The following is a 144,179-nucleotide window of genomic DNA, read 5'->3' as shown; positions in this document are numbered from 1 at the left end:
ACGCAAAAAATACAGTCTCCATGAGACCTGATAGAATCCCTAGCTGTATCCTACATGAACTCAGGCATGAGCTCTCAACTCCATTAGACACCCTATTCAGCCAAAGCCTGAGCACCGGCTTCATGCCAACTGAATGGAGGACAGCCACTGTCATCCCTCTACACAAAGGTGGGGCATTCACTGACACAGGCAATTATAGGCCCATCAGCCTAACTAGCCTAATCTACAAGGCCATCGAAATCATTATCATGGACCTTATAAACAAGGACATCGGCAGCCTCCATATGCTTGACCCCACACAGTTTGGTTCTGTCAAAGGGAGATCATGCCTGTTAAACTTGATCGACTTCTTTGAAACAGTCACCAAAGCCATCGACGAGAGGAAGATGGTACACACCATCTACCTTGACCTAGCCAAAGCCTTTGACACTATTCCCCACTCGGGCACAATAGATAAACCTCTCTCATCTAGGCATCAACCCATATGTTATCAGATGGGTAGCTAACTGGCTCACTGATAGAACCCACTCAGTCAAAGTAGGGGAAGCCACCTCTAGTAGTAGACCCGTAATGAGTGGTGTACCCCAAGGATTGGTCTTGGGGCCTCTACTGTTTGGGATATACTTTTCTGAGGTGCAAGCTAAAGCCAGTGGTCTGTGGCTGACCAAGTTTGTAGATGACTGCAAGCTGGGTGCAGTCTTAAATTCCCCTAGTGACATGAACATTCTTCAAGAGGCCCTTATCCAAACTAATGGCTGGTGCCAGAAGCATGGCCTCAAGCTGAATGCCAAGAAATGCATCATTATCCCCTTTGGGGAAAATGTCATCCCCACTAATTATCACATTAATAACAATGCACTAAGCATGCAATCAGTCGTGAGGGACTTGGCCACCCAGGTTGACAGCAACCTGAGTTTTGACCACCACGTTGCCTCCATTATACAGAAGGCTTTCTACATGGTCCATCTCATAAATAAGGGTATTTCATCCAGGAACAAGGAGGTCATAACATCTCTGTACTCCTCCTTTATCAGAACCATTATCTAGTACAATGTGCCTTTCGTCATGTACCTTGCCAAGCACATGTAGCAGTTGGAGAGACCACAGAGGTTCCTGACCAGGAAAATCCAGAGTCTCAAACACCTATCCTATACAGACTGTCCCTCTACTCAGTCTCATACAGACTGCTCAGAGGTGACCTGTGTCTGGCATACAAGGCCATTTCAGACCCAGCCTTGATGGAGTTGCTGCATATCCATAAGACAAACTCCATTCACGCAACCCACATGCAAGGCTTTAACCTGGTCTTTGACATTAATAGAACTTGTTGGCAGGATATATTTGTGTCCTAAAGACTCCCCCATCTGTGGAATAGACTCCCTCTCCATGTCAAGCAGACTACCTCTCTAGCCCTTTTTAAGAGGAACATGGATGACTGGATGGGAAACAGAAGGTATATCCTTGGGATCCCACCTGTGTCCCTACTGGACAGGGAAAACAGGTGCTGACTTTGAGGGAACATGGGCAAAATTCTTGGCTAGGCTTCTAAGGGCCTCTGGGCCAATAGCCTAGTATCATCCTATAAACCTATGAACAATTCAGACATGTATAAAAAATGCACAAACATGTTATGTTCTCTTTAGCTCTGAATTCCAACAGATGCTGGAATACAACCGCAGGAAAACTTTAGAAAATGTTAGGGGTTGTCACAGACATTGTAAACTAGCATCTGTAGCAGGATCTCACTGAAGGTGTTGCTGCTGCTGCCAAAAATCCCCCTTGAAGATGTAGAACTTTTAAATGACATTTGATCTATCATGGGCTACATGAAATAGAAATAGTTGACCACTCCAGGGTGGGCAGGAACATAATACAGGAAATAGTGGATAACTACCATCAGCATCTGATGCCCCATGGGATTTGTTGAGAATCCATCTCAGTGGATGCTAAGTTATATGTAGCTTTATGTATTTCAGCTCCAGGCAATTTTCAGCAAACTCCAGGGGATGTGGTAGAGGTTTCAAAGGCATTTTCCTCAAGAATACTCCACTGGTTCCTTAATATAATGCTTCAACTTGTGGGGGAGCATATCTGATTTCTACATATTCCAAAAGAGAGCTAGCACAATGCAAAATTGCTATGCCATAGCCCATTTCCCTGAGGTATGAAGGGCTGCGTTGGCATAGACTGCATCCACATTGAAGTAAAGGCCCCATCTGGTGAACTGGGAAGGATGTATATGAGCAGACAAGGGTATCACTCCATCAACTGTCAGGTGGTATGTAATACACAAGATGTCATCTACAGTCTATATGCAAATCACCGAGACAGTTGCTAAGACTTACACTTAAGGCACTCCTATGACTTGTATCTAAACTTAACAAGGAGCAAGTTCCCACAACGACATCTAATGAGGGATGTGGGATATGCCCTAGTTCCTTGGCTCATGACACCTGCGAGAAACTCACACAACCCCACTGAGCAACGTTATAACATTGCACATGCACAGACTAGAAATATTATAGAGCATATATTTGCTCTGCTCAAATCATGGCTCTGCTCTCTGGAGACACCTGGAGGTGACCTGTAGTATGACCATGCCACCTCTGCCAAAAATCTGACTGTGTGTGCTATCTTATGTAATGTTGTACTTAGAAAACAGCTTCTGCAGGAAGCCACAGTACAGGGACCACAGTTCCCAGCACCACAGGCAGCAGCAGCTGACACATATGAGAGGTCAGATGAGGAACCAGCAGCAAAGGATGACCACAGGAGTCAGTGATGGGCACAATATGCCATGACACTGGCTAAGAGGTAGAGGAATGTTCATACACTCACCAGCTGATTAAGATAAGACCTAATCAGATACAGGCAGTAAAACTGATGTATATAAACAAACCAGACTTTACTTACCCATGAACTGGCTTACTACTATAAGCAGATGTAAACAGTAACATTGATGCATATAAACAAACCAGACTTTGCTTACTCATGAAGCATTGAGTGGCTACTGTGAGCATCAGACACAGTAAACCTCAGGCTAGGACATTCTCAGGAGCAGTAGTAAAGTACGGGATCAATCTGTTGTGAACAAATAGTACATAAGCAGAAGTAAGAAGGAACTTACAATTTATGATGTTTATACAGAAATAGCATAACACCAACTGATATAGCCAGCAAATACAGATATCAGTGATGGGATGATGCAGTGGTGCAGTGGTTAAGATTGTCACCTCACAGCAATAAGTTCTCTTGTTTGATTCTCAGCTGGGGTGCCGTCTGTGTGGAGTTTGCATGTTCGCCCTGCATTTGTGTGGGTTTCCTCTGAGTGCTCCAGTTTCCTCCCACATTCTAAAGACATGCATCTGGAGTGTTTCTCCCTGGGCCTCCACTGAAAATAGGCTCTGCCCTGGTCAGATTTTCCTGGTCAACAATTGCTAAATAAATAAAAAATAAATAAAAATGGTGCATTCAAACAAAGTATTGATTCCATATGCATTTCCTGGCCAGGTGAGGTGTACTGTGTAGGGGTCTACAGGGAAACAGCCACACTATTTGAGCCAGCACTACTCCCTGGCATCTTGGACAAGCATGAGCCATGCATGCTAGAGGATCATATTTGTCATGAATGCCCCTGACTACATGAACTACCTCTGAAAGGAGTTGTACTTCTAGTTATGCAACTCTGGTTGGGGTACTACCTGTTTGGGAATGATATCTGGATGAGCTCTCAAAATGACTACATCCACAGCTATGACCACATGAACTACATCTGCTAGGAGTTGCACTGCTAATTCCACAACCCTGGCTAGAAGTCAGGGTGCTACCTGTATGTGAATAATGTCTGCTGGATAAGCTGTCAACATGGCTATATCCACAGCCATGGCCATGCATGTGACTATGTTTAGGTATGGACACACCCACCACTAATGTAGCAGTGGAAGTTCTGCCACTGTGAGATCAGTGTCCTGTATGTCCACAGCCAAGTTCAGTGATGATGTACCTGCAAACTGGCCTAATGATTCCCCCCCCCAACGGATGACCCAGAACAGACAATGTGTGGTCCAGTGTGTCATCCATCTTGTCCAAGGAGTCACACATAGGGTTCATGCAGTCTCATATGCCAGAATGCATGTTGTGCAGTAGTCTGATGACATCTGCTAAGGCCAAAGACCTGGTAGAACTTATCTGTGCCTCCACAATGGCCCTGCAAATAAATTGGGTGGCAGCTACTGGCATACTAACTTCTCGGGGAAGGAGGTGAGCTTACCTTCTCTGAGTAACTCTACTAACGCACTTGTGTTTTACCTCCACCTCACAATGGCTAGAAGGAGATTCCTCCATATTTGCAACTGGAGGTATTATACTATCCTGATCAACTGTGTTCCTATCAACCTGTCCACACTCAGAGGTTCTGTGTCATGGGCATGCATAGCCATAATGACTGCATCCATATTGCATGGAGAGGATGTGGTAGCAGTAATCCCTGTGTCTGACATAACCCCTCCAATCCATCACTGTGCCTGCTCATCAATGCCATCATTGTCGGTGAAAAATGTTCCTTCAACATCAGACAGTGCTGGTGACAGACAATGCTTCACCTGTGAGTACGCCAAGATAAATAAAACTACAAGAGAAATCAACATAATATAATACCTTATCCAAAATAACTCATATCACCCATGTGAATTCTAAAATATCAGTGAATAATACACATAACTAATAAATGTAAGTATGTCTGTACCATGTGCAGATGGTCACTGTATCTCAGTGCCAGCTATACCTATACACAATAGTTGATAGAAGTACTATAAGCATGGAAGTGTCTATCACTGCAATGGTGGAGACAGAAAATATTTGAATGGCATCAATAGCTGAAATACTCTAGGTCTGCTCCACCTCTGCCTCAGTATCCACCAGTGCAATGTGAAATTCTTTTGAGCTGCCTGGATCCTGAATAGTGGACAGGAACTCCTCCATCTTAGTGAGTGCTGGTTTAGTAGATAGCCCGCCACCAGCAGCCCTTCACACCCATGCTATAGCCTTTGTTCTGAAAGTGGCGATTTTAATCATGTCAGTGGCCCTATGTCAAACCCTGTGGTATACACAGCCCTGCCGACCAACAGCATTGACATTGCCAATCACTTGCCACCAGACACAGTGATGGAAGGACTTGTTGGTGGCATGAAAATTAAGGAACAAGTAAGATACAGCACCAAAAGATGCTGAAAAAAACACAAACTGTTGAAACAAACACAGGACCGTGGAAATGCCTCAATAAAACACCAAATTGGAGTAAACTGGTAATAGAAACACTGCAAGCCGTAAAATTACTCTTCCAAGTAGAACCACTAATTTATTAACACAAACAATTACAGCTTTTGTCTCTTCACCATGAAGAAACTTCATCAGATAAACTCACACAGCACAACTTCCCTTTTATCCAAAGCAGTAGCAGGAAGTAGAAAATTAAAGCAACATCCCCCCCTAAAAAAACCTTCTTGCCCAACATGTGTTAATCAAAAACAATAGGTCACATTAACATAGCCTTAAGAGCAAAAAATATATATAAAACCGTATAATACTTTCAAGGTATAAGAATATATATCACCTATATATATATATATATATATATATATATATATATATATATATATATATATATATATATATATCTACAATTATAAAATACATCTAAATGAAAAAAATGAGCAAGTGTTATATATAAATAAAATAAAAAAAAATAAAAAAAAAATATATATATATATATATATATATATATATATATATATGTGTGTGTGTGTGTGTGTGTGTGTGTGTGTGTGTGTGTGTGTGTGCGTGTAAAGAAAACAAGTCCCCCCCCAAAAAAAAAAAAAATTTCACCAAAGCTTTAAGTTTTAAAACACTGGTTAAAGAAGCCTGCTCATTTAAACCTGGCCAATGCATCATATTAAGTCTAAATTGCCACACTAACTCTCTTTTTTTTCAAGTAGCAGAGGCTAAGCCCCATCTCTGTCACTAAGTTTAAGAGCTTCTAATACAAAAAATTTGAAAATATGATTCTTAAATTCAACACAATGTCTAGACAGAGCACTTGTGTCCTTAATTTTAATATTCCTCAAGTGCTCATAAATACGACTCCTAAAGTTTCTTTCTGTTTTCCCAATATAGAAACATGTGAAAGACGTATACAAAGCACAATACACCACTTTCTCTGTATTACACATAAACGTACCAGTTGATTTAAATTTATAACCATTAACTGTAATTTCACCTATCTCCAAAATGTGTGCACAATAGGAACAAAAAACACATTTCTTCATCAGTTCATCTGCAATGGACCCAATATTTTTCTCAAACAAATCATTTAAGTTATTACACCTCCGGTAAATAATAACTGGTCCACCAGTAATTTTACCCCTAATCTCCCTGTCATATTTCAACATCTGCCAGTTTTTCACCAAGACATCATTTATTTTCCTAATTGAGCGATTACATGTAGAAATGAAGGCACTTTTATATTTATTTATATCACTACTACAATCATTGCCCCCATTCAGTGATGTGGGATTATCAGATCGAGTATCTCTAATCATGTCCCAGTATTCAGGGTACCTTCGGGTCCTGTGTCGCCCACCCGGGAAACAACATTACCCAGAATGGAGTTATAGAAACCCCTTTCCCTTTTATTCACAACTTCATGCATAAGCTCATTAACCAACCTGAGGGTGTAACCATGCCTTAGAAGCATACCCTTCAATACATCACATTCAGCCAGAAATAAATCAAATGTTAACACCATTCCGGCTGCATTTACAAATTGTCCCTTTAGGACAGCCTGCTTCTGTTTAAACATATGGTCACTGGAAGAGTGAAGAAAACTGTTTGAGTAGGTTTCTTTCCTAAATATTGAAGAAATAAACCTGCCATTAACCTGATCCTTGAAAAGCAAAACATCCAAAAATGAGATCCTCTTCTCATTCCCACAGTGGCTGAACTTTCAAAAATTCATTTTCACGTTAATATATTATAAAAATAATTCAATCTCATCTTTTGGACCTTCCCATAAAAGAAAAAAATCATTCAAAAATCTTGTGTATAGTTGACAATACTGAAAAAACCTAGAATCAAACAAGTATAGCTTCTCCGAACAACAGCAACCACTGAGCAAAAAAAAAAAAACAATGAAATACAACCCAAAGGTGATCCACAAATTTATTTGTAGCAAATTCTCTTCCTCTGATGTCTCGGCCATAGCCTTCAAGGAGTAAAGAACCATAGGAGCACACACATTTTATATACTAACAGACAATAACTGAATAATTAATTAATTATCCACTTAAAAAAAGACTAGAAGGCTAAAGGCTAGAGACATTGTCAATAATAAAGAAGAAAGTTCTGTGGCTATGCATTTAAAAAAATTCATCTAGGTAGTAATGAGGGGTTAAAATGTACAATGCTGGAAAAAGTAAATTTCTCTCATTTTGATGTCAATAATCTTGAAAAACAGTTATTGTTTAAAGAGGCTATTTATATTTTAAAGTTTGGCACTCTATTCCCACATGGGTTAAATGAAGAAATGAATTGGAGGGTATTAATTTATTTATTTTATTGTTTTATTGTATTAGTTTGATAAAAAAAAATTAAGTGGATAATTAATTAATTATTCAATTATTGTCTGTTAGTATATAAAATGTGTGTGCTCCCATGGCAAGTATAGCTTCTCCCATTGAAGCATTACAATATTAGCATACAGTCCTCCACATGCTAAACCCATTGCAACACCCTCCTTTTGTAGAAACAATTATTTCTCAAAAATGATAAAAGGATAAAATTATTCATTAATGGGGGAGTGAACCGATAAATAGTTAAGTTCACTCAATGAAATAATGCCCTCAGTAAAGAGATCATTCAACACACCCTTAATTAGTCTATAAGCCCCATTCAACTGATTCATTGAACGGGGCTTATAAGTTGTGCCAGTAAGAATCAGCCTCATTTATTTTCACAACTTAATCACACCTATCCATTATTACAAGCCCTCCCCTTTTATCAGACTTCATAATTCTGTTGGACTTATTATATCTCAAACTATTTAAACTCATCATTTCAGACTGGTTAACATTACTAAATGCTGGTAAATTATGCATACGAATACTTTCTATGTCAATCTCACATAATTTTTCAAACAGTTCCAGTGAGGGATGTAATGGAGGATTAAAGGTACTAGGAATTGCAAAAGGGTTAGTAACACTATGTACATGATTTTTTTGGGGGGATTGGAACTTGTTTCTTTACATATATATATATATATATATATATATATATATATATATATATATATATATATATATAGTATATTCATATATAACATGTATTTATTTATTTGTTTTTAGATGTATTTATATATATATATATATATATATATATATATATATAGAGGTCATGTATATTCATATACCTTGAAAGTATTAGAAGGATTTATACATTTTTTTTGCTTTTAAGGCTATGTTAATGTGACCTACTATTCTTGATTTATACATGTTGGACAAGAAGGTTTTTAGGGGGTGTGCTGCTTTAATTTTCTACTTCCTGTTATTGCTATGTATAAAAAGGAAGTTGTGCTGTGTGAATTTATCTGATGAAGTTTCTTCATGGTGAAGAGACAAAAACTGTAATTGTTTGTGTTAATAAATTGCTAGTTCTACTTGGAAGAATAATTTTACAGCTTGCAGTGTTTCTATTACCTGTTTACTGCAATTTGGTGTTTCATTGAGGCATTTCCATGGCCCGGTGTTTGTTTCAACATGAAAATTAAGGATACATCCATCATGGAGATAGATGGCTTGTATTATGATCTCAATCTCAGCAACTATAAAAGGAGGCTTCATTAAGGATGACCCCATCTTATTTTTTTTTTAATTTGGGAGCCATATCTCTGTTGTGATGAAAAAAAAAGTATATCACAAAAACATACCACACAGGACTACAGGCTGTTATACTTGCTGAGCAGTATATATAAGTATTCAATCAGTGAGTAGCATCATAGAAACAACAGTCTAAGCAACAATGCAAGATAAAAAAAATTACACATTGAACACAGACGTGTAAAGGATGTTAATACAGCCATCACTACAATATCCCTTATACCCCCTCAAAAATGTGTAAACTTCAGAAAACAACAACGAATCGCAGATGCAGGAATATAACTCTACAAAGCATAGAAAATATTATAAGCAGAGAAATTCCAAGATGATTCATCTTGTGGCAGAAGGTGTTTACCTGTTTTTTCTGAGTTGAACATCACTCCAGGGGAGCTCAAAAGGTGGTTGTTCATTTGCTAGGGGGTGTAGGAGTCAGTTTTTAAGCTTTTTTCTATACTATAAATCAGGCAAGTTTGCAAGGATGCATGTTCACTTACAGAGAACTCTGCAATGCCTTTCAAGTATTTCAACTGCATCCCATGTCATCCAAGCTAAGATATGAATATTTTCTTAATTTACAGCAGTTGTACTTGCTTTATACTGTGATCACTTCTATATTTGGGCATCAGTTTTGTGGCAAAAATAGTCCTTTCTGTGTTTGTTGTTTTTTTCTAGCTCTGTTTGCCTCCAAACCACCTTGCAAAAGGGTGAATTAGTCAGGGATTTATTTGTTTTGTTGTTGTCTATTGTTTAATCTACTCTTGAGAGCTGCTTGTGCTGTACTTTTACATTAAGAAATTTCAGAATCATCCATCTTGTGGTAGAATGTGTTTTCTGGTCTCTTTCAGTTGGAAATAACTCCAGACAGTTCAAAGCTTGTTTGGTGGCTACAGAGTATAGGATTCAGTTTTTAACCCTTTTTCTCTGCTATAAATCAGGCAGGTTTGCCCAGAGCTGGTGACTGATCAGCAGCAGTTAGCAGTGCCCTGTATAATAACAAATACCTAGACAGTAAAGTAAATCTAGAAAGTTACAATTCAATCCAAATCCTGTTAAACAGTGTGGCATTGTGTTGAATTAAACTTAGAGCAGCAAGTTTGCACATGGAATAGCACTACCATTTCCGAGCACTATATAACATCTTGCTTTTCACTCCAGAACTAGTTTGTGTATCAGATATCACTACCATATTCTAGCACTAGGATTAACCCCAGAAACTACCTCTGTTAAAACCCAACCCTTAATCCTAAACAACCCATTCTATTACAGGGCAACATGGATATGCAGTTTCCAAATGTCTCTGTGGCCAGCTTGGCATCTTTATGCATCCTTAAGCAATGTAGCAATTGTCCTATTTTTTCAGACAACCAGTTAATCATTAAAGAAAATAACATTGTATGTGAGAGATGTGAATACAACTACTTAGATACAACTCCCACACTACTAGTACTCACATGAATACAACTTTCCATAAACTAACCAACTTCAACACAGAATACTTAAATAAATTCCTATCCTCCATTAACTCATCTTCTCTCTTTTCACTGCCTCTTAATGACACTGTCCTACACTTCAGTTCAACTTTCTTAAATATTCTCAACACTCTCACTCCTCTTCGAACAACAAGAGTTAAATCTCAAATTTCCTGTTGGCTTACCATTCAGCACCACTCATTCCTCTGTCCATGTCAAAGATCTAGTGTGGAAAAAAAATGGACTAAATCAAAATCTCCCTCAATCTTACAAAAATATAAATAACTTAGAAACAAAACTAAAAAAAAAAGATAGAATCTGATAAAAGAAACTTATACTCACAATCTATCTCTAATCATAATAATGACCCCAGGGACTTCTGGAAGTCAATTAACCACATCTTTCATCTAGGTAACCCACCATCTCCCAATCTGATCCTAACCTGTCTCCCACAGACATAGCCACCCAGTTCAATTCCTTTTTCATCAACACCATCCACAAATTACTGCCTTCTAGCTCTAGATCTCTTCCTAACTCCACCCTTGTTTCTGATTCATCTAGCCCTCACTCTGAAAAACACTCCAATCCCTAAAAATACTTTTGCTCTTCAACCTGTATCAACTGCCTTTATCAAAAAACTTCTTCAGAACCTAAAGCCATGATCTCCTTCTGCTAACAACTTGCCACCATACATTCTAAAAATAGCCACATGTTCCATTGCATACCCCATATCTATTCTGATAAACCACTCACTGTCTGAATCTACTGCTCCATCCATCTGGAAAAAATTCTATATTATCCCCATCCATAAAGGAGGAAAATCTACAGAAATTTCCAATTTTATACCTATAGCTATTCTCTCTCCACTCTAAAAAATCATGGAAAAATACATCCATGCACAATTACTATGCCACCTATTACTAGAAAACCTTTTAACACCCACTCAGCATGGTTTTTGACTGAACCATAGCACTTCTGCTGCTCTCATCGCTTTTACCAATTCAGTTGTGCAATCCAGAGACAATAACAAACCAATCTTTTGTCTATTCCCAGACTTATCCAAGGCACTCAATACTGTGCCTCATCATTTGCTCATTTCTAAACGAACAGATCTTAATCTGCACCCATCCACTATCTCTTGGTTCAGCAGCTACCTGTCCAATAGGCAACAATCTGTTGGATGGCTTTGTACACTGTCTTCCTCTCTGCCAATCACCACAGGTGTACCCCAAGGCTCCATCTTAGGACCTCTTCTATTCAACATTTTTACTAACAATCTTTATAAATCCTGCCCCAACTTAACTCTCATCCAATATGCAGGTAATTCTGCAGTCATCACCTCCTCTGATTGTTCCTCAGACATGTTTGCAAAAACCCAGCAAACTTTCACAAATATTGATACCTGACTAACCAATACAAAACTAAATGACTTCTATTTCTGCCTAAATCCCTGTCTCATAACACCTCAGCCTTTATTATCACCTCATTAGACAATACTACCATTAGTGTTGAATCCCATACCAAACTACTAGGGATTATAATTGAAGATAATCTAAAGTTTTACCTTCATATAAATTAATGTATCAAAAATACTAACCAAAAGCTTGGCTTACTATACCGTTACAAATGACAACTGACACCAGAGGTAAGATGGTTGCTCTCTCTTGCTTATCTCCTACCTGGTCTCTTCTATGGCTCCCAAATCCTCACTAACCTACAGGCAGCACTACTTTATACGATGGGAAATACATATCACAAAATAGCAAGATTCACCACCAACGCTCAATCTAAATCCTATCACTGCGTGGCCTTGAAAACACTGAACTGGCTTGAGTTTCTCAGTCAACTTCTTTTCTCTCAACTTAATATTATCCATTCCATCCTCTACAAACTCTCCTTCTGCCCTAACATTTCCAACATCTTAAATTGCTACTTCTCAACCAGAAAACTTAAAAGCACCAGCCAAAACCTCCTTGACATTTACAAACTTAAAAAAATCAATTGGTGAAACCCTCTTCTACTATCTTCCCTCTGTCTACTGGAATATGCTACCTTTAACAATCAAATCTATCACACAGTCCCACCCATTTAAAATCACCCTAAAAGTCCACTTTACTAATACCTGGACTTGCTCCTGTACACAACCACTGTGAACTTAATCACATGACCCCCACTGCATACAGCCCCTTCTCAATTCTTACTTAATTCTAGCCACAGAACTCTAACTCTTAATACCTTTTTCACTAAACGTCTCCACTACTTATATTTACCTCTCTCCCTTTTTTCCTACTTAGCTTACTCCCCTGTCTCAGATTTCACTTGATTCTAACTGTTGCTACCCTCCTCTCTTATTTACAAATTAAAAAAATCTCTAATTTTCACTCTTTTACCCATAGCCACCCCCTTTTTTCTTGACACTTAACCTTTTTCTATCACCTGCTCTCTTTATCAACTTCCTTTTTGCCTCTGATTACTGATGTACATCCTGTTGCCTGTAAGAACTAAGATTTGATATACTGTACTTTCTGTACTGTTATCTTAAACTGTGAGTTAATTGTCATTACTTCCCCTCTGTATTTGAATTCCTTATGTATTGGAGATATATAAATGACTTTAACATATTGTTTTATTGCCTTTTTTGTAAATAACACCTTTTAAACTCTCATGCTACAAGTGGAAATCCAAGCACTATAATGCATGTTTATATTACTCATGTATACTGTACTGTTTGTAAACATTTTTATGGTGTACATAATGCTTTGTGGAACCTTTCTGCTTGGGCCTCTGCTGAAAAAGGGAGCAGGCTCAGTCAGACATTCCCGGTCAACAAATGTCAAATAAATAAATAAGCAACTTGGAGACAAAAATCTTGCATACAAATGATGTTGTAAGGAATGTCCAGACTGCATCCCTCACACACACACACACACACACACACACACACACACACACACACACACACACACACACACTGCTCACCAACCACAAACAGATTGCCTTATGCTGAGGTACTTAAAAAAACCTTCTCAAATCTCAAAGATATCCAAAGCCACTTTATGGCAGCACTATCACTCAGCAATCACTAAAACACATACCAAAAGCAACACCAGACATCTCACATAAGCATACGCCCACTGGTCCTTCATAACCAAAGCCCATAAGGCAAGCATATACTTTACTTAATACTCTTGTCATTGGGGACTCCATTGTACAACACACAGATGACCCACTCACCAGGTTAAACAAGGAGAAGATGACTGTTAGTTACCTATCTGGAGTTGGGATCCGCAATATCACATACACCCTCAAGTCACTACACCCCAGGTACCAATATGATTTTATCATAGTACATGTGGGTGTAAATGACCTGAGAAATACCTCATTGGACTATATGAAAAGATAAATAATGGCTCTCTTGGAAGATGTGTTACAAAGAGGTATGAGCCTGGCATTGAGCAGCATTCTACCTTCTCCAAGGATGATGCCACATTATGAACATAGAATTTCAATAATTGGTTTATTTTTTGCTGTCACACCAGGAGGCTCCAATAACTGTCACCATGGGAGGACATGGTCAACATACCACACTGCATTGCCAAGGATGGGTTGTACCTGTTCCCCCCTAGGATTATGGATATTGACTAAAAGTTTATCCACCCCTTTAGAGCCTATTTTAGACAAAACTACTAACATAATGCAAAAGTATCCAAGCAAGCTTAAGATGTTACCAATCAATGCAAGGACCCTCAACAAAAAAACTCCACAACCTTTAAGTCCTCCTCATTTTGGGGAATTTAGACATCTGAGCCATGACCAAGACCTGGTTTAAAGTCATAGGAAGTACTCCGGCAGTGCAAAGCTATATAGCCCTCCACACATTTAGATGAACAGCAGCACAGACTGTGGCCAAAGTTGGAGGTGTATCCATCTACCTTAGCAATAAACATACCTCTAGGTTTGTTAAACAGGATTACACAATGGAGCTCATCCACATGCAAGTCACCATAGATTAGGTCCCTCACCATATCTTAGCCAGATATAGGTCCCCATCTATGTCCTTAGAATCATTACATTCTTACCTAAACCTACTAGAGGCAGTCACCATTCAACCAAACACCCTATTCATGGGTGACTTTAACTCCCCCTATATAGACTGGGAAACCTACAGTGCCTTAGACTTAAAGGCACAATGCTTCTTGGGCTTTAACACAAACATCCTGAATAAGATAGTGCACACTCCAACCAAAGGATCAAACATACTAGATCTGGTACTCAACAACATGGGAGAGCATTGTACACCCACTGTATCATGTCTTCACTAGTGAGGTCAGATTACAAAGCTGTCTCCCTTAAAGTAAAAATCAATCTGAAAAGCCCATCTAAACCAGTAACCATTAGTAGGAACGATTCTTTGGCAAAGTACATCCTAAGTGACAGTTTGTCAAAATTAAAGGCTCCCCCTAACCCAGAAACCACAGCTACCTATGCAGAATTATTCAGAGTCCCTGTAAAAACATGTAAGAGGTTGCCATACCTACTGGAAGTAAGCCAAAAACAAACACTAAAAATGAACCCCACTGGTAGAATCCTCAGCTAAATAGGATGTATAATAAAAGAAGACAATTCATGGCCAAAATCACAGAAGAGCAATTCCTTTAAAGACAAATACTCTCTTATACAACTAAACAAAAAACTAAAATGTCGAATTAGGTCCAACAAAGCCAAGTATGTGGTTAAGATAACCTCACAGGCCAAAGACAATCACAAGGCCTTCTTCAGCTATATCTGGAACGTTAAAGGTAATAAAAAGCAGTATGCTGAAGTGATGGTGAATGGTACCACCTCCATTGATCAGGGTGAGATATTAAATATAATGGGTGATAAATTCAGCTCAGACTTCACCCTTATTCCTTCCCAGCTCCATCAGAAAAAATTTCCTCCAACATACTACTCCCCAACTATTAGCAGGGACCAGGTGCTGGCAACATTTGCTTAAGCCAAGAATACTGCCTCCATGGGTACCAACAGCATTCTAGATTGCCTCCTGAACAGTCCTAAAACAAAAATTATCAGGATCACTTAAGGTGTTCTTCAACCACAGCCTTGAAACAGACTATATTCAAAGTGAATGGAGAACCATAACACTCATTCCACTCCACAAGAGCAGACCATCAACTGACACAGGGAACTACAGACCCATCAGTCTAACAAGCCTAAAAAGTAAGCCACTGAATGAATTATCATGCAAATGTTAAACAAGGACATTAGCAACATACAGACACTGTACCCATACCAATTTGGCTTTAAAAAGGGGAGGTCATGCCTACTTAACCCAGTAGAATTCTTTGAGTGGGTCATCAAGGCAATTAATGAGAGTAAAATGGTGCATACTGCATATCTTGTCCTAGCCAAGGTATTCAATACAATATCCTACTCAAGTATTGTTGACAAGCTCTCTGAGCTAAGCCTAAATCCCTGCATTAGTCACTAGATTTCCAGCTGGGTCACAGACAGGAACCACAGTTAGGATCAGTGAGACCACCTCCATCAAAAGACTAGTCAGCAGTGGAGTACTCCAGGGTTTCATTCTGAGCCCGCTCCTGTTTGGCATCTAATTCTCAGAAGTCAAGGTTAATGTTCAAGAACTCTGGCTCATCAAATTCACAGAAGATTGTAAATTGTGAACTATTATAGTCTCACCAAGACACCAACATCTTGCAAGAGGATTTAACACAAACAAATGACTGGTGGCAAAGCAGCGTCTTAAAACTCAATGCCAAAAATGCATTATAATGGCCTTTAGAAAACTCTCAACCCAAGTTAATTAGTCCATTGATAAAACACCCCAATCTGGGAACATATTTAGACAGAAATCTGACCTCTGACTAACATGTAGATAAAAGAGTAAGGAAATCATTATATATTGCCCAACTTGTAGGTAAGGATATGGCACCTGGGTCAAAGGAAGTTAAAGTACCACTCTTCCCAGCCCTTATCAGACCTATCATTGAATACACTGCCCCCTTTAACATGTATCTAATCAGAAACTTGAAACAGTTGGAATGCCCACAGAAATAATTCAATGCATGACTGCCCTGTCCTACACTGAACACCTAAAAAGTCTGTCTCTGTATGCAGTCTCCTACTTAGAGGAGATTGTTGCCTAGCTTACAGGGCTTCCTCAGACCTAAAACTGATGGATCTGTTACACACGTGTAAGACAAACAACACCAGAAACAGTAGATCCAGGGATATGACCGTCACTTGTGACATAAACAGAACATGCTGGAGAGGCAGATATCTGTCGCAAGGGATCCTCACTGTTTGGGCAAATTTCTATTGAGAGCATCCACGAAGGTGGGTGTGTGGTTTGTTTGTTTGTTTGTTTTAGTTGGTACTAGGCTAATTGCCTTTGCAGGCCATTTGATCTTTCAGGTTACCATTTGATCTTTCAGGTTTGTGTTTTTATGTGAGAGCTGGGATGGTGGGTGTTCTGGAGGGCTATGTGTTCCATATGGTGTGGTGCAGGTGTCGAACTTCTCCTCTTGACCAGCTAGTCTGTTCTTGGCTGGACAGTGCATAGCTTCCAGTTTCTTGATATAAGTGCATCTCTCACAAGTTTGCGTGTTGGGATGTAAGAGGAGAGGGTTGTCTGTGTACACAAGGCAGTGATACACTGCCTCAGAATGCCCAAGTCCACCAGGTTAATAGGAGAAGGCACATGCGACTGCCCTTTATTCAGGAGGGGTGGTCATAACGACTAAGTGCTGGAGCTATTTTGCGAAGAACGACTAGTGCTGATGGCACTTATGTGCGCTACAATAATTGCTACAAAAACCTGCTGAAGTACAAAGTGGTTAAGCTACTTGAAGTGCAAGAGAGAAAGAACTAGCAAGATCTAAGGGAAAAACCTGAAGAGCAGACTTTCTGGCACCAGTAATAGTTTAATCAGCTTTGTGCCACTGCATGGAGCTTAAACAAGTGCAAACCCATGCAAATGCAGGCTTTTAAACCAGAAAGTTGAAAAGGATGGAAAAATTTCCCAAACGTTCCATAAAGTACAATTTCTGGGACAGAAACCACTCCTCTTGTGGTAGATAGGCTACCTAATGCTTACCACTCCCACTGATAAGCTAGAAGGCTTCCCTCCAACACAGAAAGGCTTGGGGAGGGGAGCTCAGAAGCTTACAAACAGTCCTTGATACAGAAAATCTGTATCTGGTCTAAACAAATTACAGGAAAGGCAGGAAACAAGCTTAGAACTTTTTTTTTACAGAAAAGCAGCTAAAACAGCAGTAAAAACAATTCAAATGTAGTCCAAGCTAGCACACTTGAGTGTGTAGCAATATTAAAGCAAATGCAGTTTAAATAAATGCAATGCAATTTAAAAATGATTAAAAACAAGTGGAGAAAGCAGTACATTAGGAAAATAATCAAACTGGAGGCACTTAGAGTATCACTTTCTCCTTCCTGGTGCTCTTGCAGTCTGCAGGATGCCAAAACTGGTTCCGCGAAGCTTAAACAAGTGCACACCCATGCAAACATGGGCTTTTGAACCAAAAAGTTAAAAGGGGTGGAAAAACTGGACAAACGGCCAATAAACCTACAATTTCTGGGCCAAAAAACACTCCTCTTGTGGTAGATTACCACTCTCACTGATAAGCTAGAAGGATTCCCTCCAACACAGAAAGGCTTGGGGGCTCAGAAGCTTACAAACAGTCCTGATTACAGCAAATCTGTATCTAGACTAAACTATTTACAGGAAAGGTGGGAAACAAGCTTAGATTTTTTTTTTTTTACAGAAAAGCAGCTAAAACAGCAGTAAAAACAATTCAAATGCAGTGCAAGCTAGCACACAAGTGTATAGCAATATTAAACCAGATACAATTTAAATAAATGCAATTAAATAAAAAAATACTAAAAAACAAGTGCAGAAAGCAGTAAACTGGGAAAAAAATCAAAATGGAAGCACTTAGAGTATCAGAAAATAATTCAGTCAAGCAAAAATTAAGGCAGTGCAGAACTCTGAACAGTTAAAAAGTGCCAAAAATATACTTACCAGCTCTATATTTCCACATTGTTTGAGAAGCACACTCAGTCAGAACACAATGGGATTCTAGCAATGGTATGCAGGAATTTATGGAGAAAAGGTTTTGTTAAGGGTTTGTCCACACGAGTGTAGACCACAAGAACCTTCTTAAATGCAAAGTAACTCGCCTGAAACAGAAGTGCTAAGACCAAAGCTTAAAATGCTTAGGATACCAGATAAATTCAATTAGGCTACTAACAAGCAGTTTTAAATGCAGTAGAATAAAAAGCACGCAAACACTCAAGAGCACACAACAAAAATAAGGTAATAAAGTATGAAGAACACAATTACAGTAAAAGCAGATGAATAAAGTATAATTTTTTTTAAGTGGAGTGGGAAGAAACAGAAGTGTTCAAAGTCAAAGAAGCAAGGGGCATACCTCTCAGACTCTTAAAGCAAAATTCTGGACAAAACCTAAAATGATGGGGGGATAAATAGGAACAGATTTTAAATATCGCCCTTACAAACTTAGAAAGTTGATAGAATAATAGGTGCTGCATTAGCATGAATTTTCTGAAGGATGTGGAGTCTTATACTCAGATGGTTGTCATTATTTAATTACTTCAGTCCTAAGCTATTTGCCAGAAAGGGACAGATTTTAGGGGGAGCACACCAAAAATATGAAGCAAAAATCTAGACATTCTGTGAAAACCTGTACAGTTGAGAGATATGCCCTCAGATTCATCAAGCCCTGCATGGCATGCATGATTAGTGTAAGAGGTAATGTTGGCAATAAGGTGGTAGAGCGATCCACGTACATGCTCGTTTGATGTGCACAAGCCCTCTTCCACTAGTCCTGCATGTCCCCAGCTCCTGTATGCAAATTACCCCATTTGCAGGTGAAAGCCATGCAAATGAGGTAAATCTGCTATACAGGAAGATGGAATCAGACCGTGCAGGAGCGTAATCTGCAGAAATGTACTCAGTTAGTGACTGAGTATATTTCTGCAAAATCCAAAACGGAGACATGACAGCTCCAAATAAACGCTGCATATCATTGAGGAAGCATGCCAATGGCCAAGTATAAGACCACTGGCATTGCAAACAATACAAAAAGTAAAACATTCAATGTTTATTTTATTTTTGCCGATCTCGGCTGTTTAAGCATAGGGCAGCAGCGCGCAAACTGGATCAGTGGGAAAATAAGAAAATAAAACTAAAACAAGCATTCTAACTAAAATCAGTATTCTGCCATGCAAGTCAATGGCAGGTAAAAGACAACCTGGCCAGTGAATAGCAGTTGCTAAGGGAGGAGGCTCAGTGTGACACATGTAACTATGCATTAGCAGGCAATCCTATGCAAATGAGGGGAAGGATAGTGAATCCTAGTTTTCCCCAGCATGTGAGGCAGGTCCCAACAGTGTAAGAATATGAATAGCTGAGTGCAAGACTAGGAGGTAGGTGACATCATGGGTGGGTGTGTCAGCCATACTGTAAGCAGATTGGAGCCCTGTGGCTGGGGTTTGCTCCTAGCTTAGCATAGCTAAGCTAGGGTGTGTCTAAACCTACCTAGCACTCTTTACAAAGTGTAAATAGGTGTGCACACCATGCACCGGGTTCTATGGGAAGAAAAAAAGAAGTTAAACTAGGAAATAGCAGCAGTGTGCACATTTGAGTACTCTGTTTGCACGGCGCACCCCCGGGCTTAAACAGAAGGGTAATGGGAAGGGAAAACAGCAGTAGGAAGGTAATCAAGGAGTACTAGCTTAGCTGCCAGGTGAAACATATCAGAACCAATCAATTACACAGGCAGCAGACCAGCCCAGCCCAGAACACTACGATAAACTATGCAGGCACCTGCCCCTCTTGTTTTTTCCACACTCTACACTGTACTGCATGATATGTTACCAATACCAGCCTGACATCATACAGGTGGGATGTAGTACTGCTAACATCTTGTGCCCATGTTGCGTCAGGTCCTGGTTATGGGATCTGCAACACTTGGTAGTGTATTGCAGGGCGGACCTGTTTGGCTGTGGGGGGATGCCTATTTGTCCAAGGCATATAGTGTGTGGGGCCTTTCAACCCCATTAACAGTGCATGTGGACATATGTGTGTTTGTTGATCTGCCATTGCTATCTACCGCTGCATGGCCATATATATATATATATATATATATATATATATATATCTGCTAACATATATATAAAACTATGTTTGTATATACCTACATAGATATATATCTGTGTACGCATATGCAACCTTCTGTGTATATGTAGACATATAGGTGCAGACACATATATGTATCGATGTAGGCATTTGCATGTATATATGTTCATATATATTGATATATATGTATATAGTTTTAGAAATATATATATCTACATATATAGATATGTTGTATCTGTTTAGATATTAATATATTTGCATAGACATACATCTAGATGTTGGTATACATTCTCTGTACTGTTCCATGACTGGACTGGATGATATGTTTCTGAAAACATCGGCTTTGCTTGTACCTGGCATGGGTTAGTGGGAAATAACTTTGTATATGGTGTGCAAGGTCCTGGGTTTGAGCCTTGCAAGAGCTATTTGTTTTGTTGCTGGCCAGAACATGGCCCGTTGGATACAGAGTGATTAAGGCACTTTTGAGCAGTTGTAAGCAGGTTTGTGCAGGGGTAAGCACTGCCTACACAGGTTAGGCAATATAGAAGCCAACTGAGTGTAAGACACTGTAACCAGAGGTTAGCAGTGCTTAGCTCCACACAAACCCACTCACACCCACTTAGAACTGCTTTAAAGTGCCTTAATCACTCTGTATCCGACGGCCCATGCTCTGCCCAGCAACAAAATAAACAGTCACTACAAGGCTCAAACCCAGGATCCTACACACCATGAATTACCACTGAGCCATGACAGATACACACACACATCTGATGGCTTCAGAAACATTTCATCCAGCACAATCATTCAACAGTACAGAAAATGTACTTTAACATCTAGATGTATGTTTGTGTGTGTGTGTGTGTGTGTGTGTATGTGTGTGTGTGTGTGTGTATATATATATATATATATATATATATATATATATATATATATATATATATATATATATATATATATATATATATATATATATATATATATATATATATATATATATATATTGTCAAAGGAAAAAAATTCAAAGACAAATTCACGTAAGGTTCAAGTATGGCACCCTTTATTACTTGCAGCAAGGAGACAAAGCATGCAGATACAGGATTTGTCTGATTTACTAGTGAGTAGTATGCTACTTTTATACAATTCTATGAAATGTTACTATTCTATTGTTGACATAGTTAGACACAGCTTTCTGTATTACTCTACAGAAAATGTTACTTAGATTTCCTGCTGACATGACTGGATTATTTTTGATTTACAAAAACATTTGAGGAAAAACAACCTTGCCTTGGGGCTTATTTTTAGCCCACTACAATCTTTCTATTCTTCAATTGTGCAGTTCTAATATATATATATGTGTTACATTTTACCTAGATTCAAGGTACATTTCTAGCTTAGGTACAAGTAATGCTGACTAAGGTTTATACTTTCAAGCAGCCTTTGTTTTCATTATCAATAGCTTCTAGCAGCTGTGTACATTCTCATGGCATAAGCAGAAAATCAATAATTATTTGTTAAGTCTCATGACACTAGTAGAAACACTTCTTATTATTTTTATGACATTAGCAGAAATTAAATGCTTCTTGTTAATTTCTATGGCATAAGCAGATCATAGCTGCACATATTTTCATGACATAAGCAGGACTGGAATTTCTCTAGTAGCTGTGCAGATTCATGCAGTGTGAACAGAATAAATGTATTAACCCTTTTAAACCTCGAGTGCACTAAGCATGCATATTACTAATACATATTTTTCTAACATTTCCCCCCTTTTAATACTTTTATTCTACTTTCAAAATAAGCATAAACAGTTTTTTCTTCCCCTAACTTCTTCTTACTCAGGATTTGCAGTTAAGAGAATCATTCAGTTTAAACTTATGAAAGCATTTTCAGTTTTTCAACAATTCAGCACCTTGGTATAAGGTTTCTGAAACTGATATGTCTATAAAGTCTTGAATCAATCTTTTCATGCAGGGGACGCAGCAGCAAACACATACCACCAGTAGGATCATTCCTACACAGATGGCAATCAGGATGTTCATCAGGATACTGCCCCACCCCCCAAACAGTCTCTGGAAAAAGTCCGTCAATGGATATGGTCCTGGCTTGTTCATAGCTGACACTTGCTGAATTACCTCAAGGTGATTGTCTATCTCGTGTTTGTGGTCAGGAATATACGAACAGCACTCCTCCTGGATTAAAACGCAAGTACCTCCTCTCGCCGCTAGGGTGAAGTCAAGAGCCATGCGGTTTTGAAGTACTGCAGTTCTCGTGGCAGTCAGTTTATCAGTCACCAATTCTAGAGCGGAAAAGATTGCATTGCTCATTATTTCTAGAAGTTTAGACAGTTTTCTCAGTTCCCAGATTGATTTTGTTGCTCCATATGCTGGCAATACACCTGCACATGAGATGGTGGTATCACCCAAGTCCATATGCGACAGTCCATTTTTCCCTAGGCTCACAGCATGATGGTTTTTTCAGCCCGCATTGATTTGCCCTACTGGATTGACAGGCTTCTTGATTTCTCGTCGAACATTTCGAATTTTCCCCTGAGGTAAAACTGCTGTGTGTTGTATGGTCAGAACCAGGTACCCCAAATAACAACTCTCAGGTAACCACTTGTATGCTTTCCTACCACATACAAAATAACAGTCTTCTACTTTGGTAGTAACTTTACTATGTCCTGGTTCTGGATGAAACATTTTTTTGTTAACTATAATCAGTTGTTTATAAAGATCAGCATTATGTTTTACTTCATCAGTTGTCCTATGCATCAGTTCAAAAAATGAATCACAGCTTGTGTTGCAATCGGAGCCTGTGTTATCAGTTTTATTGTAGCATCTATAGGGAACAGTCACATTGCAATTGCTCCAACCCACCTGAACTCTATCATTTTTGTAAAAACACACAGTCCCCTTCTGTCGAACAGACAAGTGCAATGCTACTTTATCTTGTGATGTAACATCTGATGTATCATAGACTAAATTTTCCCAGGTCTTGTTGGCTCCTAGGGGGACTGAAGTTAACAATAACCCCCTGTATGCTGTTGGCAAAGCTGTGCAAATCTAGCAATTCAAAACATTGAAGGTCTCAGCATATACATACCTGATTGCCTGGTAAGTGTTGAAGTTTGGGTGCCACTCTACGTGCAACTCTCCATGCTTATTCAGTTCAGTTTGTGTGGCTGGGAAAAGGAATGGCCACAACAAAAAGATTATTGTCACTAGTACAGTCAAAAGGATGATTATGCAATACTTCTGAGGAAATGGTTGTTCTGCATTCCTGTTTTCTCCGAATCTTCCGAGTGGTTTTATTTGGATTTTTCTGGATTCTATCATTTTTGCTTTTGACATGTGATCTTACTCTCTGCCCTAATAGGACCTTCAGCACCGATGGTTTCTTAACTGGGGTTGAGACGGATCAGTCCTATTGATCTGACCCCCCCTTTGTAGCCAGACTTTGTGCTGAGGGCCCCGATGGAGAGGTAAGATTTTTGTCCAGTTCAAAGTTCTTACTAGCTTGCAGTGCGTCAGGTGGATCCATGAAGCTCGCTCTGCGATTTTGACTTCAGTGGGTGTTGAAAGAAGCACCTGGTATGGACCTTCCCACCTTGGTCTCGACCTGTTTTTCTTTTTTATATTCTTCACCCACACCCAGTCCCCTGAGATCACTGCCACTTCGGATGTTTCGGTTTGTTCTTTATCTGAAACAGAATTTGACTGCAACAGATGTTTAGAATTCAACAAATTTCTCATATATTCAGCTAGTGTAAGATCAGCCTCCTGGTTTGAGGACATGAGAAGTTTCCACTGGGGTGTATAATAAGCCCTTCCAAATAGTTTCTCAAAAGGAGTCAATCCTTTTGCAGTTGGAACAGTTCTCATGCTCAACAGTGCCAGGGGCAAACAATATATCCAGTTCTTCCCTGCCTCAGCTATTAACTTTCTTAATTTATTCTTTAATATACCATTATGCCTCTCAACTAGCCCTGCAGATTGCTGATGGTATGCACAATGATTTTTTTAAAAAAATACCAAAATGCTTACTTAACTGCTGTATGGTTTGGTTTACAAAGTGTGTGCCATTGTCACTGTAGATCCTTTCCGGAATGCCGAATCTAGGGATGATTTCTTTGACAAGTACTTTTGCCACCGTAGCTGCATCTGGATTTTTGGTTGGAAAGGCTTCCACCCATCTGGAAAACATATCTACAATGACAAGACAATACTTCTTATTTTCACATTTGTTCAATTCTATGAAATCCATACAGATAGTGTGAAATGGATATGGTGGTGTAGGGAAACTCCCTTGCTTGGGCTTTAACACCCCTTGTGCATGATGTTTGTTACAAATTTGGCACGTCAAACAAAATTTTTTTAGAGTAGTTTGTAAATCCGTACGTTGTGAACACCTGGTTCACCAGCTGTACCATCCCCCCTGTTGAGGCATGGCACTGCCCATGGCTCAACAAAGCTGCATATCTAAACAAATTAGATGGTAGTATCGGTTTCCCTTCTTTAGAGATGTACAGCCCCTTTTCGAGAATTGATCCTCGTTTTACCCATCTTTGCTTTTCAGCTTGTGTAGTGAGTGTCTGCATTGTTTTTAACATTTCTAAGTCTAAAATCTCAGAGGGTTGTAGTTCCTCATTTAAAAGGAATACTTCAGAAGCTGCTTGTTTTGCAGCTGTATCAGCTCTCACATTACCTTTTGAAATCCTATCTTGTTGCTTGGTGTGAACTATGCATTTACAAATAGCTACTTTCTGAGGTAACTGAATAGATTCTAAAAGATCTAGAATAAACTGTGCATGATTTATAGGTTTGCCAGTAGATGTTATCATTCCTTGGTTTTTCCACTGTTGCGCAAAATCATGTACAGTAGAAAAAGCATACTGGCTGTCAGTAAAAATGTTTACACATTTACCCTTTGCTAAGATACATGCCCGTGTCAAGGCAATCAATTCTGCTGCCTGTGCAGATAAGTTGTGTGGTAAAGATTTTGCTTCTATAATCTCAGTGTCAGAAACTACTGCATATCCTACTAGGCTCTGTCCCGCAGGACCCCTTTTGCACGAACCATCCACGTAGTATGTCACCTCGGCATCATCTAAGGGAACATCTGTCAGATCTTTTCTAGGTAGTGTCTTTTGCTCAATTACCTGCAGGCAGTGGTGTGGTGTGCCATCTGCAGGGGTTGGGAGCAAGGTAGAAGGGGTCAAAGTCGTGCATCGTTCAATTGTCATATGAGGTTGGCTCAACAATATGGTCGTACAGGAAAGATGCCTAGCAGGGGAAAGATATGCTACCTTCTCTTGCAGTAAAATAATCGCGACTGCATGAGGCACTCTCAAAGTGAGAGGGTGGAATAAAACTACTGAGGCTGAAGCCTGTACTGCCATTGCAGCTGCAACTACTGCTTGTACACAGTGGGGTAAGGATCGTGCCACTGGGTCTAGTTGTGATGAGTAGTAAGCAATGGGGCATTGCTTGTCCCCATGCTGTTGTGTTAACACTGATGTCATATAACCTTGCTTACCATCTACAGTTTGGAAAAAATGTTTATGGTAGTTTGGTAATCCCAGAACTAATGAGGACGCTATTAACTATTTCAGTTTGCAGAAAGCAGATTCTGCCTCTGGTGCCCATTGTAACAAATCCTGTGCTGCCATAGGCTTTTTATATATCAGGTCAGTCAGAGGTGCAATTTCCAAGGCATAGTTTGGAATCCAGCTCCGGCAAAAATTAGTTGTACCCAGGAAGGACATCATTTCCTTCTTGGTAGTGGGTTTTGGTGCTTGTAAAATTGCTACTTTTCTGTCCTCATCTAGTGTTCTACCATCCTTGGATATTACATATCCTAGGTATTTGACTTGTTTTTTCCAAAGCTGCAGTTTATTTTTATTTACCTTATGTCCTTCAGCGGCTAAAAATCATAATAGCGCTATGGTATCTTCTCTACAATCTTGCTGGGTGGGGGCCGCCAGCAAGATGTCATGAACATAAAGTAAAATCTGACTGCCTCTTGGTGGGGTAAATCCCGCCAAGTTGTTTGCCATTTCTTGTGAGAATATTGTTGGACTTTCACAATACCCCTGTGGTAGTCGCATATATGTATACCTTTTCCCCTTAAATGTGAATACAAACCAATACTGGCTGTCAGGGTGTATTGGTATCGAAATGAATGCATTGCTAATGTCTACCACAGAAAAATACTTCTGTTGAGGTTTTAAATCATTCAACAGGGTGTGTGGGTCTGGCACCATAGGTGCCCTTGGTATTACTGCATCATTTACAGCTTGTAAATCTTGGACCATACGCCATTCTCCATTTGCTTTTTTAACTGGAAATAAGGGTGTGTTACATGGTGAATCGGGAGATTCTACTAGTATCCCCCCTTTAAGTAAGGCTGCTATAATAGGCTTTATCCCTGCCACTGCATCTTTTCTTAAGGGATACCTTTTTTTTGTGGTCTGAATGCTTACTTTGGCGTGATAATTACTGGTCCCTCTGTACGAATAAGTCCTACAGCTGACTTCCCTGTTGACCAGAGAGTTTCTGGTATATTCTGTAAGGCATTCTCTTCCTCCTTTTATAGGAGTGCTAATCAGCTGTCCTTGCTAGACTGCAAGTGTACAGTTGGGTTGGTCTGAGTTATCCAATTCAACTTCTGTATTTGAATTCCCTGCTCTGACATTTCTAATTCTGTCTGTTTCTCCCATCTCGTGACTTTTTCTCCTAGGTCTGTCCATTCTTTGTTTTTGTTCTTGGTTAAGCTAACGTGTTAATCGATTAGATTTATAAAGTGTAAAGAACTCCTGGGGCAATGAACAGCTGGCTACACTGTTCCCTTCTGTGTCCCAGTACAGATTACATAATATCAATCTGTTTGCATGATTTTTAAACAATTCTTGCTCATATTCCTTGTCAGGTCCTGGTGTGTTCCAATAATACAGGGGACAGTGCAACAGGTGTTGCTTATCAATGTCAAGGGAGGGGAACTTGCTGATGGCTACATTCATTAATTCTTCGGTTACAGTCCCTGGACCAGTCGTAACCAAGTCCTAGCTGTACCAATAAAACATTTCACCCTCCGAGTGCACTGCAAAGGTATCAATTTGTCGCTGTGCTTCCATACCCTGCATGGTTGGGACTACTGCTATACCAAATAGCTGCATGAGGTCTCCGCCCAAGAGGTTTACTGGGCATTTTGCAGAAACAACAATTTTGCTTTCCTGAGTCAATCCTGAAATCGGATCAGTTATTGCAATATTACGGGAGAGGGGCTCCCGATACAGCTGTCCATTAGCTGCTTTCACCAGTATGTAATCAGGTGACTCTGTGTTTTCTGGCAGTTTGGAGGGATGTATCAGGGTTCGTGATGCCCCTGAGTCACACAAAAATTTGACTTCCCTCCCTTCTACCAAGAGTGTAACTTCTGGTTTCGTGTCTACTAAATAGAGTTCCAAGCTCAATAAAGCTAGGTCTAATATTTAATTTTCTTCACTGTCACTAACTTCTTGCACTTCCTCTGTTTCTTCTGTCACATCCTCTACTCCCTCTATCACATTCTCATTTTTCCATTCTCTGCTATCCCCTTCTAGTGATTCCTGACTACCATATAGTCAGTCCTCACCCTCCTTGTCTTCCGTGGTTGCCTTCTTATTTTTCTTGCAATCCCTTGCCAAATGTCCCTTTTTACCACATTTGAAACATTCACCCCTTTTCTTTCGCCCTTCAAAGTCCTCTGATCGTTGATCAGATTGTTTGTTTCCCTGTGGATTTTTCTTGCCCTTTTTCCCGGACTGTACTACATAAACTTCTGCTCCATCTTCTACAGAAAATACTTGAGCTTTCTTTTTCTTTTTGCTATTAAAATGCCTTTCGGCATGCCTAGCATATTCAAGTAATGACTGTAACCTGCTTGTACAATGGTCTACCATGTGTTTTGTAATAAAACTGCTTATGGGTGCAATACTGCCTTTTAAAAATGCATTCTTTAACTGCTGTTCATATGGGGAATCTTGTGTTTGATCTTTAGGAACCTGCATTCCACAGTGGTTATTAAAACATTCTAATAGTCTGACATAATACCGGTCGATAGTTTCACCTTCTTGTTGGATGCATTGATTAATGCAAGTCCAGTCTGCCCTAGGCTTCCATTTTTCAGAGATGTGGTCTGTAAGACCTTTTACTCTGTTGTCTAATTCTGCGCTGCTATGTGGGAGGGGTCTTTGTGCAGCGTCACAGGGATTCCAGTTGCCACTAATCATGTGCCAATCTGGCCCCACAATTTGTCTAACTACTTTTTCTACCTCTTCTCTGTTTAAGTTATAACTCAGCCTCATTCCTTGTAAATCTTCTGAGAATTTTCTAAAATTAACTTTTGGATGGGGAATTCCCTCAGTGGCTTTCCGGATATCTTCTGGAGTCCAGGGTCTATACACTAAAATAATTGGGTCCTGATTGTCCTGTCCTGCCTGAGGATTGGGTACTTCTAAGAGTGGGCATATTTCTTCTTCACTCATAGATCGTGAATTTTTAACCATTTGATATAATTCAATGCCTTCATTTGAGTTACCTGCCCTTGTTGGAGACCTGGTCCTGATGGGATCTCTAATATACGGTTTTATTTTTACAATGTCTATATTTTCAGTGACAACAGGATAGCATGGGGGTGGACTAACCTGTTCACTTGCTTCATATTCTAGTAAGGGAGGTGGAGGGGCCAATGCTATTACTAAGTTATTGTCCTCCTTATCTAAAAACATTTCTTTTGTTCCCTACGGTTTACTTCCTCAATCCACCTGTGTGCCTGAGGAATTCCTAATTTGCGTTGCTTTTTTACCCGACCTTTGGAATCAGTTTTGAGCTGTTTGACAAGTTTGATAAGCGAGGATTTTTCTAATTTTCCATCTAATTCATATTTATTAACCCATTTTGAATAATATTTAATATTGTCAGCACGCTGCGACTGCATGTATTTTGCGTCTTCTGTTAACGGCGGATTTTGGGGTTTTTTGTGCAATTATTACCCATTTTGTTCTACCCTTTTGATCGTTATGTAACTTCTCTTATTTTTAACGTGGTACGACGGATTTTGTTATAGTCTCTTCAGAATGACTGCCTACTTATTCTGTTTCTCCTGATCTATGACAAGACAGTAATCTTTTCTGTCCCTGACTTGTAAAATACAGTCCTGACAAAAACAATACAAATCTAGTCCCTGATCTAAAACAGAAAACAGAAAAAAGTAGATTCACCTTACCTGAGCCCACGTGATTGATCACCAATTCGGAGACCCGTCCTTCAGTCGCAGATCAGAAAGTGGCTGGCCTCTTTTGTATGACAATTCAGTGGGAGGGCTTTTCATATAAGAAGAACCGATTTGATTTCTTCCCTGTACGGTTTCAACCACCTGACCCGTCTGATCCGACGTGAAGAGAGGGTTCCGGTCCGAAGGCCCAATCTGTCACTTCAAATACCAATTCACGTAAGGTTCAAGTATGGCACCCTGTATTACTTGCAGCAAGGAGACAAAGCATGCAGGCAGAATGATTTGTCTAAATTACTAGTGAGCAGTATGCTACTTTTATACAATTCTATGAAATGTTACTATTCTATTGTTGACGTAGTTAGATACAGCTTTCTGTATTACTCTACAGAAAATTTTACTTAGATTTCCTGGTGACATGTTCAGATTTAAAACTTACTATGTGTTACATAGAAAATGTTACTTAGATTTCCTGCTGACATGACTGGATTATTGTTGATTTACAAAAACATTTGAGAAAAACAACCTGGCCTTGGGGCTTATTTTTAGCCCACTACAATCTTTCAATTCTTCAGTTGTGCAGTTCTAATATATATGTGTTACATTTTACCTAGATTCAAGGTACATTTCTAGCTTAGGTACAAGTAATGCTGACTACGGTTTATACTTTCAAGCAGCCTTTGTTTTCATTATCAATAGCTTCTAGCAGCTGTATACTTTCTCATGGCATAAGCAGAAAATCAATAACTCTTTGTTAAGTCTAATGACACTAGTAGAAACACTTCTTATTATTTTCCTGACATTAGCAGAAATTAAATGCTTCTTGTTAAGTTCCATGGCATAAGCAGATCATAGCTGCGCATATTTTCATGACATAAGCAGGATCGGAATGTCACTACTAGCTGTGCAGATTCATGCAGTGTGAACAGAATAAATGCATTAACCGTTTTAAACCTCAATTGCACTAAGCATGCATATTACTAATACATATTTTTTTAACATATATGTCTATATATATATATATATATATATATATATATATATATATATATATATATAAAACTAAATAGATAAACAAGTGGGGAACTTTTAACACTCACAGCAGCACAATGTTAGGGGCTGCAATAGCTATCATACAACTTGTGGAAGAGGCTGAGGGTGGTGAGGATGTGAATGCTGCCGACCAACCCACAGTGAGGAGACGGAGAAGAGTGTACAGACACAGGGTAACCTATCAAGGGGTACATGAGCTGGAGATAGGGAGATAGTGGAGTGCTATAGGGTGGACAGGGACCTCCTACAGCAAATTCTAGAGCTGTGCCAGCCACGCCTCACACACAGAACTAACAGAGGGGAACCCATCCCAGTGGATACCAAGGTATGTGTAGGCCTAAGAATACTAGCTACAGGTACCTTTCAAAGGCCAAATGGAGTTATGATGGGAATTTCACAGGCATCAGCATCCAGTGTACTCCACCATTTCCTGGATGCCATGTCAGCACATGTCAGTGAGCATGTATATTTCCCCATCACCCATGAGGCATTGGCCAGCAATATGCATGTCTACCACCAAATAGCAGAATGCCCTGAGGTAGTGGGTGCAAAAGACTGCACACAATTATGCATCAAAGTACCACCTGGTGAGTGGGGTAGGGTCTACATCAACCTCAAGGGCTTCCCCTCCATCAACTGCCAGGTCATGTGTGATGTCCAGGGCATAATGTTGAACGTGTTTGCTGGCTGCCCTGGAAGCTATCACAATTCCCACATCTGGCATCTGATGCAGCTGTACCAGAGATTTGCCAATGCGGACATCCCACACGGTCACCTAGTGGGGGATGCTGGATACACACTGGAGCCATGGCTGATGACACTCATCAGAAATGCACACACACCTGAACAGAACTTCATAATGAGGCATATGCACAAACAAGAATCATAATAGAGCATGTGTTTGGGATGCTCAAGTCACGGTTCTGGTGCCTGGACACATTTGGTGAAGCTTTGCAGTACTCACCAACTACATGTACCCAAATTGTCCTTGTATGTGCCATGCTACACAATATGATCCTGTGGAAACAGCTGCAGCAGGAACAGCATGGGGCAGGGCCACATTCCCCCACCATTGAAAGCCCTGCACAGGCACAGAGTGACTCGGAGGAGAAACAACCTGAGCCTGCCCCAGTAGACAGAAGGATGCATGCCCAGTATGCCCTGGCATTGGCAAAGAAGCAATGCATAGCATATACACTGACACAGGAGAACCCAGGGAATAACACCCCTCTCTGACTCTCACATACAGTAAAAGGGATGCTAAACATTACACTACCTGTGCCTAACCATGTGTATGGAGTGTACTATGTGCATCTGTCATAGGCAGCCATGCAGCAATACCCTAAATACTGGGACACCCACAAGGTAAGTGACTCACACTTGCCAGTCAGGAGGGGGGGTCACATACCCAACAACAGTCACAGCCAGCAGGACAGGTGTAGACAAACACAAACAAATGCTGTACTATGGCCTCTGAATGAGACCTATGGGTAACCCCCCCCCCAGGCCTACACAGACAGACTACAGCAGGCCAGGCAGTAGGATATCAGTTGTGAAGGCTAGGAAGTCAGAAAATAATATGTAGGTAATTAAAAGCTAATAACTGTAGTACACTGGTATGCCTCTAGCCAGCACGATAGGTAAGACTACAGACTGAAATGGAGTATCTTACATACCAATACAGTCCTAGCAAATATGTACAAGTGTCAGGTGTGCCCCCCCCATCCTACGGAGACATATAGTAACAGTCAGGTGTGCCCCCCAATCCTGTGTAGAAATGTAGAAATAGTCAAGTGTCCCCCCTGCTATGCAGAAATGTAGTGACAGTCAATGCCAAATGATCAATGGATACCCTGCAGACACAGCATGCTACTTGTCGATGTACAACACAAATGTCCGCACTGCAGTACAAACTACCTGGACTTGATCCACACATGCAATACAGATGGCCATACTGGGCATGCTCACACACTTAGAGGAATGAAGGAAATGTCAGTCAACAAAATACTGAAAGGTCATAATGGGCATGCTCACACACAAACACATGAAGGCCATGCCTGCAAACACCAGTGGACCAGACATATCTGGCAGTTGCAGTTGTTAGTGCAGACACTTGTCAGTATGCACCACTCATGCCTTGCACACACAGTGGATAGGAATACAGGCATATATGTAAGGACAACACACTACAGTAAGCCAAAGGTAGATGAACATAGATGTGTGGAAGAGGGTGACCATGACAAGGAGCCATCCTGGCCTGTCCCACCTAGCACACAGTCAAAGAGCCCCAAACACATGAGGTGCAGATGTCACTCACTGCAGATACTAGTGACCAGTATCTGTCAGCATCACAGACTATGTGGTGCACGTGCCAGCTGTGCAACATGACTGTACAAGGAAGTAGTCATCTAGTAGCGGTATACACGTACCTGTGACATATGAACCCATGTGTGGCTGCATGTGGCATGTCAACCCCTAGATGAATGGGTTATAGTTCCTGCAAACACTGCCCTCCCCATAGCCCTACTATGACAAGCCTGCTGAGGTCATCGAATGTGAAATACAATTTTGGGAGAGTTGTAGCTCACTAATCTGTGTGGCACATCCCATGACTGCATACTGTTGTAGTGTGATAAACTAATTAGGTAGGAATTCTAACCCCAGATTTGGCAACTGTGTTTGTGTGTGTGCATGACTGTGCAGCGAGCAATGCTTTTTAGGCAACTCACACTCCTTACAATTCATGTACTCAGCTTTGGCAAGGCTGCTGATGTCACGCACATAGAAATACACCTCTGGGAAAGTGATGGCCCAGTAGCCTCCATAGCATGTCCTGTAACTGCGTACTACTACTATAGTGTAATGAAATAGTTAGGTGGGAGTTCTAACCTCAGACTTGTCAACTGTTTGTGTGCATGTCTGACTGTGCAAACAGCCATGCTTTTTAGAGTACTCACACTCCTTACAATTCATATACTCAACTTTGGCAAGGCTGCTGATGTCACCCACCTACAAATACACTTCTGGGAAGGTCATAGTCCAGTAATCGCAGTAGCTTGTCCTGTAACTGCATACTGCTATAATGTGATAAAGTAGTTAGGTGGGAGTTTTAACCCCAGACTTGCCAACTGTGTGCATTTGTGACTGTGTAGAGAGCAATGCTTTTTAGGGTACTCGCACTTCCTACAATTCATATATCCATCTTTGGCAAGGCTTCTGATGTCACGCACCTAGAAATACACCTCTGGGAAGAGTGCAGCCCAGTAATCTCCATAGCGTATCTTGTAACTGTGTACTGCGGTAGTGTGATAAAGTAAGTAGATAAGAGATCAAACTCCAGACTTGGCAACTGTGTGTGCATTTGCATGTGCTACTGACTGTGTAGACAGCAATGCTTTTTAGGGTACTCACACCTCTTACAATTCATATACCAACTTTGGCAAGGCTGCTGATGTCACCCACCTAGAAATACATCTCTGGGAAGGTTACATCCCAGTAATCTCTGTAGCGCATCCTGTAAATGCATACTGCTGTAGTGTGAATTAGAACTGTGGTAGGGTTCCATTCCCACCCATGGCAGTTATCGATGTTTTGTGTGTGTCACTGTCTGTGTAGGGAACAATGCATTTTAGACTAGTCACATACAGTACATTTCAAACGCCCTACTTTGGCAATCCTGCTGATGTTATTCATTGTGAAATACACCTTTGGTGAAGGTGTTCATAGGTTCATAGGTAGGTACTAGGCTAATGGCTCAAGGGCCTAAGTAACCCTAGCCAACAAAGTTTCCTAGCTTACACCAACACAAGAAAGTTAATTTCCTGTGCCCCTGTCAAGCAGAGCTACAGAAGTGATCCCCAGGTGTATTTCCTATTTCCCATCCACTCATCAAGATTTTTCTTGAATAGTGTTAATGAGGAACTTTGCTTGACATAGATGGGTAGCCTGTTCCAGAGTATGGGAAGTCTCTGGGACAGGAATCGATTCCTCCAGCAAGTCCTGTTTATTGTGGTGACAAGGTTTAGGTCCCTAGAGCCTGTAGCTCTGAGGGATTGGGATTCTTTAGGTGTAGCATGACCAATAGCTCTGGGTTTGACATAGCTTTATATGTTAGGCAGAGATCACCTTGGAGTAGGCGATATGCTACAGAGTAAAACTGGAGTTTTTTGAGATGATCAGTGTAGGGCATCTGTTTGAGGCAAGTCATTCTCTTTGTGAGGTACTTCTGTGGCCTTTCCAGCTGCTGCAGATGTCTTGTGAGGTACATTCCAAAAGGGGCATTGTACTCTACAATGGGTCTAATGAGTGTCGAGTAGAGGGGAACAATGACCTCTTTTTTCCTGGATGAGAACCCTTTTGTGATGAAGTGTGCCATGTAGAAGGATTTCCATTTTTTTTACTAAATATTTTTTTTATTATTTCAAATAAGATGTCTTAAGAAACATTGCATGAAATAAAGATAAATAACATATTTACAATTCTAAAACATTACTAACTTCAAACCATTATATAACTATTTACATTGGTGTCTATGCAAATAACATCTATGCAAATAATATCCAGTAAATTAATTCCACCTTCTTCCCAATCTGGTAAATATTTATTTAAGGCTATACAGGGTTTATTTGGAAACCATAGAAAATTTAAAATTATTTTATTGTATCTTTGAATAATATATTTGGGAGGTGGCAATGAAAACATTTGTATTAAGTATAATATTTTGGGAAATATGATTACTTTAATAAGGTATAATCTGTCTGCTGTTGAAAAGATGCATTTATTCCTGTAACCAATTGTTTGTTCTATTTTGTCTAGTATTTTATTATAGTTAAATATTAGAGAATCTGTTAATTAATTGAGTAGACTTATTCCCAGATATAATAATTTATTTTCTGTTACTATATATTTGGAAAATCTTTTGTTTATATTTTTTTTACAGTTACAGGGCATAATATTAGTTTTGTTTTCATTAAATTTTAAGCCTGAAATATTTCGAAATTTATTCATGGGGTTAAATAGAGCATTCAAAGACTCATTGGCATCTGAGAGAGTTAATAGTATGTCATCAGCAAAGAGTTGGATTTTAAGGTTTAACATTTTATTAATACAAATGCCCTTTATGTTATTGTTTGATCTGATTTGATTTGCAAAGGGTTCTATGAGTAATGTAAATAACAATGGTGATAAAGGGCAACCTTGTTTAGTTCCCTTTTTGAGTGTTATAGGGACTGATCTATGTGATCCTAGTTTAACATATGCAGTAGATTTTTCATATAGTATTTGGATAAGATTATTAAAATTAGAAGGAAAGTTATATTTTTTTAAAACTAATGAAAGAAAGTTCCAGTTAACTGAATCAAAAGCTTTATTAATATCTAATGAGATTACATTTAAATCTAGGACTTTATGTTTGCTATAATCTGTTAATGTTAGTATTCTTTTAATATTATCTGAAGTATTTCTTCCTTTAATAAAGCCTGTTTGATCTTTGTGAAATAAGAAAGGAAGAAAGTGTTTAATCTTATCTGCATATATAGCCATAAACATCTTATAGTCTATATTGAGTAATGATATTGGTCTATATGAGGAACACTGCTTCTCATCTTTATCTGGTTTGATAATTGGGGATATCAATGAATATTTCCAAGAGGGTGGTATGTTCAAATCTTTCTTGGCTATATCATATACTTTTAATAGTAAGGATATGGCTTGATTGGGTATTAATTTATACATTTATTGTAGCATATTGTCTGGGCCAGGTGCTTTATTTGTCTTGAGCTTTTTAATTTGTGATTTTAATTTTGTCATATTGATTGGTTTGTTTATAATGTCTATTTGTTCTTGTGTTAATTTAATATGAATATTATTTTCTAAGTATTTTTTATATCCTTAGTAGGTGTATCTTGAGTGTTTATGGAATTATCGATGTTAAATTGAAGTCTGAATGCTTCTAAAATATCATTTAGATCCGTAACTCTTTTGTTAGTATTAGGAATAAATATTTCTTTTATTTGCTTAGATTTAATTTTTTTTCTATTAGTTAAGTGTCTCAGGTGTGCTGAATTAGTAGAGTATGAGTTTATTTTTATCTTTTCTAAGTTAAGCATAATCTTATGATGTAACAATTATGCATGCTTCTTATTGATTTGCCTAAGTTCTTGAACTTGAGTAGTATTACCCTTTTGTATTTCCAGTTTCAATTTATCTGATTTGTTTTGTAATTCTAGCATATCTTTATTCCATAACTTGCTTTTATTTATGTACCAGGATAATATTTTCTCATATATAACAGCTTTTAATGAATCCCAGACATATGTTTCTGAAATATCTGCTGTGTAGTTTATTTCTTGAAAGTTTTTGATTGTTTCTTCATAAAATTCTTTGAAATCTGTACATTTTGGGATATAGGAAGGTATCCTAGTAATGGGATTTGAATAAAAAGGTGTAAGCTCTATCTCAAAGACTATGGCATTATGATCAGATAAGGGACAATTTATAATTTTGACTTTGTCAATTTTTGTTATTAGGTCATTGGCAACATATATTCTATCAATTCTAGAGTTAGTTTTATATCTATGAGAATAAAATGTGAAGTTTAGTGAGTCTGGTTCTGCAAATTCATTTATATCTTTTAAATATAATGTATCTATAAATTTTAATAGTGCTTTAGAGATAGATTGTTTTCTTCTTTTAGATTTAGAATCTGTGTATCTTTTTCATTCATTATACAGTTGAAGACTCCTGCCAATATCAGGCTACACTTAGTTAAATTAATTATCTCTTCAAAGTGCTGTTTAACTGTTCTTAATCCTAGTCCTGGGATCCAATATAGATTTACTAACGTATAGATTCTCTTATTTAATTCTATTGAAGCTAGACAAAACATACCTGATGTATCTTGATGAGTAGTAATTATTTTAGGTGTTAGAGTTGAGTTACGAAGTAGTATAGCTACTCCTCTTTTTTTGTTTTGTACTGAGAGTTTATTAGTACTGTGCAATTATTAATATTTAAGTTGTTTATATCTCTATCTAATAAGTGTGTCTCTTGTAAGAAGACTATTTGTGGTTTATGTAAGTTTATGTACTTGAATAGGCTTCTCCTTTTATTACTATTATTTAGACAATTAACATTTATGGATAAACATTTCATTTCCTAGTTTTGAGTTTGTTTTATATGCAAGCTTATGTAAATATTGTTTATTCTTAGTTCCATCTTGGATACAGAATTCAAAAAGTTTTTCTTGTATGGTTTTTACATGTTTCTGGAGTGACACCAAAGTGATAAAATAAAAAAAAAAAGAACTTCCAAACTTGTAATTCTTAACCTTAAAAACCATTCCCTATCACTATGAGGTAATATACCTCTTTGTTTGGTTAGTGAATCTAACCAAACAAATAGAAGGATTTCCTGACTATTGTGACAATGTGATTATCAGAGGAGAGACTACTGTCCACCTGGGTCCTAAGGTCTCTTATCACACATTCGGTGTTAAGAAGACTGCCGCCTATGTGGTAGTTCATGGGTACAGAGTTTTTATCAAAGGGGATAACAATGCACTTTTTGGCAATGAGCTTGAGGCCATGGCTCTGACACCAGGCATCTGTCTCAGTGATGCCTTTCTGTAGGATGTCCACATCATTTGGGGACTCAACTATAGCTCCTAGTTTGCAGTCATCTGCGAACTTCATTAGCCAGAAGCCTTCTGTGTTAGCCTGTACTTCAGAGAAGTAAATGCCAAACAAGAGAGGTCCCAGGACTGAACCCTGTGGTACTCCACTTGTCACTGGTTTGAAGTCAGGTTTGGAGTCAGCAACTTTTAGAGTGTGAGTTCTGTCAGTGAGCCAGTTGGCAACCCATCTTGTGACATAGGGATTTATACCTAGTTTAGTGAGTTTAACTATAATTCCAGAATGGGGGATGGTGTTGAAAGACCTGGTGAGGTCAAGATAGCCTGTGTGAATCACCTTACCCTCATCTATGGCTTTGGTGACTGCCTCAAAAAGTCGACCAGGTTCAGGAGGCATGATCTGCCTTTCACAAACCCAAACTGAGTGGGGTCCAGAGTTTGGAGGTTACCAATGTCTTTGTTTATGAATTCTGTGAAGATACGTTCCATGGCCTTGCAGACCAGGCTCGTCAGGCTAATAGGGTGATAGTTCCCAGGATCAGTGGTGGCTCCCTCTTTGTGGAGTGGGATAACTGTTGCTGTGCACCACTCAGTGGGCATAAAGCCTGACATGAGGCTATGATTGAACATGGTGCTTAGGTGGGGAGCCAGTTCGTTCTGAAGTTTGTGTTAAAATGCAGCCTGGGATGTTGTCCGGTCCCATGGATGCTGTGTTTTTGGCTTTAGAAAGTGCTGCTTTTATCTCTGAAGTTGTGATTACAGGGACTCTGCATTCTTCCTGTATAGATATGGGCCCTTTAGGGGATGGGAGGAGGGTAAAGTTAGCACTGAACCTATCTGCCAGGTCAGTTTGCTTTTATTTTTTGTATTACTGTATTGCCTTTCTATATTTTGAATACTGTAGTTTGTTTTCTTTACCTTGTGTTTTGCTTGCATTCTGTTCAAACAGCATATTAAAACTTCAAAAGAGACCACAGCTCTCTCTGTTCTGAGTCAGGCAGAATTTTTTCCTGCCCTCCCACCCATTTAAGTTGTCTTGTTAAATACCACTGTCTTTCTAGTTGCCCGCCTCTTATGTTAATCTGACCATATATCTCATTTCTCTCTACTTTCACTGGCTTATGTGAGTAATCACAAAATCATCATTTTTGAAATCCCACCCCTTCAATTATTTAAATTTATTGGCCATCCTACAGTATTTCATAGTACCAAATTACAAAAGTGACCACCCCTTTCAATCCATCTTGCTGTTTTAAAAATAGTAACTCTCCACTAAACCTGAACTTTTTAAACAGGTAAAACTCAAGTTACCTACTTTCACATCTAACTTCTCTAGTGCACACTGCAGAGTACATTCTTTTCAATCTTACCTTTAAGCATCCCTGTGACTAGCACTTTCTCTAATACCTACTGGAAAGCACTAGGAAGCCTTAAACTCATACAAACACTGAACTCTCCTTGTTAACAAGGAGAAATTAATAGTAGGCACTAAACAGCCTATAACTGCAAAGTACCTTGCTAAGAAAACAGCTCCTATACTTTACAAAGAAAAAAAAAAAAAAGCCTCAAACTAGGCATGTCCAAGGGTCAGCTTCCGGTGATTTCTCCTGTCTACCTGGTGAATCTGGGCATACTGGGGCAATGCAGCAATTGCCTCATGTACACAGACAACCCTCTCCTCCTACCACCCAACACTACAACCTGTGAGAGATGCACTTACATAGCCAAAATGGAAGCAAAGCTCTCTCCACCCAAGATTGTGCTAAACAGTCAAGAGGAGAAGGTTAACACCCACACTACACCTCAAGCAACACATAGCCCTTCTAAACCCGCACCACCAACACCCACATATAGCAACACTAAATCCACATATGCAGAGGCCCTTAACTGTAACCTGCCCAAGCAACAAAGATCTCTGAAGCTGAAATGCAAACAAACACCAATCACAACCAATGTGTCACATAGTTCACAACACCAGTGTGCCACCCAGCAACAGCCCCTAAGGCAAGACAATGTACCTAACACTTTAGTCATAGGTGACTCTATAGTCCGGCACACTGATGTCCCTCTCACCAGGTTGAATAAGGAGAAAATTACAGTCAGCTGCCTGTCGGGTGCCAGGATCCGCCACATAACGCATGCACTCAAGTCACTCCACAACAAGTACAAATATGACTCTGTCATTGTCCATGTTGGAGTGAATGACTTGAGACGCACCTCCCTGGACTACATGAAAAGAGACATGGAAGAGCTCTCGGATCATGTGGCCCAGGCAGGTATGACCCTAGCCCTGAGTAGCATCCTGCCTTCGCCCAGAATGATACCACAATATAAGGATAAAATGATTGACTTCAACAATTGGCTAAGCTTATAGTGTCATTCAAAGGGGATCCAGTATCTGTCTGCCTGGGATGACATGATTGACAGACCATGATGCTTTGCCAGAGATGGTCTGCACCTGTCGCCCCTGGGATTTAGGTTACTGGCTAAGGCTCTTGCCACCCCTATAGTGCCTTTTTTAGGCAAACTTCAAAGGACAAAACCACCACCGTAACAGGTACAAGCATGCAAAATCCAAAGGTAATGCTACTCAATGCTAGAAGTCTAAACCTCAAAATGCACTCTCGAGGCACTCCTAAAATGGAGAACATCGATATCTGTGCAGTAACTGAGACCTGGTTCAAGGCTCCAGAGAGCACCCCTGCAATACCAGGCTACAACTCTTACCACACTTTTCGCCACCAAACCAGGACCAAACACTAAAGGTGGAGGAGTGTCAATATTCACCAAAGATATTCACACCACCAGGCTAGTTGGCCAACACAATGTGTCTGAAATTCTCCAAGTGCAACTAACACTAGGTAAGACTGCAATCCAAATTGTAGCTTGCTACAGATCCCCACCATACCCCAAAATTCTCACTACACCTTTCTAAACATACTGGAAAATATTAAGATAGAACCAAACACCCTAATACTGGGTGATTTTAACTATCCTGCCATTAACTGGGAAAACTACTCATGTCCCAACACCTTTGCAACGGTTCTTGGAATTCATAAATTCCAACGCCCTGGATCAACTAATCCATAGTCCCACCAGGGCTCCAATATCCTAGACCTGGTCATTACCAACATGGGAAATCAATGCTCCATACCTATGGTCATCCCTCGTTAGTCAGGTCTGACCATAAGCTAATCACCCTTAACATCCACATCCCACCCCCACCCCATCCCCAGTAAAGAAACCACCATAAAAACTTCTCCAAAGCCAACTTCATGCTACTCAAGTCAGAAGTGACAAACTTCATGACACCCATGCAGACGGGAACTGAAAGTTCAACTGCTGAATCCTACACTAAGGCACTGTACGAGCAGCACATCCACTCATGCATGAATCGTGCCATCCCAAATAGAACCAAAATGCTCTCATCCAAAAAGGAAGCTAATCTGGTGGTCCCCTGCCATAAACAAACTTTACAACAAAAGGAAGAAACTTTGCAGAAAAGAGGAAAATCCCAGGATGCAAAAACTCCTTACTAGCCTCAGTAAGAAACTGAGATGCCTCATAAAATCCTCCAAAGCTAGTTACGAAAATAAAATTGCCAAAGATTCCAAAGACAACCACAAAGCATTCTATAACTATGTCAAGAATCTAAATGGCAATGCTCAGATCTGCTCTGAGCTAAAACAGAATGGCATTAAATATACTGATCTGAAGGATATTGCCAATATCCTGGCAGATCGATTCAGTGCCAACTTCACCCCCTCTCACCCCTAAATGGCCCATCTCAATACCGGAAGATTGCCAAATTCCAGTAATAACGGCCACACAGGTACAAAACGCACTCTAAAGCCAAGAATACAGCATCCATGGGACCAGATGACATCCCGGCTGTGTACTACATGAACTACAATATGAACTGGCACCTCACCTAAGTGTCATGTTTAATCATAGTCTCACCTCAGGTTTTGTGCCCACTGAGTGGCGCAGAGCTACAGTTATCCCAATCCACAAGGGGATCCACCTTGGATCCCGGAAACTACCGTCCCATCAGTCTGACAAGCCTTATCTGCAAGGCCATGGAGCGTATTATCATGGAACTTATAAACAAAGACATTGGCAACCTTCAAACACTGGACACCACCCAGTTTGGGTTTGTGAAGGGCCGATCTTGTCTCCTGAACCTGATTGACTTCTTTGAATCAGTCTCCAGAGCCATGGACAAGGGTAAGGTGGTCCACACAGCCTATCTAGACCTTGCCAAAATCTTTGACACCATCCCCCACTCTGGAATCATAGATAAACTTACTAAGTTGGGCATTAATCCCTATGTCACCCAATGGGTTGCTAAATGGCTTACTGATAGAACCCACACTGTAAAAGTAGCCGACTCCAAATCCAGCTCCAGACAAGTGACAAGTGGAGTACCTCAGGGTTCAGCCCTGGGGCCGCTCTTGTTTGGCATCTACTTCTCAGAAGTACAGGTCAACACTAAGGGACTCTGGCTAACAAAGTTTGCAGATGACTGCAAACTGGGAGCCATTATTGAATCCCCAAAGGATGTGGATACTCTACAAAAGGGCCTTACAGAAACAGATGCTTGGTGCCATAGCCATGGGCTCAAGCTCAATGCCAAGAAATGTATTGTTATCCCTTTGGGAAAAACATGTATCCATGAATTACCATATAGGTGGCAGTACACTAAACACAGAAAGTGTGATAAGAGACTTAGGGACACAGGTGGACAGTGGTCTCACCTTCGATAACCACATCGCCACAACAGTCAGGAAATCCTTCTATGTGGCACACCTCATCATGAATGGCTTTTCATCCAGAAAAAAGGAGGTCATTGTCCCACTGTACTCATCCCTCATTAGACCCATTATAGAATACAACGCCCCATTTGGTATGTACCTCTCAAGACATCTGCAACAACTGGAAAGGCCTCAGAAATACCTCACTAAAAGAATCACAGGCCTAAAGCAGATGCCCTATGCTGACCGCCTTAAAAAACTCCAGCTATACTCTGTCGCATATCATCTACTCAGAGGCGATCTCTGCTTAACATACAAGGCCATGTCAAACCCAGAGCTGTTGGACATGCTACACTTAAAGAAATCCCAATCCCTCAGAGCTACACGCTCCAGGGATCTAAACCTTGTCATCACAATAAACAAAACATGCTGGAGGGATAGGTTCCTGACCTAGAGACTCCCCAGACTCTGGAATAGATTGCCCATACATGTCAAGCAGAGTGCCTCTTTGGACCTCTTCAAGAGGAACCTTGACGATTGGATGGGAGAAAGGAAATTCACCCCAGGGATCACGTCAGTCGCCCTGCTAGACAGGGGTCCAGGAAAGTAAATAATGTGGGAAGAAATAGCCAGGGAATTGTTATGGCTAGGCTTGTATAGGCCCTAGGGCTGATAGCCTAGTACCAACCTATGAACCTATGAACCTATGAATCAGTTGGTTCTGTAATTTTGTGCCATTGTGCTGTAAGTCAGAGCAGATCTGGGTGTTGCCATTGAGATTCTTGAAATAGCTATAGAATGCTTTGTGGTTGTCCTTAAAATCAGTGGCAATCTTGTTTTCATAGCTAGCTTTGGAGGATCTTATAAGGGATCTCAGCTTCTTGCTGAGGCTGACCAGGGGCTCCTCCACTCATGGGATTTTACTCTCCTTTGCAAGAATTTCTTCCTTCTGTTGTACAGTTTGTTTACAGCAAGGGTCCACCAGATTGGCTTCCTTATTTTGAAGGATAGCATCTTTGTTCTGTTTGGGATAGCACAAGCCATGCACTCTAAGTGCTTATAGAGTGCATTTGTGTAGGATTCAGCAGTCATAACTGTATTGTCCATCTGCATGGGTGTCAGGAAGTTCACCACTTCTGTCTTAAGAAGCATGAAGTTGGCTTTGGAGAAATATTTTACCATGGTTTCCTTAATGGAGGGTGGGGGCAATAATTTCCGTGGTGCATCCTATAAAAGTTCCATGCTGTAGTGTGATATAGACCTCCGGTGGGGGTTCTGTACCCACACATGTTGGTTGTGGATGTTTTGTGTGTGTCACTGTCTATGTAGGGAGAAATGTATTTTAAGATAGTCACTCACAGTAAATTTCAAATGCCCTACTTTGGCAATCCTGCTGATGTCAGTCACGGTGAAATACACCTTTCAGGAAGGACTACTCCAGCGACATCCATGGCGCGTACTATAACTGCATAGTGCTGTAGTGTAATAAACTAGTTAGGTAGGAGTTCTACTCCTGGACATGACAAGTTTGTGTGTATTTATAACTCGTATCCTGTGTAAAGGTGGTTGTGACACCTGTGGCTAATGTGGAGTGGGTTTTGCACATTTCTTATATGGTGGCCCTACTATATATCACAATGTCCACTGTACAGAGATAACAGATGTGAAATAGCTGAGAGGCTGGGGTGCAGAGCCATACCCATATATGTGACATCAAGGCCAGGCAATCACAGTTAGCAACCCCAGTATTACCCAGAGCACACTCTCAACCCATGTCTCATACACACACACACATGCCTAGGCAATAGCCAATATGTGGGTAGTACACTGCATATTGGCCACTAATAATAACTATGGAGTGATAGCATTGGGCTACAGAGGGCATGCCACCCTGTCCATCTGTCCAATATGCACATACGTGCAGACAGTGCACCTCCCCCATGTTCCCCAATGGACATCTGCACCACCTGTGGTGACATCATATGTGACCCAAAATGGACATACCATGCCTGACAACATGCCCTGTATGGACAGATGCCACTGACACCAGGGAATGATGTTAGCATGCTCTCAGTGTAGGTGTAAGGTAAACTTGCTGGCCATTACCAGTTCCCACCACAGGTGGGCAAGACTGGCACATCTGATGATAATCTGTGTTCACAACATGGGCCAGACACCCCAGGTACAGTTCCACATGTCACTGTACATGCATGTGGGAGGTGTGCACATCCCAGACATCACCCATGTCATGGACTAAGGAACACATACATGGCAAGCGATGCACAGCATTGGCCACACACAGTAGTCAGCCAGGTGACTGGATAGGGGATACAATGCCCACCTGTGTGAGCAAATGCAGACACTACAGCCCTGAGCCACAATGCAGACCATTGTTTTGTGGCCTGATGCCAAGGTATACCCATCACCTAGCCTTGTACAGCCGTCTGGCACAGTCGACCACCACACACCTGTGCAGACATGCACCCATGCATGTCAGTACTGGCACCCTCTGTGTTTGGGTGTGTGTTTTATGGTGCATGTGTTCACATCCACACTCCCTACAACCCCCATGGGCATACTGAAGCATGATGTCTGATGTCACACACCTCCCCATACCCTTTGCCCATACAGCCCCGTATGACCTGTGTGGTGCATGTGATACCTACACAGTGATGTGTTGTGGCAATCCCAATACTGATGAGTTGTACTCCTGGCCCTGCCAAGTGTGTGTCCCTGTGAGAGTTTGGCTGTGTTGATGCTGGCACCTGTTCATGCAGACTGCCATGTGTACATCACCTACCATATAGCTACCTTATCCTTGTTGCATATGTCACTCACCATCACATATATGTTCCGAGTGCTTCACAACAGGCAACCCATGTGGCGCATCCAATAACTGCATCGAACTACATAGTTGTCAGGGATTTGATACCCTGTGCTGGTAGGTGTGTGGCACAAACAGGCTTCAGTTTTACTCTCCCACCCCTCCCTGACATGTTTTTGCCTCTGTCTGCCTCTCCCAACAACTCTCTGGTGGATGTGGAGACCTACACCTACTTTGCTTAGGCAGCAGCATAAGTGATGTTCATGATCAGCTGATGGCCTTTGCATGAATTGCAGCCCTCTCCTAGCTGATTGCATGCGAAACAGCTGTGGTAACATTCCCATAGCCAATTGCATGGAAACTCACTCCAATATCTAGGAACATCATGGTGGTGTTGGCCCTTTTAATTCACTGTGAGCAGGAACTAGATCTGTCGTTTGGCAAACAGCATCTCAGATGGATTGGGGATTAAACTCTAACAACATTCACTGTGGAAAGAGGGCAACAAACAGGAGGGGGATGTGCCTGACCTGACTACAGACTGTAAGTGCTGCTATACTGCAGTTGGAATAATGCTGGTTTAACAGTGTTTGTGTGGATATGGCTGTCGTACATGTCTCAATACCTGCCATGTCAGTTCCATGTTTATGAGGAATCCCCATCTGCAGGGTCATCTGCTGACTGGGCAGTGTTGTGTCTTTGGTTTCATGTGTTACCCACAGAGCATCTATCTGTGGACTGCAGAAGGTAGTGTGAGGACTGCAGTCTGTAGATGGTGAAAGCCGTGATAGTCACTGACATCATATCCCCTCATAGGGCATATGTTGCAACAAACCCTGTTGGAGCAGTAAATGTATGCGGTTATCACAGCAACATGTCAATATTGGCCCAATGTATATGCTTCCACCCACACCTCTGTCAACTGTTGTACATATGTCATGCATGAAGTGGTGCATATGTGCTGTACACCATAATTAGTGTCATCATATCTGCTAACAAGTCAGTGATATATCCGACTGCTACACATGTTATGTACAGTAGGGGTTATATTTCATGACATAACCTGGACATTCTGTGGATGTTTGTACAGTACTGAGGTCTGTGTACTTATGGTGAATGTCGACAGTGTGTGTATTGTTAATATGTACTTTAGCCTGTGTACAGACTATGGCAGATGTCATTGATCTAGTTCCCCTCCTATCTGATGTTACATGCTGCTCCACTGTATGGTACTGTATTGGAGTACATGTTTGTATGGCCATACACACACATGTGTCCCATATGACAGACAGCCATCAGACCAAACTGTGTAGCAGCCCAGTATATGTAGGATCAGTCTGTGAGTGGCACATATGAGGATTGTGTAGAACAGATAGTCCATATACTGTAATATTATGCTAGCTTATCATATGTGGCTGTGGCTGTGTTCACATTGGTTGTAGTTATGCACTTTCACACAGGTGTATCTTACCCTGTGTTGTGACATGCCTGTTGAGCCTGCTATATATGCAGGGCATTCCCCCATAGGAGATGTAGGCCAGTGTTGAGCCAGTCTGCCTGCAGACTGCACAGTGCATTGTTACATGCCTAGCAGCTTAGTGTACTTACCCAGTCAGATGTCATGTGCAGATAATTACCAGATGTACTGCTGCCGGGCCTCCCTTAACAGTCATGTATGTCAGACAGAGCAGTGGGATGCTGTACAGATGTATGTTAATATCTAGTAGGTAGTATGTGGCCATGGCACCCCTATATCAGTGGTCATTATGTGTCAGGCCAGACAGGAGTTTGTGAATGCATAACCTATGGTGGCAAATGTATACCAGTCATTATGTGTTATACCCATCTACATGGCTGTCTACATCCATATTTTCAGACATGGTACAGATGTTTTGCACTACGGGCTTATGTGTATACTTCTGGACTGTACAGAGTGTGTCAGACTTTCCACATATATTGGCCAATATCTGCTGCACTCCACAGTGGCATTACGTGCTAGCAGTGGTACTGTACAATGATGTCCTTAGGATGTCTGTCAGTAGCCAATGGCACACATGTTATAAGCAGATGTGACCTCCCACACACACCATGTCTGTGAAGACAATCCCAATGACAGTAGCAATAGTCTACTAATATACCTGCTATACATACCTGACATCCCCTTCAACTACGACATTGGGACTATAGGGGCTGGGGTAGGGCTACACTCCATGTCCAGGACATATGGTGGAAATATATGTACATATACTTATCCAGATAGTCATATATATATGATTACACATGTGTAGTATTTCCTATTACCACTGTCATGGCAACCACCCATTATAAATTCCTACATCATGTGGGCATGGTCCGTTTACATTTCCTGTGTGATGGACATCCTTCCTGTGTGTGGGCATCAGTGTTACTGACAGTAGGTAGCAATACCTCTTACAGGAGAACCAGCACACTCAGGGCAGCCACATATTTGTAGGAGGATCAGGAACTACAGACAGACTGCAAGTAGAGTTGCATTATGCTTTGTATAGTACTGGTGTTACATGGTGTGTGTGTACATACTAGTTTACCTTGGAATGCAGTCTGTCTGCATAGCTCACAACTGTGGGCCTATCCTCTTGCTGGCCAGAGCTATGCCTATCATGTCTTGTCTGTCCACCACACAGATCCTGTGTCAGATATTACACTGGCAGTGTGTGTGTTGAGTGCTATCGGTACATGACTACATCCATTTCTGTTTCTAACCTCAATTCCCTGACTAAGGGTATGTTGCAGACTATCCTGTAACACCAGCAACTTGTTTAGTGTATGGCAACAGTTGTCCACATATGTGCCTGTGTTCCAACCTCTGTCCTCCACCTACATACTAAGCTTTGCACATATGTTATGCTGTCAGTGATTGCTCTGTAGTGGGCTGTGAGTATATCACACTGCCATTGCTGCCATCAGTCCACTGCTGTTGTATCCCCCACACATAAGGTGGGACTGGGGCCATATATGTGTGGGCATCACCTATACAATACCTATGTGCCCTTATGCACTCCAAAGGCCAGTGTATGTAACAGTGGTATATGGCCCTGTATTACTGAGTCTAGGAGGGGAGCACCATAAATGACCTAGGCTGTTACAAAATGTGGGGGTATCAGGGGTGAGCTGCCTTAAGGTATCCAGATGTAAAGTACCATATACTTCACCTATATTTACATTACTTACATGAATTGGGTTAATGCAAGCCTACTGCCCCCTGCCATACAGACTGTTCTGTTTTTCGGTGTGCTCGTGATGGTGTCAGATATGCCTTGTTATGTGGCAGTTACAACCCATATGGTCACATGACGTCTTTACCACCTACTGAGTTTGTACAGTGTGTAGATAGAGGCTGCTGAACTATGCATGTTGATTGTTTGGTATCCTGTGGCCCAGTTTGTCTTTACTACTGTACAGTTTGAAGGGCTTGGCCTGGACAGCAGCAGTTGTGAACCTTTCCAGACTACTGTATTAGTGTAACTGTTTCACAGTTGCATTACTCTGTTTATATGGTTGTCAGTGTCTGAACAGCTATATGACATGGTATATAGAACTGTAATAGTACACAATTAAATATTTTCCATTCCTGCAAACCTGTGTGTGATTTTTTTCCTATGACCTCTCTGTGGGTATATGTTGCAGGCAAGGATTGTCATTTGTATGGGTGGCCCATACAGTGTCCGGTCATTCAAGGGTTAACTGTAGGCATAGTGGCTGTTCCATATTGTGTGCACCTTCTACTTATGTATCTTACTGTACATATAATTGTGTGTGTATGTGCAGTCACATATATATCTATATATATGTGTGTGTGTGTGTATATATATTATATATATATATATATATGTATATATATATATATATATATATATATATATATATATATATATATATATATATGTATATCTGTATCTGCATATCTTTGCCTGTGTATCTGTATCCTGGGGATGTTGATGGCTTCCACATATTACATTTCCTATGGGAGGCAGACTGTACCGCATGATATGTTACGAATGCCAGCCTGACATCATACAGGTGGGATGTAGTACTGGTAACATCTTGTGCCCATGTTGTGTCATGTCCTGGTTATGGGATCTGCAACACTTGGTAGTGTATTGCAGGGTGGATGTGTTTAACTGTAGGGGGGATGCCTATTTTTACAAGATGTATAGTGTGTGGGGCCTCTCAACCCCATTAATGGTGCATGTGGACATATGTGTGTTTGTTGATCTGCCACTGCTATCTACAGATGTATCGCCATATATACCTATATAGATATATATATCTGCTAACATATATATATCTATGTCTGTATATACCTACATAGATATATATCTGCTTACGCATATGTAACCTGCTGTGTATATGTAGACATTTGCATGTATATATATTGATATATATATTGATATATATGTATATAGTTTTAGAAATATATATATCTACATATATCTACATATATAGATATGTTGTATCTGTTTAGATATTAATATATTTACACAGAAATACATCTAGATGTTGGTATACATTCTCTCCACTGTTGCTTGACTTGACTAGATGATATGTTTCTGAAAACAGATGGTTTTGTTTTGGATCTGGCATAGCTTAGTGGTAAATCACTCTGTCTAAGTTGTACAGGGTCCTGGGTTTGAGCCTTGCAGGAGTTGTTTATTTTGTTGCTGGCCAGAACATGGCCCATTGGATACAGAGTAATTAAGGCACTTTTGAGCAGTTGTAAGCAGGTTTGCACAGGGGTAAGCACTGCCAACACAGGTTAAGTGATATAGAAGCCAACTGAGTGTAAGACATTGTAACCAGAAGTTAGCAGTGCTTAGCTCCATGCAAACCCATGCGCACCCACTTTTCCTGTGTTAGGATTGCTGGATGTGTGTGTTTGCGTGTGTGTGTGTGTGTGTGTGTGTGTGTGTGTGTGTGTGTGTGTGTGTGTGTGTGTGTGTGTGTGTGTGTGTGTGCGTGTGTTGTGCAGTAGAGCGTCCATTATTCCTCAGAGGTACAAGGAGCCACTACAGCAGGGTTGAAGAGACACATGTGGCTCCAGATCCACAGGTTGCAGACCCGAGTTAGGATGATTGACAATTGTATGTGTATTGCACTTACGAACCATGGGCTCTGTACAGACTGTGGTAGACGCCATTGTTCTCTGTCCTGTTCTATCTGATGTTACATGCTGCTCCAGTGTTAAGCTTGTGTATCATATGCGGCTGTGGCTGCGGTGACATTGGATGTGGGTATGCATTTTCTCACAGGTGTCTGCTATACTGTGCTGTGACCTGTGTGTTGAGCTCACTATAATCACAGGTACATGTGTATTCCCCCATACAATATGTATTCCAGTGTTGTGGCAGTCTGCCTGTAGTTTGACCAGTACTTTGTGACATACCTAGCAGCCTATTGAACATACCTAGTGTGCTGTTATGTCTAGTTATTTGCAAGACATACTGCTACCAGGCCAGCATAACTGTTGTGTATTTCTGACAAAGCAGTGGTATGCTGTACAGATGTATGTCATTATCTACTAGGTAGTATGTGGCCATGGAAACTCAGCAGCACCAGGTATTATGTGTCTGGACAGACTGGCGTGTGTACGTGCATACACTGTGTGGGCATATGTACCCCAGTATTATTGTGATATACCCATGTACATGGGTAGTAACATCCACAATTGGAGGCGTGGTCCACATGTCTCGCATGAAGGGGACATGTGTAGACTTCTGGACTGACCACAGAGTGAAAGACTGTCAACATATAGTAGTCATATCCCTGTTGTAGTACACAGGATCATTACTGTGCTAGCAGTGAGTCCATACTATGCTGCCCCTAGGATGTCTGTCCATAGGCAATGGTACACATATCTACAGCAGATGTGACCTCCCACACCCAACACATCTGTTAAGACACCCCTATGACAGCGGCAACAGTTTACATATATACCAGCAATACATCCATAGCATCTCCTTGCACTATGGGGTTTGGACTATTGGTACCGAGGTAGGACTCTACTCCATGTTCTCGACATATGGTAAACATATATGTGTACACATATATCCACATATCTATGTAGATATATACACATATACATAGCCACATACATATATGGGGATATATATGTACATATATATATATATATATATATATATATATATATATATATATATATATATATATATATATATATACATATAAGTACTCACACGTATACATATACACAGCAATGACTTTAACAAGTGGCTAAGTGGCTGATGTCATTCTCAGGGGATCCAGTATCTATCTGCCTCGGATGACATGATGTACAAACCACGATGCTCTGGCAGAGATGGTCTGCATGCGTTGCCCCAGGGATTCAGGTTACTGTCTACAGCACTTGGCACCCCCATAGTGCCTTATCTAGGCAAGTTTGAAAGGACAAAACCACCACTGTAACAGATACAAGTGTACAGAACTGATGGTAATGCGACTCAATGCTAGAAGTCTAAACCTAAAAAGGCACTCTCTTGAGCCACACCTACAAATGGGGAACATCGATATCTGTGCAGTAACTGGGATCTGGTTCAATGCTCCAGAGAGCACACCTGTAATACCTGCCTACAACCCTTATCATACATGTCGGGCAACAAACCAAGACCACAACACTACAGGTGGAGGAGTGTCCATATTCACCAAGGTCATTCACACCTCCTGCCTAGTGTCCAACACAATGTATCTGAGAATCACCAGATGCAACTAACACTAGGTAAGATTGCAATCCAAATTGTAGCTTGCTACAGATCCCCCTCCATGGGCCAAGGTTCTCACTACACTGTTATATACATACTGGACAATATTAAGATACAACCAAACACCATAATACTGGGTGATTCCAAATACTCTGCCATTAACTGGGAAAACAACTCATGTACCACTACCCTTTAACAACAGTTCCTGGAAGTCATACATTCCAACCCCCTGGATCAACTAATCCATTGTCCAACCAGGGTCTTCAATATCCTAGACCTGGTCATTACCAACATGGGAGTAAGATGCTCCACACCAGTGGTCAACCCCTCATAGGTCAGGTCTGACCATAAGGTAATCACCGTTGACATCCACATCCCACCCCCACCCACCAGTAAGGAACCTCCATAACTACCCCCTGCAAAGCCAACGCCATGCTACTCAAGTCAGAAATGACAAACCTCATGATATCCATGGAGATGGGATCCGAAAGTGCAACTGGTGATTCCTACACTAAGGCAATGTATGGGCACATTCACTCGTGCATGAATTGTTCCATCCCAAATAGAACCGAAACACTGCCCTCCAAACAAGGAAGCAAATCTTGTGCTCCACTGCCATGAAGAAACTATACAACAGAAGGAAGACACTGTTGCAGAAAAAAGGATAGTCCCAAAATGCTAACTGCTCCCTTACCAGCCTCAGTAAGGAGCTGATATTCCTCGAAATCTGCCACAGCATGTTACATAAATATAATTGCCATAGATTACAAAGACAATCCTAAGGCATTCTATAGTTATGTCCAGGATCTAAATGGCAATGCTCAGAACTGCTCTGAGCTACAACAGAATGGCATTAAATATATTGATTCAAAGGAGTTTGCCAATATCCGGGCAGACCGATTTAGTGCCGCATTCAGCCTTCTCTCACCCCCTAAAGGCCCATCTCAGTAAAAAAAGGTTGCCAAATTCCAGTAATCATGGCCACACAGGTGGAAACCACCATATCCACTGCTAGGAATACAGCATCCATGGGACCAGATAACATCCTGGGCTGTGTACTACATGAACTACAAAATAACCCTGCATCTCACCTAAGTACCATGTTTAATCATAGCCTCACCTCAGGCTTCTATCCCACTGAGTGATGCACAGCTAAAGTTATCATGCTCCACAAGGGGGAATCCACCTTGGATCCCGGGAACTACCGTTCCATCAGTCTGACGAGCCTGATCTGCAAGGGCATGAAATGCATTATAATGCAACTTATAAACAAAGACATTGGCAACCAGCAAACACTGGACCCCACCCAGGCTGGGCTCGTGAACGGCCAATCTTGTCTCCTGAACCTGATTGACTACTTTGATTCAGTCTCTGGAGCTGTGGAGGAGGGTAAGGTGGTCCACACAGCCTATCTTGACTTGGCCAAGGCCTTCGACAACATCCCCCACTCTAGAGACATAGTTAAACTTATGAAGTTAGCCATAAACACCTGTGTCACTCGATGGGTTGCCAACTGACTTACCAACAGAACCCAGAATGTAAATGTAGTCATGTCCAATCCCTGCTCCAGACAAGTGACAATTAGAGTACGTCAGGGTCAGTCCTGGGACAGCTCTTGTTTGGCATCTACTTCCCTGAAGTACAACATAACACTATGGAACTCTGGCAAACAAAGTTCACAGATGACTGCAAACTGGGAGCCATTATTGCATCCCCAAATGATGTGGATATTCTGCAACATGGCTTTACAGAAACAGATGCCTGGTGCCAGAGTCATGGGCTCAAGCTTAGTGCCAAGTAATGTATAGTTATCCCCTTTGGAAATACCATGTACCCATGAATTACCACATAAATGGCAGTACACTAAACACCAAAACTGTGCTGACATACATAGGGACACAGGTGGACCTTCATCAACCACATAGCCTCAACAGTAAGGAAATCCTTCTATGTGTCACACCTCATCACTGAGGGCTTTACATCCAGAACAAAGGGTGCAATTGTCCCACTGTACTCAGCCCTCATTACACCCTGTATAGAGTACAACACCCCATTTGGTATGTACCTCACAAGACAGCTGCGACAGCTGGGAAGACAGTGGAAATACCTCATTATAAGAATCACAGGCATCAAACAGATGGCCTATGCTGACCATCTAGAAATCCTCCAGCTATACTCTGTGGCATATTGTCTACACAGAGGCTATCTCTGCGTAACATACAAGGTTATGTCAATCCCTGGGAAATGACATCTGTAATATGTGTATGTACTGCCATGTACAGTACATGTGTCTATGTGCTGTCATTACAGAAGCAAAGGGTATTGAGTGTCATGTCTGGGACACACAAGTATATGAGACCTGCACAGCGCTGTTATCTGTGTGAATGTGTGACATGCAGGGGTAGCAACCCAGGGTACATGCTGTCACACTGGCATGTAGTGTAACATGGCATTACTACTGTTGACAGTGCTGTCCCAGGGAAGGGTAGAGTGCTAACATTACTACTGACAATAAGCACACCTGCGGGCATAGCTGCACTCTGAGGGCTCACTGTCATGTTCCTGGTGTGTGGGCTGTGTCACCGTATATATCCCTTACTGGATAATAATCAGACATGTGGAATGTAACTGTAGAGTACTGTCTGTACACCACATGTTAGTGAGGGCTTAGAACATGTAGTAATGGCATACTTATTGTTGTCAAACATCCAACATCCATCTGTTGACACATTCATCCTACTGCATAGCTACTTGCCAAACTGGTGTCTGTCAGTCTCTCTACAGATGTGCAGATGGCAGGTATCCAGCTAGGATATGTACTGACAACCTATGCTTGATCGACACTGACATGTGTGGCCAGCTGTGTACTACCTGTCACATATAAGAGACATCACCTTGTATGGGCCACATGCCATGGGTACCTACACTACACTACCACAGTCAACTGAACATGCTTGGGTACAGGTCTCCATCACAGACACTAATCATGTGTTGTAATACATGTTGCATACATGTCAACTGGATCACCTCAGTGGCCATGTGCAGAAGGCACCCAGAGGATTGGCTGATGCATGTCACTCTTACCCTGCCAGTCACTAACATGGTGTCTGTCAATAGATTGCCTGCTGGCACATGGCAGGTGGCATGATACCAATGTACACACATCCCCTACACATCCAGTCCCTCCATGGACAATAGCCAGGTACACAGCTATGACCACCTGCATCAATGCACCACAGTATTGACACGTGTACATGTGCATTACTGAGGATAGCATTGTTTGTGTGTTAGTACACCTGTAGTTGGAAATTCCATGAAAGCCTTCACAACCACCTCCACTCCCATTGCCATAGTCAGATGTGGCCGCTGCTGTATTGGACATGACATGTACCCTGTTACATTCCTCTCCCTAACAGCTACATGTGCCTTGCAGTACCAGCACAACAGTGTTGTGCAAATGGGCTGATAGGCATGGGAATCCCATTGAGGTCTGCCACATGTGTGTATGTGTGCATGTCTGCATATCTGTAGGCCACCTACTCCTATTACACTACACATTGTCACACAGTAGTACAGATAGTGTTGTCGCTGCCCATAAGTGTGGCATCACAATGCAACAACCTACTATGCCTGTGGCATGTGCGTTACATGCCTATCCCTGTGGTACCACTGTTGTGATATGCAATGGGTTGCACTGCCGTCATGGGCAATGTGTGATAGTGGGTATGTCAGAGTATCATGATGGGTTCCATTGTGTACAATATCCATTGGGTGATGTGGGCGCTGTCTACACTGTCATTACACCATGGTACACCCAGTGCTCAGAGTTAGTCCAAAATGACACAAAATACACTGAACCCACTGACATTGCCAACATTCTGGCAGACAGGTTCAGTGCAAATTTCTCCTCCCCTCCCCCAAAAGGAGAAATAACTATCCCAGCAGAGTGTAGCCTCCCTAACATCTCAGATGCCCAGGTGAGAGCCGCCCTCTCTAAAGCTAAAAACACAGCATCAATGGGAATGGACGGTGTCCCGGGCTGTGTACTACATGAACTCCAAGAGGAACTAAACCCACACATAAGGCTGCTGTTTAATCTTAGCCTTACTACAGGATACGTACCAAAAGAATGGCGTACGGCAACAGTGGTCCCACTTCACAAAGGCGGTGCTTCTACGGACCCTGGAAATTACCACCCCATAAGCTTGACGAGCCTGGTCTGCAAAGCTATGGAGATCATTATGGAACTCATAAACAAAGACATTGGGGACCTACAGACATTGGATCCTACCCAATTTGGCTTTGTCAAGGGCAGATCCTGCATTTTGAACTTGGTCGACTTTTTTGAAACAGTCACTAAGGCCATTGATGAGGGTAAGGCAGTTCACACAGCCTACCTTGACCTTGCAAAAGCCTTTGACACAATACCCCACTCGGGCATAGACAAACTCACCAGCTTAAATGTAAACCCATATGTCACAAGATGGGTTGCAAACTGGCTCAAGGACAGAACCCACAGGGTCAGAGTTGCTGGAGCTATGTCAGACTCTAAGCCAGTCACAAGTGGTGTCCCACAGGGCTCAGTCCTGGGACCCCTCTTGTTCGGCATTTATTTTCCGAGGTACAGGCAAACATAGGAGGATTGTGGCTGACAAAGTTCGCAGATGACTGCAAACTGGGCCATAATTGATACTCCAGCGGACACAAACATCCTTCAGAGGCCTCATAGAAATGGATAATTGGTGCCAGAGCCATGGCCTTAAGCTGAACACCAAAAATGTATAGTCATACCCTTTGGGAAAAACAAGGTACCCACAAATTACCACATAGGTGGTAATCCATTAAGTACGGAAGAGGTAATCAGGGACCTAGGGACCCAGGTTGACAGTAACCTCTCATTTGACACTCACATTGCCAAAGTGGTTAGGAAGACCTTCTATATTGCCCACCTTATCATGAAGGGTTTCACATCTAGATCAAGTGAGGTCATTGTGTCCCTGTACTCTTCTCTTATCAGGCCAATGATTGAGTACAATGCCCCATTTGGGATGTATCTTACCCGACACCTGCAGCAGTTGGAAAGACCCCAAAGTTCCTCACCAAGAGGATAAAGGGTCTTAAACATATGTCATATGCTGACCGACTGAAAAAACTCCAGCTCTATTCAGTTGCATACCGCCTACTCAGAGGTGATCTGTGCCTGACGTACAAGGCCATGTCCAATCCGGAATTAATGGACATGCTCCACCTCAGAAAATCCAAATCCATCAGAGCCACGAGAGCAAGAGACTTAAACCTCAACACTGAAATAAATAGGACATGCTGGAGGGACAGATTCATAACCCAGAGGCTCCCTACACTCTGGAACAGAATCCCAATCCATGTTAGGCAGAGCCCCTCACTAACTCTATTCAAGAGAAATCTTGACGAGTGGATGGGAGATCGTAGGTTTACCCCGGGGGTCATCTCTGTGTCACTACTAGACAGAGGCACAGTAAACTAAACCCTAAAAGGGCGTAGTATTCTCATCCTAAGGGGTGGTGAAAGCCACAACACTCTGGCTAGGCTTATAAATGCCCTAGGGCAGATAGCCTAGTACGAACCTATGAACCTATGAACCTATATGTCTCACGTACCACTTTCTGGTGACCACTGTCACCATCACCCATACAGGCAACTGATAACAGGATACAGCCCAGTTACACATGTGCTGTGCGCAGCCTAGCTATAACACATTGGACACATGGACTAGTTAGTTATCAACAATATGCCCAGGTCTCTAAGATGTGTGTCTGCCTGTTATGTGTCTGTCAATGTGTATATGATGGTATGACACACTATGTATTCTCCATATACAAACATTAAATCCCCATTACCATATTGTACATGTATGTGGATGTTCTGCATGTAACACGTAACCTGGTACACACCTCACCCTAAACGAGGTGTGATGTGTGCAATGAAAGCCACACAGTTTAGTAGCACTACATACCTAGGTAGGGGTCTAGTCAGAGTGTTGCCAAGTAAGGATGTGTGTGCATGTGGATGAGCTGGCATAAGGGTGCAGATTATACATGTATCAGCAGGTCACTTGTCAGTGTGGCACAGGCAATAACTGTTATACACACCTGTGACATGTGTGCAACTGTACACCAGATATGTCACAGCCATGGTGTCACCACAGTGCTATACCCTTGTGGAATATGACTGCAGACCATCCTCCTGCTAACACATGTATACCTACAACACAAATGGATATCATTATGGAGATAACAATCAGTCAGTGTTACTAACAGCTGAAATGCATCATAGCTGCATGGCTATACTACCTGACATGTATGCATTACACATTACCCCTGATGACATCTTACACTACAGTACATTGCAGAACTATATTACAATCACTGTGTGCATCAGAACTTTATTAGCCTGTCCCTGCATCAATGTTATGGATGACAGGGATGTGGTACAGGTATCAGCATATGCGCAGGGTGTGTTGCTGGTTTGCCAGAGGCCGAGGGTGGTCCATACATTTGTCACCATGTGTGTGGGTGAGGGGTTTGGTTCATTGATTGGGGTGTGGTGATGTGGCGTGTGTCAGTATGGGGTTGCCCTAGATGTGGTTGCATAATGTGTGGGTATGCATGCACACAGTTTTGCCATGTGGCTGCCCTATACAGGTGTTGTTAGACAGCTGCAGACTATACCCGACAGGGTGTGCAGTTCACCACCTTTGGCCATGGACATGCTGACTGTGCCTGCCAAGGGTTCCATGGGCAAGTGCAGGTACAGAACTTGAGGAGCTACTCTCCCCTGATGATGACAGATGTCCGCTGGAACCATGTCCCACCTGGGACTGACCAGGGCCACGTGCACGAGGCTTGCTGTGGTGTAGTGTGGCAGCACCCCCAGTGGTGTGCTGGGGCTGGTACTGCCACTATGGGAGCGGCTTGGGGTCCTGGCACGTCCACATTGACCACTAGCTGCTGGTGTTTATGGCCTACGCCCACGCAGCCATTGCACCACTCCCACCACGTGTTCAAGCATGGACATACCACAATCAAGGAGGCCCACCATCTCACCCCACCATCTATCCATGACCTTGGTCTGTTCATGGAGGGCAGCAGCAAGTTCACGGATGATGCCAGTTACAGATGAGAAAGCAGCCATCTGCAGCCTCAGGCCCTGTCTGGTGTACATTTCCATATGTGCCTGTGCATCCATTATGGCCTGAAACATGCTCCTGGTGGTACCAGTTGTGCCACCTCTGCCAGGGGCATGATGACCAGTGGCCCTCCCATGAGTACCATGGTACATCTGCCAATGTGGTGCCCTGCCGGATATCTGGCTATGCTAACTGTGACCTGACACAGTTGGCATGGACACCACACTTTCCTGGTCACTGCCACCAACCGCCAACTGTCCCTCTGCTATGGCCACTTGTGATGGGGTTTGTAGGGGCATTGTAACTTTGTGCGAGCTTGGGATGGCTAGGGGGGTGATGACAAATGATGGCACAGTGTCAGCCTCTGTCAACCCCACCTGTGCCTCAACAGTACCATCATCATCATCATCAGTGTCTGTATGGACACCTACCTCAGATTGCATGCAAGAGGGACCCTGACTCACCTCTCTACCTGTGGGGGAAACAAACACACACTTTAAGACCTGTACACCATTGCATAACAGTAAACACATTTCCACACACACACGCACACACACACACACACACACACACACACACACACACACACACACACACACACACACACACACACACACACACACTGACAGTCCACCTTACTACCTCCCTTTCCCTGGGTTTACAGACAGTCCCACATTCAGTTATATATGTTCCCCATCCTGCGTGGCACTTGCTAATATACACTCATTAATACTACCCATTTACATATCATTCCTCTCCATGCCTACACATGTGATCACAACACATGACCTGTTACTCCATCACCTCCCTGACTTGAGTGGAGTAGGTTGCACATGGCCTCACTTCTGTCATCCAGTATTACCCTGTACATGTCCATATGGTTGGGGCTGCTACATTCACTACATATGTCACACACAGGAGTCTCATACTACAGTCTTGCTCAGTCCATACCACATTTGCTGCACAATCAACCCATCATGTGGACAACAGTAATATCTGGATACACTCACTGATGTGCTCTGGTAAGTCCCCATTGCATTAGTAGTGCTGCATATGTGGGTAGCCAGTTATCTATCTGCTGCTGGCAATATGATGTGTATACCTGGTGTGTACTTTTCCTCCCAATGCATGTTCCATGCTACAGACCTTGTTATGCTATCAGCTCTCCTGTGTTCTCATATCAAACAGGTTGTCCTGGAGTTTCATGTGTCACTCCATGTATATGTACAGCACAATCCTATGGAAAAGTACTGCCATGTGATCAATCCCACTATCATCTGTGCATACATGGACACCCACACAAACAGACACACATGTACACACACACATCTGACATGCATCAACCACACTCCACTCCACCAGATTGCACTTACAGACACAATCAACACACACCCACCCACCACCCCAGACACACACACCTACATGTGAAGCTGCACAACTTTTGTACACACAGTCCTCCCATTACCCTTCGGTCAGTGTGTATTACATATGGTATTCAACAGCATGCAGTGCAACTATAGTGACTTCATGCTAGCACCAGTATACATGTGTGTGATGCATGGGCTGTGTTGGTAGGTGATGGCCCTTCCCCTTGTTAACACTGCACCCATATACAAAGTGTTACTGTGGACCTGTTCTGCACCATGCCTTGTACTGTGCACCATACCTCACAGGTGTACAAACCATTGCTGCATATGTAGTACTGTGTCAGTTATGTCAGCTCCAATGCTCACAGCCCCTATGTGTTAGAGCAACTCATACCTGGGATGATATGTGAACAGATATAATTTGTGAATGCCTGATGTCTGCTTTACAGATCACAACATCAGCGGTGCATGTATGACCAGTACAAGACTATTACACTGACAACCACCAGACCTTACCATGGCTATGGGGGTGCCCTATACATGTCCCACAACTCTGCATGGTTGCAAGGTCTACTCATGTGCACATCTATTGGAGTGCACACACTGCTGTCACTATTACGGCAGGGTCAGGGTTACATCTGCCACAGTTACTTAACCTGTTTGGTTGCAGATACAGCCATGAGGGTGTTGTTTCACACATGTCTCTACTGTAGATTGTGTGTCCTGCCATACTTCTCATCCCTGTGGACACATTTCACAATGACAGGATGTTAGTTATCTTGCATGTGTCTGTTGTACCCTTTTGATACCCCATCATGGTCTCTAATGTTATGCAGTGCATTTTACAGCAACAAAACGTGAACATGTACAGCATGCAGTATGGGTAGGTGTGTTAGATGTGTGCATGGAATATCCCATAGCTATTACATGCCCAGTGCATTGTCAAGCATGAACATGAACCATACTCACCGGCTAGAGGCTGCTGCCTTGGTGATATCCTGGAGGGACCTAACAGTGTGAGAAAGTTGACGTCAGTGGCCACAGCTGTGGCATCATAAAGGGTGAGTGCAGCATTATGGTAAATCAACAGTAGAAGTTGACAATACTATAGCTTATGCACAACTGTTTATTACTACTACACAGCAACAGACTATGTATATGACATCTCAGATTTGCATGATGTACCTGTACAGATGTGGATGCATACACAAGAGTGGTGTACTAATGTGCCCTGGGGCCTTACCTGCACGCTCCTCAGCCGGTGTGTCTGTGGCACCCACCGCCACAATGCGCCATGCCAGTTGTGGGTGCTGCAGGTGGGCAGGTGCTACAAGGCTGCTGAGAAGCTGCTCCACATGGGTAAGGGGTGGATGGATGGCTTGCCCCCACCCATTGTGAAGTGGTCCCCCCATACAGCAGCTGCATGCTGACGTGCATGACAAAGCAGGTCGGTGCAATGATGCCGGACCTGCTCATAGCTGCGGTTCTGCAGGCTGACATCATTGACCCTGTGGACTAGATCGTTCCACAGGGCAGTCCTTTCCTGCTGATCATGGGCTTTCCAGCCAAACAGCAGTTCATAGTGCTGTACCATGTCATGTCTTCTACAATTACATCAGTTTCGGCAGCACTGAAAGCTGGCAATCGGGTGTGAGCCATCTTCTCTGAAAGACATAAAAATGGAAACAGGTCTGAGCAACTTATACAGTATGGTTACCATAGTTCTTAATACACATCTCTGTCTCTCCCCACCATATCAGCTACAACAAACCGTTCACAGAATGCAATTGGTATGTTGGCTGCTTACCTACCATTGGGACATATGTTGTATTGTACCAAGCTTTGTGCTATGTGTTTGTACCACGCTTTGTGCTATATGTTTATAGCCATGTTCCCTGTGGGGACACTATCTTTGCTGGCCTGTTACAGACTATTAAACCTGCATGCCATTGTCAGTTCCACTATATATATATATATATATATGTATATATATATATATATATATATATATATATATATATATATATATATATATATATATATATATATATATATATATATATATACATATATGTGTAGATATATCTTGTGGGTTGTTTATATACCTATATCTATATGAGTGTCTGTGTATCTGTAGACATACATGTCTAATTATATATCACACAGATATTTATCTATATGTGGGGTGCATACAGACATCTGGTCCACATTCTGTAACTGTCTTTCATTCACAGCTGCACTGTTCTGCCTTGCTGCAACACAGACAGGTGTCACATGTGAACACAGACTAACATTAGGGTGGTATATATGGTGAGAGATTGTTGATAAGCCTATTATACACCTATGGCATTTGTGCATGCTACATTACACATTAACACAACTGTCCTGCAAGTGGTGTGCTCTGCCACCCATGTGTCTATCATGAGGGCAGTACTTCCACCACCAGCTATTGCCCACACTAACATACTAAACACAGATATTATGGCTTACATCTTTGTCATTCATTGTTGATCTGCACAGTTGGAAGGTATGTCCCACTGCCTACAGGGACAGACAGTATTGTCCAGAGCAGTTGTTCAGCAGAACATCATTACAGGGACAACTACAGCTGGCAGATATAACTCATTCCATATCATATATCCTGTGATTCTATACCACATACTAAATTCAATTACATACCTGTAATTTTTTTTTCTGACAGCTCTGATACCTTTCTGTTGTTTGCATTTTTTCTCTCTCTCTCTTTATTCTCTGCCACATACTACATTCTATGACATACCTGTAAATGTCTAACAGCTGTGACACATTTCTTTTGTTTGCTCCCCCCCATTACTATAAAATACTGCCTCCAACCTTTCCAGTATGAGTATGGAGGACATCCTTCCTGTATGTGGGTAGCAGTGTTACAGATGGTGGGTTGCAATACCTCTTACAGCAGAACTTGCAGACACAGGCCAACTACACATTTGTATGAGGTTCCAGACCTACAGACAGAGTGAGTAGTGTTGTTATGTGCATTGTATATTGCTGGTCTTGCAGTGTTTGTGTGTACATAGTAGTTTAGGATGGAATGCAGTCTGTCTGCATAGGTCTCAACTGTGGGCCTATCCACATGATGGCCAGTGGATTCTCTGTTTGGTTTTGTCTGTACACCACATAGGTTCATAGGTTGGTACTAGGCTATCGGCCCTAGGGCCTGTACAAGCCTAGCCATAACAATTCCTTGGCTATTTCTTCCCACAGTATTTACTTTACTTACTTTATTTACTTATTACTTTATTTACACACAAGTCTTGTCCTAGATATATCACTGGCAATCTGTCTGTTGTGTGCTATTGGTACATTGCTACACCCATTTGTGTTTCTGATGTCTTATTCCTGCATAAGGGTATGTTGCAACAAATCTTGCAACACCAGCAATTTCCAGGGTGTGTAACAGCAATATTGCAAGTATGTGTTCCTGCCTCTGTCCTCCACATATATGGCAGACTTTGTCCTGCTATGATACAGTTAGGGGTTGTTAGGTAATGGCCTATCATTATTTACTGCTAGCATTCCTGCTATCATCCCAGTCATATCGTAGACTCCCACAAAATATGTTGGTCAGGGTCCATACATGTGACAGATGCATTGACATTAAAACAACTAATACATTTCCCCCTAGGGCTTGACTACAGGGTGTAATTGGAGGCTTCTGAACTACATCTGTAATTGTTGATTGTTACTTATCTTGAAGGCAAATCCTTTGTCTACTGTTGTTCTAGTTGAAGGCCTTGGCCTAGACAACATAGTATGTCATATATCCACATTGATTGCATCCACTGTTTTGTGTGGGCCTTGCATTCATCACTGATTAAATATTTCAAAATTTCTGTGCTGTAAGTAATGGCATACATTATTGTATAGTACCCAGATAAAGGTTTTCTGTGTATGCATACCTGTGTGTTGTGTCATGTCCTTTGAATTGTGAGTGGGTATATGTTTAATGTAAGTATTCTCATTTGTGGGAATGGTTGCCATACTACATACTACACATGTCACAGGTACAAGTTACAGGGCTTGTGGCTGAGGGATATACTTTGCACCCAGTACTTCCACACTACTTCTACATATGTATGGCTACTAATACCTTTTGTCTGTGTATATGTGTATGTACCTATATATATCTCATATAATAAATATATATATATATATATATATATATATATATATATATATATATATCTGAACATATTTGTCAATGTATAGATGTGTGTGCATATCTGTACCGTTGTAATGTGTACCCTTTCCACATTGTACATTCCCTATGGTAGAATGACTTTTCTGCATGATATGTTACAGATATTGCCCTGACATTTACAGGTGAATTGGATTAATGTTAAAGCATTATAGCTGTGTTGCAGAGGGTCCTGAAGTCAAGAACTGCATGTGCTGGATATTGGATTGCACAGCATATCCGTTAGGGCTGTTGGGGGTGGGGGGGTAACATAGCTCTAATTACCAAGTATCCCTCATTTGAGCCCCCACCCCCATTAACAGTGCTTATGGTCTGTTATGTTGTAGTGAGTGGTTCAGGATTTTGTTCCCATGTGGAAATGCTATACACATTTCTATAATATATATATATGTATATATATATATATATGTATATATATATATATCTATATATATTATTCTAATAATTGGCTCTGCTCTTGCTACACACCAGAGTAGCAATAACTATGCTCAGTTGCAAGAATTCTGCTACACTATAACATTTCCCTTACTTAGCTCTACTGATATCCTTGCATATTCATCCAAACATATCACCAATCTAACAGCAGAAAAAAAAACAACACTGGTACTGTTCTGTACTATATTCCTTACCTGATAAATGCTCTAATCTGTATCTAAGAATAATACAATACCTAACAGAGCTCCTCTTACTCTCATCCTACCTATACGTATATTTTAGTTATGCCACTATGGGCATTTATTTACTTCTCAGTTATACTAAAGCATAAATGTATTGTGACTGTAAATTTATTAATGTTTTTGTGAATGTGAAGAGATTAAAAAAAAAAATGTATTAATGTTTTTGTGAATGTGAAGTGAAAGAAAATATATATATTTGTAGGAGAGGGGATTAATCTCTCCTCGCCTATACTAATTGTACATTCTACTATAGTTATCAAATGCCATGCAATGTTCCTCTGTCCTACTTTAAATTTAATTAATTGCTTTGTATTGTATTAATCTATTATTGTAACATGGAGCTTTTCTCCCCTGGCCTCCACTGAAAATGGACCTGTGTCCAGTCGGACCCTCCCGGTTAACAAAAATAAAATAAAATAAAAATAAAATAAATGTATATATATATATATATATATATATATATATATATATATATATATATATATATATATATATATACATATATATATATATATGTATATATATATATATATATATATATATATATATATATATATATATATATATATATATATATATATATATATATATATATATATATATATATATATATATATATACATATATATATATATATATATATATATATATATATATATATATATATATATATATATATATATGAACATATTTATCTATCTATATACAATTGATGTTATATGATTATTTGTGAGTCATACATACAGATATATATATATATATATATATATATATATATATATATATATATATATATATATATATATATATATATATATATATATATACATATACCTGTCTATCTGTCTACAGTTACAGATATATATCTGTCGATATGTCTATGCATGCTCGGCTCATATTTTTGGCCTGTACCTCATTCTCTTGGCAATTGACATGGATGATCTCAGGATTGAAGTCACTAACTTGTGCCAACACTTTTGTGTTTCAGACTTCTTCTCCTTCAAAATATGTGTTCTAGTACATATAACTGTGTATCTAGCAATGTTTTAAGTGTATTAGAGCAGTATTTGACTTATATCTCTATTTGTACCCACATTTTGAAATACTTTGTCTGGAATTCTTGCATTAAGAGGTTGTGTGGGATGATATTACTACATTTCCTGTACTGTTGACTGATTGTGCTGGATGATATGTTTGTGAAAACATCAGGGTTATGTGTATCTGCCATAGCTTAGTGGTAAAGCACTTTGTGTATGGTGTGCAGGGTCCTGGGTTCAAGACTTGCAGAGGCTGTTTATTTTGTTGCTGGGCAGTACACAGGCCTTTGGATATAGAGTGATTAAGGCACTTGAGCATTTGTAAGCAGGTGTGCATGGAGCTAAGCACTGCTAACTTCCGGTTACAGTGTCTTACACTCAGTTGGCTTCTATATTGCTTAATCTGTGTAGGCAATGCTTACCCCCATGCAAACACACTTAAACATGCTTACCAGTGCTTATATATGCTTACTACTGCTTATGTGTGCTTACACCTGCTTACTAGAGCTTTATTCATTATGACACTGACACTTCACATGTGCATTTAATGCAGTACTCCAGTTCACATTTAAATGTCATTTAGTAGGTTATACAGCAAAACAATGTTCATATACAGATTTCACATGGAAATTGGAATGTGCTGCGGTGGGAGTCAAACCGGGAATGCGTGTTCATTAGAGAATGCTCTGCCCACTACACTATTGCTGTGCTGCTTCATTTGCATATATCTTCCTTGTTATCCTCTTCAACCTTTTAAGCTGCTTTAACCATACCTGAGCTATGGGTACACCCATACACCTACAGTTAGTTTTAATCAGTGTTTTAAAAAAATAAAAGGGTTTCTTTGTTTACTTTTTCAGTACTGTTGCTGTTGTACACATGGGGAACTGTTTGTGGGGATATGTGGACACCTATGAGTGATCTCGCTCATCTCTTAACACTTTCTGCTTTTGTACATTGCAGGGGTATATTTATTCTGAGAGCTCTGCTCTCAGACACGCCCCCTGCATTCGTACATGCTCAATGTAAGCCTGGGAGCTCAGGCAGCACCCCTTCATTAATTTCATGATGCGCTGCCATCCTGCTCCTAAACTGGTACTTCCGTGCAGGACTAGACTAGTCCTGTATGGAAGATTAGTAACTCCCCGGGATGATGTAGTCCTCCCCAAATAATTCTCACTGCACTATGTTGAGTGATCAAATGAGATTAGACTGGGAGCAGTGACCAAGATCAGATTTATAGCAGGGGTGGGAAATCCAAAGCCACCAAGTTTAAAACTACAAGAACACTTGGGAGGAAGGGCGGGGGAAAAACAGTGAAGTCAAGAACAAAGGACAGAAACAATACAGCAAATATATAAATAATAAAGCAAATATATAAATACAGCATAGTGCAAACGAAGTTGCAAAAAGTGTACTTATCAGTTTGGAATATCAGACTGCTCACAGTCAGGAGAATTCAGCTCTCTGCTCAGCAGCATTTAGGAAATAATGTAGTCTTCTGTAGGATGATGAAAGTTCCTTAACCCAAGTCCTGCTTATAAGGTATAGATAAACCCTCTGGGCATGTGGAATATGTTAATTAGCTCTTAATTCTTTATCATTTCTGAATGTGATGTGTAGACACACACATTGTGTTGGATCCTACATGATGATGTGCACACACATGAGCACTACAAGAATGGGGATTAAAAGACTTCTGGCTAACTAATGCCATGCAAGTGTGCCTCATTAGCAGTACTGATTAGTCATCCATGTGTTAAGGATCCTGCTAATAAGAATTATACTGTGCGAGGGTGTGTCAGACAGAGTCTTGCAAGTTTTAACTTATATGGACTTTGACATAAGAATAAACTTTGATGCACATATTTGTCAACATTTTGTCAAAATTAGGTGACATGCCTGTGCATACATCTCACATATGGGATGATGATTGCTAACAATGCTTTTGAAACCTAAACCATACATGCAGCATAAAAAATAATGTCCATAGTTATGCCATCCTTTAAGATATATCTTGAACAAAGGTACTGCAATTGATTAATGGACAACAGCTGTCATTAATAACTCTCACCTTGGAGATAGTTCTGTCTGCTCTCTCATTCTTTATCATCCTCATATTTCCACTTATACCATTCACACAGTTGTACTCTGTATGGACAAAATAACAGCAATCTGATACCATGGGCATGGTGAAATATAAATGCACATTTAATAAGTATAATGTTTTTTACTCACTTGTTTATGAGGTCCAACATGTTCCTCATAGCAATGTATGCCATGATACCATACATACATACATACCTATAAATATTTCAAGCACAGGCATTAATGCCCTTCTGGCTTGCCAAGATACCAAAACACTTGTTCCCATAATGTGTCCAGGCTGTTCTTAAAAATATCTAAACTAGTACTTGCTTTAATGTAATTTGTTAGTCTGTTCCATGCATTAGCTACTCTGTCAGAGAACCAATCAATACATTTCTCATTCCTATAGAATCTTCTACATAGGTTGTCTGATGATTCTCTAGTACCTTTTGAGAACCCCAAACATTTCCAGAAGTAGTTGTCTCTAAATGCCCTATATACCTGAATAAGATCTCCTCTTAGATATCTATAAGAGATACTGTACATGTTCAGATATTTTAGTCTTTCATAATAACTTAAATTTTCACATTCATGGATGCTGTTGGCATATTTTCACTGTACTCTTTCCAGTTTACTCATTCTTGTTTTCCATAGGGTTTCCATATTGTTATTCCACACTCAAGTTTGGGTTTAATGTAACTAACAAACAATGACTTCCTCATTTTTGATTTCCTAGACTTTATAACTCTTTTTATACAGCCTATAGTTCTATAACTATTATTAACCAATTGGTTGATATGATTAGAAAAACTCATAGCTGAATCTACCCATATACCCAGCTCCTTAAATGAGTCCACAGTTTCAATCACTGCTTGCTGTATTAAATATTCACCTTTCAACTTATGTCTCGCAAATCTCATATGCTTAGTTTTTGATTTATTTATCAACATACTATTCTCCTGTGATCAAATGGTCAATTTAGTCAAGCTATTTTGCAGACATGCCTTATCTGTAACACATGTAATCAGTTTACCCTAGGTGCAGTACTTAAGCCTTGCAAAGTTGCTGTCTAGGTGAAAGTAGAGATCATTACTGTAAATATTTTACTTGTAGAAACCCACAAAGTTGTGAGATCATTGCATTGAGTTTTATACATAAACTGTTTTGTGGTTTCATCCTTTATGCCACCCTTGGCATTGTGCATTGTGACCAGTGAGTGATGCCCTCTAGGGAATGACAGTTTTCATCCTATGGCAAAACTCAACATTATTGTGTATGTGCAAAGACTTAGCCATCAGTCATGCAAATTAGTTTAGCAGCTTTGCACCTCACTTAGTTTTTTAGTTTGAATCCACATAAGGGATGGTCTACTTTTATGTGACATAATACATGTGATCATTTATTATTTACACATCACATATACTATACCTTGTACACACATGCAATGTATAATGTTAATGTTGCAATATTTACTTATTAATTGATATTTATTTACCAGGGTAGTGCACTGATCTCAATGGACCATTTGCAGCACAGCCATTGTGAATTGGATCACTTAAAAAATGAAGAAAACATATTAACAGATACAATGATATGCTAATAGATATTTAAAGATAAACAAAATATGCTACAACATTTATTCTAATAAGCAGCTTACAAAGTCAAATCATGGATAAAACAATGTAATTATACTTAGCAGATCTTTTTGGATAAGATGTAGCCATAATGAAAATGATGGCTTATGCTACAGGGATAGCATCATATCATTATATAAAGAGGTAAAAAGACATTAGAAGAGGAAGGTGAGAATAGTTGTCGGAAAGGGTACCCTGGGATGAAGACATAAAAACTGAGAGAGATGCATGCAGAGGGAAGAGGAGTAAAAAGGAGAGAATGTGAAGATGAAAACAGAAGATGGAGGTTGGATGAATGACAGGAAGTAAGTGAGGAGATGACAAGATGAATATATTTGGGGACTATGGTTGCTAACCCTGATAATGTGACCTATGTGTCACCCAGCATGGTTAGATCACTAATTATAATAATAACACACTTCTGTGTACATGTTATGAAATAATTAGCGCATGTGCAATACCATGAGAAAACTTAACTCAGAAGTTACTAAAGGAGTTGGATATGAAACAGAAAGAAAAATAGCTTTCAAAAAATGTCTGAACACTGCTTCAGTGGCATATCTGTGAATTCAACAAGTGTAACTCCTCATGTAGTATGCTTGTGAGGGCATCCCTCCTGCACACTCTGTAAGTCCTTCTCCTCAATGTTTTCCTTTTCATAAAAAAAATATTGATGTCAGTTAAACAGCACCAAATCCCACACATAGACACTGAAAATGTTCTGAAATAAAAAATTATATTTTTATTATTTGCACACATGGGAAAGAGCACTGTCCATTGTTTAAAATGACTGTAGAGAAATGACGCTTTTCATCCTGTTTCTAAAAATTCAAATAATAATTAAGCAGGAGCTCAGACTTTGCCACCAGTTGCAAATAAGCTCAGCTTTAGCATATTAGTCAGCACTGAAGATATTAAAACAATGCAATCAGAACGTATTCCACATAAAACCAACTTTGCATCAAACTATTAATCCAATAAAGAAACACTATGTAATAGAAGTATTATGGGGTTATCAGACACAAGTATATTTCTAGTCATGTACATGTCTATAGTCCTCACCTTACACACTTGAAATGTCACTTCTGCTGTGATGTTGCTAGTTAGTACCCAGAGTTCATAAGTTAATGTCTCTTTTTTTTCATATGTTTGATTCCAAGGTATTATCACAGACACTGTTTTATATTTTATGTGACAGCAATGCATTTTGTAATACTGAAACATAATTTATATTCTACAATTTAGTTTACTATTCAATATTTAGTAGCTGTAATCATAATATAGCATTGCATGTACTCAGTTCCAATATACATTTAATGAACTATATTCCAAAAACAACATCATGCTGGCGAGTTCATATTTATATGTCGCATTGTTACTGTTATGAATGATATAAACCATCCCTGAGCATATGCCCAGAGGCAGGACAGTATAATTTGAAATGTAACTGAGATATCAACAGTAACTGGCATGAGCTGGAGAATCATTGTGGAGGATGCATATAGAATAATCAGTCTACATGGCCAAGTGTTTCTGCCATGTTTCTCAACTATAGTACACTTTGAGAAAATAATAAATGCATGCAGCCTTAGCTCATTTTTCTGCCTTCTCTTGTGCAAATGCGGTTCTCCATGGAGTCTGTCAATGCACACATGCTGATACATGTGACATCTGATTTAGGCACCAATCCCCTGCCATTTTCCTGAGAACTTTGAAGGGAAGACCTGGTAATTGATAGTGAGGGTAGTGCGCCATTTAGAACACAGAGGTGGTGCAAGGGGAAGTCTAAGATTTTTGTAACAGTCCTTTTTAAATATTACAGTCAAAAGAGTCTGCAGGGTGGATATACCAGATCTCAGAACAATGCTGAGACTTGGAATCATTTACCCAAGGCTATGTCACATGCTGCAGGCATACCATGCATGGTTGAAGAGTGATTTTACCATTACAATTACATAAAAAGGAGAAAACAGTACATCTGTATCTGATGGGAGGGTTATTATAGATCCCACAAACCATCTCAGTTGTATAAGTATATGACCTCATAACCATATGTTCCTCTACCATCACACGGCAACACAATCAAGTCTTCATTGCTTTTTGTGTCTAGCTTCTACAGCTATTGAAGGAAACCAGTAGACTCCTCAGGAGAACTTGCAGCACCTCAGAGAAGCATGGGATAAATATACATTCAGATATGACTGATTGCCATTTCATAATGTCTGATTTTACCATCAGGTTAAACAATATCTGAACATTAATCCATAAGTTATTTCATACATACCTCTCAACTGTCCAGAGTTATGTAGAATGTCCAGTTCTTGCCTCATACTTTTGATCTGTTCCTCATAAAATGTCTGTTTTTCTGGCAAATCAGTTAAAATTGACATCATTTCCCCACAGTCTCTTGTCACAGACACCCAGTGCTGGCTGGGCAATTTAGCAATTAATTGCAGGATCCTTTCCATATAGTCAGGTGAAAAAGACGGCATGAGTTCATAGACATATGTTCAAATCCAGCAGTTGCTACATCATATGAGTGTGTATAAAATCAACTAATAACATGCAGGACTACATTAGTTAGCAGGTACAGTTGTCTACAATTCTACTTAAGAGTTACATTTATACAGGGATAAGGTTTTGATCTTTCATCTGACGTGATATTTTATGGCATTTTGATGGGTGATAATTTTGATCCCTTGTTGTACTCCCTCTGGAAAGCCCAACACAATGTTCAGGTTATCCCTTGAAGTGTCTGCCTTCTGACAACTGTGATATAACTTTTTTTGTGTGGCTTCATCAGTTTAGTGCTTAGGTCCAGGGAGTGTTGACTTAAATAGGCAGGTGTGTGCAACATGTATTACTGTGTTCATAATCAAGTGATAATAGGTAGGAATGGCTTAGTCAACAGATGGTGATGTGTATAATGCTACTTAGTGATAATGCTTTCACAACTGCATGATTTTTATCCCACAGGTGAGACATGTCCTTTTAAGATGAGATGCTGGGGCAAGAGAAAGGCTTGTGCAGTACATTGTGGATGAGAGTGATTTGGGAAAACAGTAATTGGTGAGGGAATTTTAATCAGTTGAGGGTTGTGAGAGGAAGACAATGATGACATTTAGGTGTAAGGAGTGTAGCAAATCTAGCAATCTTGTTCTAAGTAGTTTTGAGAAAAGATTGGATTGTAGGTTATTTAGGATGTGTGGACTATAAAACATATTTGGTAGGAGATAAGCATGAGCAAGAGCCAGTCTGGAATCATTTGATAGGAACTTGTCATTTCTATATAATAGATGTAGTTTTTGATGGGTTTTCTTGCTGCATTGGAACACGTGAAGGTCAAATTTGAGTTGGTTATCTATAATGGCACCTGGAAGCTTAGTATGAGATTAATCTTTAATGGTTGTGTTGTTAGAGATGTAATGGTAAATGTGGCTTTATGGTGGAACAGTGACTTGGGGAGAAAAAGTACAAGTTGAGTTTTGTTGTGGTTCAGAATGAGTTGATTTTTCGTGAGCCAGTTTCCAATGAGTTTAAAAGACTTCTGAGTAAGGGTATGAAGGTCCAACAGTGTATCAGAAGTAGTGATAACTGTGGAGTCATCTGCATACTGTATAATGGATGAGTGTGGACAGGAGGTATAAAGGTGATTTATTAAACGCTAAAAAGTAAAGACCCAAGTATTGAATCCTTGACAGACACCCATCTTAACTGGAAAAATTGGGAGAGAGAGGAATGCCATTTAACAGCTTGTTGTCTGTTGGAAAGGTAGCTTTGGAACCAGAATACAGTAGATGAGGAAAGACTGAGGTTAGCAAGTTTGGAAAGTAACATGGGGTGAGAGACAGTATCAAAGGCTTTAGAGAGATCTAAAAAGAAACAAGAAACCAGCTTGTTAGCATCTCTTGCTTGGGCTATAGAGTCTGTGAGGGCAATAAGGGCTGTGGAGGTACTGGGATAGGGAGAAAAGCCATGTTGTTTAGGAGAAAGCAGGTATTTTTGTAGGAGATGGTCTAAGATTTATGTATACATTTTTCCAATATCTTTGAGAATGGGGATACGATTGCAAAAGGCCAATAGCTGGAAAGTTCAGTGCTATTTCCTTTTTTGTGGAAGGGCATTGTGTAGAATTGTTTCCATAGAGAGGGTACAGTGGATTCACTTATAGAGCAGTTTATAAAGATTGAAATGGGGTAGGCTATGAAATTGGCAGTGGCTTTAAGAAAGACTGGGGGTAGGTTATCTGCAATTATCGAACAAAGTGTCAGTTTGAGGAGAAGATTTTTGATTAAGTTTGTGGACACAGGCTTTAGAGAGAATGGGCTGTCAAGTTTGGGAGGGATTGTAGAGTTTAATGGTTCAGTGGAGTTTGCAGTTTGCATGAGTTTGATGATAGTATCTCTTAAGTATGAGTTGAAGATGGTAGCCATCTCTAGTGGGGTATTATTAGGGCAGGGATTTGGAATAGAGGGGTTACTTGGATGTAGGATTTGATTAATAGAATGCCAGATTTTTTTTGTTTGTTTTTTTATGAATTCTTTGTGGTTTATGGAAAAAGTTATTTTGGCTAAGTGTATTTTTTTTAGTAAGATTGTGTAGTTCTTTATATGTTTGGTAGTTTGAGGGTAGTTTGGACTTAGTCCAGAGCTTCCAGGCATTATATTAATACAAGAAAAACTAGATACAATATGTTTATACAATTTACCTTCCACCACAGGACAAGTGCCATTTTACACATTTTTACAATTTGAAGAGAAGATACATTAAAGATTTTACTTTGACTAAACAATTTACATTTTTTCTCTTCCCTCCTATATTTATATTAACATTTAATTCAAACATTTTGTTGAACATTAGAAGAAAAAAAAAAAAGACCAGAATTTTTAACTATATCAAAGAAAAATTGAAAACATCCATCCATAATCAGTCACAACATACATATTTTTATGTTCCATATACCATTGTCATTTGACAATTTTTTTATGGAAATATGATGATATTATTCAAATCAAAAAGCTTAACCTTTTTTAACTACTTATCAAAGCATTTACTCAATATGTCTTTATTATACCCTCTACAGGCATTATCTCTTTTATGTATCAGTGAGAGTTCAGATGGCATAAACCATGGGGAGCATTTCGATTTGACTTGTTTGATTCTAAGGGGTGTAAGAAAATTAAGAGTATTAAAGAAGATTGTGTTAAATTGTTGAACAGCTTCATTAAGAGGTAGGTCAAAAAGGAAGGACCAGTTAATGGTTGATAGAATGTTATTAAATGTTTTAGGATGGAAATTGGATAGTTTTTGGCATTCTATGAGTTTATGTGGTCTTGGGAGGTGGGTGGGAAATCTCTGGACACAAATAGGTGGTCACTAATTGCATCAGGTAGAGACTGAGGGTGTTGATAGAGTTTAGGATCAGAGACTAGGATCCAGTCTATGATGGATGATGAGTTTGTTAGTTCACTAAAATGGGTGGGGGGTAGAGATAAGCTGAGTGAATCTATATAAGGTTATACTGAAGCTAGGACAGTCCAAAGATAGAGACAGCCAGTTGATATTAACATCACTAAGTATGATTGTTTCATTTGAAATGCTACTAATAAACCAGGTGAGGATTTGTACAAGAATAGCTATGCCTATGATTTCATTCAATTCACTGTTCAACAGTATCCAATGTCATTGTTTACTTGGTACTATGCTTTCTCTGGCTCATGTATTCCTGAATTACCTATCTGATGTTGTGAAATGTGCTTGTACATGCTTCCAAATCTCTGTTTCATTGAGCACACTCTTTGGTGTACATTGTGCACACATGTAAGTCATACAGTTCCTTCCCTCAACATGGCAGTGAGCCTTTGCTGTGGGCTAAAGTTGAGGCTTCTTGCTGTAGTGTGTTCTTCAGCTTCTTGCATATTTGATTAACAATGCTGCTCATCACACTGATATGGCTGATCATATTAGTTTCAGTGTGAAAGTACATGCTGTTATGAATCTTCATGCAAATTCCAAGTTATGTTTATAAGCATATGGAGTTCTAATACAAAACATGATGACAAATTCAAGCTCTTTGCTTATTACAGCTCTGTGTTAGACTAGTAGCTAATGGAGAGCCACCATATTTAAAACCAGTAGCTAGTGACAGCATAATAAGTGATTTAGTCTCATCTCACCCTTGGTACTCAGTCATCAATTCAGAACTATAGCTGGCTTATAAGGCACTCTGTGCAGATAACCAGACTGGTGCCCTTCTTTAACACAAAGCTGAAGAGTAAAATAAATAAATAAATAAATAAATGCTCCTTCAAAGTTGAAAAGAGAAGCTACTGGTACACATATTCATCTCATGCTAAGCTGAACTGCATTTGCGCAATATCAGCTTTCATAAATAGGTATCAGTACTGTACCCCTGCACCATCAACACCTGTCAGCCATGCTTCTTCACAGCTTGCACATGGATCAGTCACACCATTCACCCTACTCTAGTTATGGCACTACATCAACTCATTGTTGCTATTCCTCATTTTGTGGTTTCCTTTCTTTTAATAATGAAAACACAATATTTACTGACCTTCCAATTGGTGCAATATGAATTTATGCTTATTATTAATATGTTGATTACATTGATATTGTACTCTGCTTTGAGTCTTACTTCACTGTTGCCATCACCCAAAGATGGCTGGCTGCAGGAATGAATTGTTCTTACTATATTCTTTCTGCTAGAGAGACCTTAAAAGACACGCCAGTGGCTAATGCAGAACTGGAACTGTTTGTGGATGGGTTTTGGAGGAGATAGTAAATGAGAATTGTAAATCAACTTTGCCATTTGCACTGAAAATGATCAATATTACTACAAAGACAGGAAGGAGTGACCTCAGCTCAAGGTGCAAAATTAATAACATTAAATGATATGAACTGGCTAATGGAATGACAGCAAAGACATGTACTGATTCCCACTCTGCCGTTAGAGTGGTATATCAGTCACCTATGGAGGCAGCAGTGCTTTTTTAGCCTCATCAGGGACTTGAAGCGGAAAACGGAACTGCTATTATAGTATTGCTTGGCGTATTATTGCCATCAGTAAAATTTGCATTAGTAAAGTGCCAAACTCATAAAATAAATGTGGATTCTGTCAGAAAGGGAATAATTTAGCAATCTGATCAGCATGACAGGCAGATGGAATGCACTCTGCCTGAGCATATGTAATGGTCATGTTAAAAAGTACTAATGAATCTGTTTTTCATATTAACACATCTACATCCTTCAAAGTAAAAGCATTAGAGAGGGAAAATAAAAACTGGATTTCAGCTGCTTGAAGGAAATCCCCATAATATTTGCATGCATAAAAATGGATTTTTTTTGCATACTTCTTTATCCAAGTGCTTACTATCTCCCTTGTTGTTTGGGTAAAAATACATTATTGCAATTGTTGGTTTGCATCTTATCTTCCTTCTGTAATTCCCTAATATGTAAATAACTGCAGTAAGTGTTTAGCATATAACAAATCTATATATTAGCATAAATGCACCACATCTCTGCTGATCTCCAGGGCACTTTATTTATTTATTTATTTATTTATTTATTTATGTATTTATGTATTTATTTATTTATTGATGTATGTATGTATTTATTTATTTATTTTCAGTTTGATGACCGGGGAAGTCCACTGGGCTCAAGGAGCCCGTTTTCAGTGCAGGCCCAGGGAAAAAAGCTCCACAAAACTTACTAGACATAGTAACAATTAAACAATTAGTAAAAAATTATGTAGTAAAACATAAGCACAGTAGAATGTCAACATAGTATAGTATACAATGCATATTTACATGAAAATACATTTAGAGGTCAGTAGTATAGAGTCGCCATTATATTGAGGTTTTAAATCTTCTGAGAATGCTATGAGAGAAACATTTATAAGAAAACAGTAAATAAGATTGAACTCCTATTGGGTAAGGTGGAAGGTACTTTATGTATATATATGCATTTGTGTATTAGGCAGGATTAGGTAGGTAGAGTGCAAGTGCATTTCCTGTTATTGGAGAGGTAGGAATGGAGCTGGGTTTTGAAGTGATCAAAGTTTTTAGAAATTTTTAGACAGGGAGGAAGAGAGTTCCATTTTATGGCTAAGGAAAAGGATAGGAGAATCTGACCTGAGGGACGGTTTGGTTTGTATACAGAAATTATATTTTGGTGAGCAGATCTTAGAGTTCTGTGAGGGGTATATAGTGGTAAGATATTAGTTAGTGCAGGACACTTAGTGGGTTTAAAAATGAGTTTGTGGGCTGTAGTGAATTGTAGGTAGTCCAGGTAGTTGGGAAGTTCTAGCCATTGCAGTAGGTGGAGAGGTATACAGTGGTGGGTGGAGTACTTCGACTTGGTGGCAAATTTTGAGATTTTGTTGTAACAGGATTCCAGTTTAGAGGAGATGGAGGAAGATAGGTTGTCTAGTAGAGGGGCACCATACATTAGATATGGTAGTAAGTAGATAGTGGCGAGGGTCTGTCTTCTGGAAGGGGATAAAAAGTGGGAGTTCCTGTACAGCATGCCAAGTTTCTGATGTGTTTTCTTAATGTTTAGCTGGATATGGGTATCAAATTTTAGATGTTCATTAATAGTGACCCCAAGAAGTTTAGCAAAAGGAACAACTTCAGTAGTGGACTGTGATTATATGCATCCCGCTCTGCCTTTCCATCTTCCAGGATGTGCAACACCATCTTTCTCTTCCAGCTCCACCAAGAACCCACATCACTAACTGAACTTTGTTTACCTCAGCCATAGTAAGCACTTTTATTAATCTATAGATAGATTTTGTAAAATTATCACGGTGACAAAAATTTGAATATGTTTTTTGTTTTAGCTGAAGCTTTTCTTCTGATAATACTGACTCTGCTATCAAAGCTAAAATTTACTATAGGAGTTTATTCAGTGTTTTTGACTGTTATGTGCACCTAGCAGTGATAAGAAAACCCACTTTACTGGTCATTAACAAACTATGCTGTATGCCAGGTCTGTTGGCTTAGAGGGATAAAGACCTGAGTATGGGTGAGGTAAACAAAGTTCAGTTAGTGATGTGGGTGCTTGGTGGAGTTGGAAGGGAAAGATGATGTTGCACATCCTGGAAGATGGAAAGGCAGTGTGGGATGCATAGAATCACAGTCCCTTGTAGGAGCTCAGTATTACTGTAAGCATCTGGAGGCAGACTTTCACCTCACCAAGTAACTGCCTGCTGGTAGCTTTCATTAGGAAGTGTGTGGAAGCATGCACTCACAAATAGAAAGTGCTAGGGGTCCCTGCAGTTAGACAGCATCATTTATTATACAGATTGCATCATTGCTGGGATGCTGATAGGAGCCACAAGCAGCTGTCATGGCTGCCTGTATGATGGCCTCTCTGGATGGTCTCATACCCATCGTTTCTGAGGTAATTTCTTAGTAAGGTAGAATGAATGAATGGGCAGAGTCCTACTGATGAGTCTTGATAGTCAGCAGGCATGGTGGGGTGGGTGAGGGGAACAGGACTAAAGGCAAACAAAAAAGGTAAAGAATTATGCAGATTATTTAATGTGATACTATAAATGTGCTGTCCTGATGACCCACAATCAACAGCCTGCCTGAATTAATGAATGGAACTGTAAAAGAACAGGTTGGCAAACATTTGTGAAGATACTAACTTAAAATTGCTAGGTTCATTGCTTTTGGTTTTAACGAGCACCTTAATTACACTGAACTCTCCAGAAAAACGTAGTCAACTCAAGCTTCTCGTGAGGATGTCCGTGTGTATGTCCACTACCCCACACACACATTTAAAATGTTTATTATCTCACCTACTTTTATTAAGAAAACTAAAAAAGCCATTCACAAACCAACTGACATATACTGATATGATCTGAAGCCTAATGGGTTTATGTCAAATCAATCCAATGAAAGTCTAGTCTCAGTCCAAGGTTGAAATGACCATTTTAGGATATGATGACCATCCAGGCTATTGTTCAGTTTGCCTGTCTGTTGACTTAGACCCATATGACACACTACTGAAAGACTTGTGCAGTGATAATTGTGTAGACAAAGAACAACCAAAAACATCCATTAACTTGGAAGACTATATGATACAATACCTACATCACAAGGATTCTGATGCTAATTGTGACTGATTTGGTTTCAGTTTATACAGCAACCTATCATTCAGGGTTCAACACTTTCCTAGGAATAATGTTGATGTGTGACAATATATTAAATGTGAGTGAATATTGTGCATGCCTCTCACCTGTTCAGATTTTCTCACAATGTCCAGATTCTTGCTTTATATTTTCGGTCTGTTCCTCCTAAAATGTTTGTTTTTTTACAAAGTCATTGAGGACTGAAGTCAATAAATAATGACATTTATTTGAGTTTCAAACATCATATCCCTCAGAAAAATGCATGCTAATGAAAATCTATTTTTCTAACAATGTTCTATATTTATAAGATCAGTAATTAAAATCTGTCCCTGATTTTGGGCCTTTGTCCCCCCAGTTATATTCTATCAACCTTTGGTATTGCTGTTAATAAATCCTCTGCTTTTATTTCGTGGAGTCTTTTTACACACATTTCTTTCTGTGGTTTTGCTGGAGATTTTGTGTATTCTATCTTTGTCTAGATTTCTTGTTTAAGAGTTTGAACAGTATGATATTGTGTATATCCAGATATATTAACTAATTACCAATGGCCTCCTAATGATTCTTGTACTTATGATTACAGAAATAATACTGGATGCGAACAGCAATGATTGTTTTCTAAGAAATTTTCATTGTAGTAGATTAGAAGACCTCTCTGTTTCAGTGTGATTCCTTATAAAAAGCCTGTCCCTGTATGTTTCAATGGTCAACATAGAGGAATGCACCCAGCAGGTACGAGTAACTCTGCATTTCTGTTGGGATTCAGAAATGTTATAAAAATGTTTGCCTGTGTTTGACGAGTCTATGTGTCTATTCAACAAAGAAAAATAACATGAACCAAACAACATGTTTGATATGCAAAGGCTGAGACTATAGATGGTTACATCAAGACTTGGTTGGCAAATTTTTGGGTTGTTAATTTTACTTGGCATAAGTAAAGCCTAATGTCACACATTGTAATATTCGTTCAGAGGAAAAGGTTAGAAATTTAAGAGCAAAAGAAGTAATGGCATGCCCAGCACTAACCTTGGAGATGAAGTCATCTTAAAAGCAGTGAGTCTTCTTGATATGGGACATTAAAGCCTATTAGAGACTGTATAAAATGCATACTGCTTTTGAGCCATTAATTAATTAATGCTATGTTTGAATTCATTGAATAGCTTGCTGTAGAAATAACAGCCATGAGGATAATGGTCTTAGAGAATTGCATGGCTCTCAACTTCATACTGGCTGGTAGAAGTGAGGCAGGCAAGTTAATCAGTCAGAAGTATTACATGACATCTACATTCTTGATAATGAATAATCATTTCAACCAAAAACAGTAAAGATTCCAGTGTTAAGTGATTTAGAGGTCTCTTTTCCACATGGGGAGGTCAGTTCACAACATTTGTGCTAAGTGATATTTTGATTGTATTCCTACTTTCTGCATGCAAAACAGTTTTAATGAAACATGTATCTAGTGCAAGTCATATGATACCAATACTGTCAGTATCTGATGAAACCTTACTTATAACCAACAAGCCAGTTTATGATGCATAGGAAAATTATCCTAAAAATGATTATTATAATGTTGAAGTGCATAACATTTGACGATTTGAAACATATTAATCTGAAAGTTATCTATGAAATGTTTCACATAAACAGTATGACATAAAGTAACACATATGTATTTATTTGTATACGGATGTCAGTGCAAAGTACATTGTGACGATTTTAATAGATGTCACTAATAATTTCAGAGGAAAAAATAATGGGAAAAGTTTTATTGTTGTGTAAACATTTAAGCTGCTTGACAAGTATGAATTGCAATTACATGTCTGGAAGGCAAATTATTTCTATAGTAAGAGCAAAATGATATTTTAAAATGTACCGTGATTTTGGAAAGTAAACCGTGTCCTTGCCAGCTAATTCTTTTCTATTTGGTATAAAATGAAGCAATTTGAAATGAGCTTCAATAGATATACAAAATATGTCAGTCTATGTACTATACTGAGTGTTAAGTAAATTAATTTTAACAGAAAAAGTCAGTGTAAGTGCCTGGTACTGAAAAGCAGAATGGTAAGAAACTGATGCATACAGAGAGGATAAAAGGAAGGTAAGAAACTATGAACATGTTTAGAAGAATGTGAAAATATCAGTTTCATGTTGATGTCCATGCACAGAAAACATTTGTTTTTAAGAAAGAAAGAACAAAAAATAAAATGTATTTATTTATGGATGCAGATCAGTGAATGTACATAGTGCCAGTTTTAATAGATGACATTAACAATTTCAGAGGAAACAATCATGGGAAAAATATATTTCTGTGTAAAAATATAAGCTACATGACAAATATGAACTCCAATTACATGTCTGGAATGTGAGTTCTTTCTTGACTAAGAGCAAAATGAGTTTGTAAAATGTACTGTCAATATGGGCAGTAAACTGTGTGGTTACAGGCTAACTATTTTCTATTGGTATAAAATGAAGTGATTTGAAATGAGTTCCAAAACAGATATAATAAATGTGTCAGTCTGTGTGCTACATTGAGTGTTACATAAGTTAATTTTAACAGAAAAAGTCAATGTAAGTGTCTGGTACTGAAATGCAGAATGTTAAGAAACTGATGCCATACAGAAAGGATAAAATGAAGGTAAGGTATGAACATGTTTAGAAGGATGTAAAAAGATTAATTACATGTTGATGTCCATACACAAAAAAGTTTGATTTTAAGTTAGTGTGATAGGTTGATTTCTCTGCTTGAGGAAAAACAGAATTGACTTTTTACCCTCTATCAACAACAAATTCAATTCAGTTTCTAAATGGTCTTTCCTTTCTAATCATAACAACAAGTCAAATGTATGATAACTGAAATCCAGTCATCTTTTACTTCTGCAGTTTAATACACGTCTGCTAGCATCATCACTCAAGGTATACACTCCCACTTTCCTTATTAGGTCACTCTATCCTATTTGCCGTCACTCTTTTTGTAACACTACAAAGAGTTGCATTCACCCATCCATACATTTATGAATTTGAATTGTAATAATCCTTCTGTTTTTCCTTTCGTTAATATTGATATAAACAAAACCATCAATTTCCTTGACAGTAACATTATAAATAATATTGAGAGTCATTATAACATTGATTTTACAATCCAATAACATTGAATTTCACTTTCACTGCTTATTAATCTAGGCTTGTGGTACCATTGCTTTTATTTCAACAATAGATATATAACTAGCAGTAGAAAAAAGTCCACCTTTGCCATTGGATTACTTAGATTTCAATTACAGCCATTCTAATTAAAACAGCCTAGACAGTTTTCTGTTAGACATTAACATTTCCATAATGTAAACACTAACTTCATAGTGCAGTCAGTGCAATATTAGAACAGTATATTAAATGAGTCAATTCATGGCACTGAGACTATATCATTTCATAGCAACATCATACCTGAGTTCTGTTGTGTTCATTGTTACTTACCTTTCAACACATATGCCAATGCTAGCCTTATGCTGCATTCATGACAAACATCACATGACTAACTTCTTAATTGTTAACATCACATTGTTGACCACTTAGTCGTTAACACACTTACTTAAATGGGTGTACTCCAAATACTTGTGTGCTATTAACTTATGCTTGACTTGTTTACTGCAATTTGCTCAACACTCAATTGTCCAAATCCCCACCCCCATTAGTTTGACCTTAATAAACTAAATAACCCTCCTGTAACCCAAATTCTTATCCTAAAGATGCCACCTGATCTTTAACCATAAATTCATGCAACACACCCTTACTCAAATACTAAACCACATCTTGCTCCCTAATTATTACGTTCTCCTTCACTCCTTAGAACTAAACCCCTGGTCACTCCCTGACACTAAAACTTCCTCTTGATTGCTAACCTTAAACTCTGTAATTACTCCATAAAACTAAATTTCCTAATTGCTTCCTAACCCTAAACAACCCCACTGCTACATAACACTAAAGTCTGCTATGCTCCCTAAATGTAAATTCACAAATACCTAACCCTAAAAATGCAGCTCATTCCCTAACTCTGATCCCAAATGCCACTCCCTAACCCTACCATTAAACCCTAGTCTGCCACTATACTCGAGTTCTAACCCCCCACTCCCTAATACTTTCTCTCCACAGCTGATACACTTATCTTACACCATAGTGAACATGTGTTCACATGGCAGCTGTGCAGTATCCACATGGATCTCACACTTTTCTGAAAACATGCTTAAGTCTGAACATGAACCGCTGCTCATCTGAGCTGTAAGATGTTGAGTTCCTGGTTCCATGAATGTGACTTATGAGCAGCCAGGGCTTAACTGTTTGTTACATATTTAAATTTCCAATGTTTGAACTCACTAGTTATATAATACTTTCCATATATTACTAAAATACAATATGAGCGTAACTCTTTCATGGCAAAAATACTGCCTTAATTCTCAATCAAACAAAATAAATAAAACACAGATGGGATGGGATGTTCTGAATCATTAGTCTGCATGTCTATGTTGGTGGTTGCATCTTAAAAAAATGGGAACATCCCTGTTTGTAGTTCCATTTTGTGTTCACATTAACTAGACTGTCCCTCTATACTTGAGTTGTTTGGCTGTTCCATTACTGTAGATAAACTGCCACAGTATCTGTCAGGTATCCTTAGTTACTTTACTTACATACTTACTGACATTTTTACATTATAAAAAATTCATTCTAATCCCTTTTAATTGTTGTGTAACTCAGTTCCTATAATTCTAATGCACTGCCCATTTTCATAGTGATTAAGTACATCCCCATGTCAAGGCTACCTTAAACGAGTCAGGTTTCATCACGACTCGGACTGACAAGTCATAGTTTTAACAGCAATAAGTAATAATATTTCTGCTTCTAGTAGTTCCCAGTCAAACAGCTCCATGGAATCTCTTGCACCATCTTTCACCTGCTGTTTTGTATTAAAACACTCTCCCTTTTTTATTTCACTCCTGTTCTCCTCCCCTTCTTCTTCCACTTCCACAAAAGTCAGTGAGTCAACAGGATTTGCCTTCCCCATGAATGCACTGGCATCTCTCTTACTGCAGCCCCTGCTTCCTACAACTCATTAAATGGCAACACTTCTTCCTTAGGAAATACTTCAAATACTGCTGGGAAGGTCACATGTGTTTAACTTATGTATTTCACATTCTCTAATTCCACAAACTGCAGCTGAATAATCATTTTTAAGAAGATATATCTTTACTGACATCACTTATGACACAGGCAGTCATACATTATATAAATGAAACAAAACCATATTGACATATTTTCAGTTGAAGACATTATACATCTGATATAATCTTCTGTACAGTTGTTGTCAATTGAACATTATATAGCTCCTTCATTTCCTGCCTTCCCTTAAACCTCATTCCTCCTTCAAAACATTATTCTACATGTATTGGTCACAAATTTGCCCCTACCCTTCTCTAAAGATCACAATTCCAGTTATTTTATCTATGTTACTGTATTCACTACTTCTAGTACAATTGGTTTAAACGTTGATCTCCATTTCCTAGTAATTGCTTTTTTGGCAGCCATTATAATTAGACTTAGCAAGGCCTTACTATGTCTGGGCAATTCCAATTCTGTACCACAGCTCAAAAAATAATTTCCTTACTTACACCAATTTACTCACCCAGTATTTCTGATACAGTAGTCTGCAGGGAATTTTTAAAGTTGCCCAACTTTGAACTCCCAAAAAATATAATCTCGATTATAAATTTCTTCCCCATTACACCTCTACTATTTGTAATCTACCTGAGGAAATTATTTGGGGAGTCTGCTTGAGGCATAAAAAATACCTATGCAAGCACTCCCTAGCAAAGATCCTAAATATTTTAGACTTTGTTGCATATTTGGGAGCCATACATATATCACCTTATTGTTTATTGTGAATTGCTTATCCAGTCTCTCTTCTCAATCCTTTCTAACCTCTTCTGATTAATTCATATAGTTATCATGCAGCATTTTATATGCACAACTAATTATCCTTTTTCTAACAGCAGCTTCTGTTCTAGATTCTACTAAAACTCTACCAGTGCTGATCTTTCTCTTACGATCCCCCTATTTATTTGTCTATACTCTGATATCAGTCCTTGATAGGAAAGGCACTCCCTAGCCTACAGTGCACATTAATTCTTTACCTCTCCCCATGCTATTACCTTTCCTTCTCTAATTATTTTCTCTCAACACCTTGGTTCCATTGCCAGTTTTCTTCAGTAAAAAAAACAGCCCCTCTTGCCTATTCCCTGTTCCCCTAATTACAGTCATCCCTATCAGCAGAATCTCCTTTCTCCATCCTCATGTTGGCTTAGTTCTTGGAATACTTTCTGCTATTTTATGAATATACTATTCTGTAAGGTTACTGTTATTCTCTTTAAGGATCTGCATCCAAAATCACAGTCTCTCCTTGCTTCGTGAGCTTCCCCTCTGTTTCATCATCCCTTTCTACCTTGAATTACAGCTCTCTGATTGTGTTATGTACAGGAAACAGTCTAACTCTGTGATTGAATTACAGCTCTCTGATTGTGCTATGTACAGGAGACGGTGTAGCTCTGTGATACCTTTTCAAGTCAGGTCAGCCCAAACTACTGCATCCTATTGGAAGGATCAACTTATCCCACTTGACAATTGCTCTCTTCACCTCCCAGATTAAATCCTTCATCTCTTTATTAATTTCAAACTACAACTTCTCTGGTTGATAATAATAATGTGTCTGACCAATGTATAAAACTAAAGGGACTAAAACATTTTTCACTGCTTGTATCATGGTATCCATGTCCATAAAACAGAGCTTCCAGTTTATCATTTTTTGTATTATTTTTTGTTTAGTCTCTTGCCACATATCATTAGTTGCCATGACAGAATAATTTTTTATCCAAACTCCCATGTACGCCTTTTTATCATATCCCCAAAAATATGGGTATTGTTGAACCAATGCATGTGTGGATACATAGTTTACATCTATTGCCTCTGTTGTATCTTATTTAATTTTATATCTAAAAATATTTGAAACTGTCTCAGAATGTTTCGCAACACTGAAATGCTCCTTTTCTGGTTTTATGAGGTATGAAATAGTATCATCTGCAAACAAAGCTAACTTTTCTTGACTACCATAACAATTATATCCTTGAATTTGTGAATCCCTTATTTTCCTTGCCAGTGGTTCTAAATATAATGCAAATAACAAAAGGGAAAGAAGACACCTCTGCTTCGATCCCCTGCTGAAACAGAATTAACAGAGAGGAAGCCCCCCACTTTAATTTTCTCCTCTGATTCCCTCATATATCCCTCTAATTAGCCTTATAATTTTACTAGGGAATGCAAATGTTTCCATTGTTCAAGTCATGAAATCACAGGTTACTCTATTATACGCTTTCTCTGCACCCAGACCCAGCAATCCATTTGGAACATTTCTCCCCAGGCCTCTGGTGAAAATGGGCTCTGTCCCAGTCGGACCTTCCCAGAAAGCAAATGTTAAATAAATAAACAACAGAGGTATTTTCTTGCTTTTGGCTTCCCTCTGAATCATCAGTATTCTTATAATGTTGTCAGACGTTTGCCTCCCCTCCACAAAACCACATTGATCCATATCTATCAATTTTGGCATCATCTTTGCCATTCTTTTAGCCATTATAGACATAAACACTTTGTAATCATGGTTTATAAGTGAAATGGCTCTATATGAAACTGGATCTGATGGTTCTTTATCATCCCTAGGTATCACAGCCAGCACTGCTTTCTTCCAGGATGTTGGTACTTCTCTTCCTTTTAAAATGCTGCTAAACAAAGCCTTCCAGATCTTTATCACTTTCTTCCCTCCTAACTTCCAAACTTCCACAGGAATGCCATCCATTCCTTAGGACTTTCCCATAGATTGATTATACATCATCATTTTTAACTCATCTTCTCCTATCCTGTTAGTAATTGAGCCTCATCTACCACTAACCTTGGCATATTTAATTAATCCATAAACATTTCAATGTGTGCTTTTTCTTAATTTCCATATTTCTTTGGTTTATACAGATTTTCATAAAATGTACAAACTATTTCTAATACATCTACAGGGCATCTGGTTATTTTCCTTATTATAGGCTCCCTAGGCTTGGCAACAACCCTTTCTACTGTTTTTTATCTGATTCATTGTGCTAAAGTTTTTGTTGCATCTGAGTAATCATGATCCTCATGTAATACTCGACATCCAGAGTAAAGCTTCTCTTTGTTTTCTGTAGTTGCCATAGCACCTGTTCTTTTCCACCTGTAGTAAAAACTTGCACCAAAATAAGTATGGATTTGCAAGTGCAACTCTCCAATGAGGTCAAACCCAATCCACACACATTCTAAACTCTTGGTGATGATTTTATAAAGTTTGTCTACTGTGCCATATTAAGTTTCACAAATCTGAGCATGTTCAGTTATTCTTCTTATGTCCCTTAGTCTCAGGCCTTTCTACAACGCTTAGTCTCCAGTACAGCTGGCTCCTGATTTACAATTTTCTTTCAGTCACCCAGCATCTCTAATCTATTTTGTACTACATCCACCTGCTGCTTAATCAGCATCATGGCAACTTGCTGAGCATGTTGAAACTCAATACAATCTACTACAAGTACTTGCAATTTACTTATATGTCCTTTTCAGAAATCAGAAATCTGTCACAAACCAAATAGTACTTCTTCTAGACTTCCCATTACTTTCTAGACATTCAACTAAATCCATTTTTCATCACCAACAGAAGACTGCTTGCAGTAATATGCATTAAACTTACCTCTAATCACTGAACATTGCTATTTCCACAGTCATATTTTCAGCTAACATTTCTATTCTTTGTTAATATTGCTAGATGTTGAGAACTTCTCACACACTATATTTTCCATTGGTATTGCAAAATTACTTTGTTGAATCACCAAAAAATAACCTAAATTAACCTCAATGGATGAAGAAAACAGGAGAGACACCCAACCTTGTGAAGCAGTGCAAGATCTCAAACCTTATCAAACACATTTTTAATGTATTGCTTTTTCAGCTGCTCAAGTGATAGAATTGTTAATTATCCCCTATCTACCAGAAAAATCTTTAAATTATTTTCTATCATGTCCATAACAGATGTAAAGAATTAAATTCTTGGCAAATGTACTTGAGGTTTATAGTTCAATGTGCTCATCTATTTAAACATACAATTTTTCTTTTCCCATTGGCTACAGCTATTGTATAATTTCACTGATAAACATCATTCTATATCATCTCCTCATCATCATCTATGCCATTATTCACTACCTTCACAGCAGGGACTTTCTCAATTACATCCTGGCTTTGCCCTCAAGCCCTTCCCTCATATAACATACCTGGACACATACTACCAGTGTGATTAATTTATTTGCATGCACATAAACTGTAAACATCTGAGGCATCCAGACAACAACCAGAAATAATCTTATTCCAGCACTGATAAACTGCCTCTGAGTCTGCAGTGTTATGAAGCTTCCACTTACTGGGTATTGTTAGAGACTATCCCACTAGCTGGCTTGGCCTGATTCCCCACTCAAGTGGCATATTAACAATATGTACCCATAGCTATACGTGACAACACCACCAATACAGCATTGTATACAGCTCACTCAGTAGTCCTATACCCTGTTAAAGTGGCCCTGAAAAGGAAGGGAAGTGAAAAGGGGGAAAGCTGCACATCAACCAGGCTTACCATCAAGTAGCTGTGAAAGGTGAGGTTTCTCCTTCAACAGTGAAAAAAATATTCTAAGTCATGATCTTTCATTTGCAGAGTGATTTTTCATATCCATTGAGCAAACTGATAGAAAATAAACCGATTTCTTCACCTAAATTTGCTTTGTCCAGTTTGTTGCCCACATTTGACTTAACAACTTGTTGTCAACTTGATAAGTTTGGGGAAGATGATTTTGGGTGAACGTTGAAGAGTGTATTAAGGTTCTACCCACAAAAATATATTATAAATGCTGCTCCTCTGGATGTTGTGTTAAGAGAATTCAAGAGTCCCCCCCCCACACATCTCTACATTTTGTGCTAAAGTCATTCACCCTGTCAGTCTTACCTAAGGAGCATTGCACTTTCACATTGTCAGCTAGGATTTATTAGTTTATACACAGTGGGTTATGATCAGGTCTCTCTGGTTATAACCAGATTATTATGTGTTTGAGGTGTGAGGTTATAATTATAGACTGAATCATAATTCTTTGCAGTGCATGCATCTTTATGTACTCCGTGCACTACCAGTTACAGAAAAAAAGTGCAAACTGTTTTTCCAGCTTTGAAAGCCAGTAAAGCAGTTAGTGAGTGGTGTCAAATAGATAGCAGCACACCTCTTACCTCAACTGCTTAAGAATTCTGGGGGGAAAATGTTTAAATATTCCTTTAAAAAATAATAGTTAATAGAATAATATGTTTTGCATCAATATGCCATTTTCTTTTGTTCAAAGTTGTTTTATTAAATTTAAACACGTGAATATTACACACATTCTAATGTAAGTTTTGAATAGATAACTATATACAATATTTACATTTGGCCTAATATGTGTAATATTTCACAAGACATAAATAATAAAATTGTTCATTTACCAATATACAATCAAAATATATAAACAACTTTCAGTCAAAATTATAGAGAATGAGATGTTTTAAGAGTTTCTATTCATGAACTTTGATTGAAGGATTATCAATCCATTTCCTGGGGTGAATTCTTGTTTCCTTGACTTTTGTTTCAATGAAAGCTGATTCTTCCAATAACAATAATAAAAAAAAAAACTCTTCAAAGGTGGGTGGTGCAGATGATTTCCATTTTCTAGTTAAACATTTTCTTGCCACTGCTAAAATAGTCAAGAGGGGATAAAAATTGTTTCTCGTCATAGTATTCGTGATGTTTACATTCAATAGAATTAGAAATTTGGATAAAATAAATGTATCTGAAAATAAAGCTTGGCGAACGTTACCTATGTCAGCCCAATACTTATTAATTTTATTACAACTATAAATAATGTGTTCCCAATCAACTAAACACACCAAAAAACATCTCCAAAAAACAACAGTGGCAGATGATTGTGTTTTAGCAACTTTATTGGGAGTGCAAAAAGCTCTGTGTAAGAATTTCCATGTAAAAAAATTTCCACATTTGGAGATTGGAAGTTAATTTCACAGAGAATAGTAGACTGGATTTGACTTCTGGAGACAAATTTAAAATGTGACCTTTATCAATAAATTTCAAAAATTTTTGTTTGGGTATATTTTGTAATTTATTAGGATTTTATAAAGATTAGAGATTAAATGTGGCCATATTCTGATTGTTGTATATCATATTTTGAATATGAAGAATCAACTTAGGTTTAGTTTTAAATGAAGAGTTGTTTATTATTTTACAAAGAGCTTGAGTGTAAGAAAGAGTACTATGTAAAATAATCCAATCAAGATCTGTGATATAAATTTTTTTTTTTATTTCATGAGACTGTGATACTGTTAGTTCTTTTATGCAGTGCAGCCAACAAATTAATTGTTTTGAATCCCAGTCTTGAAAAACATTTTTGTGAATTCTGTAGGTAAAATTTTTCGAAATCATGAAGATAATTAATAAATCCCACTAGAGTTTTTCACCTAGGTTTGAGTTTATAAATGTTCTAATATTGCTATAAATACAATTTATTATGTTTAATTTGGTGGGTTTTGCAATATTATATTGTAAATTAATACCAATTATGTACCATAAATTAACCTTTTGATTATCTACTAAGAGATTACTAGCTAATTTGTTTTCATTTAAAAAATGATTCCTTGAAGGGATTTCCATGTGGATGAGAAATTAGGATCTAACCAATTAATGCCTAATTTGAGAATGGAAGCTTTAATATAAGAATCAAGATATGGAAAGTGTATCCCCCCTTGTTCCCAGGGACTGATGTGATGGTAAAGAGCAATTATATTTCTTTTTGGATACCATAAGAATTTTAATAGGATTTTGTTAAAGTCATTTAATATCATTTTACTTGGGGACATAGGAATGGCTTGGACAATATAATTTATCTTTGGGAGTAGAGTCATATTTATTAATTGTAGTCTATCTTCAAAATTTAAAAACAATTTGTTCCATTTTTCTATTAGTGATTTTATAGTAAATAAAGTATTTGTATAGTTTGTGGTTACAGTTGTATTTATATCCTCACATAAGGTTATTCCTAAATAGTTTATAGATGATACTAATGTGCCAATTATATGATATGAGTTAAAATGTGTATTATGATTTCTATTTAATATCATATGTCTAGATTTTTTATTGCTTATTTTTACACCTGAATTAAGATAAAATTTAGCAGTTAGTAAATCTAATTATTTGAGAGATTCTTCTGAAACTCCCAGAGTAAGAAGAATGTCATCTGCAAAAAGCATGATTTTAGAGTTGAATTGTCCATGTATTTTAATATCAGTTATATTTGAGGATTGACTAATGGTAATTGCAAATATTTTGATGGCTAAGGCAAACAGAATAGGGGACAAAGGACATCCCTGTTTAGTTCCTTTGGTAATTATTATGGCTTCTGAAGTAAATGGACCAAGTTTTACATAAGCAATATTGTTACTATATAGACATGTTATCAAATTATAAATTGTGAGGGAAAATCAAAAATTTCAAGTGATTTAAAAAGAAAATTCCAATGTAAAGTGTCAAACACTTTTTCAATGTCAAGAGCAATTAGAAGAGCTTCTTGATTATCTATATTAATAACATCTATAAGAGTGAGAATTCTTTGAATGTTGTCATGTGTTTGTTGTAAATGAAGCCTGTTTGATCTTCATCTATAATATTTATTAAGGATTTCTTGATCCCATTTACTAAAATGGATGTAAAGATTTTATAATCATTGTTAAGAAGTGAAATAGGTCTATATGAACTACACAGAGAAGAGTTTTTATTTTCCTTTAAAATAAGAGTAATTAGGAAGTATTTCCAAGAGGGAGGAACCAAATGTTGAGAATGAATTATATTTAAAGCATTATGAAATAAAGTTAAGACAGGAGTTGGTAATATTTTATATATTTCCTTTATGGTTCCATCTATTCCAGAAGCTTTACTAGTGTTGCTTTGTTTAATTCTATCAACTATATCTTTTAATGAAATCTGTTATTGTCCTCTCAGGTACTGTCCTGTAACAAAACCGCGTGGCTACCAACCGCTAGTATCTGACCCAGGAAGGACTCTAACAGTGGTGCGAATGCACAGGCAGGCTCCAGTCTTCAGCCCCAGTATTGTTATAAAGATAAATAAGGTTAATATAGCTATTCCTGTAAAGTAGAATATTTAACCCTCAGTTATTTACACATAAGGCAAGCATTCTCGGTCAGAAACACAGCAGTTCAAACCATAGACCTAATCTAACTCTTACCCCCAGTGCACAGTGTAGAAGGAACAACAGAGTGAGGGTTAAGTACTTCACTTGACTTTTTAACTACAAAATCAGGTTATTTTTACCTAGTAGTTGTTTCCTGAATTTCACTTGCACTGTTGGACCATTTATTTGGACCGAGTAAGTCCGTGGCTGGCTTAGCCCTGCTCCGCTTTGCCCTCGCTCCGCTCCCCACTCTGCCCCCTTATCTCACCCGCCCCCACTACCTCCACATTTATAACCACCTAACCACACCTCCTAAACCCGAGAACCAATCATAATTACCTCCCTGTTATCTCCTCCGCCTTCCATAACTCCAACTATTAACCAATTGAACTCTTCTAAGTTTTTGTTCCAACTTCTTTAGGAAGTTTACCTCCCATTTAACATGTCCAAGGCAAAGATTTATATTATCCCTCTTATCCTACCACTCATAATTATCCCTTATACCCTAACTAGATATGAAGACCAACAATTCTTAGGTTTCTACTACCCCAAGGAACAAACCAGTACCCCCCTTAATCTGCTCTCTGCTGAACTCTCCCCTTTCTCCTACCCCTTAAAAATAATAACTACCAATACCCTGTACCTTGCTGAAACATTTCCAAAATCACCAAAATCAAAAGTTGGACTAAAATTACTAACTAAACTCTTAAGACTCCTAGACCACCTGAAGAAAAATATAACTAAGGATGGTGACATACACCCGAATCCAGGTCAATCCCCTACCCCTGACTCTACAAGTCTAACCTTATCTCGCAGGTCTACTAATTCCCTTCTCATTTGCCACCTAAACATAAGAAGCATAAACAATAAGATACATAATCTACATGCAATGTTAGCTACCTACCTCCCTGACATTATGTGTTTATCAGAAACATGGCTCAAACCAGCAACTAAAGACACTGAGATCCTTCCACCTGGGTATAATATATTTAGGGTAGATCGCATAAAAAAAGGGGTGGTGGTATAGCTGTCCTGTACAGAAGTACGCTTAATCTCATAATGAATCCTATCCAACCACATCAGGTCTCAAATGCAGAAACACTAGCTCTAAAATTATGCTTAAACAACCAAAAAAGCATCAATCTAATTGCAATCTATATCCCACCTGGGAATAACCTAGAAACTTTGGAGAATACTCTCAACTGGATAGCTACTAATTGCCCTCAAGAAACTATTGTTCTAGGCGATGTCAATATTGACTGGACCCAATGTTCCTCATACACAAATCCTATTCTTATAAACCTTCATAGATTCTCCCAAAATATAGCTTCTACTACTAGGTTAGGAAATGTAAACCAAAAAGAGAGCCTTCTTGATTGGATACTAACAAATAGTCACACCCATAAATATACAACTGGGACACTCTCCCTAATGAACTTAGTGATCATCTAGTCACATTCATAATAAAAGATAAAATTACTAGCACAACCCTGCCCATACACAGGCTTGTCAGAAACAAAAAAAACTTTGACTCAACAAAATTTATAACTGAACTCAAATCCTGCAACTGGTCTAAGCTAAAATCCCTCCCCCTTGATGAAGGTGTGTCTCTCTTTTCTGACACATTCCTTAAGATTCTTGACTTTCATGCCCCTAAACGACAGGTCAGAGCTAAGGTACGGATAGCACCCTGGTTAACAAGAGAGTCCAAATCCAAAATTAAACTTAGAAATAAGGCATGGGATAAATGGCGAACTACTAAGGTACCTCTAGATCGCATCAAATTCCAACAGCTGAGAAATGAGACGAAAAAAGCCATCAACCTGGACAAAAAAAACCTACTTTTGCCACCTGCAACATAAACACCAAAATAACCCCCAGAAGTTATGGGCAGGTTTAAATAACCTTCTCCATTCTGGGAAATCTTCAACTCCTACCCCTGGGACACTTATTGGTAAAACCCAGAAGAAATAGCAAATAATTTCAATTCTTTCTTCACTGAGACTATTCAGTCTTTAGCCAACCAACTACCTCCCTCCTCCTCTTCTCTTAAAAACACTGTAGTAAAATCACTTCCCTCTTTTACCTTTCAGCCCATCTCTACATCCTTTATCAGAGCCTTACTGAAGAAACTAAAAGCAACTACCCTTTCTGCAGACCTACTTCCGGCTGAATACCTGCAAATAGCTGCAGATGATATAGCCTATCCTATATCAATCCTAATTAATAGAGCCATAACCGAGGCCACAATCCCCTCGATATGGAAAATATCTTATGTCATCCCGCTCCATAAAGTTGGTGCCTCCACAGAATTATCAAACTATAGACCAATAGCCATAATGTCACCGCTAGCCAAAATTATGGAAAGATGTGTCCATAAACAACTTATTCACTATCTCACCCAGAACAATCTTATGACCAAATCCCAGCATGGTTTCAGACCTCACCATAGTACGACCACAGCTCTCCTCTCCTTTACTGATACAATTAACCAAAACCGGAATAATAAAAAAATATCCTCTGCCCTCTTTCTGGACTTGTCAAAGGCCTTTGACATGGTAAATCACCAGTTACTTCTCCATACATTGGAAGCCCTTTACCTAGATAGCTCAGCTCTCAATTGGTTCCATGCTTACCTCTCTGGTAGACAACAAGCAGTTCAGTGGCACAATAAGCTCTCACACCTGTTACCTAATGCCATAGGCATTCCCCAAGGCTCTATTCTAGGACCTCTTCTTTTTTCAGTCTTCATAAACGAACTACATTCAGTTATCCCCGAAGCCACCTGTATCCAATATGCAGACGACTCAACCCTAATATGTTCTGATGTCTCTCTATCCAATTTACAAGTAGCCACCCAACTCTGCTTTACTACAGTCGAAAAATGGCTTGCAGAGTGTAAACTCATCCTAAACCCAAATAAAACCAAATTGCTTCTCTTTTTCCCCACTCCTGCCCCTCCTCCCACACATCTCACTATACAATCCAATAATGGAACCATCATCTCACCCGACTCCTATACAAAACTATTAGGAGTTATCATTGACAACAAACTTAGATTTGATATGCATATCAATCAAACCATTAAGACGGTAAATAAGAAACTTGGATCCTTATACAGAATAAAGAACTTTCTAATCCCTTTTGCCAAATTAGCCATTGCTCGTACTCACCTTCTCTCTACTCTCCTATATGCCTCTCCTGTTCTTTCTTAAAATCCTTAAACAACCTGATAAACCCTTGCACTGAGTAATATAATTATTCCTTACTCCAATCTAAGCTGCCTTCGCTCCTCTAAAAGACACCTTGTCCACACCACCAAATCCAACAATATGGGTGGTGAAGCTCTCTTCGCTAACACCACTGGAAAGCTATGGAATTCCCTCCCCAACAACCTTAGGCTAATTTCCTCCCTTGGTCAATTTACAAAGACTCTAAAACAACATTTTAAGGTGAAATGGCTCTGCCCATGCGTATATCCAGACTAGATGCCCTTTGTTAAACATAAGCCTCACTTATTCCATAACTAATCCAAAACCATTAGGACAACCTAGAGAGGGGACCTTTAATCCATCTGCCTACTAACTGCTCACCACCACCGTAACCATATTTTATAACTGTCTCAATTTACCTACTGCACTACTTTAATAATTGTATTATGAACTGTAGTTAAATAGTTAGGCTATAGTAACTAATTTTTATGTAATTTGTATTTTCCTATTTTTCCTTTTCTTTATTTTATTTTTATTTTTATCTCACTGTATTGTAACTATATTGTCTTGTATCTATGTGGAGCTTTTCTCCCCGGGCCTCCGCTGAAAATGGACATGTATCCAGTCGGACTATCCCGGTCAACAAATGTAAAATAAAATAAATAAATATTGTAAGTCTAATTTTATTTCTCTGGTAATTTATTTATATTAGAGTTTATATCAATATCTGTAGAATTTGAGTAAAGAAGAATATTAGCTTGAAGATCAGAATAATAATGGCTAAAAGCATCAGGAATATCACGAATATCTGAAACTTCTCTGTTACTTTTACCCTCATGTATATTTTTTGTGATGCTGTGTTCAGTGGATTGTTTTTTAATTCTCATTGTTAAACTATGTAAGTGTTTAGGAGGCATCAAGTATGAGTTAATTTTCAATCTTTCTAAGGCTAAATTAGTCTTATGTGTTAATATTTCATTATATTTTATTTAGTTGATCTATTTCTTTTTTCTTTGTAAGTTCATCAAGGGAATCATTTATGTTTATGCCAATTAATTGTTTTTGTATATTTTGTGTTTCTGATTCCCATTCTTTGGTTTTGTTTTTGTACCATGTAAGAATTTTACCAAATAAAAAAGCTTGTAATGTATCCCATAAAAATAATGAATTTGTATCTTCTAAGAGATTAGTTTCTAGAAAATAATTTATTTATAAATGTAGCCATGTTTGAATTGCATTAAATTAATAATATAGGCAGGAATTCTAGTTGCTGGATTAAGTTTTTTAAAGTCAGATTACATTTTAAGAATAAGGGAATTGTGATCTGAAAAAGGACATGGTAAAATTGTAAAATTAATTACTTTTGAGTTTAAATCTTGGGATATGTAAAGTTTGTCGATTCTAGTTTGAGTATTGAATCTATAATGTCTTTGTGAATATATTAAAGAGGCATTTTCTTTATAAGTAAGGGTGTCAATCAGATTTAAGTTACTCATCCAGTTTTTAAGTGCTTTTCCTAATGGTGATAAATGAATAGGTCTACTGTTTGTGGTCTCAGAATTATCTATAATGCAATTAAACTCTCCACCCAGAATAGGAACCTCTTTTTGAACTGTATTAATTAGACTTATATGTTTCCTCACTGTTGCCATTCCTATACCTGGAAACCAGTAAGTATTAGCTAGGGTCCAAATTCTATTTTTATATGTTATTATTACTATAGTTAGTAATCCTTCTTTATCTTCATATTTAAATATAATTTGAGGCATAGTGATACTTTTTTTCCATAATGTAATGGTACCTCTTGTATTTTTCTTGTAAGATGAGTGCGATGATATTGCATATTCCTTGGGATTCTACATAAACTTATCATTAGCCTTAAAGTGGGATTCTTGTAAAAATATTACTTGTATCTTGTTGATTTTTAAGGATATTAAAATATTGGCTATTCTCCTTGGGTTATTTAATCCATTAACATTTAGAGATAGTAATGTTAATTTCATTTAGTAGGCTACATTTGAATGAGGTATAATAGTGAAATTAACCAAAGTTGTATAATATCATTGATAATTATTACAGATAATGATTTTGGTAATATGTGTATTCTTCCTATATTAGTGTGATAGTGATAGCGATAGCTTATCTTAAGCCAGACTAAAAAATAAAAGAAATTATATTTAAATACATATTTCATAAGTAAAGAATTAATTATAAAACCCTAATTCAAACATGGAGTGAAAGTCACCACTAATCTGATAGATATGAAAATCTCTATCAGATTATACATCAAATAAAAAGATAAAACAAAGTGAGCTTGAGTGCCAATATGAAAACATAAGGAGAAGAAGAAAAAATATATTATTTGAATTAATGTTAATAATAGAAGAAACTGAGCTATATCCCATTTTCTTTTTGTAAAAATGAGTTTGCGTGAGAAAGCCTTTTTACAGTATTAAAATAATGGGTCTATATTAGATCACCGAACGGTTAGGTAAGCAAATGGTGATTAATCGACCCCATATAAGCGAAAGCTTACAAAACTGAACTGTCAGTACAGCGATTTTTTTCCAAGGGAAAAAAAATCGCGGTTCCCACAAAAAAAAAAAAAGAAAGAAAGCACATTAAAACATAAGATTAATTGGGGGGCTTCACCCCCCACACCCCCCTACTTAAATATACCAACTCTGAGACCACACTACAGTGCCAAAAATGGCAAAGTACCGAAGCAGCCAAGCAAATTCTTTCCCAGGGAAAGAATTTGCTTACATGCCACTTTGATATTTTGCCGTTTTGGTTTTGTCAGTTCGACCAAGATGCATTAGAAAACATGCGTTTTCGGTCTGCTGATAGGAACCCTAAAATAACTATGTCTAATCCTAACAAAAAAAAACATTAAATCAAGACAGGTAAATAAATATTAACATATTTAAATTGCCCTTAGTGTCATTTTAGCATATGAATAAAAACAGTTAAAACACAATAATTAGACAACTGTAATATGTTAAAGAGGCATGTCTTAAAGATGTACTATTTAAAGGTGAAATTCATTTCAAAAGAATAAAATCAGTTAGATATTTAATTTTAACTAGAATAACTAATAACTACTTATTTCTTAACACAGAACATATTTACACAGCTACTTGTAAAGCAGAATGTCATGACCATCATAAAAAGCTCTAACATACATATTTTCACAAAGTTTCCAAATATTTACCATTTTCGAAATGACAATAGTTCAAAAGAACTAATTAACATTTAAATACACAGTGAATTTGACCTCAAAAGTCAAGTAAATGAAATGTGCACCAAAATGATTGTAAGATTTATTACTATCTTAAATCGCCATATACATATGAGCATAATAGCAACGAGTATCAGCTGAAATTTTAAACATCATATCATCCTTACTTCTCACCAATAGGTTTCATCTGACTAGTGCCATGAATGAAACAAGTAATAGTTCAATATCAGTGAGTGAAATAGGTGGTGTTTACAGTGCCATGTCTACCTGCAAGAATACTTCTTTTCCATTAGGAAATCTATTTATGTTTGTCTTTAGATATATGAACGTGCACATTAAAGCCAGGACTTTCATAGCATTCACAGATAGACAATGTCCTTCTGTATTAAATCTTGTAGCTATACTTATGCACCTGCACATCAAAATTAATCATGTGTATATAGTGAGGGAACAACAATATATTTAAAAGAATCATACATAAATTGACAAAGGCAGAATAACCCTTAGGGAGAATTATTTCTCCTACCATCAAATGTGTTATTACCACTAGGAACCTGATGTCTTAATTGCTTCCTGGCTTAAGATCATTAATGGAGTTGAGTCATGCTTTAATAGATGTGTGTCATAAGGAACATTACATTCTATTATAGGTCTGAAAGAAAAGGAGTAGTGTGAGACTACAACTTTTTTCAACCTAGTGAATATGCTCAATGTCTCTGATTAAGCTATACATAGAAAGTTCATAATAACTGGTGACTTATGATAGTGGAAAGAAAGTTTGTAGTTCAAAAACATGTCTAGGTGTCAACTATAGTACTAACTTGGAGGAGGACATCATTTATGTAGAATATAAATTGTTTTCTTTTTCTTTTCTTTTTTTTTTCCTTTTCTTTCTTTTTTTACCAAAAGTGCATTTTTATGTTTTAATGGCAATCTTCATTCCATAGTCTTAATAATAAAAAGTTCTATGGTGAAGCTGAAAGAGGAGTTGAGTGCTATACTGAGTGTTTAAAACATCAACAGTCATAAACAAATTTAATTAGCCAGAAACCATTAATGCCAGCTATAATTTTAATGAAATATATATATATATATATATATATATATATATATATATATATATATATATATATATATATCAAATATTAGTGGTTCCAGAATAAAGCTCTTGAAGCAACACTATGTATCTTTTTAAGGAATGTGTGCCACCAAGCCTGATAGAATGGTTACTGTCTTCTAGGAATTTTGGTGTCTATTGAAATACAAGGAAATATATTTAGCTATATGATATTATCAATAATAGCAAAGTGTAATAATCCCTGTTAAAAGAGTCTATGTACACACGTCAAAATACAAAGCATAAAGTGTAGTAAGTACACTGAAACAGTAAATAGTGTTGAAATTATAACTGAAATCTGAGACGTGCTACCACACATAAATATATATGTTTTATAAGTGTTTTCCAGTGAAATTCTTTTTAAATTAGAGAATGGGTATGTCAGAAAACTAAAAAAAAAAAAAAAATCAAAAACACATAAATAAAGCAGGACGATCCTAGGGAAACCCATGTTAATATTAAAACTAGCCCTTATAACTAATATGTTAAAATTGTATTTTCCCTTTAAGAAAATCTAATAGATTGCATATGTGAATAGCTACGTGAACTGTGGGGCTGATTCTTATCATTTCATGGAGCCTTCATAACTGAAAGGAAATGCTGCAAATGGCAATTTAAACAACAATTCAATGTTATTACTTAGATGGGTGCATCCACAGAGACTGCATAAAAAGCCAAGCTTAGAATGCCAAAGTTTCTTGTGAAGAAAGATTTCCTTGCTGCACGCTATTTTTCCTCATTGTTAAATACATCTTTCTACTTCTTTCATTGTGAATATGTTTCCTGCCCCTCTGGTAAAGACATGTAAGCAACAACCTCAAAACATTAACTAGCACCAATAAACGAAACTAGAACAGGTAAAATCCAAAAAAGCACTGAGTTCCAAGCAGCAGTAGTGCTTTCAAAAGTTTAATTCAGACATCAAATGCCACGTAAACAGTGTAAAAAGTACTAAGACATACTAATAATTGAGGCTGCAAACGTATAAAACAGAACAATAAATGTTAAGCGCTTTTCGTCCGGATTCTATCCGGACTTCATCAGACAACAACTCAAGGTTAAAACCATGTTTAAATAACCTCTCCTTGTGAAACTGACCTATCAGGTCACAATGTTCTCCATTTAAAATTTTTTAAAGCTATATTTACCTTTGCTCAAGTGAGCGCAATTAATACATAAAATTATTTAAAATGTTTAAAATGTAATGCATGGAATACGATACAATAGTTAAGAGAAATCTGCCAGTATTATAAATCCATTCCTTACAATAATGTATACAGTGCAGACTATCAGTGGTTAGTGAAAAATTATTAGTTTGATCGGCAACCATTTACTATTAAAGCTTTTTTCAATTATGTCTACATTAACATAAATGACATCTAGATGTTAAACTTAAAGTTATTAATCAATTCTTTGGCTACTTATAAGATTAATACCGTAAGTACGAAAATTCAATCTAAACAATAAACCTTGTATACTATACTATAATTAACCCTCTGTTTCTTTATTAGTTTCTACTTGACCTGTCTTCTGACACGCAAAACTCATGTTATATTGTAAATGTCCTTACAACAAACTATCTAAACTGTAATATATGGTAATGTTTGTGTTTTACATACATGACAGATACATTAAAAGTGATGAATAATCTATGAAAGTACTCATAAACGGTAAAAAAAGGGTATATGTACAAAATGTTAAACTTAATTTACAGAAAAGAAAATCCATTCTTAAATGATCCAGTGTTCACTTATACCAACAAAGAAAGTTTTCTTGTCAAGAGCATGTTATGCTTACTTATCTTTATAATTAAACTTGTAAAGACTAATTAGTAAGTGGTCCCTTTTATCTAAGTACATAGGTTCATAGGTTCATAGGTTTATACTAGGCTATCTGCCCTAAGGCATTTATAAGCCTAGCCCAAATTTTTGTGGCTTACGCCACCCCTTATATGAAAAAATACTGTGCCCATTAGTTTGTTGTGCCTCTGTCCAGCAGTGACACAGAGATGATTCCTGGGGTAAACCTACGAAATCCCATCCACAGGTCTAGATTTCTCTTGAACAGAGTCAGCGAGGTGCTCTGCCTTACATGGACCGAGATTTTATTCCACAGCATAGGGAGTCTCTGAGTGATAAATCTATCCCTCCAGCACGTCCTATTTATATCCATGCTAAGGTTTAAGTCGCTTGCTCTAGTGGTTTTGGTGGATTTGGATTTTTTGAGGTGGAGCATGTCCATTAATTCCGGGTTGGACATGGCCTTGTATGTCAGGCACATGTCACCTCTGAGCAGACGGTATGCGACTGAATAGAGCTGGAGTTTCTTCAATCTGGCAGCATATGACAGATTTTGGAGTCCCTTTATCCTTTTGGTGAGGAACTTTTGGGGTCTCTCCAATTGCTGCAGATGTCGGGTGAGATACATCCCGAATGGGGCATTGTACTCGATCATTGGTCTGATAAGTTAAGAGTACAGGGGAACAATGACCTCACTAGATCTGGATGTGAATCCCTTCATGATCAGGTGGGCAATGTAGAAGGTCTTTCTAACCACTTTAGCAATGTGAGTGTCAAAAGAAAGGCCACTGTCAACCTGGGTCCCCAGGTCCCTGATAACCTCTTCTGTGCTTAGTGGATTGCCACCTATATGGTAGCTTGGGGTTACCTTGTTTTTCCCGAAGGGTATGACTATACATTTTTTGGCGTTTAACTTCATGCCATGGCTCTGGCACCAGCGATCTGTTTCCGTGAGTCCCTTCTGAAGGATATCCGTGTCCGATGCACTTTCCACTATGGCGCCCAGTTTGCAGTCGTCTGCAAACTTTGTCAGCCAAAGTCCTCCCATGTTGGCCTGTACTTCTGAGAAGTAGATGCCAAACAATAGGGGCCAAGGACCGAGCCCTGTGGGACACCACTTGTGACCGGCTTGGAGTCTGACAGCGCCAGCAACTCTAACCCTGTGGGTTCTGTCCTTAAGCCAGTTTGCAACCCATCTTGTGACATATGGGTTTACATTTAAGATGGTAAGTTTTTCTACAATACCCGAGTGGGGTATTGTGTCGAAAGCCTTTGCAAGGTCAAGGTAGGCTGTATGGACTGCCTTTCCCTCATCAATGGCCTTGGTGACTGTTTCGAAGAAGTCGACCAAGTTCAAAAGGCATGATCTTCCCTTGACAAAGCCAAACTGGGACGGGTCCAATGTCTGCAAGTCCCCTATATCTTTGTTTATGAGCTCCATTATGATCCTCTCCATAGCTTTGCAGACTAGACTTGTTAAGCTTATGGGGCGTAATTACCAGGGTCCCAGAGGTGCCGCCTTAGTGGAGTGGGACCACAGTTGCCGTACGCCACTCCTTGGGCACGTATCCTGTGGTAAGGCTGAGATTAAACAGCTGCCTTATGTGCGGGTTTAATTCCTCATTTAGCTCATAGCACACAGCCGGGGACACCATCCGGTCCCATTGATGCTGTGGATTTAGCTTTAGAGAGAGCAGCTTTCACCTGCGCATTTGAGATGTCCGGGAGGCTACACTCGGCTGGGATACTTATCTCTCCTTTAGGGGGGGAGAGGGGGGTGAAGTTTGCACTGAACCTGTCTGCCAGTATGTTGGCAATGTCTGTGGGTTCAGTGATTTTTGTATCATTTGGACTAATTCTGAGCATATCTGGGAGTTTCCACCCAGGTTCCTAACATAGCTGAAAAAGGCCTTATGATTGTCCTTTGAATCCATGGCAATTTTTCTCTCAAAATTGGCCTTAGTTGATTTTATGAGTGCTCGTATTTTTTTACTAATAATGATCAGGGGTGACTTGCCTTTTATGGATTTTGTTCTATCATGTAATAGCTTTCTCCTCTTATTGTAAAGTTTGTTAATGGCTGGGGTCCACCAGACTGGACGTTTGCCCTTTGTGGAAAGAGTCTTGGTTTTATTTGGGATTGCCTGATCCATGCAGTCCTGGAGGTGTTCATAGAAGGCATTTGTAAGGGCTTCCAGCTTGGGTTGTGGTTTCCTCTGGCTCAGGGGCCTTGAAGGATACCACACCAGTCTTGAGTAGTGTGAAGTTTGCTTTAGAGAAGTTCTTCACTATAGTCTTTTTTGTTTGGGTTGGGGGCGGGATGTGGATTTCCAGTGAGATTAGTTTATGATCAGATCTCACCAATGAGGGATATACTTCCGGTGTGGAGCATTTTGTCCCCATGTTTGTGACAATGAGATCTAGTATATTTTCTCCTCTTGTGGGAACAGTGACTAGCTGTTCCATGGCATTTGAATTTATGAACTCCAGGAACCGTTGGGCTAGAAAGTTTGGGCTTGTGTAATGTTCCCAGTCTATATTCGGGTAGTTGAAGTCACCCAATATGATGGTGTTTGGAGATACATTTATACCCTCCAGTGTCTTCAGGAAGGCTGTGTGGGGTTCCTGAGTTTGAGAGGGTGGCCTGTAGCATGCTACAATTTGTAGAGCAGTTTTGCCTATGGTTAGTTGCACCTGGATGGTTTCCAAGCTTGCGTTGCCACCAACCTGGAGGTGTGAGTATCCTTTATGAATATGGATACACCCCCTCCTTTTGTGGTGTGGTCCGGGTTTTGGGGCCGGAACGCATGATATGAGGTAAAACCTAATAGTGCCAGGGTGCTCTCAGGAGTCTTGAACCAGGTTTCAGTTACATAGCATGTGTACTGAAACTTAGGAGTTTACTTAGATAAAAGGGACCACTTACTAATTAGTCTTTACAGGTTTAATTATAAAGATAAGTAAGCATAACATGCTATTGACAAGAAAACTTTCTTTGTTGGTGTAAGTGAACACTGGATCATTTAAGAATGGATTTTCTTTTCTGTAAATTAAGTTTAACATTTTGTACATATACCCTTTATGAGTACTTTCATAGATTATAGGTTCATAGGTTCATACTAGGCTAACTCCCCTTGCAAGCCATTTTAAGCCTAGTCAATTATCCCCTGTGAGATTCAAACCCTGTACCTTGTGTTTGTAAGGCAAACACCTTAACCATTAGGCCACCCTCCCAACCCTTCATCACTTTTAATTTATCTGTCATGTATGTAAAACACAAACATTACCATATATTCCAGTTTAGATAGATAGTTTGTTGTAAGGACTTTTACAATATAACATGAGTTTTGCATGTCAGAAGACAGGTCAAGTAGAAACTAATAAAGAAACAGAGGGTTACTTATAGTATAGTATACAAGGTTTATTGTTTAGATTGAACTTTTGTACTTACAGTATTAATCTTATAAGTAGCCAAAGAATTGATTAATAACTTTAAGTTTAACATCTAGATGGCATTTATGTTAATGTAGACATCATTGAAAAAAGCTTTAATAGTAAATGGTTGCCGATCAAACTAATAATTTTTCACTAACCACTGATAGTCTGTACTGTATACATTATTGTAAGGAAAGGATTTATAATACTGGCAGATTTCTCCTAACTATTGCATCGTATTCCATGCATTACATTTTAAACATTTTAAATAATTGTATGTATTAATTGCGCTCACTTGAGCAAAAGTAAATATAGCTTTAAAACATTTTAAGTGAAGAACATTGTGACCTGATAGGTCAGTTTCACAAGGAGAGGTTATTTAAACATTGCTTTAAACTTGAGTTCTTGTCTGATGAAGTCCGGATAGAATCTGGACAAAAAGCACTTAACATTTATTGTTCTGTTTTATACGTTTGCAGCCTCAATTATTAGTACGTGTTAGTACTTTTTACACTGTTTATGTGGCATTTGATGTCCGAATTAAACTTTTGAAAGCACTACTGCCGCTTGGAACTCAGTGCTTTTTTGGATTTAACCACAAAACACTTACATTGCGTGACTGAACTAGTGGGGACAGAAGCAATGGCTCTCAATGAGATTTAGAAGATTGTGTGGAAAAAGGGTTTGTGGCTAAATGTAGACCTTAAAAGGCCTATACTAACCCCACTTCATGCATGGGACACATATGATGTATACCCAATTAATTATCTGATTAGCCAATCTACTTTGACTGTCCTCTAAGCCTCGTTTTTACCAATAACTGCAAGCAATTATGTTTAGCGAAGGAGTGTTCCCAGCACTATGTGTACATTCCACCTCACAATCACATATCAATGTTCGGATCAATGACAAGATACTACATTTCTTATATTTTTCTTTTGTGTTAAAGTGAAGTCATTACTGACTCGTATGGCACAAATTCAAGTGAAACAGGACAGGAAACAGTACACATCGAGCAGCAAAGGGCATACCTCAGTAAAGAATGACGTAAAGCTGCAAATAGCCTGCTTTACATAAATATAGAAAAACATAATATGTTTTATGAACATATAACAGCGTTGTTTGTCAAAAGCTGTGTTAAGGGAAGCTTGAGTACATACATGTGCTCGAGATGTAAAAAATGAGTGAGAGGATGTTGTAAACCTGAGAAACCATTACATATAAAAAAAAAAAGGTAGACATTTTCCCTGAGAAATATGTGTCTCATATCAACTATGGTATGAAACCCAAGTAACCCAGAGAAAACAGACAACCAGTAAAAACATCAATATACTTTAAACCAATAAAAAAGACTGCAGTTTTCATATCATGTAAATAATAAGCTAAATCACCATAACATTGCCAAATCAAAGACATTAGCTTAAAAGGCTAATGATCAATGAAATAAAATAAACATCTGAATGTGAATTAAAAACGCAACCATAACAGGACTAAACCCCCATTTAAGTATGTATAGAAAATCAGATACCTAGAGATTATGAAATTGTATGTAAAGCAAGTTGTTAGTAAAATCATGTAATGAATTAAAAGGTAAAAAAACATAAAAGGATACATACTTTTTTCATTTTGTTCAGTTGATTAAAACTCAAGATTTAGTTGATACTTGAGATTTGGAAATAGCAAGGCTTTTAAGATCTGTTTTCTGTTTCTTTTTCCCAACTTCTAACCATTTATTTTTCTCAGGAGATCTTTTTAATGAGGAAGAACTTGACCAGTCCATATCTTCAGGAATGTTGATTATATTATTGTTTTTGATGAAAGAAATGGTTTCATCTATAGTGCTGAAAGTTTTGTCATTTAAGAAACAAAATTCTGATTTTTGCTGGATATATGAGATGGGCTTTTATTTTTATTTTGTTTTAAAAACCTTACTAATGGCCAGACTTTATTCCTTTGTTTAGTACTCTTGATGAATAGTCATTGTCAAATCTCATCTGGTGCTGCTTATAGGTTAGCAGGGTCTTCCTCCAAGCTGATTTGAGAATAAGATCTTTGTCCAGGTATGATAGGAATTTAACAAATATGGATCTGAGATAAGCAGAAGTTGATAATGGCAATGGTTTCCCTATTGCTCTGCAAGCTTTTTCAATACCATTAGATAAGCCTTCCTTTATATCAAGTAAATCTGGGAAGCAAGTATTTAAGAATAAAATGATGTTCTCACCCTCAGCTTTTTCAGGAAGACCAAAGATCCTAATATTAGTTCTTCTTTCTCTGTTTTCTAGATCATCTAATTTGTTGGTTAACCAATTATTTTGTTGGGTGAGAAATTCAACCTGGTCCTCTTCTTCCTTGAGTATTCCATCAATATCAGTAAGTTGTTGTGTCTTTTGGCTTTTCCCGTTTAGGGGTCACCACAGCGGAACTCCGGTCCGCTATTGATCGGCAGTAGATTTTTACGTGCCGAGTTGCCAGCCCTGACACACAACCTTCAATGAAGGTACGCCCATTCACACGTCTCCACACAGAAGACGCTCTAGATGAGAATTGAACAGGACAACGTCTTACAGTGAGGTGACAACGCTACCACAGCACCACCAATATCAGTAAGTGATGTTTCAATATCTATTAATTTGGATTGTTGTTGTTGAAGAATCTCTTTTAAGATGTCAGTTTGATTTTGACAGTTCTCTTTAAGACTTTCAAGCTTATCTGTAAATTTGTCCATCTTTAGTGAGAGATCCTGAAGAGTAGAAGACATCTGTTGTATATCCTTCTTCAGTAGTGAGTCAGAATTCTTTGTTACTCATTTCCACAATGTTATTTTTTCTCCAAAATATTTTGACAGTAAAAATTTTAGATAAAATCCTCAAAGTTGGTATATCTTTAGATTATTAGTTTAGTAACAGTTTTGACTTGTTTTCAAAGAAATCAGATAATTTAATTTCCTGTAATGTGGTGTAGTTTAAGGAGCTCAGAATAATGCTGCTAACAGTTGGCCATTCAGGGTCTACCCCAATATGCCATTTTCTGAACCATAATGTGTATGAAACTCTAATTTTGGCAGTTTTGTCTTTTTTGTAATCCTCAGTGATTTACCAGCCAATAAAATATTTAAGGGACAGAGGTAAAATATGAGAAACATTTAGGGATAGTTGAGAAGCAAGGATGGCAGGCTATACTTTATGCCCCAGATTTTGTTGGCAGTGTCTGTTATTCTGCAGTACGAGACCCCAACCCTGAGCTTAATTGTGATTGGGTCTCATGCTAAAGAAGCACTTAAGTTCATCTTTCTCCCGATATTGAAGGGTTATTGCAGTATTCCATGCACTACAAGCATGTTTTTAATATGCATGAAGTATGAATTTTTGTAATCTGATCCATATTTTTAAATGTTAGCCATGCTTTTATATCATTATTGCTGCTTTTTGCATACCATTTTGTATGTTTCCAGAATATAAGAACTTGTTGTTTTTGTTTTTTTTTTCTTTTCTGTAACTTGCATCATAATTGACTTGATATTTTGTCTCTGTCCCCTTGCATTTTCTTTCCAGCTGTATACTTACACAATAAATGGAGCCACTGCATCTCTTATTTAAGTTGTATGTATATTTGCCTTTGGCCCATACAATATAGGAATTGTACCATTTGTGCCTCTGACTATTCTCTCAGTGATAAGTTATTAAACTAGCTAGCTATGTAGACCAATAGATACAAAGATTGATAAATAGATTGCAAGGTAGTACTTATACACAAGCAAACCCCCCTAGCTTATACTATGAAACAAACAGTGCAGCACAGTGGAGGCTACGAGTAGCTCTCATTGTAAAAATAGCCATAGATGGATGTGTAACTAAATGACTTACACTCCATTCTTTATTTCACTTCAGAACTGTTTGATATGAATGTATTCAGACTTCAGACTTCTAGCACTGATTCTGCTTTATTTCTGTGAATGTGCAAGGAATGTCATAACAAGGGGTTAGCTGTCTCGATGGCAATTATTTTACTTTTAGCTGGAAGTGTGCATTCTGATAAATGTCATTCAGTAGTAAGCCCAAAAATGCAGAAGTGCAGAAGTAAATAGCACCTGAAAAGCTGAATACTTTAAATAATAACTATAGTATGTGCAATGTATTATATATTAATGGTAGTGACTTTTGACTGGAAATAATAAAGCTGCTGACAGGTAACACAACACTGAAAAAACTTTTGTAAAATGATTCCTATCAAATGGATATATGTGATTGTTTTGAATGAAAACTAATTGCAATAAAATATGTAAACCCTGCTATACTTTTTTATTAGATAAACCTTGTTGAACCCTGGTGAACAGTTTACTGGATAAAAGTTGATTTGAAGTAGGCACTTCAGTCTTTTGCTGAGTGCCAGACAGATGTGCAGATAAAAATGTCAAGTGTGAAAATACAAAGAGAAATATTGCTATTTTCTATTATCTACATTCTTCCCAGGAGCTGTTTGCTCAGTTACCATGGAGCAGGCAATGAGATTTCATAATTTTCTTCCCCCTGCCTGCCATGTGCTTATACAATGAGGTGAATGTAATCAACCCAGACAGTCAGTTGTTTTTTGTTCATGTGAGTGGAATAAAACTTTTCTCAGCAGCTAAATCCACAAAGTATTTAAATACCATAAATAATCTGTAACTTTTATAAACTGCACCTGCTTGGTTTATCTGGCTATGGTAACCGATTGGCCAGCATAACTGTGCAATGTTCCCAAGGCTTACTTTAGTCTCCCAGAGTTGTTTCATGATTTGTCTGCAGTTGCATTAAATTTAAGCAGCGAAAGCTTCAATAAGTCAGCATTAACATGTATTGTGTTTTTATAATTTACCATACACAACTTAATAGTATATATCTACAAACAATTAAAAGCATATAAACTCTGCAAAATGAATTCTGTTATTTGTTAGTCTTCGGTGAATGTTATTTCGTAGTTAGTAATATGACAACCCCAAGGAGGAATCATATACTTTGAATAGCCACACATTGACTGTAGGAAGCCTATTGTGTTTTAACATGATATAACTCTATATGAGTATCAGTTGTACAGATAATCACATTTCACTATAACAGAAGTCACCTGGGCATGGGTTCATAGCAGAAGTGTGAAATTCAAGATTGCATGTCCTGACACTTTAAAAATTTAATTCCATTTGTGACTCAAAACCCAATGACTCAGAGACTTAAAAAATGATTTTCTTGAGTGCTTTTGTCTCTTAACAATTACTCTTTGTTTGATTCAGTTTTACTTTGTATCATTTTGTTCACATTCTCAACATTTTTGGGGAGTTAAAAAATAGTGAAATACAAACCTTGCTATAGCATATTATAGCATTTTTAGGGGAGAAGATCAAGCTTGCAATGTAGGCCCTCATAAGGGGTGGCCGTGCTACACATATCCCCAATACTTACATTAAATCAGTATACATTTCTTATATTCATACTTAAATCCTTGCTGTTCTGAAGATTGCATTTCTGGCCAACAGAATGTCACTGGGCAGCCCAATGGGATGCTCACAGCAAGAGTATTCTGAAATAGGTTTAGCATTTTAGTTTTGTTTTTATAATATTCCAAATTGTATTAATCAAAGTTTCCATTCTGCTGTGTTAAACAGTTGCATCTCTTTTGCGATATTCTTTTTGTGAGCACATATTATCTAGTGCATTTAACATTATACAACATTAAAAGTAAGTTTCAAAGGAACTGGAGGAACAAAAAGCCATTATTGGTGTGTGTGTGTCCACCTATTATCGTGCAGACATAGAGATGTGTGCATGCTTGTATCAGCCTGTGATGTGTCAGCATATAACATATATGCTTGTCAGCCTATAGCTTGTGCATGTTGAGGTATGACACACGTGTCTGCTTGATTTTTAATGTGTGAATTGTAAGTCACTATCTGCATGTGCCATGTCAGTGTGTAATGTGCATGTCAGTATGTGACACATGTTTGCATATTTGAGTCTGTGAAATGTAATGTGAGTCAATGTAAAATATATGTCTGTGAATGATGTGTGAGACAATCAATTATATCAGTGTATGACATGAATATCAGTGCGTGTCAGTGTTTGATATACAGGTGATCAACATTTAATATATGCATTAGCTTGTGATGCATATGTGACTGAGTGTAACATCTGATATAAGGTGTGCCAGTGTGCAATGTGCATGTGCTATATATATATATATATATATATATATATATATATATATATATATATATATATATACATATGCATATTAACCAGTAATGTCTGTGTTACAGTGTTATGTGTGACTATGACATGCATAAATGCATGTGTGTCAGTTTGTGATGCATGTTGAGTATGTGACATGCTTTGTCAGCATGTGATATGTATTGCAGCATGGGTTGGCCAGTTTGTGATAAGTGTAATTACTTAAGTTTTATTTTGAAAAGATTTTTTTCTTTTTGCTACATTTGACCTACCAACCTCACAGTAAGACTATTCTGAAACAAGTTTAGAATTTTAGCATATAAAAAGATTGAAGCAACATTACTGATAATAATAATAATAATATAAATGATGCTAATACCACAGACTAAAATTTGAAGAATTCATAATGATAATGAAGGGCATGAGCCCTGTAGTGCACTGCACCATCAGATTGCCATTTAACATCCAACTAACAGGAACAAAATTAGGAATAAAACTGGAGCAGTCAACAATGAGTGGCAAATAAATAGGAATAAAAAGTTGGAAAGATGAGCACTTAGGAGACAAGGTACTCGTGATTTTTCAATTAATTAAAAGCTGAAATGCTGACAAAAAGAGAAAGAGATACCAATCTAACTCCTGAGGTTTCTGATAAAGAAAATCATGAAGATGTCTTAAGTGGTATTGAACTCTTTATCTTTAGTGATTCTATGTTTAAACCAACAGAATTTTTTGTATCCTGAACAAAAAATAAGGGTTATAGTATTAGCAGTTTCAGGTTTAAAAGTCACCGATATCACAAAGATGATCTTTAAGTTGCTCGAGGTAAAGCCAAAGTATAAACAAATAATAAGCCACATTTACACTATGTTCTTTTTAATCATGTGAAAAGCTCCATGTGATCATCTGTTGTTAAAAAAGTCATAGTGGAGAACTGTAAAACGGGGAAGAATCTAAGTATGACAGAAAAAAGTTCAGAAGACTGGATTAATGCCCGGTTTACACCTCAAAGTGACAATGACAAAAAATAGATAAACAGGAATCTAAGTATGGTTTGGATTGACTACAAGATACACCCTACACTGATCGACTACATTACAGTGACCATAAAACAGTGACAGACCACTTTGCAATTAAGCCATGATAAAGGGCAAATTATTATTTTAGGGATAAAAATTCAAAGGGGGATATTCCAGGGTGACTCTCTGTCACCGCTGCTATTCTGCCGTGCCATTAACCCATTAAGCTGTCTACTTAACAGCTCAGGTCATGGCTGTAATTTGGCTCCTAGAAAACAACTAAGTGTAAAGACTTCTCATCTTCTCTTTGCCAATGATTTAAAACTGTAAGCTCGTCAGATGAGGAACTGAAACCACAACTGCAAGTTGTCAAAAGTTTTTCGGATGATATAAGAATGTCATTTGGTCTTGATAAATGTGCAAAATTAAACTTTAAAGCAGGAAAACTGCAGCACCAGAAAAACATCAGTTTGGGACAATTATGTGATATAAAAGAACTTGAGCAAGAGTGAGTGTATAAATATTTGGGAACTGATGAAAGATCAACAATAAACCATGAACAAATGCAAATAAAACTTAGTAAGGAATACTTTAGAAGACTTAAATTAATCCTGATAACAGCATTGACATCTAGGAACAAAATCTAAGCTATAAATTAATTTGCTCTTCCTGTTCTAACTTACAGTTTTGGAGTGAATGACTGGCCCCAAAACGTGTTGGATAGATTAGATAGTAAAACAAGAAGGATGCTGCATGCTCACCAAATGATTTATAAAAATCAGTGCACATCAAGATTACATATTCCCCATTCCAAAAGAAGGATGGGCCTCCTTGAAATGGATTACATGTGTAGATCTGCAATTGTGGGACAGCACACATATCTGCTGACCTCACAAGGCCCAAATGTAATGAAACTTTTGAAACATGAGGAGAATAAATCTAAGATGACTTCTGTGCTTAATCTAGCAGAAGCATATTGGTATCAGGCAGGAATAGTAGTCAAACCAGAAGTAGATAAAAATCAGGCAGCAACTGAATGTGCCAAAAAAAAAGCAAAAAAACAAAAAACAAAAGAAAGACTATAAGGTGAAGGAACAGATGAGAATGCAAGAAATGTGGAAAATGCATAACTATAGTTGTAAGTACAAAAAACTTCTGGAAGACCCTCTTGTTGATCAGGAACAAATGCAGGAATGGTTAAGGAGAGGCAAATTCAAACCAAGAGATAAAAGGCTAATATTGGTGGCCCGAGATAGTGGGCTATGTATACACTGGTTTACAAAGTCCATTGAACATGTGGGAGAAACAGACAAATGTAGGTTTTGTAAAACTGAATTGGAAACAGTCGCACACCTTGTTGTTGGTTGTGACATACTAATAGCAGAACGACTGTATACTGAAAGGCATAATTATGTGGCAAGACTGTTGCACTGGGGACTATGCAAACATTATGGTATTGAAGTGTCTGAAAAACACTGTAAACATGACACACAAAGCATCAAAGAAAATGATGAAGTGTACATCACATGGGATCATCCATTAGCAACACTTCAAAAGAAACATGCTAAAAACAGGATATAGTGGTCCGTGAAAAGAAGACAATAGTCAGGATCTGAAGGAAGAAAACTGGAAGAAAGATACCCAGACAGTTCCAATATTAGTAGGAGCAACAGGTCTAATAAAAAAAAATCTACAATCATATTTAAATGTGTTACCAGTACATGTAACCCCATGCAAACTGCAGAAGGAGTTACTATTGGGTACACTGCGGGAGCTGCGAAGAGTACTTTTGGCTGATATCAACGAATGAAACAATGCTAATTTCATGAACTTTAATTGTTCTGTGACTTAGGAATGGGGTCCATTCCTGTCATGGTATTAGAAACCCAAAAAATTTGGAGAAATTAAAAAAGGGAGAAACCATATCATCGCGACCTTGAAAAATCTTCCATACAATTCCTTTTTACTGAAATACCCCATTGAAATGATTATTTTTATACTGAAGCTCATGTGTATAGCAGCTGGTTTTACAACACTGTACTGTTTTATATTATTAAACTCACTGCTTAATTAGAGGAGCACATCCTAGGTAATCATATATTCTCTTGTGACAGATTCCATGTTAGTCATTTAAAGAGCATCTCTTTTTTCTGGTAAAATATCAGAACATTTAAAATTTTTAGAACAAATTTTGTCAGCAAAATACTAATAGTAATAAAAGGCTGAATACAACTCTACAATGTTATTCTTGCAATGCTCATCTTGAAAATATACCACATCTAGAAAGGGAGGTGAAGGTATAACACAGTTAACTACAAAATGATCACAGTATTAGGATCATGGAGCTCAGAGGATCTGTGTCTTGCTGACTAGATAGAATATCTGAGGGAAAGCTCTACAAAAGGAAGAGGAGGGCATCTTACTGGATTCATAATTCTTTGATGCTGATATATTACTTTTGACAATGGTGATCCTTGCTTTATAAAGGGCATGCTTGTTTGTATCTGTCAGAAGGGTGGAACTGAAAGTTTCTTAAGTTATCACTCACTGTTGGGAAACATTACAAAGATGAACAGTCAACATATTTGAGTTTCCAAGGTCTGAGGTAAACAATAATATTATTATTGGAGATGAATTAAACAAAGGATTGATGACCAAGTCACCCATGAGTCCAGCAGTGCCGGAATAATTTTTTTAAGGTTTAAGACAATGAGACCATGACAAGAAGAGGTATTATTATATTAAATAGAGGTAACTGATCAGATTTATATTGAATGACTTGAGTATATAACTGGTGTAACTTAAAATACATTTTTAACTTCCTGACCCTGCCAGCCTTGCCAAGTCAACACCTTCCCTTCTTGCCTTTTACATCTACATATCCATCCCCTACTGCCCTCTTTTCCCTGATGTACATATTCATTGTACAATAGGGCACCTTTGCTTGTTTTCATACTTTTGTAGAAGATTCATTATGTAATACAAAAACAGTATTCCTTTCCTAGTTCAGTCCCAGTTGCACAGAGGGATAAAGCCCCTACTGAACCCCAGGCAGCTTGGGTTTGATTAGTAGCACAGGTACAGGAGGGGCTGAATGGCGGGGGGAGGGCTAGCAGTAAGTGCCAGATGCCAGCTTGGCCATCCTGGGGGAAAGAAGGCTACCTAGGCTTGTTTTGATGGCAGCAGTGACAGCCAGGCAAGCTCATTGCTGCAAGTTTTTTTAGCAATTGGTCAAGAAGTTGTGTACATGAAGCAGTATGCATGAAGTTCTGAGGGGTTGAAATTTTAGAGCTGACAAAGCTGTTGTGGGGAGGAAGGGGGACAGGGCATGCTGTCTGGCTTCAGTATGATGCTGTAGCAGCACTATCCATGATCTCCCCACCAAGCCCCAGATGTGGAACAGGTTGAGTCCTGGGAGGCTAAGGTGGGTCTGGTAGGGCTGGTGGTTGAGGAGAGGTGCTGGTAACAGTTGATGGCCAACTGTAGGGAGGGAGATCAAAAAACAAATATATATATAAATAAATAATAGTATTAGTTCATAATGCAATATTCATTATGCAGTATAATGACTATGTACTCCTACTATAAGAGATTTAGCAACATATTACTAATGTTGCACTGATTAATTCCACAAATGTTTTTGTGTCGTTGATTGCATTACTGTTTTCATTAATCCTACAGCTCTTTTTGTATCTCTGTCTGTATTCCTGTTTTCATAATGTAAATTACTCTGGAACCAACTTCCTATATTACCTTATATCCTTTTGTTTTTTACCTAGTTGTAGACCCCAGGCTGAGCCCAAAAATGGCTTTCTTGTGTCAGTGCCCTAACCTGACAAGAAATGCATAACTAAATAAATAAATAAATACTTGCATGCATACATCTATACATACATACATACTTATATAAATAAATATGTTTTGCTGTCTATGGAGAAAATTTAATAAAGGCTACATGGACTTATTTTACATGTAGGCATAGTGGCACACTGCTTACATGAAATTAGCAGGTTTGCAATCCAGTAAACAGAGCTGAGGAGCATGCACGAGTGCACCAACATGGAAATTTCTGTGGCATGCAAATCACCTCATAAGCAGGTGAACTGCATGCAAGTGAGGGTGATAGAGTGATCCAGCAAGCAGATAGACAGCCTGCAGATCCCATGTTGGTGTCCAAAATGTACACAGAAAAATTAAGTGTACAGGATGTTAAACAGAGAACAGGGGCAGTAAAAGTGCAGTAAGAAGGCCAGAAATGGCATATCAGATGCAGATATGTGCAAAACTATCCACTGTGTGGTCCAAAACATAATGGAAAATAATTTAAAATATGCAAATGAGCTGGAGTTACTGAACAGCACAAATGGGTATCCATGTCCGCAGATCCCATCTCTGTAGGTAGAGAACTGTGTTGGTTTCCACATAAGAGGTAGCTGACATCAAAAGGGGGTGTGTTTGCATTCTTTTAAACTCATTGATGCACATCACCTGTTTGCATGGCATGCCACTCTACTGAGGAGGGGGGCGTGTACAGTGTCTGCTAAGTTTTGTTTACCTTCTGGGTACGTGTTTCAGTGGGTTTGAGGGTGCTTGCGCAGTGCACCACCATGCTGAACATGACCTTTCATGGGGCATGTATAATGGCTGTTGAACATTATTTACTTTTGCGGTGTGTGTTTGCATGGTGTGCCACAGTACTAAGCAAGAAATGTAAAAACAAATTGGCTGGGAAAGGCATTGACATCTTCATTACTGATGACCCCTGTTCCATTGGAACTATGGCCATTAACAGTCCTTAATGATGTACTTGGTAGGTGGAATGTATCATAGGTAGTAAATCACAAAGGCTTCACCTACAGCAAAGCACTATAAAGGTTGCAGAAACCCTATAATCTAATTTCACCCGCATACTCTGCACTAGTGGAGTACAGACCTGGGACTTTTAACTGAAGAAATACTAGGGGCTGCTGCAGGTTTGCTACATATGTATGTGCTAGATGCTGAGATCAATGTTGCTGCTGCTAACCATAGGCTTAGACTGAGAAAGAGAAGAGTGTTCAGGCCCAGGATAACCTTCCAGAGGCTACATGAGCTGGAGATTGTAGAACATTACAGGGTGGACAGGGAAATATTACAAAAACTTACTGAGCTCTGCCGACCACAACCCAGACTCAGAGCTAACAGAGGGGAACCCATCCCAGTGGAAACAAAGGTATGTGTAGCTCTTAGGACACTAGCTATTGGTACTTTCCCAAGATCAACTGGGGACATGATGGGGGTCTCACAGGCATCAGCATCCAGGATACTCCACCAGTTCCTGGATGCCATGCTACCACATGCCAGTGAGCACATTTATTATCCCCTTACCCCTGAGGTGAGGGTCAGCAGTATGCAACACTTCTACCATGAAGCAGACTACCCTGCGGTACTGGGTGCCATAAATTTCTCTCGTGTGCACATCAAGGGACCACCAGGTGAGGAGGGTAGAAGTTACGTCAACCACAAGGGGTACTACTCCATCAACTGCCATGTTGTGTGCAATGCCCAGGGCATAATCATGAATGTGTGTCCTGGCAGCCTGGAAGTTAACATGACTCCCATATCTGGCATGCATCACAGCTCTACCAAATGTTTGCTAGGGGGGACATTCCACATGGTCATTTAATGGGGGATGCTGGCTACACACTGGAACCGTGGATGATGACACCCATCAGAAATGCACACTCACCCACTGAAGAATGCCATAATGAGGCACACGCACAAACTAGGAACATGATAGAGCATGTGTTTGGGGTGCTGAAGTCACAGTTCCAGTACCTAAATATATCTGTTGGAGCCCTGCAGTACTGTCCAACCACATGTGCACACATGTTCACAGTATGCACCATGTTACATAATATGATCCTGCGGAAACAGCTGCAGCAGGATCAGCAAAGGGAAGGGATACATAGCCTCCTACCAGTACATAGGTCAATACAGCTACACCCACAGGGGGAGTCAAAGGATGGAAAACCCTGAGTTTGTCCCTGTAGGCAGACATAAGCATGCCCAGTATCACTTGGGTTTGGCCAAGAGACAATGCATAACACATGCAGTGACAACCTTAGGCCCTAGGTACTGACACTTTACTCTGACTCACATACATATTAGTAAAAATGATGCCAGACAGACCACACAACCTGTACCTTACCATGTATTGGCTGTGGGCTGCGTGCATCAGACAGAGTCAGCCCTGAACTACAGGTCTGCCAACTGCTGCATTTACAAGGTTAGTCACACAGCTAATCACCACTTGTAAGGGGTATTAGAATATGGTAGCATATGTATAGACCTTGACACATGTATATAAGGGAATATAGTCCACTACTGGGCAACTTGTTGAGATCTAACAGCCACTTGGGACAAAAGGTACTCTATCAAATAGTATGTGCCCCATAATATTCACTAGGTCACATGACTGAAAATTCTACTACATTATTCAAGGGAGATGCCAAACAGTGGGGACACAGAACTGTCATATGACTGTGTATGCCAGCAAAGCATGAGCTGGTTGTCCCCCACCCCCAACTCAACAGTGTACCCATACAACTGCTGTAGCAGTATACCTGTAATGATATATAAGCAGACCATCCAATTCCAGGGCTGTGACATAGAACCTGGCCACACGTTGTATGTCTCACGTAATGCAGTGGTGACAATGCATGTCTATATACCATTGATAGTGTGATGGATGATGCATCCCTGTCTGACAGCCTGTGTGGCTCAGAAGGTAAGGGACATTACCATGGGTGATGGTGCTGATGGTTTGAATCTGGCAGTAGCCACATCTTTTACATCTGAGGTAGTCATAGAGTGGTATTGTCACAGATTGTCATAACCCCGCAATCTGTTACCTCAAGAAAGCTGAAAAAAGCCAGAGTGAAGACGGGGACAAAGGGACAAACCTACAGACAGACATTATACATGCTCTGAGTAACTTAGAAGATGGTTAGTATAACAGCAGGTTAGAAGAGGTCTGATTGGCTGCAGGATGTAAAGGCCATCACTTAAATGTCTCAGTAGTTACAACAATTCAGTGACTGCATTTTACAGTATATTAACCGGAAAACCACAAATGTATAAGGAACAGAGCAGACATATGTGGAGAAATGCTGGACATTCTGAAAAAGCATATACAAGGAGAGGTATCAGGGAAGTGCTGTACTGTGGTAACACGTGCAGCTGCCAATGGCCTGCAGCACACATAATCCTGGACTGGAGTATGGTATCTTTGGCCTGGAGTCACCTTGTAAGTACTAACAGTCACACTGGGCATGCTACTACACTTAGCTAAGTTGAGCCCATGTCTGTTGACTCTTCCACCCAAAGACTGCTATTCTATGTGGAAATATATCTGTACATACAGCTAGATATACATATCTGTCTCTTCCTAGCCCCCTAATGCTTTATTAGTGAATCTATGAGTATATGGTTCATAGATTCATAGGTTCAAAGGTTGGTACTAGGCTATCGGCCCTAGGGACTATACAATCCTATCCATAACAATTCCCTGGATATTTCTTCCCACAATATTTACTCCCCTGGACCCCTGTCTAGCAGGGCAACTGACGTGATCCCCAAGGTGAATTCCCTATCTCCCCTCCAATCGTCAAGGTTCCTTTTGAAGAGGGCCAATGGGGCGCTCTGCGTGACATGTGTGGGCAGTCTATTCCAGAGTATGGAGAGTCTCTGGGTCAGGAACCTATCCCTCCAGCATGTTTTCTTCATTGTGATGACAAGATTTAGATCCCTGGAGTGTGTGGCTCTGAGGGATTGGGGTTTCTTTAAGTGGAGCATATCCAACAGCTCAGGGTTTGACATGGCCTTCTATGTTAAGCAGAGATTACCTCTGAGTAGACGATATGCCACAGAATATAGCTGGTGTTTTTTTAGACTGTCAGTGTAGGGCATCTGCTTTAGGTCTGTGATTCTTTTAGTGAGGTCTTTCTGCGGCCTTTCCAGCTGTTTCAGATGTCTTGTAAGGTGCATACCAAATGGGGCATTGTACTCTATAATGGGTCTAATGAGGGATGAGTACAGTGGGACAATGACCTCCTTTTTTCTGGATGAAAAGCCCTTAGTGATGAGGTGTGCCACATAGAAGGATTTCCTGAAAATTGTGGTAATGTGGTTATCAAAGATGAGACCACTGTCCACCTGTGTCCCTAAGTCTCTCATCACACTTTCATTGTTTAGTGTACTGCCACCTATGTGGTAATTCATGGCTACATGGTTTTTACCAAACGGGATAACTATACATTTCTTGGCATTAAGCTTGAGCCCATGGCTCTGGCACCAAGCATCTATTTCTGTAAGGCCCTTTTGTAGAATATCCACATCATTTGGGGATTCAATAATGGCTCCCAGTTTGCAGTCGTCTGCGAACTTTGTTAGCCAGAGTCCCTTAGTGTTAGCCTGTACTTCAGAGAAGTAGAAGCCAAACAAGAGTGGTCCCAGGACTGAACCCTAAGGTACTCCATTTGTCACTTGTCTGGAGTTGGATTTGGAATCGGCTACTTTTACAGTCTGGGTTCTGTCAGTAAGCCAGTTGGCAACCCATCGAGTGACGTAGGGATTTATGCCCAGCTTAGTAAGTTTATCTATGATTCCAGAGTGTGTGATGGTGTTGAAGGCCTTGGCAAGGTCCAGATAGGCTATGTGGACTGCCTTACCCTCAACCACAGCTCTGGAGACTGATTTGAAGAAGTCAATTAGGTTCAGGAGGCAAGATCGGCCCTTCACGAACACAAACTGGGTGATGTCCATTGTTTGAAGGTTGCCAATGTCTTTGTTTAGAAGTTCAATGATAATGCGTTCCATTTCCTTGCAGATCAGGCACACACACACACACACACACACACATATATATATATATATATATATATATATATATATATATATATATATATATATATATATAAATATATATATATATATATATATATATATATATATATATATATATATATATATATATATATATATATATATATATATATATATATATATATATATATATATATAAATATATTGCTATAAAAATATATTGCTATAAAAAGACATTGATACATATACTCTCCACATGTATCTGTATAACACATTTACATAATGCACACACAAAACAACAGTTAAAGAGACATCCCTGTTATACACATTTATATAGATATGTGTGGGGATGTATGAATGTCCCCACATACCCTCAGAATGCTGGGGTTATATGCACTTACACATCACAACGATTGTCCGATGGAACCAGAACAAGGTCACAATAATACTTAATCCACTCAACCACAGAACCCTGTGCCTGCAAAATGTCACCCTGTAGAGAGACACGGGCATGCAGGTGGTATAATGCACAATGGTTGCAATGCACACCTTGTACGGCCATACTGTCCCTGGCCACATGTCTGCTATCAAACTGCAAGCAGCCACATTTGCCCATACTGGTAACTGTACACACATAGCAAGGATATTACCAGGTATCTCACTCATTGGACACTAGATGCAATAACAGTATCAAGCAGTATCACTCTGCAGGCCACACATGCTATCTAACACAAGGTCACTTTGCGTACTCCACAAGTACTGTGCCTGCATCCAAATATACAGCAGATGTAACCTGTGACATGTGCAATAAGTACTGTGATCTGTAGTGTGTACTAGTAGTAGATAGGTAGGGATTTCAATCTCATATCCTCCAATATGTGTGTGTGTCTGTGTGTGTGTGTGTGTGTGTGTGTGTGTGTCTGTGTGTGTGTGTGTGTGTGTGTGTGTGTGTGTGTGTGTGTCTGTGTGTGTGTGTGTGTGTTTGTGTGTGTGTGTTTGTGTGTGCGTTTGTGTGTGTATAAAGATATCCCCTTACAACACTGTGGACATGCCTATATTGGTTATTTCCAAGCAATGAGATGCATTTTATGGCCCTCTGACTGGCTGCTGGCCTCTACATCACCCTGCTCTGCAAGGCCTGCTGATGTCATCCACATTAAGAGAACTGGATGACAGTCTAATATCAGCTAAACTCTGTGGCACATACGATAAGCACTGTGAGCTGTAGTGTATAATAGTTGATAGGTAGGGATTCTAATCTGAAATCATTCATCTTGTGCATATGTATGTAAATATAACCCCTTGTGGTACTGCAGATCTGTGCAATGGTTATGCATTTTAAGGTGCGATGACTAGCTGCTGGCCTCTACATTTGCCTCTTTTACAACACCTGCTGATGTCACCCACATTAATGGTGTTGGCTGACAGTCTAATATTAGATAAACTCCATGGCACATGCGATAAGTGCTGAGAGCTGTAGTGTGTAATAGTAGATCAGTAGAGGTTCTAATCTTACATCAGCCAACTGTGTATATGTGTGTGTGTGTGTGTGTGTGTGTGTGTGTGTGTGTGTGTGTATGTATAAATATGTCCTCTTACAGCACTATGGACATGCCCATATGGGCTATCTCCATGCAATGGTTACGCATTTTATGGGCATGTGACTAGCTGCTGCCCTCTAAATTGCTCTCCTCCACATAATTATAACTGATATCTGCCACCATGCTGATTTGTATTTTCAGAAAACCAAGGTAACATGCATCAAAGGTAGCAGACCTTGTTGCAAAGTATACATGTATGATTACAATGACTGCCCCATTGTCCCTGATACACTGTTATACACATATGAACCTAGGGAGCCATGCACATATACTACCTTACCTTGCTGACATAATACTTCAGCAGTGGTGTCATGCCATCTTATGCTGTTGTATTGCTGCCATGTGTCCAAGTTTTAACCCCTCAGACACCTGGAACAGACACATACACAGGTCCATAACACACCTGTTATTCTGTAACACTACCACCAGTCTAACATCATGCAACAAAGACACACAAAGGTTAATGTGTAGTCATGACACATGCAAGAATACAATACCTGTAGTAGCCCACAATAAGTTCCATGGCAAAACAATATTGCACTACACAAGTACATGTAAAGTAATATTGTCACCCTGTGCATCAGAAACATATTTGCATTTCCCTGCATCAATGTCATGGATGGCAGGGATGTAGCACAGGTATCATCACATGCACACAGTGTGATGTAGGGGTGCCAGAGGCCTAGGCTGCACCAAACAAATGACAGCATGTGTGTGAGTCAGGAAAGGGTGTGGGTTAGATGGGCCATGGAGAGATGCCGTGTGTGTCTGTTGGTGACTTGCATGTGACAGTGGTGTTTGAATGTGTGCATTCACACAGTGAATCTCAGTGCTAGGCCTACACATGTGTATGTTGGACAGCTGTGGAGCATATATGGCAGAGTGGACAGTTCACAGTCTCCAGCCACGAACATGTGACCTGGCTCTGCCAGGAGTAACACTGCCACCACAATGCTGGTGCTGTGTCCCCCATGGGACTGCCGAGGACCATGTTCCCATGGCCTGCCATGTCATGGTGTGGACAGCACACTTCCCTCTGTAGTGCTCCAGGTGCTACCACTATGGGATCATGACTGTGCATGGCCACATGGACACCATGCAGATGGTGTTGCTGACCATCCATGTGTCTGATGCCCAACTCCAACCAGATGTTCCAGCATAGATATTGTGCAGTCAAAGACAGACAATGTCTCTGCCCACCATCTACCCACAACAGCAGTGAACCGATCCGAGGTGTCCCCAATGTGGTGGTGCAGTCATGGATGTCAGACTGTGCAGCATCTATAACCCTAAGCATCCATCTGGTGTTATATTCAGAACATGCGTGTACCTCTATGATGGACCAAGACATGTGGCAAGTGACCCATGATGTGACATCTGCAACAGGTGGTGGATGGACAACAGTCCTTCTACAAGCACCCTTGTCAATCCGCCTGTGTGGGACCTCGCTAGCTTTCTGGCTATGGCCAGTGTCTACACTCACTGATGCCATAGTTATCACACTGCCCGGTTCACTGTCATCACCCTCTGACTGTCCATTAGCTGTGGCCTCTGGGGAGTAGGTATGTGTGTGTATATTAACTGTGTGCAGTGACAATGGGGGCAGAAGAGGCATGTCAATCTCTGGAACAGATTCTGTCACCGACAACCCCACTTGCCTTACTATGGCCACTATCATCATCATCATCAGCATCTGATGAGACACTGACATCAGGTTGTGAGGGGGACAGACTCTGACCACACCCCCTTAGTCACCTGTAAGAATCAAAACAACAGCAGTACATTACTACCTGCACTATTATGTATTGTAATCTACACAGACTCCTACAGATGAGGATCCACAACTGCATTGCAAGTTCCACATCTTCACATCTCTGCTCCCATGCACAACAGACAAACTCACAATATACACATACAAGTCAGGCCCTTTATATCATGCACTTCAGCTACATCCAGTTAACATTGCCAGTACAATACAATTGTGAGGTATGTAATATGACAGTGTATGTGATAGAACTAAACTTACAACCCAGTACACCTATATTGAGAATGAATTGCCAGTAGTAGTATCACTGCCTCAGGTATGTACCATCTCATTGCTGTGTTTGCACAAGCATCTTGGAGTACTTGCCTCATGTATAGCAGGCTGCATAAAAGCTCATAACTATAAGTGCAAACATGTTAATGTTTGTACAATTATACACCTGTGATTATCCAGACTATGCACTGTAGTAAACTGGTCCAAAATGGAACATACAAATATCCTTCTCTGGCCAAGCACAACAGTTGTACATAGGACAATATGGCAGCCTTAACTTTTGTAGGGTATATGTGATCCTTAAAACAACAGTATCACACTTACCAGGTACATGACCATGGACTTGGGCCACACCTGACAGACCTATAAAAAGGTGAGGGAGAGATATTGTCAGCACTACCAACTGTGGAAGCACTACAAGGTAATCTGTGCATATATCAACATGTACAGTAGCCACTGTGATAATATCTATATTGCTGACATTCTGAGTATGTGTGCACAACAGAGCATAAAACCCAACCCCCCAATGCAAATAGACCTGACATCCATGTACTGGTATGTACAGCCTGCCACAACGACTGATACAGTATTACACTGCTGAACACAGTAAGCTTACCTGGATGCTCCTCTTTTGTGGGCACTGTGGCACCCACCTCCAGGATGTATGATGTGATGGATTCCTGGGAGCTGTTGGTTGTTCCTAGGTTCACCAGGGTTCTTCTATGGCTGAGAGTGGTTGTTCTGTTGCAGGACCTCAACCGCTAGCAGCACAATCCCTGGCAACAGCATCTGCCCTTTGTCATGCAGCATGCACCATATCTGTGGCCCAGTATAGGACATGCTTATAGGTCCTGTCCAGTTGGCCAATCAGATTGATAATCCGCACAAAGTCTGCTCATAATGCTACCCACTGTTCCCAATTGTACTTACCCCTGGACAGCAAGATCTGATGGTGGTGTCTCAGTCCATCCAGTATAATGTCCTTCTCCATAGCTGAGAAGGGTGTGTGTCTCCTGTGGTACATACTTCCGGAAAGAGAACAAGAGGGGAACACATTACAGGACCAAATACGTGGGCATCCACTATGTACAGATCTAGCACACCCATAATGGCCTGCACTATCCAGTGCAGTGCTCCCTCACACGTCATACCCCACTGTCTGGCAACACACTACATGTGTGGTTATCACCAAGATAGTAGCAATACTGGGGTATGTACCTGTGTGCCGTGACAGATTCTGCTGTATGTTCCTACACCCATCACTGCAGTCTACTATGGCGAGTACCTACAGACAAACTCCCACTAATATGTCATGCAGCTGCTGTCAGACAAATAGCAGTGTTCTATTACTACTATATGGGGACAGTCCAGCAACACCAGTGTGCCACAATGACAGATAGAAAAATGCTAACCTGTTGTAGTATATGTTCCTTGTAGGCATCATACCTCTCATCTGTGGATGTCTGACAAATGGTTGGCCAATCATTGATGGCTGATGTCAGAAAATAAAGACAGACATCTGAGTTTCACACATCATACCCTTCAGAACACAATTATGTTACAGTAATATCAGTTTAGTCTATTCGCCGTCTTACTTTGTACAAGTACTAGATAAACACTGACACTGAGTTTGGGCCTTTGTCCCCCATTAATTATGGCTTTGTCCTGAGTTTTTGCTGTAGGATGTTGACAGGTATGTTAGGCATAGCTCTCAACAAAACAGGGACAAATGTCAGCAGAAGCAGGGACTTAGTCAGAGTGCATCAGAGACATTCAGGGTTAGTTTTACAGTGTTAGAACTAATTATGTTAGACATGGATAAAATGGGATGAGGTGAATTACAGCACATTGTTTGACATTACAGGGGTGAACACCCTCCCTTATTGTCACTAGGTACTATGTGTAATCCACTAGCTTTCCAACAATAGCCGACAGTTGTAGGTGGGATTGACAGGGACAGAGCTGACATGTGATTTAAATCAGGGACAGTTGAAAGGCATGCGTGTAGGTGTAGGACAGCAGAGTATTAATGACATGTCAGCACCATGGACCTAAGACAAGCTTACTGCTGTATCCATATTCCCATGACTCCATCCTCCCATCTGCATCCTGTTATATGGAGAAATCTATTACATACCTGGTGGAGTGCAGTACTCCTTTGTTGAACTTTGCTTCCAGTAATCTTTTGATAATACACTCTCTGCGTGTAAGTCTCATACCGACCTGTTCCCCATAACTAGCTACTTGCCTTTTTAAGGTACTACTCATTAGCAGGTAATTGCCTCTGCACCACTCTGTGGCTCAGAATTGCTAACTGCAGCCAAAACAGTTGTATTGCACTATCATTAGGCAATGACATGCCACCAAATGCAATATAAGGTCTTTATGTAGGCCTCGGCCCCTGTCTTAGCTTTTGAGATGGTCATTACTGAGGTGTGGAGACTACAGCATCATAGAGTGTAGATACAAACTTTGTCCACTGTAGAGATTTATGAAGTATGTCCACAGTTTTACCTCATATGTGTGGTCAGTGCCCCAAACCATTGTGGTTATCTGGCAGTGCACTGGCAATCATTGTGTGCTGAGATCAGTAAGGGAAGAGACAAATGTGTGTCAAACTACATACCCATCAGATTATGCATGCTACTGCAATAACTGTTATTCTATCAACTTACTATCTTTGTAGGAGCAAACTGTTAAACATGTTCCTAACTCTGGGCCTTTGCCTCACCCCACCCATTAAGTATGGCTGTGTCCAGATCCCTTGTTCAAGGGGGTTGGGAGTTATGGTAGGTCTGTAGCAGCTACCTTTACATACAGCTGTATATGCTGCATGCTGCAGCCTGTTGCTGCAACCTACAACACATAGGGAGGAGTGTGAACACTTTGGTGGACAGAAAGCTGTATGTGTAACCATATCAGCTGTGCCAGGCCTGTCATTATGGCAGAGACAGGGCAAGGGTATTCTATACAGTGCAATCGGGGTATGTGCTTAAGATACATCTGTTATTCAACAGTGCAATTAACAGAGTAGTAGGTGACGTAGTTAGGCTATATGCATATGTGAATTATGTCTGTGCCTGCAGGCCTTTGTCTTGCAAAACGGGGTAGCAGTTAATTAAGTAGCAGTAACTTGTTGGGAGTAAGACTACATGACTCAGTCATTACTTGCTGTCTTCACAAAAATGTAATTGAAGTACGACACGACACTGGATTTGCATTCAGGACTGTGTGTGGCAAAATGCACTGCATGTTCATAGGTTCATAGGTTCATACTAGGCTATCTGCCCTAGGGCATTTATAAGCCTAGCCAGAGTGTGTGTGTGGCTTCCACCACCCCTTAGGATGAGAATACTATACCCATTAAGCAGTGACAGAAGAGATGATTCCCTAATCTCCTGATCTCCCATCCACTCGTCAAGATTTCTCTTGAACAGAGTCAGTGCACGTCCTATTATATCATCCGTTGAGAGGCTTAAGTTGCTGCTCGTGGCTGGTGGAGGTAGGGGGTACAATGACCTCTCCTGATTGCGAGAGGGGGGGCAGGTGAGCTGGCCCTGTGGGACCGGGGCCAGGACCGGCGGGGGGGCAGGACTGAGCTCCTGTGGGACACGCCGTGACCCGGCTTAGCTATGATGCCCGGGGTATTGTGAACGCTAGGTCAAGGTAGGCTGTGGTGGCTGCCTTACCCTCTCATCAATGGCCTTAGTGACTTTCGAAAAAATTCGACCAAGTTCAAGAGCAGGATCTGCCCCCCGAAAACCAAGTGGGTAGGACAGAGTGTCTGTATGTAGTCCTCAATGTCTTTATTTATGAGTTCCATTATGATCCTCTCCATAGCTTTGGACAAAAGCTCGTCAAGCTTATGGGCGGTTCAGGGTCCGTAGGTCCAAGCACTTGTAGAGTAGGACCACACACAGCCCGTCGCATCGCTCATTTCTAGATGCACGATCCTGTAGTAAGGCTAAGGTTTGTGCCGGGCGGGGACACCGTCGGTCCATTGATGCTGTGTTTTGCTTTAGAGAGCAGCTCTCATTTATTGTGTCATTTTTCATTCTTTTTCTCTCAAAGTTGGTGGATGATTGATTGAGTGATGAGTCGTGTTTTTGCTAGTATTGATCAGAGATGCCTTCCATTTAGGGATTTTGCTCTGTCTATGGCTGGGGATTTAGGGGTTCTGGAAGGGATGGATTTATTTCTCTTGATTGAGGAGGTGATTTTTTGTAAGTTTGTAAGGAGTTTTTCCAGCGTGTGAGGTGGTTTCCCACACTCACGGGGCCTTGAAGGATACCACTCCACAGTGTGAAAGAAGAAATTTGCTTTGAAATTTTCTCTTACTTGTCTTTTTGCTTTGGGGGTGGGGTGGGATGTTGATTGATGTGAGGGTTATTGATCTGGTGTGATCTCGAATGATATTATTCTGGTGTGTGGAGCATTCCAGCATGTTGTGATGATCAGGTCCTGATATATTTTCTCCTCCTGTGGGAATGGTGACTAGTTGTTCCATAGCATTTGAGTTTATGAACTCTGAACCTTTGGCATTTAGGTTTTTGGGGGCTGTTATGTTTTTCCCAGTATGTGTTTGGGTAGTTGAAGGGTAGTTATTCAGATGTGTTTGGATGGTGCTCAATATTCCAGTTCTGTCAGGAGTGTCTTCAGTGTGGGAGTGTCTGAGAGAAGTGGTGTGGTGTAGCATGTGTTAAACTGTAGGGCAGTTTTACCTATGGTTAATTGCACCTGGATGGTCTCGATGCTTAGATGCACACTCTAACCTGGAGGTGGGGGTATCCTGGTATCTTTGAATATCTCCCCTCCTTTTTTGGTTCGCCTGGATTTTTGGGGGGGGAACGCATGATATGAGGTATAACCTGATAGTGCTGGGTGTAAGGCATTTAACAGTCTGAGCTACTAAGACATTATGAAAATATGTGTATTTGCAGGATATGTGTGCACATATACAGGCTGTGAGTAACATTTCTACATCTATGAGTATGTGCGTGGCTTTATATGATTGTATTTATGCACCAGGGTCCCAGTTGTACATGTACTTTGCCATTGCTGCCCTTAGCAGGTGTCTTACCACAAGTTGCTGATAAAAGGGCATATGTACCTGCTATCACATGCCTCACTTACATCCATTAGTATGTCTTTATTTTTTTTTTTTTGTTGTGTCTTTTGGCTTTTCCCTGTTAGGGGTCACCACAGCGTAACTCCAGTCCACTAATGATTCGCAGTAGATTTTTACATTCCGAGTTGTCGGCCCTGATGCACAACCTTCAATGAAGGTACACCCATTCACGCATGTCTCCACACAGAAGACGCTCTAGCTGAGAATCGAACAGGACGTCTTACTGTGAGAAGACAATGCTAATGCAGCACCATCACCACAGTTAACATTGCACCACAGGTCCAGGGTACACTCCCAGTTTTCACATTATTTTTAATTTCAGTTCCATGTGTAATGTCTATAAGTAGCAAGCAGTATGTTTTGCTGGAAACACCTATTTAACCTCAAGCCTGTGTAGGGTGGTGGGTTAATATAGTGTGCTATAGTTGAGAGGGGCCAGGGTTCGTCACTTGGTAGAGGTGTTTATTCTCTGCATTAAAGCTCAGTTAAGCTAAGCTAAGTGGCATGGCTTGCTGCTGCACACAAACCTGTGCTAAAAAATATAAAGAAAAAGGGGGTGATATGAAAGTGGCGAAATTGGGTATCCACTTCTTGTACAACTACAGCTGTGGATTTTGACAGGTTTTGTAGATGAATTTGGATTCTCAAACCCCAGAGAGAGGGGTGAGGACAACATAATTTGTTGTTAAGCCATTTGGACCAAATTAGTTGTGTCCCATGGACAAGTGTGTGAAATGGAGAGCTATGTATAAAGCAATATTTTTGTGGGACAGGTGCCCATTTTTTTTTTTAAGGAGAGAGTGGAAGGGACATAGGTACATGTGGGGAGGTAAGCTGGGTAGGAGAGAATGCAATAGCAGTCAGACAAGACAGCAGACAACAGCGGTGTATGACCAAGGAGGGGGGTAAACACGGATGGGGAGGGTGCTGTGGAATCAGAGTTGCATGTGCCTCCAGACGGCAACAGCATGACTGACATTCCCACCCATGGACAGTCGACACTGCTCCTTCACTGCTTCAAAGGTGGCTGTGCTGGAAGCTGGGCTCCAGGGCCAGCCTGCCTCACTGGACTGGCCAGTGTGCCCTTAATCTGGAACAGGGGGCATTCATAGTTCTAATGAATGATCCTGTGCACCATGACCAGCAGTTCCTGTTGGGTGACAGCCATCCCCTCCACCACTGATTCCAAGAGGAGGCTGGACCCTGTCAAGTGCGGTGGTTCCACCTGATGATGAAGGTGGTACAGGGTTAGCTGTGGGGGTACCACCAGCCTGGGTCCCAGACATGCTAAGACCTGGTGCCACAGCCAGTTGAGGCAAGTTAGGCAGATCACTAGGGACCGGCCTCCTGCGATGTGGTGTGCTGATGGAGATATAAGAATAAGTATAAGTTAGTTATGAACAAAACATAGTTAGTAATAAGAGGATGCCAGAACAGTGGAAATAACCCAATTAAATATCAATGCATATTATGTGAAACACAACAATACATGACAGAACAGTCAGTATGTTAACAGCATGACAGTAACAGTTACAGCATAAGGCCAACAAAATAAGTAATTCAACAAGCTATGTTAATATGCAACCATTATAATACATTACAATAATAATATACGTGTCCCAAAATACAGGTAATTTAACAATATATGTGAATAGTTAAGCAATAACTGACATCTGGGTGTGGGTAATGCTAGATTTACTCATGGTTGGTATGGTTTGGTCACGAGGCGAACCACGAATGGCCAGAAAAGACAACCATGGGTAAATCTAGCATTACCCACACCCAGACGTAGGTTATTGCTGTTATACAATGACATTATTTAAGAAAAAAATACTTACTTTTCTTAAGTAATGCCTTTGTATAATATCTGTGTGGTGCCCTTCCATGGTTTTCCGCTATCCTGGGGCTTTTTCTGATGTATTGCACATGCGTATGCTTACGCAGTACATCAGAGCTGTGTTGTGGAAGCAACAGAGAAATGAAGACCTCAGTTGCTTTTTTAAAAGCTGTCTCGCTATATTAAACGAGTTTAACATAACAAAATATCTTTAGAAAAAACAACGGAGAAAGGAAGATCTCTGTTCCCTTTTTTAACGCTATCTCGCTATGTTAAATGAGTTTAACATAGCGAGATATCTTTAAAAAAAGCAATGGAGAAAGGAAGATCTCCGTTGCTTTTTTTTTAAGATATCTCGCTATGTTAAACATATAACATAGTGAGATTACAGCAACAGAGATCTTCCATTCTCCATTGCTACCTAAGAGAAACAAAAAAAAATCAAGACTTATACTAATGGAAAAAGTCTGGACGACCGGACCTTTTTCCATTAGTATAAGTCAGATTTACAACAGGCACACTGGTTGGTCTGGCCAATCAGCATGCACATTTTGGAATACTAATCAGTAGTCATTGTATAATAAACCATAACCAATGGATAACAATAACAAATGAATGAAGATAAGGGGTTGGGAGAGAGAGGGACAGAGCGAAAAACAGTCCATTACTACCATTATAGGCTATTTACTTGACAACAGTACTAATATCTACTCTACAGGTCTGTCCTTTCTTTATATTTATGTGTACAAGTCCCCAATAGCTGCTGTAGCATGTACATACCTCTCAAGCTTTTCACATGGGACAGTATGGGCCAAGCAGTAACACCTGTGAGTTCACAACTACACAGAACACTGGCACATCAGGTGGACCTATATAACTACCAAGGTATACTGTGGGCTGATGTAGTGATACTTTGCAATTTATGTAATCATTCTGATGGTAATACTTTGATAGATTATGTACTACTAATGACATTACATGACAGTGTGACACATGAGAGATGTATGTGTGCAGTACAGAAACTAAACATCTATCATGCCTTGCTTGGCAGACATGGGGATAGAACTAAATAGCAGTGACTGCAGAGGACATCTGCATGGAATGTATGAATTGGGTGCAGCATCTTTGAACAGACACCCCAATCATACCTCCATTCCAAGATTACACATGTTATTTATTTAATTTTATTTTATTATTATTACATTTATTTCCTTTATGTTATGCTGTATTTTCACATTCTTGCTAATGATTTTAAAAGTCTGTGACATCTAAACACACAATGATTTAGTCATAATATGGGCTACCTCAACCATTTACCTGTAGTTCCTGTGGAGAGAGAATCAGTAAACATTATGTGACTGATACTGTAATATTTAGTGTTACATAGCACTAAATTTGAACCCTGGCCTATGTGGGTGGCAAAATATACTACAGACAAACTTAACAAACTGAGCTGCTGAGTCACTGCTGCATACTGACTGACTAATATTTGCCTAGAGCTCACCTGGAACCAATATATGACCTGGTAGTAGTACTACAGTTGTATACTAGACTGCAGTGACAGTAGAACACACATGCATGAAATACAAGCATGACAGAGATAGTAGGTAATCTATATATTAATATATAGAATGCAGGTGTACAAAAAATGTTGTTATTGATTTGAAATATACCTTGCTTACCTGCTATTTGTGGATGACAGAGCATTATGTGAACAATATTGGCTTAGAAACAGTCTTGAACGGTACTGTATGTGTTAAATAAGCCATTTGACAGCCATTATATTTGAATTCTACAGCTACAGTGTTATACTTGATTGCAGCACCTTATCTTACAGCTTGAATGCATACAGCTGTATTGCAGTGAATAAATCAAGGCAATCCTGATGTACAGAATTTACTTTGGTGTTATTGGTATTGGTATATGCATTATTGCAGAACAATTGGCATTATTCATTTCTTGACAAACAGCTCTAATTTCACATTTATTGCACTACAGACATTATTGTATATACTTTAATGCAGTTCCGGGTACTGTTTCAAGTTTTTATTGGACAACAGTTGTCATTATTTATGTCTTGCAATACAGCTATACTTTCACAGTTATTGCACTACAGACTTTATTGTATATACTTTAATGCAGGTAATGGTATTGTTTCATGTTTTTAATTGCACTACAGTTGGCATTATTGATGTATTGCACTACAGCTCTAAGTCCCCATTTATTGCAATAAAAACTACTGTACATACTTTATTGCAGTTAATGCTTTACTCTTTCTTACTTATTTTACTACAGTTAGTATAATGCATCCATACTCACCACACTGCTAATTTTTTCCATGATTTCCTTCCTTCTGTTATACAGCCTATTGATTTTGTGTTTCCACCAAGGTGGCTTGTTTTTTGAGTTAGTTCTGTACTTCTTCCTTGTGGGTAATGCTGTCTCTATGAAGCTGTTAACATGCTTGAATAGGGTTTCTGTGAATGATTCGGCATAGGCAGCAGTGTTCCCAGGATTTAGGTTCATGGGGGCTTGAAATTTTGCCAGGTATTATTTTAATAGTAGGAAGTTAGCCTTAGAGTAGTTCCTGAATATTTCAGGGTTAACTTGGGTTTCAATATTTATTTTTACTTTAAAGGAGACCATTGTGTAGTCTGACCTTACCAGAGAAGTTACACTAGGGGGCGTGCAGCACTATCCCACATTAGGGAGGACCAGATCCAGTATGGTTGCACCCCTGGTTGGGCTCTTGACAATCTAGTCAAGGGAGTTTCTGTTTACAAAATCCAGGAATCTCTGTGCCTGTATGTTTTGTGTCATACATGATTCCAAATTAATAGTGGGGTAATTAAAGTCACCCATGAATATGATATTGGGTTGGATGGTGAATGTTTCCAATAAGTCTTCTATTGAAACTATTTGGTGAGTATGTTCTTAGAAAGGGGCTGCCCAAACTATATGTTATAACAACCTAAAAGTGAGGTAATACAAAAAAGAAAAAAACAGTATTCTGTCTCCTGTTAGCTACTGGCTTTGCTGACAATCTTGAGGGATGTAATACCACAGATGTTAAAGGTTTTGATGATTTGCAATTATAACCTGGAAGCTCACTTGGTCAAGTTATCACATCGCTGAACTTAAACAGTGAACATGAAAAGTTTTTCAGCCCCCAACTTGAACTATGGTAATGGTGAGTCTTCGATATTTGCTGTTTTGAAAATGTTCCCATTGACTTGCATATGCCATCTGGACATCGATATTCAAGGTTCGGTATGGTAAGTTTCGATTTTTAGCCTATTTGAAAGTGTACTTTCAACATTCCACTACTTCACCGAGTGCATTTCCAGGTTAGGATAGTAAACCAGTTTTGATAACTATGAATTGAGTATGGTTATAATACATGGCAATGGAAGTCACCAGATTAAGCAAACATTAATGGATAAATGGAAATATATTAGCTATGATGACGGATATAATCAACTACTAGGTATTAGGTATGATGACGGCTGTAGTCAACTATTGAGTGAAACACTGAGATTTACTCACAAAGGACAATTAAATTTAAAAGAGAGATTAGAATTTGGACAAGGAAAAACATTATCTAATAAATTAAATAAGGGGATGAAAAATGTGGTGCCTGTCTACACTGCAAATACATATATGAAGGACATAACATATCCCTTAAATCGACCGATTATGAGTTTACAATTGTGGGCCACTATGACTGTAATAGCCAAGAGGTAGTTATCTAGCTTTCTGTGACTCTTACCTTGATTACTATGTTGGCAAGACTGAATGACCTCTCAGTAAAAAGATTTATGAACACTACTATGATGTCATTAAATGCAATATGAATAATGCACTTTTTAAACACATGCTGAAATGTGAAAAAAGTACAAAATGTTATTTGTTTGTATTGGAAAAAGTTTTACCTAACCCCAGGGGAGATTCCAGAGAATTGAGACTTGAGTACAAAGATTTAATGTGGCAGATTCAACTGAATGCCAGTGTTTACCCGAGACGGAATGATGCCGTTTCAGTAAGCTCTTGTTTTCCCAGGACTGAATGATGCTGTTTCAGTAAGCAGTGCTCTTAAGCTAAGAGCATCAATGTTATAAACAACATTATTGTATTTTTTTTCAATTAATACTTTATTGAAATACTTTAAAGAGAGGATTGTGTGGATTATTTAGAAACACTGGATATTTTATAAGTATTTTTAAAGAGAACATGTAACGTGTTTTTAAGTTATGGTGCACTTTAATTATGGTAACTGCACAATAAGTTGATTGAATGCTGGGTTTATTTAAGGGTGGTAGGTTTGTTCAGTAACTTTGCTCTGATGAAGTCTAGATGATGAAAGAATGAAAGCACTTAAGCATTAATTAAAATTATAATTTATTTTTATTTTACAGACATCCACTTCCTGTTTTTCATGCTGTGGATGTTTTTTAGTTTGTTTGGCACTACTTAGCTTTTCTTTACTTTTCTCTGGTTATAAGTTTAAATACATGGTATGAGTTTCCTGGTTTACAGATGGAGACATATAACTTGCAAGGAAGTGGTATTGGATTTTGAAAAAGATCAAGTGCATTATCCTGTTTGACCAGCCTTGATGTATATTTATTTTTTATGCATATCAAGATATCTCCACCTTTAGTCCCTGTCTGTGTAGTAACTGGATTAAATGTGTAGAAGGCATTATAATCTGTTACTATCAGTGTGCTCTCATTGACTTTAAACAATGTCTCAGTAACCACAGAGATGTCAGCATTTTTTAAAGTGAAGAGACCTTCTATGGAGAGGAGTTTTTTTGTTTAAACTTCTAGCGTTGAGCAGTAACACCTTTAGATTTTCAGGGCTATATTAGATGACTAAACATGCCGATATTCGAATCATAGATGGTTGACATTATATGATCGAACGTCGGAAAGGTCGAAGGTGAAAGTCAATGGCTTTTCATGCAGAGAATGGGAAATTTGCCCTTTCTGCACTGAAGTGTGTTCTGGGAGTTGATATATTTAAGTAGGTGGGTGTGGGGGTGCAGGGGGGCTTGCTCCCCTGCTCAGAGCATTAAGGCAAGTTTTTTGTTTTTTGTTTTTTACTATATAGTTGATGTTTCGAATTTCCTTCATATGAGTTCGCTCATGTGAGGTTCAAGGTTTTGAAACTTCGACTATATAATATAGACCCAGATTTTTGAGGTTTTGATTTGCTATGCTGGAAGTACTTTCATTTTGCCATTGCCTAAAAAAGACACTATGAGGGAGGACAAAGTTTTAACTACTATTCAAAAGCTTACATAGAAGAGGTGCAGACCATGACTGGTCGAGCGTCAGTCAATGGAACCATTGCCAGTCATGGGAACCATTGTTCAGGCATCTATCAGGCTTTTTCCTTTGTTTAGCCCTGCCAATTTTCTTGTATGTCCATGGTGACCAAGTAACAACATACAATGGGCCTTACACCTCATGTTCACAGCTCCTTTGGTGACATAATTTTGGCCCTACCATCCTTGTAGAGAGCACTTCTGGGTGACTGCTTATCTCCATTATCAGATTCTACATGAAGTTTGTGCCTATATTTGTACTCCCTATTACTCCACCAAGAAAAGGCAGGCCCCACCATTCCTTTTCTATAGTCCACATGCTTCAAAAAAAGATGTCAGAGCAACAGTCAAACTCAAATTGCTAGGACACAGTTAAGTGTTTTATCCTTATGAACCAGCACAGATCACTTTCATACTGTTTATTTTTGCTTATTTTCACCTTCCTAATAAGTCTGATTTTTAAGTGAACTTGTTTGCTCTTGTTTAACAACATATATACATTTGTTATTGAAAGGATTCCAGAAAGCTAATAGCAGCTTAGAAGATAACTCTTTGATGCAGTTTGACCTGAAAGCTATTCTTGTGAAGGCATTATCAACAGATGTTTATTTCTGAACTATACAGCTACAACTGCACTAAAGTGAACTTGTACATGTTTTTACCCATTCAAAGTCTTTGATCAGCAAAATCCACTAATGTCTTTAACTCTCTCCGTGACAAAGATGAGCAGTTATTTGCACTGTACCAAAATAACAAACAAACAAAAAAAACTTACAGCCGTGAAACATGAACGAATACACTAAGGCCTTACATATGTGCAAACACACACGCGCGTGCACGCGCACACACACACACACACACACACACACACACACACACACACACACACACACACACACACACACACACACATTCAACCACTTCTCCTTATTCCACAACTGCAAAAGCATGTTTCAAGCATATATACATACTAAGCAAAGGAGAATGATCTGTAACTCATGCTAAACTAAATACTGTTCCTTAAAAGGTAGCAAAGTTGTCATTTGAGAATAAGATTTAAAGAACAACAGGGTGTGAGATTTCCAGTGTAAAGCTGCCTGTTTGTATTAAAATAATACATATTAAATTTGCCTTGAAAACAGGCACTTGTACCACTTGATTTTAATCTGGTTAAAAACTAATATAAATTGTAATAGACAGTTCTCAGAAAACAACTCTCTGATATAAGATTGCATTTAAATCAGTTTGCTGATTTGCTACTGTTATATTAAAAAAATAAAAATAAAATTGCACTTTATTCATCTACTTTTACTGTATTTGCTTCTTCCTACTTTATTACTTTATTTTGCTTTTGCTGCCTATTCTTAAAAGTACACAAATTGCATTAATTCTGCTGCATTTATTACTGCTTGTTAGTAGCTTGATTAAATTGCAACTGTTATTCTAAGCCTTTTGGTTTAAGCACCTGAGCTTCAGGCCAGTTGTTTTACATTAAGAATGCTTGTGGTCTGCACTCTTGTGGCAGGACAGGTAGCTTACATCCTTCTAAGTTGGGAGTTGCTAATCGAAACTTAGTATCTGTTATTCTAAACATGTCTTAGCTCTGGTTTAAGCACTTGGGCTTCAGTCCAGTTATTTTACATTAAGAAGGTTTGTGGTCTGCACTGTTGTGGAAGGAGAGGGTAGATTCTGCCCTTCTGAGCTGGGAATTTCTGGTTAAAGGCTTATTGTGCCTGCTTATTTGAACTGTTTCATTCTGAAACTGGTGTGCTTTGTTTGCTGTAGCATAGACTGGGTGGCCACGGTGGTGCAGCGGTTAGCATTGTCACCTCACAGCAAGAGATTCTCTGGTTCGATCCTCAGCTCGGGTGCCTTCTGTGCAGAGTCTGCATGTCCTCCCTGTGGTCGTGTGGGTTTCCTCTGGGTGCTCTGGTTTCCTCCCACATCCCAAAGACATGCTGTAGGTGGAATGGACACTCTAAATTGGCCCTAGGTGTGAGTATGTGTGTGCCTCCAGTGGAAGGTTGGGTGCTGGGCTGGCAACTCAACACCGTAAAACTCCACTGCCAATCATGAGCAGACAGGTGATCTGCTGTGGCGACCCCTAACCAGGAAAAGCCGAAAGAAGATGTTTGCTGTAGCATAGACTAGATTCAGACCTGCTGAATCTAGCTTTGTTTGTATAACTTGAGCACTAATCCAAGCCATCTTTTTTGGAGAAAGTTCCCCTGCACCCTAGTGGCAGGAGTGTGCAGCTGGATCTTGTCTGATTGAAGACTGCTGCAACAGGGCTCAGTTTTGAGCTTTTTTATTGGTTAATTGGTCAATTTGTTTAAATTCGTTTGTTCATTTGCTACTGTTATATTAAAAAAAAATGTTGTAGCTTATTTTCCTGCCTTTCCTGTTAGTGGAGTAGTCCAGATAAAGATTTGCTGTATTCAGAACTGTATTGTAGTTTCTGAGTTCCCCAGACCTTTCTGTGTTAGAGGGACGTCTCTCACCTTAACAGTGGGAGTGGTAAAGACTAGGTACCCTATCTACCACAAGAGGAGAGGTTTCTAGCTCCCTTTCAACTTTCTACTTTAAAAGCCTGTGTTTGCATGGGTTTGTGTGCCATGCAGCACCACTAAGCTAGGGTAAGCAATTACCGATGCCAGAAAGTTTGCTTTTCAATTTTGCCCTTAGATCTTGCTAGTTCTCTTCTCTCTTGCATTAAACTAGCTTATTCACCTAGCACTTCATCTGGTTTCTTGTAGCAATTATTGTAGCACACATAAGTGCTAACAGCACTAAATGTCCTATAAGGAAACAGCTCCAGTACTTATTAATAATGACCATTCCTCCTGGCATGTCTACCTGTCAGTTCCATGTGCTTTCTCCTATTATCCTGGTGAATTTGGGCATTCTGAGGCAGTGTAGCAACTGCCTCATGTACACAGACAACCCTCTACTCTTACCCCCAACACTCAGACTTGTGAGAGATGCACTTATATATCCAAACTGGAAGACATGCACTCTCCAGCCAAGACTGGAATAGCTGGTCAATAGGAGAAGGTCAACACTTGCACCAAACCACATGGAACACATAGCCCTCCAGAACACCCACTGTCACAGCTCTCACATAAAAACAAAAACCACACACCCACCTTCACGGAGGCTCTCAATAGCAATCTGCCCAAACAGCAGAGACCTCCAAATCAGATATTCACTCGACCACAACAACACAGCACAAATCACAAGACAAATAGCTGGCCTACACAGTGTGCCTCTCAACCTAAGTCCCTAAGGCAAAACAGCTTTCCCAATACACTATTCATAGGCAACTCAATAGTGAGGCACACTGATCTCCCACTCACTAGACTGAATAAGGAGAAGGTAACATTCAGCTGTCTGTTGGGTGCCAGGATCCGACACATAACACACGCACTCAGGTCACTCCACAACAAGTACAAGTATGGCTCTGTCATTGTCCACGTGGGTGTGAATGACCTGAGATGTATCTCCCTGGACTACATGAAAAGAGATGTGGAGGTGCTCTTGGATTATGTGGCCCAGGCAGGTATGACCCTAGCCCTGAGCAGCATCCTACCATCATCCAGAATGATACCGCAATACAAGCAGAAAATGATTGACTTGAACAATTGGCTACATTTCTGGTGTCATTCCAAGGGGATCCAGTATCTGTCTGCTTGGGATGACATGATTGACAGACCTCAGTGCTTTGCCAGAGATGGCCTGCATCTGTCACCTCTAGGTTTCCGGATACTGGCTAATGCTCTTGCCACCCCTATAGTGCCTTTTTTAGGTGGTGTTCCAAAGACAAAATTACCACTGTAACAGCTATAAATAAATGTAATCTGACAGTCGTGCTGCTCAATGCTAGAAGTCTAAATCTCAAGATACACTCGCTCGAAGCACTCCTCAAAATGGAGAACATTGACATTTGTGCTGTAACGGATACCTGGTTTGAAGCAGGAGAAAGCACCACTGCACTACCAGGCTATAACTCATTCCACACCATTCAGCTCCAGAAAATAGACCGAAGCTCCAAAGGCAGTGGCGTCTCCATATTCATAAAGGATATGCACACCTCCAGACTAGTAGCCCAGCATAACACATCAGAGATACTTCAGGTACAGCTAACAGTGGGTAAGACGGCGATTTAGGTCGTAGCCTGCTATAGGTCCCCAGCCATGTCCCAAGACTCTCATTCCATGTTCCTAAGCACCCAGGAAACTATTAGGGTCCAACCCAATACTCTCATACTGGGTGACTTCAACTACCACTCCATGAACTGGGAAACTACTCATGCACCAATACACTTGCCCAATGCTTCCTGGAATTCATTAATTCCAATGCGCTGGACCAGCTCATTCTTCCCCCACTAGAGGAAGCAACATCCTTGACCTGGTTATTACTAACATAAGCCACCGTTGCTCAGCACCAATAGACAATTCCTCCCTGGTTAGATCTGACCACAAAGTAATTACCATGGAAATCCACATCTCACCCACACCACCAGCAAAGGTAACCACCATGAAAAACTTCACCAAAGCTGACTTTGGGCTCCTAAAAACAGAGGTGGCTAACTTCATGGCACCCATGCAAATGGAAAATAGGTGCATGACTGCCGAATCATACACCAATGCCCTGTACGAACACGTACATAAATGCATGGAACTAGCCATACCCAACAGAACCAAGATGCTCTCCTCCAAAAAAAGGAAGCCAATCTGGTGGGCCC

This window comes from Protopterus annectens, chromosome 1.part1, assembly GCF_019279795.1.
Source record: "Protopterus annectens isolate FY-2018-M chromosome 1.part1, PAN1.0, whole genome shotgun sequence".
NCBI classification, from domain to species: domain Eukaryota; kingdom Metazoa; phylum Chordata; order Ceratodontiformes; family Protopteridae; genus Protopterus; species Protopterus annectens.
The sequence above is the reverse complement of the archived record's forward strand: the minus strand, read 5'-3'. Positions refer to the sequence as shown.